This window comes from Anolis sagrei, chromosome 8 (genome assembly GCF_037176765.1).
Source record: "Anolis sagrei isolate rAnoSag1 chromosome 8, rAnoSag1.mat, whole genome shotgun sequence".
In the NCBI taxonomy this organism is placed as follows: Eukaryota; Metazoa; Chordata; class Lepidosauria; order Squamata; family Dactyloidae; genus Anolis; species Anolis sagrei.
In genome coordinates, this window is record NC_090028.1 from 25,494,538 (window position 1) to 25,618,468 (window position 123,931).

Below are 123,931 nucleotides of genomic sequence, written 5' to 3' on the forward strand. Positions count from 1 at the left end.
GGCTCTTCAGCTTAGAAATGGAGGTGAGCACCAACCTCCCGAGTCGGACATGACTGGACTTCAGGTCAGGGGAAAACCTTTACCTTTACCTTATATATATATACATTCACATACGTATACACACACACACACACACACATATACACTCTACTTGCCTCTTTGCTAACAGAACCTCTAAGGATGCCATTAGCCACAGATGCAGGCAAACTGTCAGGAAAGAATACTACCAGAACATGGCCATACAGCCCAGAAAACTCACAGCAACCCACTGTCCTTTAACAGTTATTGATACTGGATTGGGGCTTCATTCAGAAAAGGAACAAACCGTCTGCCTATGAAGCAACTCAGAGTTTGTCTACACTGGCTATTTAATCCAGGTTAATACCCCTTGAACTGCCCTGGCCCAATAGGATGGAATCATGAGAGTTTTTGTTTTTTTCTGCAAGGTCTTATCCACCAAATAGTACTGATGCCTCACCAAGCTGCAAATCCCAGGGTTCCATAGCATTCAGTTCAAAGTGGTGGCAAATTACATTCGTTCTACGGCGTGGATGCACCCATTGATACTGAATACAGAGCTATGTGTGTATTTGTGCACACGCATGTGTGTTGGCATACACATATTGGTGACCTAACAAATAAACAGCGCCTTTGACAATTTGTTCCAAATCCCAGAATGATGTCGTTTATCACTGTTGGGTGTGTGCCTGTTAATCATAATACACATGTATTTACAAACGTGTATATGATTAATAGGCACACACAAAACAGTGATAAATGACATCGTTTATAAACATGTAAATATATTAAAGGCACCAGATTCCAACTCACACTGTAGACTAAGCAGGCTTGTTACTAGTTAGTATTTGGATGGGCCAATGACTACCAGGAGATGTAGGCTATATGTCCAAGTGATGTCAAAAGTAATGTCAAAGTGCATTAATTCTAGAGTGTAGATCAGTCATGGACAAACCTGAGCCCTCAAGGTGTTTTGGACTACAACTCCCACAATTCCTAACAGCCTACCGGCTGTTAGGAATTGTGGGAGTTGCAGTCCAAAACACCTGGATGGCCCAAATTGCCCATCCCTCGTGTAGATACACCTAAGTCTTCCTTACCTAAGTAAACCCTATGGAATACATGGGGTTACCATAAGTCCATATGAGGCGTATAGTTGACTTTCAGTAAGGTAAACACCAAGATTTAGTCTATAAGGACCCAAGCCACCAGCACTGCAATTCCATGGACAAGGATTTATTGGTGCTTAATGCTTAATGCTCTTTGGAGGGAAGGATACTAGAGACAAAGTTGAAGTACTTTGGCCACATCATGAGGAGACAGCAAAGCCTGGAGAAGACAATTATGCTGGGGAAAGTGGAAGGTAAAAGGAAGAGGGGCCGATCAAGGGCAAGATGGATGGATGGCATCCTTGAAGTGACTGGACTGACCTTGAAGGAGCTGGGGGTGGTGACGGCCGACAGGGAGCTCTGGCATGGGCTGGTCCATGAGGTCACGGAGAGTCGGAGACGACTGAACAAATGAACAACAACAATGCTTAATGGCTTTCACTAAGGTAGTAGTACGTTTTATTGATTAGCCCATCGGCTGTATCAAAACATTTGACAAACACGCTTGACACATATACATACAGCCTACAACCCACATTACAACCAAAGTTTAAATAAACTAGCTGATAACAAAGGATCTAGATCAGTGGTTCTCAACTTGGGGTCCCCAGATGTTTTTGGCCTTCAACTCCCAGAAATCCTAATAGCTGGTAAACTGGCTGGGACTTCTGCCAAAGAAACCATGGAACAGGAGCAAAGAGAAGAAGCTGGGTCATTTTTAGACCCTGGACTAACAATGACTGTTTCTGATGACTATGTGAAAGCTCAGTTAGTGCAAATCCCACAGACTCCATTGCCAGTATATGTATTTCCTGTGGATAAGAAGAGGCACCTAAGATTTCAACTCAAATGGTCCAGCAGATTTTCCTGGTTGGCTACTCATTTTATGTACAAGGTACACTCTGTAGGTACGGTGTGGTGGAGGATAAGTTGGGGGTAAAGGTGGTCATCAAAAGCTTGCTGCATTAGTTGTTGTTGTTTAGTCATTCAGTCGCTTCCGACTCTTGGTGCCCTCCTGTACCACACCAGGCCATAGCTCCCTGTTGGCCGTGGCCACCCGCAATTCCTTCAAGGTCAAGCCAGTCCCTTAAAGGATACCATGCATCCACCTTGCCCTTGGTCAGCCCCTCTTCCTTTTTCCTTCCATTTCCCCCAGCAGCATTCTCTTCTCCAAACTTTCCTGTCTTTTCATGATGTGGCCAAAGGACTTCATCTTTGCCTCTAATATCCTTCCCCCCAGTGAGCAGCCGGGCATTATTTCCTGGAGAACGGACTGGTTGGATCTTCTGGCGGTCCAAGGCACTCAGCATTTTCCTCCAGCACCACAGTTCAAAAGCATTTCTTATCCTTTGCTCAGCCTTCCTTATGATCCACCTCTCACATCCATAGGTCACTACGGGGAATGCCATTGCTTTCACTATGTGGATCTTTGTTGCCAGTGTGATGTCTCTACTCTTCATTCTTTGATCAGGATTGGACTTTGCTCTCCTCCCAAGAAGTAAACGTCTTCTGATTTCCTGGCCGCAGTCTGTGTCTGCAGTTATCTTGATGCCTAGAAATACAAAGTCTGTTGCTGCATCCACTTTTCTCCCTCTATTTGCCATTGGTGCGATGGAAAAATGCAGTCGAAGTCTTCAATGCTTATCTTCGCGATCGCATCTTCCCCTATGAACCAGTGCGTAACTAATAATAATAATAATAATCATCATCATCATCATCATTTATTTATACCCCGCTACCATCTCCGGCAGGACTTGGTGCGGCTTACAAGACGCCGAGCCCAAATACAACAACAATAAAACACCACGACAACAATACAACAGTAAATAACTCAAAAACAAAGCAAAACAATAACAATAATATCACGACGCATTTAAAAACCTGTGGCTGGGCCAAATGTAATGATTAAAAATTTTAAAATGCTGGGCATTTCAAAGTGAAATAGGATGGATATTTTAGGGATAGGTGGGCGTGCAGACAAACCTAAATCTCTCGTAAAGTGCATTTGGGACATATTGCTTGGGATTCCTTATTCTGGGAAGGCACACTGGAATATCCACATTTTCAAGCTCCTTCTAAAGACTGCCAGCGTTGGGGCATGCCTGATGTTCTTGGGGAGGGAGTTCCAGAGTCGAGGGGCCACCACCAAGAAGGCCCTGCCCCTCGTTCCCACCAATCGCGCTTGCGATGCAGGTGGGATCGTGAGCAGGGCCTCTCCAGATGAATGAAGAGATCGTGTGGGTTCGTATACGGAAATGCGGTCACGCAGGTAGATGGGTCCCAAACTGTTTAGGGCTTTGTAGATAAGCACCTGCACCTTAAATTGGGCCTGGAAAATGAACGGCAGCCAATGGAGCTCCTTAAACAGGAGGGTTGACCTCTCCCTGTAAGGAGCACCAGTTAACAACCTGGCCGCCACCCGTTGAACCAACTAAAATTTCCGGGCCGTTTTCAAGAGATCTTTCTCAAGACCTTCTGGGGAGGCACTGCTCTCTCTCCCCCCGCCGTCACATGCACAGTTGATGGGGATGAGGGAGAAAGCTTTCTCGGTGGTGGCCCCCCACCTCTGGAACTCCCTCCCTAGGGAGATCAGACAGGCTCCCACCTTGTCTTCCTTTCATAGTCAACTAAAAATCTGGATGTTCCGGTATGCTTTTGACTAAGCAGCTCACCAGTAACTTTCTTGTCCCTACTTGAAGTTCCGCACTTTACACCTGCCCGCATTTTACACTGGCATACGTTCTACCTCAACATGTGTTATGACAGTATTTCCTGCCCAGTTTACTGTATTGTTGCACTTTCCTGCGCTCCTGTAAAAATGTATTACACTCATTAAATCTGTACATCAGCTATGTTTATTTCAGCCGTGTTGTTTTTATATTGCTTTCAATTGTGTTGTTATTTGTTTTATCTGATGTTTTAATTGGTTAAAGTGTTTTACATGTGTGTTTTAATTGTACTCTTGGGACATGTCCCTTGTAAGCTGCCCCGAGTCCCCAAGGGGAGATGGTTGGCAGGGTATAAAAATAAAGTTATTATATTATTATTATTATTATTATTATTATTATTATTATTATTCAATGGGCACCAAAAAGCAGAGTCCCATCAGAACAACTTGTGCTTGGCTGGAAACTCCTTTTGCTAATTCACAGTGGGAAATGTCTTGATGGAACCCCATGAGAAAACAAATTAGAAGAAATCAGGAAGAAACTTCTTTTGGAAATTGGAATCTTCAAAGGACAATAGATTCCAATTGTGGAAACAATTGTCCTTTGTGGCCGACAAGAACAGGCTTCAAGAGGGAGCAATGATTCAGGACCAATGATTACCTGTAAAGAACCTTTGCATAATGATGGCCATTTCAGGGCCTTGTTGATCAGGAGACACTGACCTCAAAAGTCATCTGGTGGTGGTGATAGTGGTGGTGGGGAATTTCAACCCCTCCCAATTTATTTATTTATTTATTGGCTAGGGGCCTTCTGGGTGGCCTACTGGGGTGGATGCTTTGGCCTCCTGTTCTCCAAGGAGGAAATGCTCTGAATGGAATGGTGCCTTGCGCAGCTCCTGTACCTTTAAATCCAAGGAGCTTGCGCTGAGACACAGAGAGAGAGAGAAAGGGAGGGAGGCAGAGAGGAGAGCTTGAGAGAGCGAGAAGAGCTAGGATCTGTTCCTCTTAATAAGCAAGATTGACATCCTTTTGGGAAGAAGAAGGCGGCAGCGAAGGGGAAGCGAGCTGGGGGATGCCAAGGGGCTGCCACCCGCCTCCCAGCCTGGAGCTACAACAAGCCATCACCCATCCTCTTTTTGCATCCTTCCTTCTGCATCTTTTTCCCTTTGGCGGAGAGGAGCCAGCAGGAGACCCAACCCATCCATCCTCTTTTTGCATCCTTCCTCCTGCATCTTCTCCATCCGCAGAAGGGGCCAAGCCCTTCTCCAAGGAGCCCCCCAAAATGTGCAGGGGGCCTAACAAAGGAGGAGTGAGTGGGGAGTGAGTGAGTGGGAAAGGCCAGTGGGGCGAAAGCCTTCAAGGGTTGGGGGTGAGGGTGGGTTGGGGTCCAAGAAAGGATGCGCCCATCTCCGCCTTGCATGTACGTAGGCATGTATGCATGCCGAGGTGTGTAGGTGTGCGGCTGTGTGCCGTGCGTGTGCGATAGAGGAGATGGCGATGAGAGGGAGCGAATGTGCGTGAGATTGAGGCAGTCACAGGCACTGCATTGCTGCTGTTACAGGAATCTCCCCAGAAAACACACACTCTCTCTCACTCTCTCTCTTGCACACACAGACAGACACACACACATACGCCAAAACCGTCAAGATGTTGCTCGGGATTGGACGAGTTGATCCATTTCACCATCAAAACAGCAGCAGGTGGAGGTCACCAAAGGGGATTTGAGACCTTCCTTTGCCTTGGGTCTATGGGCAATCTTGGCTCCTAAGGATCCTTCTTTTTCCTTCTTCTTCTTTGGCCTCTTCTTCTTCTCGGCCTCCTCCTATGCTTTCAAAGGAGACCCCTTTGCACCCACAAAGGCCTGGTTTGCTGCTTTCCATCCTATCATCCCTCCTGCTTGGGCTGGATACAGCAGGAAGGCAAAAGGCCGGACCCACAGAATGTGCAAAGAGCAAGAATTGACTCTGGCATCTCTTCGATTTTGGTGCATTATTTAAGGTGGTGTGCTCTTTTCTTGGATTTTTTGGGGGGGATATTTTTTGTTTTTGTTTTTGCTGGTGGATCTCCTCCTCCTCCTCCTTCCCCTACCGCCGCCTTTTTCTTTTCACCTTTTTGAGCATTTGCAAACCGAGTTACATGCATGTCCAGTGGGGGAAGGTTTAATTTTGATGATGGAGGGTCCTATTGTGGCGGCTGGGAGGACGGCAAGGCGCACGGCCACGGAATATGCACCGGCCCCAAGGGCCAAGGCGAGTATGCAGGCTCCTGGAGCCACGGATTTGAAGTGCTGGGGGTCTACACCTGGCCAAGCGGGAACACCTACCAGGGCACCTGGGCCCAGGGCAAGCGCCATGGCATCGGCCTGGAGAGCAAAGGCAAGTGGGTGTACAAAGGCGAGTGGACGCATGGATTTAAGGGACGCTACGGGGTACGCGAGTGCACCGGCAATGGAGCCAAGTACGAAGGCACCTGGAGCAACGGCCTGCAGGATGGCTATGGGACTGAGACCTACTCCGACGGAGGTAAGGGACACATACGTTCTCATCATCTTTCCCTTTTGTAGATAGCTAGCTACACTTTGCAAGTTTTCACGCTCATTGAAAGGGTTGGACTAGATGACTCTAGAGCAGTGGTTCTCAACCTGGGGTCCCCAGACGTTTTTGGCCTTCAATTCCCAGAAATCCTACAGCTTGTAAACTGGCTGGGATTTCCAGAAATTGTAGGCCAAAAACATTTGGGGACCTCAGGTTGAAAACCACTGCTCTAGAACAATGGTTCTCAGCCTTCCTAATGCCACGACTCTTAATACACTTCCTCATGTTGTAGTGACCCCCAACCATAACATTATTTTCATTGTTACTTCATAACTGTAATTTTGCTACTGTTACGAATCATCACATAAATATCTGATATGCAGGATGTATTTCCATTCACTGGACCCAATTTGGCACAAATACCGAATATGCCCAAATCTGAATACTGGTGGGGTTTGGGGGGAGAGGGGACTGATTTTATCATTGTAGTGTGCTGGGATTTATAGTTCACCTACAATCAAAGAGCATTCTGAACTCCACAGAGGGAATTGAACCAAAATTGGCACACGGAACTCCCATCACCAACAGAAAATACTGGAAGGGTTTGGTGGGCATTGGCCTGAGTTTGGAAGTTGTAGTTCACCTACATCCAGAGTACTGTGGACTCAAACAATGCTGGATCTGGACCAAACTTGGCATGAATACTCAATAAGCCCAAATGTGAACACCAGTGGACTTTGGAGAAAGTAGGCCTTGACATTTGGGAGTTGTAGTTGCTAGGATTTATAGTTCAATTACAATCAAACAATATTCTGAACCCCATCGACTACAGAATTGGGCTACACTTCTCATATAGAACCCTCATGACCAACAGAAAATACTGTGTTTTCTGATGGTCTTTAGCGACCTCTCAGACACTCTCTGGCAACCCTTCCAGGTGAGAAACTGGACTAGATAACTCTAGAGGAGACATGGGCAAACTTTGGCCCTCCACGTCTTTTGGACTCCAACTTCCACCATTCCTAGCAGCTTCAGGCCCCTTTCTTTCCCCCCTCAGTTGGAGCAGCTGAGGAGGAAAAGGAAGGGGCCTGAAGCTGCTAGGAATGGTGGAAGTTGGAGTCCAAAACACCTAGAGGAGGGCCAAAGTTGACCCATGCCTGCTCTAGAGGACCGTTCTTATGCTATGATTCTCTGTGTCATGCACCTTGCTTATCAGAAACACCCAAAGAGAGACATCCTTTTTCCTGCCATTGGTTCAGCTGGGGTCAGCACTGTGTCTTAGTGCTTTGCTTAAGCCTCACAGCCTCTGAGGATGCCTGCCATAGATGCAGGCAAAACATCAGGAGAGAATGCTTCTGGGACATCTCCAGACAGCCCAAAAAACTCACAGCAACTCAGTGATTGCGGCCATGAATGCCTTCGACAATACAAAAGGCCCCTATTTGCAAGAGACAGTTTGCTTGCTGGAGAGACTCTTAGGGCCCTTCCACACAGTTGATCAAGGGAGAAAATCCCCCAGTGTCTGCTTTGAACTGGGTTATCTGAGTCCACACTGCCATCTATTCCGGTTCAAAGCAGATAATAATGTGGGATTTGATTCAGCCGTGTGAAAAATGCCTGCTGGTTCTGGAAAGAGTTTGGAGAGCCAGCTCTAGGCCTCTCCTTGGCATCCGAAACTCCCTGCATGGCTTGTTTGCAATCTCCTTCTCTCTCTGCCTCCAAGCTGCACTGGCCTCGCAGGATTACATATCAAGTCGATAAGTTTGCGAAGCTCTTCTAGGGCAGGATTAGCGTTTGGAAAGGGGTTCGTAATAATTGCCATGGACAGGCACAGAGGGTGCGTCCACACTGCGGTTTGATATCACTTGAACTGCCAGGTGTGGTTTGTGGTGCCAAAATGCATTTGTTCTACATTGCTACTTCTGCTTTCCATCGATGAGTGCATCTAGAGCAGGCTTGGGCCAACTTGGGCCCTCCAGGTGTTTTGGACTGCAACTCCCACAATTCCTAAATTGTGGGAGTTGCAGTCCAAAACACCTGGAGGACCCAAGTTGGCCCATGCCTGCTCTAGATGCACTCATCAGTGGGAAGCAGAAGTAAACAAGGGCGACCAGGAAGAATGCAATTGATCCCAGTCACAAACAAAGGGATATCTAGGTGTCTGATGCAGAAATGCAGAATATTTTTATGCCAAGGCACAACAAATCCGGGCATTTAGTGTCTTGCGTCCGGCGGTGATCCAGGCCTTGTGTGTTTGCTGCTTTGCCGTCCATGTGATGTAGGTGGAGACAGAGCCACCGAGACCTTTCTGAGGCTTGAAGGAACACAGTTTATTTTCCAGACTTGGTCAGACTTGGATGGAAATCCGTTCCAAAAGTCAGAGCCCCGAACAATACGAATTCTCTTCTTTAGATACCTTCCCTTGTTACAAGCAGGCAAACTACATGCATAGTCAGTTCTACGTCACAGAGATAACCTATGGTCCTCTCAACATAGGGCACAAACATTGGTTCTTTTAAAGGCATGGTTACAGGTAAACATTATATTTTCAGCCCATCCGTCAAGAGGCCCTACCATTCTCCTTCCATTAGGCTTAGTGTCAGATTGTTCCCTGATACCTAGAATATTATTATTATTATTATTATTATTATTATTTACTGACACAAAAACACAGTATGTCACAGCAAATGAGATCTATCTGTTGGATTTCGTATCACAAAATTACAAGTCGAACACTTCCCAAGCGTCTAGGACTGCGTGATGTATTATTATTATTATTATTATTATTATTATTATTATTATTATTATTAGAAACACAACAAGATAACTCCACAGACACTCTGCTGGCTGTTGTATTGGATCGCACTTCCCAAGTGTCTAGGATTGTGTGATGTATCGGCGAATAATGCGTGCAGATCCCAGGAAGGTGGCCATTTGCAACTGTCAGCGCCGATTGTGTTTAAATGCAGGCCAAGGTCTTTAGGCACTGCACCCAGTGTGCTGATCACCACTGGGACCACCTTGACTGGCTTGTGCCAGAATCTTTGCAGTTCGATCTTTAAATCCTCGTATCTTGTCAGCTTGTCCTATTATTATTATTATTATTATTATTATTATTATTACTGGAACTATTATATTATAATATTAAAATTGTTATAAGCAACTGGAAAAGCTGACACGAAATGCAAGATACTCCATTTAGGCAGAAAAAAATGAAATGCAAAGATACAGAATAGGGGACGATGCCTGGCTCGAAAGCAGTACGTGTGAAAAAGATCTTGGAGTCCTTGTGGACAACAAGTTAAACATGAGCCAACAATGTGATGTAGCGGCAAAAAAAACCAATGGGATTTTGGCCTGCATCAATAGAAGCATAGTGTCTAGATCTAGGGAAGTCATGCTACGCCTCTATTCTGCCTTGGTTTGACCACACCTGTAATATTGTGTCCAATTCTGGGCACCACAACTGAAGAGAGATATTGACAAGCTGGAATGTGTCCAGAGGAGGGCGACTAAAATGATCAAGGGTCTGGAGAACAAGCCCTATGAGGAGCGGCTTAAGGAGCTGGGCATGTTTAGCCTGAAGAAGAGAAGGCTGAGAGGAGATATGATAGCCATGTATAAATATGTGAGAGGAAGCCACAGGGAGGAGGGAGCAAGCTTGTTTTCAGCTTCCTTAGAGACTAGGACGAGGAACAATGGCTTCAAACTACAAGAGAGGAGATTCCATCTGGACATGAGGAAGACCTTCCTGACCGTGAGAGCCGTTCAGCAGTGGAACTCTCTGCCCCGGAGTGTGGTGGAGTCTCCTTCTTTGGAAGCTTTTAAGCAGAGGCTGGATGGCCATCTGTCAGGGGTGCTTTGAATGCAATATTCCTGCTTCTTGGCAGGGGGTTGGACTGGATGGCCCATGAGGTCTCTTCCAACTCTTTGATTCTATGATTCTATGATTTGAGCATTTAAAGATGTAACTGCAAAGACTCTGGCACAAGCCAGTCAAGGTGGTCCCAGTGGTGATTGGCACACTGGGTGCAGTGACTAAAGACCTTGGCCTGCACTTAAAAACAATCAGTGCTGACAAAATCACTACCTGTTAGCTGCAAAACGCCACATTATTTGCTGATACATCACCTGTGAGCTGCATATCTGCACACATTATTTGCCAATACATCACATAGTCCTAGACACTTGAAAAGTATCTGACGTGTGGTCCAATACAACAGCCAGCATAGAGATCTTGTTTGCTTTGTACTAATCTGGTTGTGTATCAAATAATAATATTTATTTATTAATTTATTTCCTATATTTATACCCTGCCCTTCTCCCCCCGAAGGAGGACTCAGGGCGGCCTAAGAAAGGCATCATACGATGCTAGCATCATAAAAACAACCACAGTACAATCAAAATATTAAAAATATTGAAACAACAATTCAAACAATTAATTAAGACACATCCATTAAAATCGAAATCCAGAAACCAGTCCGGGTCAATTCATTGCCATAAGTTGTGTGATCTTCTTCCACTTGCTGCTCACTGATCAAACGCTTGGTCCCATCACCAGGTCTTGATTTTCCTTCTAAAAGACAAGAGGGAGGTGGCCAATCTGATATCTCTAGGGAGGGCGTTCCATAGGTGGGGAGCCACTGCTGAGAAGGCCCTGTCTGTCATCCCCATCAACTACATTTGTGATAGTGGTGGGATCATATATTTAATATAAATATAATAATAGTATATTTTAAATTGTATATGGATGCTTTTATGTTAAGCCGCTTTGAGTCTCCTTCGGGAGAGAGAAAGCGGGATATAAATAATAATAATAATAATAATAATAATAATAATAATAATAGCTGACACGATACGAGGATTTAAAGATCGAACTGCAAAGACTCTGGCACAAGCCAGTCAAGGTTGTCCAAGAGGAGATCGTAACACTGAGTGTAGTGTCTAAAGACCTTGGCCTACACTTAATAATAAATAATAATAAATAATAATAAACTTTATTTATACCCCGCCACCATCTCTCCATGGGGACTCTGAGCGGCTTACATGAGGCTAAGCCCAACAATACAGCAATGCAAATAAACAACATACAACGACAATAAAATATAAAAATAAAAAATAAAATACAAGAAATAATATAAATAAGCAATTAAAAACAATCAGCACTGACAAAAAGCCACCCTACTCGAATCTGCACACATTATTTGCCAATACATCACACAGTCCTAGATACTTGGGAAGTGTCCGACGTGTGATCCGATACAAAAGCCAGCATAGCGATCTTGTTTGCTGTGTACTCATCTTATTGTGTATTTAATAATAAGGATAATAATAATAATCTATATAAATAAATATGTAATTTTCATTTGTGGGATTAACAGAACTCAAAAACCAGTGGGCGAATTGACACCAAATTTGGACACAAGACACCTAACAACCCAATGTGTGTCCTTCACTCAAAAAAATTGATTTTGTCATCTGGGAGTTGTAGTTGTTGAGATTTATAATTCACCTACAATCAAAGAGCATTCTGAACCCCACCAACGATGGAATTGAACCAAACTTGGCACACAGTTCTCCCATGACCAACAGAAAATACTGGAAAGGTTTGGTGGGCAGTATCCTTTGGTTTTGGAGTTGTAGTTCACCTACATCCAGAGATCACTGTTGGCTCAAACAATGATAGATCTGGACCAAACTTGGCATGAATACTCAATATGCCCAAATGTGTACTCTGGGGGAGTTTGGGGAAAATAGAATCTTGACATTTGGGAGTTGTAATTGCTGGGATTTATAGTTCACCTACATTCACAGAGCATTCTGAACCCCACCAACGATAGAATTGGGCCAAACCTCCCACACAGAACCCCCATGTGGGCCACAGCAACGCGTGGCAGGGGATGGCTAATAATAATAATAATAATAATAATAATAATAATAATGTTGATGATGATAATTTATTTGTAGCCCGCCCTGTCTCCCCGAGGGGACTCAGGGCGGCTTCTAACATCATAATAAAGGCAAGCATCCAATGCCTGTATAGACAATACCTGTATTTACAGATAACAGCTCATTCTTTTGCCTTTACATTGAACAGATTTCTTAAACATTCCTTTGCCTTGTAGCTACTTGCATCTACACATCTAAACCTTATATTTCAATGTGCAATGCATGCAATATATATGTGTGCTTAGATATATATTTCTTACTACATCACTATCAATTGTCGGCGTCCATAATCCGTTGCCTGCCATGGTCACCTGACTGTCTTGTAGTCGGGTCATTTCGGAGAGGAAAGCAGGAAGCCGCTCTCTATAGCAAGGCCACCTTAGACTTGTAGCATCAGCAACAACTGGGGATTTTATGGTGACGACTGAAACACATTTTCAGGAGATCTCTTTAGGTGTTCTTGAAGGGAGAAGGATGAATTAGCAAAGGAGTGGGGGAACATATTTGGAGGAATTCAATGCCGGGAGTCTTATCAAGGGAACACAGCTGCCTTTCTCCTCCAAGAGGCTGCATCCTTTGCTTGCTTGCATTCAGTGATAGCTTCCCAAGCTAGCCTTGCCTTATCCTAGGCCTCCTTGCAAAAACCCTGCAGCAATACCCAAACGGCAAAACAGGTGCATACAATTTTGCAAAACCAGAAAGGGAAGGCGAAAGAGATGGATGGGGAAACATAGCATAGCACTCGTTTCCTTTTTTAGATCCCATTTTGTATTTGGAATTAATATTGAATGTATGGGTGTCTGCCCTCAAGTTGCCTGTCAATGAACAGTGATGTTCTGAATGTCATAGTGTTTTCTTAGGGAAGGAGTGCTCTAGTTCTTCTGAAACGGAACCCATGGCACTCAGTATTTATTGGCAGCCTCCCATTCAAGTGCTAACCAGGACTGACCCTACTTAGCTGCCAAAAGCAAACTCAATCTGGTACCTTTAGCATATTTAGGCTATGAATAATAATAATAATAATAATAATAATAATAGTAGTAGTAGCAGATACATACATATCTATGAGTATTTAGGTTATGTATGTATATATCTATGGGTATTTAGGCTATGTATGTATGTGTGCACACACACATATATGGCTATGTGTATATATACATATCTATAGGAATTTAAGCTATGTATGTATATACATATCTATGGATATTTAGGCTATATCTGTATATACTTATCAATGGATATTTATGCTCTGTATATATATACATATCTATAGGTATGTATATACATATCTATAGATATTTAGATTATGTATGTATATACAGATATATGGCATTTAGGCTCTGTATGTTTATACATATATGTGGATACTTAGGCTATGTATATACATATCTATAAGCTATGTATGTATATACATATCTATACGTATTTAGATTATGTATGTATATATATATGGGTATTTAGGCTCTGTATGTATATACATATATATATGGATAGGCTATGTATATACTTATATATGGGTATTTAGCTATATATGTATATACTTATCTATGGATATTTATGCTCTGCATGCATATACATATCTATGGGTATTTAAACTATGTATGTATGTATGTATGTATGTATGTGTATATATATATATATATATATATATATATATATGGGTATTTAGGCTCTGTGTGTATATACATATCTATGGATACTTAGGCTATGCATATACATATCTATAGATATTTGAATTATGTATGTATATACATATCTATGGGCATTTAGACTATGTACATGCACATGTATGGGTATTTGGCTCTGTATGTATGTAAATAATCTATGGTTATTTAGGCTATGTATGTATATGGGTATTTAGGCTATGTACGTATATGCATATCTATCAGTATTTACACAATGTGTATATATGTGTGTATATATATATATGTGTGTGTACTTAGGTTCTGTATATATACACACCTATCTATAGGTATTTAGACTATGTATATACAGTATATACATATCTATGGGTATTTAGGCAATATGTATATGCATATCTATAGGTATTTAGACTATGTGTGTACATATATATAGGTATTTAGATTTTGTATTTATATACATATATGTGTAATTGTGTATGTATGTGTGTGTGTGTATATATATATGAGTGATAAGCACACAGACATATTGATGTGCATATAAATTCAGTGCATCCTTCTGAGATTCAGAACACAGTGGTGAGAGGTGCTTCTGTCTTTCAATCACCCATGTATGTATGTATGTATGTATGTTTGTATGTTGTATCCAAATGCATACATCTGTTTGAATCCATTTTCTGTGTTAGTGCCTTCATTGCTTCCGAAAGATATATTATATCCTGACTATAATGTGAAGGGCCCAGTTATGCAACAACAACAATATGCTAATTCTCTCTCCTTTTGGCTCTATAAGAGGCAGCCTTGCCATTCTTAGACCTAAGGAAGGAAGCAAATAAATGTAGGTGGTAAAAATAATTTAGGGGAAAAATATCTGTCCAAGTAATAGAAAATGTGTGATACTACTTTAATTGCCATGACTCAATACTATGGACTCATAGAAGGTGTAGTTTTATAAATGCTGTTGTTAATTTTGTTTTTGTATTTGTATATATTTTAATATTTTAATGTTAGCCACGTTGAGTCTCCTTATGGAGCAAAAAAGCAAGATAAACATAAACATAAACAAAAACAAAAACATAATAATAATAATAATAATAATAATGAATTTAGCCATCTGTGCCAAAGAGTAGTGGGGCCTGACAATACTATGAATATGTTTTGAAGGATTTTGACTGTGATTTTTTTTTAGTGCTGTTTGTGTTTCATTCTGTTTTAATGTTTGTATATTTGTATATTTTGAATTGTGCACAAATGCTTTTATGTCAAGCCGCTTTGAGTCCCCTTTGAGGGGATAAAGTGGGGCATAAATACATATAATAATAATATATAATATATAATAATATTTTAAATTGTATGCTAATGCTTTTATGTCAAACCACTTCAAGTCCTCTTTGGGGGGGATAAAGCAAGAAATAATAATAATAATAATAATAATAATAATAATAATAATAGAATAATATATAATAATATTAATATTTTGAATTGTGCACTGATGCTTTTATGCCAAGCCACTTTGAGTCCCCTTTGGGGGGGATAAAGTGGGGCATAAATACATATAATATATAATATATAATAATATTTTAAATTGTTTGCTAATGCTTTTATGTCAAGCCGCTTCGAGACCCCTTTGGGGGGATAAAGTGGGATATAAATACATATAATAATAGTAATAAAATATATTATATATAATAATATTTTAAATTGTATGCTAATGCTTTTATGTCAAGCTGATTTGAGTCCCTTTGGGGGGGATAAAGTGGGGTATAAATACATATACATATACATATACAAAATTGTATGTTTATGCTTTTATGTTAAGTGGCTTTGACCTTTGGGAAGATAAAGTGGGGTAAGAAGGTAAAGGTTTTCCTCTGACATTAAGTCTAGTCATGTTTGACTCTGGTGTGTGATGCTCATTTCCATTTCTAAGCCGAAGAGCTGGCGTTGTCCGTAGACACCTCCAAAGTCATGTGGCCGGCATGACTGTGTGGAGCGCCATTACCTTCTTGCCAGAGCAGTACCTATTGATCTACTCACATTTGCATGTTTTCAGAATGCTAGGTTGGCAGAAGCTGTGGCTAACAACAGGAGCTCATTCAAACCTAGAACCTTTTGGTCAACAAGTTCGGCAGCTCAGCGGTTTAACCCACTGCACCACCGGGGACCCAAAAGTGGGGGTATAAATATATAATAATAATAATAATAATAATAATAATAATATAATCTATAGAAATGAAAAAGGTAAATGTCCGTTTGTGACAGGCATCATATCTCCCAAACTACTTCACCGATTGCTACAAAATTTTGACACTATGCAACATACATACTGGCGAGTGTTTTAATGTATTCACATACCTACTACTATACCAGAGTCACACCTAGGACAGGTAAAAACATGTCCTACTTCAAAAACAGTGCCATCTGTTGGTCATCCAGGCAAATGCTAATTATCTAAACTTTACATCACCAGTGCTCAGGACTGTCCCCTCTCCTTCCCTCCGTGCTTGCTCTTTGGCCAAGGGAGAAAGCTCCCACCAGATGCTAGAAGTGGCGGTTGCCTCGCCGACGGAAAGGAAAGGAGGAGGAGAGCAAGATATTAACTGTCCAAATGCATCTCTCCCTATGAACCATTGCGGAGATTAAGATCCTCCGGGGAGTCGCTGCTTTCTGTCCTGCCATTGTCACAGGCATGATTGGTGGGGACGAGAGACAGGGCCTTCTCGGTGATTGCTCCCCGGCTATGGAACTCCCTTCCTGGTGAGATCAGGTTGGCCCCCTCTCTTCTGTCCTTTAGAAGGATGGTAAAAACTTGGCTGTGGGACCAAGCTTTCAGGCCAGGGCAATAAAGCAGCAATAGGAAAGATTGCCAGGCCAATTAGATTTGACGTGGATGATTAGGATGGTTTTAAATGGTGTATTTTAATATTTTGATAAATATTTTTTAATGTTTATGTATGTATATAAGAATTTGTGTTTGCTGTATATATGCTGTGCTCCGCCCTGAGTCCCCTTCAGGGTGAGAAGGGAGGAATATAAATATTTTAAATAAATAAATAAATAAATAAATAATATGATAAACTATCTATCTAGCCACACACAAACACACACACACACACACACATACATACTCATACATACACAAATGATAGATATCATAAATCTGAAAGAACCCTCCCAAAGGCGACCCAGTCCAACTCTCTTCTACCATGCAAGAAGACACCATCAAACCCCTCCAGACAGATGGCCAGGCAGCCATAGATATAATAAACCACATACATATCTGTCTCTATATCTACACATAGGGGCGGTTCAACCATTACGCAAAGTAAGCATTCGCAGTATAGTTGATTTTGCCCAGGGGCGCTCTTGAGGCACTCTTGGGGGAAAATAGACCTTGACATATGTGAGTTGTAGTTACTGGGATGTATAGTTCACCTACAATCAAAGAGCATTCTGAACTCCACCAACGATGGAATTGAACCAAATATGGCACACAGAACTCCCACGACAAACAGAATATATATATCAGTGATTGGTTGGGGGATACTGTTTTTTTCTTACCATTGAAAATTACCTAGGGCCGCCTCTGTCTACACAGACAATGGAATGACAAAAAAACCCCACAAGCATTATGTAATTACATATATTAGAAACCATCTCTTTTCTTTCTTATCCATTTAACCAGACAGGACCACAGCAACGCGTGGCTAGGCACAACTAGTATATAATAATTATAATAATATTTTAAATTGTATGCAAATGCTTTTATGTCAAGCAGCTTCAAGTCCCCTGATTCCATCGCACTGAGCCACAGCAGTTGAAGGGATGTCAAACTAGATTAATTCTCTAGTGTAAATGCATCCTATGCCTCCTTCCTTTGGTTCACCTGAGGATGTAAACAAACCCATTGAAATGTCAGCCAAGCTCTGGAAGGGTATTCCCTGCATTTGCTGAACTGCCAGAGAAACCGGATGTGCCTTTGGGGCCCATGCTCTACTTCCCCAGGAAGGAAAGAAGGAAAGAAGGAAAGAAGGAAAGATGGAAAGAAGGAAGGAAGAGCCAGGCAATCGGGGCCTCTGAGTCGCCCTAATCCCCCCTGGGTTATTAGCCGCATCATTTCCTCCCGAGCCATGACAATTGCCTGCCACATGCTCTTCCGTGAAAAATCAGCCATCCTATAAGCAGATCGCATCTTTAAAATAGCCAGTTTAGGGAAGCTTATGTGTGCTTTAGAGCCAAATCTCCCGCTCCCTGAGAAGGGAAAGAGGCCAGCAAGAGACCACTGTTCATCTCGCCATCTGTCCCTATATACCACCTAGCACCCATCCATCCATCCATCTAGCCACCTACCTACCTACCTACCTACCTACCTACTTACTGTAACTATCCACCTAGCTATCAATCTACTTATCTGTCTACCTACCTAACTACCTACCTATTTCTATCTATCTGTCATGTCTGTCTGTCAATCAATCAATCTCTCTATATATCTGCCTATCTACCTATTTATATCTATCTATGTAGCTATTTATCTGTAGCTCTATATCTGCCTCTTTAACTATCTACCTATTTATTTGCATCTGTTTATCTACTTATCTACCTATTTATCTATATCTCAATGCCCCTCTATCTAGCTATCTACATATCTATCTATTCAGCTGCAACTACCATTCTGTCTTTCTATCTTTCTATGCATCTGTCTGTCTGTCTATCTATCTGTCTGTCTGTCTGTCTGTCTATCTATCTATCTATCTTTACCTGTCTATCTCTCTATATCTGCCTCTCTTTCTAGCTATACCTATTATCTATCTGCTTATCTATCTATCTCTTTATCTATATCTCTTGGCCGGGATTTTCTCGGTCACTCACACTTTTTCTATGAGCCAGTGAAGTTGTTGTGTCAGCTCAGGTCCTCCCTCTTTAAAGATTTCAGCAGGGATCCCATCAGGCCTGCTGGCTTTGTTATTTTTTTTGTTGGTTGATGGCATTGCTGACTTCTTCCAAACTAGGCAGTGCTGCAAGCTCATCCCTGGTTTGTTGTTGCGGGATTTGTGAGAGAACCTCTTCGGCCACATTGGAGCTGCGGTTCAGGAAGATTTGGTAGTTTCTTTCCAACGTAGTACAATTGATTTTTGGTCCTTCAGGAGTTTGGTTCCATCTGATGAGCGGAGAGGCTGTATGCCATGGTTTCTTGGTCCATAGATTACCTTTGTGGCTTTGAAAAATCCCTGAGCATCATGGGTATCTGCCAGGTGTTGGATTTCTTCAGCCTTCTTTGTCCACCAGATGTTCTTGAGTTCTCTTGTCCCTCTTTGGACCTCAGCTTTTGCGCTGGCGTAGATCTTTTTGTTAGCAGCACAGTTGATGTCTCTCTGCCATGTTCAGAAAGCTTTCCTTTTCTTGTCAATTAGCTGTTGGATCTCATTGTCATTTTCGTCAAACCAATCTTTATGTTTCTTGGTTTGATATCCAATAGTTTCTTCACAGGCTGTGATGATGGAGGTCTTCAGTTTGTTCCAATGTTCCTCAACATTTTCGGGGTGTTCTGTGGGTAGATGGTCCTTGAGTGCTGTTTGGAGAAGGGCTCGTTTGGAGGGCTCCTGAAGGGCTTGGGTGTTCATTTTGCACCTTGTCTTTCTTCCTTGGAGTCTGCGCTTGGGGGCTCTAGTCGAATGCCTGGCCCCAGAGCCAGGTCTTCAGTTGTCTTCTGAAGGACAGGAGGGATGTGGCCAACCTGATGTCCTTAGGGAGAGAGTTCCACAAATGGGGGGCCACTGCCGAGAAGGCCTTGTCTTTCGTCCCCACCAACTGCGTTTGCGAGCGTGGTGGGATCAAGAGTGGGGCCTCTCCTGGCGATCTTAAGCTACGTGATGGTTCATAGCAGGAGATATGTTCGGACAAGTAGTCTGGGCCGAACACATCATATTTAGCCTTCACTTGGGTGGTATTGTGTATGTGGAGGACACTGGCAGGGGTTGTACTTGTTCACAGCACTCACTAAAGAGTAGGAAAGGGTTAAGGGTTAAAGGAGAGGCAGTGGGCAGGATCATGCAAATTCCACACCAATGGAGAGAATAAGAAACACTGGGATGCCCGTGGTGGAGGAAACACGTAAAATCTAGGATGAAATTGTCCCCAAATGAAAGCATTCCTTGGGTGGTGGGCAGTATGGTGTTTGGGGAGGACATTGGCAGGGGTGGAGCCCCCGGTGGCACAGTGGGTTAAAACCTTGTGCCGGCAGGACTGAACACCGATAGGTTGCAGGTTCGAATCCGGGGAGAGGCGGATGAGCTCCCTCTATCAGCTCCAGCTCCTCATGCGGGGACATGAGAGAAGCCTCCCACAAGGATGATAAAAACATCAAATCATCCAGGCGTCCCCTGGGCAACGTCCTTGCAGACGGCCAATTCTCTCACACCAGAAGCGACTTGCAGTTTCTCAAGTCGCTTCTGACACAACAAAAAAAATTGGCAGGGGTTGGGCTACATGTTAATGGTGCTCGCTATAACCTGCAATGTCATTGGAAGGAGGGCTTTTGGTGGTCCCTCAGCATTGTGGTTTACAGCTGTTTGTGGAAGCAGGCATCTGTGGAAGTGGGCACCCCAGCCACATACACACATACATCTTCTTGTAGATTCTGCAGTTTCTCCAGTTCGTGTCCTTAAAAGTGCAGAAGGATTGAAACGCTCAGATGTTTCCAGCTGCTAAAGCAATATTGTTGTGAAAGCAATACAGAGGGAGAGATGGAGGAGGGGGAACTAGATGGGGATGTTCATTTCTAGGGATCCGGGGGGGGGGGGGGGGGGGAAGAATCGCCATTCAATTAAAAACAAGCCTCCGAGCACTTCATGTGTCCCAGCAATCTCTATTTTAGCAGCTTTATATTTGGATATTCAAGCGGAGCTAACCAAACAATACCAGAAAGGCAGAACAGTGCTGGAAATAACCATCCAATGGTACAATGGCTGTGTCAAGGGATGCGAGCAACTCCAAAGTAGCTTTGCTCATTCTCAAAAAAATTATGCGTTCATAAACAAACCCTCCATGTTTAATATCTTACAGTATGGGAAGCATCCACACTGCCAAATTAATACAGTTTGGCACCACTTTAGCTGCCCTGGCTTGATGCTGTGGGACCCTAGGAGTCGTAGTTTGCATTTTGTGGCAGAAGAGAATGCAAACGTCTCCCAGGATCCTATAGCTGTGAGCCATGGTGGCTAAAGTGGTATTAAACAGCATTCATTCCACAGTGTCCTTCCTTCCTTAGGTGATCCCTCTTTGTCTGAGTATGATGGCTTTCCAAGTGCAGTGTCTTGGGGGTGATTATGTAGGTGACTGTGGAGCCCTATTCTTGATCCTCATGTTCTTCCATGGTGAGGACATCAGTTTCCACGTGGAAGGCGGTCCCAGTCAAGGTTGGCTTGATGCACATTCTTCGTCTTGACATGTTTCTTCTTTTCGCCCTCCATTCATGCCTCTTTGAATTCTGCAGCACTACTGGTCACAGCTGACCTCCAGTTAGGACGCTCAAGGGCCAGGGCTTCCCAGTTCTCGGTGTCTATGCCACAGTTTTTAAGATTGGCTTGAATCCCATCTTTAAATCTCTTTTCCTGTCCACCAACATTACGTTTGCTGTTCTTGAGTGGGGTGTACAGTAACTGCTTTGGGAAACTGTGGTCTTTGAGCGTTTGGACAACGTGGCCAGTCCAGCAGAGTTGATAGCATAGGAGTATCGCTCCCATGTTGGTGGTCTTTACTTCATCTTCCAGCATGCTGACATTTGTCTGGCTATCTTCCTAAGAGATTTGTAGGATTTTCCAGAGGCAAGGCTGATGCAATCATTCCAGGAGTTGAGTGTGACGTCTGTAGACAGTCCACGTTTCGTAAGCATATAGCAGAGTTGGGAGGACAATAGCTTTATAAACAAACCTCTTGGTCTCCCTACGAATGTCCAGATCCTCAAACACTCTTTGCTTCATTTGAAAGAATGCTGCACTCGCAGAGCTCAGGTGGTGTTGTATTTCATTGTCAATGTTGACTTTGGTGAAGAGGTGGCTGCCAAGGGAGTTGAAATGGTCAACATTTTCTAACATTACACTATTAAGCTGTATTTCTGGCATTGCAGAGGGATTGGCTGGTGACTGCTAGAACAGATGTAATCTCGAAGTTCAATGAAAGGCCAAACTTCTTGTATGCTTCTGCTAAGGTGTTCAGAGTGGCTTATAGGTCTTCTTCTGAATGGGAACAGAATACGTTATCATCAGCATATTAGAGTTCTATAACAGATGTTGTTGTGACCTTGGTTTTGGCTTTCAGTCTGGTGAGGTTAAATAGTTACTATATTTTTACTATATTTGTATACTGCCCTTATATTGCCATTGTCGAATAGATGATTTCCACTCCAGTAGGAAGCTTCCCATCAACAAGTGTTAAATCGCATTCATTCCATAGTATAGATGGAAAAGGAAAAGTATAATTTCTTAACACTTTGGGTTTCAGGACCTTGGAGAGCAATTGCAAGCTTGAGCTTAACTAGTTTGCAAGGATGCAGTAAACTATTCCTTGTTGCTGTTTGACTTCCATGCATCTTTCTTTCTTAGTGCTCTTGGGTAGAGAAGGCTGGGGGAGACCTTGCAAAACTACAGCTCTCACTATCCCCATAGCATTAATCCATTGCAATTAAATTGGTGTCAAACTGTATTCATTCCACAGTGTAAACAGACCCTTGGCATTGTGTAGGAACATATGGGACCTCCTTCTTTGCCAAACCAGACTGCAGTATTGAAGCTAAAATACCAGGATATCTGCAAAAGCAAACTGCATTAATACTAATATAGATATACCTTATGAGATTGCTGTTTTTCTCTCTCCAAAGAAGGGAGTTTTCTTTTCTTTTCCAGCTTCTAGCCGAGTCGCTCACAGTACATTGCAAGTGTGGTCGATTATTGGTTATAGTTTTCCACCTTGAGTCGTTCTGGAATGGCACAGATATCCACATATTTGCCCTCAGATATGTCCAGTGCTCCACTTCTGGCTTTAGGGAACAAATCATGGAACCCACATTAGGTATCGGCATTTGGAAACTGACCTACAGCTACGTAAAAGCAATTGCAGTGTCGCTCATATTTTCATTAATGGAGCAGAGATATCGGTACATTGAACATTACACAATGCATCTCCCTGATGCAGAATGTGGCTCGATGCACATGTTGCATCTTGGGGCACCTTGTGCATCAAGACCTATACTTCAGGGTGCATTGCATATTGGGACATAATGTTCCACAATGGGAACCCTTAACAAATACTTTGCACCATGTACCATTGTCCATTGATGCAATTCACTAGCATGCTTGGACATTATGTCAACGATGCAACTCCATCATCATAACGTTACTCAATGTAGCCTCTAAGTCGGGATCTCAGACATTTTTTGAAGCAATCTGTAATCTTTTAATTATTGTTACTATTTGGGAGTATCTTCGTTTGAGTGTTTACAATCCACTTTGGTAGTAAACATATCCGTAGCGCATTGCATAAGAGGCACGAAAGGCCTTTCGCTTGGCTGGGAAGGGAAGTGAGATCAATCGCAGCGTTTGTGGTGGGGATTTACTGAGTTTGAGGATTAACCAAAACTCAAAGAAAAAAACAACAACAGAGAAAGAAAGCATTAGCTAAATTCGACTGCACTTTAAACAGGAAGTGTTATTAGATATAATATGCATTTGGAATCATTGGAGCATTGAACTGGTGGCAGAGTTGGTTCTTTTCTTGGGATTGGAGTGGAATGGTGAGACTTTAAATCAAAATAAGAAAATGAGTTGTATCTTTGCTTATTTATATAATGCTATACATTCTTCACAAAGTAAAACAACAACAAAAGATGTACAGTTTAATACTACTACTACTACTACTACTACTACTAATTTTATCATGTCAGAAACAGGTTGCAAGTCACCTCTAGTGTGAGAGAATTGGCCGTCTGTAAGGACGTTGCCCACTGGGCGCCCAGATGTGTTACCATTCCATGGGAGGCTTCTCTCATGTTTTCGCACGGGCAGCTGGGACAGACAGATGGGAGCTCACCCCATCTCGTGGATTTGAACTGCCGACCTTCAAGTCTTCAGGTCAGCAGTTCAGCCGGCACAAGAATTTAACCCATTGCGCCACTGTGGCTCCAATAATAATAATAATAATAATAATAATAATAATAATAATAATAATTTTATAGATTGCTCTGAGTTTTCCAGGCTGTCTTGCTATTTCCTGGAAGCATTTTCTCCTGATGTTTCACCCACACCTATGGCAGGCATCCTCAGAGGTTGAGGGGTCTGTTGCAAACTAGGCAAGTGAGATTTATATATCTGTGGAATGTCCAGGGTGGGAGAAAAAACTCTTGTCTGCTTGAGGCAGGTGTGAATGTTTCAGTAGGTCACATTGATTAGCATTTTCTGATGTTACACCATTAAGCTGTATTTCTGGCGTTGCAAGAGGGATTGGCTGGTAACTGCTGGAAGAGCACTTTGGTTTGCTCGATGTTCAATGAGAGGCCGAGCTTTTTGTATGCTCCTGTAAAGGTGTTTAGTGTGGCTTGTAGGTCTTCTTCTGAATGCACACAGACTACGTTATCACTGGCATATTGGAGTTCTAGAACAGGTGTTGTTGTGACCTTGGTTTTGGCTTTCAGTTTGCTAAGGTTAAATAGCTTGCTGTCTGTGCAATAGATGATTTCCTTGGTGCTGGGAAGCTTTTCATCAACAAAATTGAGTATCATAGTGATAGAGATGGAAAATAAGGTTGGGGCAATAACACATTCCTGATTGACACCTATTCCACCTTAAATGGGTCACTTTGGGAGCCATTGCTGTCCAAGACTGTTCCATCATGTCATCATGAAGGAGTCACAGGATGTTCACAAATGTTGTCAGGGCATCCGATTTTTTGGAGAATGGTCCAGAGAGCACTGCAATTCACTGTGTCAAATGCCACACACACATATACACAACAACAACAACAATAATATACAACAACACAATTAGCAGTATATTTGGGTTGAGTGTCTATAAAGCTTTGAATGAGTCAATGTCGGCCACATCTATCCTTCCTTGCAGGGATGGTGCTCACCTAGTGTTGATGATGCACCTGCACTAGTTGGCAGGGAATTCTTAAGACCCTCTAAAACTACAACTCCCATGATTCCATAGCACTGAGTCGCATCACAGATTAGAGAGATGGGCCAAAACTAACAAAACGAAGTTCAACAGTGACAAATGCACTTTGGCAGGAAAAACGAAATGCAAAGATACAGAATGGGGGACAATGCCTGGCTCTAGAGCAGTACGTGTGAAAAAGATCTTGGAGTCCTCGTGGACAATAAGTTAAACATGAGCCAACAATGTGATGTGGCGGCAAAAAAAGCCAATGGGATTTTGGCCTGCATCAATAGGAGCATAGTGTCTAGATCTAGGGAAGTAACGCTACCCCTCTATTCTGCTTTGGTTAGACCACACCTGGAATATTGTGTCCAATTCTGGGCACCACAATTGAAGAGAGATATTGACAAACTGGAATGTGTCCAGAGGAGGGCGAATAAAATGATCAAGGGTCTGGAGAACAAGCTCTATGAGGAGCGGCTTAAGGAGCTGGGCATGTTTAGCCTGAAGAAGAGAAGGCTGAGAGGAGACATGATAGCCATGTATAAATATGTGAGAGGAAGCCACAGGGAGGAGGGAGCAAGCTTGTTTTCTTCTTCCTTGGAGACTAGGACGCGGAACAATGGCTTCAAACTACAAGAGAGGAGATTCCATCTGAACATTAGGAAGAACTTCCTGACTGTGAGAGCCGTTCAGCAGTGGAACTCTCTGCCCCAGAGTGTGGTGGAGGCTCCTTCTTTGGAAGCTTTTAAACAGAGGCTGGATGGCCATCTGTCAGGGGTGATTTGAATGCAATATTCCTGCTTCTTGGCAGGAAGTTGGACTGGATGGCCCATGAGGTCTCTTCCAACTATTTGATTCTATGATTCTATGATTTTATCAGTTGAAGGGGTATCAACCCGCATTAATATTACAGTGTAGATGCACTCTTGGTTGTGTTTCCATGGGGTTGCACTGTGTGGTCTTCCAGCTCTCTGCTTTGAGGAATTCCTCCCATGATGAAAGAAAATGACTAGCTTAAAATTCCAGAGAGATGTTTCAAGCTTAAAATATGGAGAGACCCTTAAAAATGTAGTGGTACCACCAACGGGGCGGAACCAAGGAGGCCAGGTGTAGCCTCCAAAGCCTGAACTTCTGTACTAAAGTCATCCATTGCCTAGAAACAGCCGCTGCTGCCAATGTTATGATGAATGAGAGGCAAGGAGATCACTTTCCTGCCCTCTGGTTCTCCTCCCAGGCTGGGTCTGCATGTGCCTTGGGGACACAGATCTCCGGAGGATGTGTGCTCAGCAGCTGTTCAGCTCTCCAAGCAGTCTGCTCCAATATTGCCATAGATACAGCATTCGGCACCTCGCCTGGTTCTGGAAAGGCCTACTGCGGACGCCCACAATATGCTGAGAGGGAGACCTCCCTTGCGTCAGGGCAGCCTCTTGTAGCTCACAAAACAGTACAGTAGGCCCTCCAGCACCCCCATGGAAGGGGGGAAAGCCCAAATAAAAAGCCACTATTGTAGTTTTAATCTGAAAGAATCTCTAGATCCCCTAGTGCAAATCTATGGATGTTGACTATAGGGTACCTGAATGGTTTCCTATCTACCTCCTGCAATGCATCTGTATGGTCAACTTCTCTAGGATGATGGCCATAGATTCCCAGAGATATCTAGAATGGTGTTCTTTATAGTTCCTTCAGTGCAAAGTTATGGACAACTTCTCAATTAATATCTGGATCTTCCAGTGCACATCTTTGGTCAAATTTTCTAGGAACTTCTAGTTCCTCCAATTCAACCGTATCGCAGCTTCTCTAAGAATTTCTAGGTCCTCTAGTGAAAATCTATGGCTGTTGGTCATAGGGTTGCTCTTGAGGACCTAGGGATACCTAGAATGGTGTTCTCTCTAGTTCCTTCATTGCAACTGTATGGTCAGCTTCTCTAGGAATCTCTAGGTCCTCTAGTGCAAATCTATGGATGTTGACCATATGGTTCCTCTTGAGAACCTAGAAATATCTAGAAAGGTGTTCTATTTCCTCCAATGCAACCATATGGTCAACCTATCTAGGAATCACTAGGTTACCTAGTGCAAATCTATGAACCTTGACCATAAAATTGTTCTTGAGGACCTAGAGTTTTCCAGTAAGGCATTCTATTTAGAAATCTCTTGTTCTTCTAATGCAGGCATGGGCCAGCTTCAGTTCTCCCTCTGTTAGGAATTGTGAGAGTTGAAGTCCAAAACACCTGGAGGGAGGGACGAAGCTGGCCCATGCCTATCCTGGATGGAAATGTGTTTGACAGCTCTAATCTACGCTATAGAATAGATGCACTCTAAAGCAAGTGTCAGGCTTAGCTCTGTACAAAGGCCTTCTCTTAATTGCTCCTTCCCTGCCAAGACTAAAGCATCCCAGTTTCTTCTAAAGTGGCCACTTGGCCTGGCAAAAGGAGTCCTGCATTTTGCATCCTCCACCAGAGAAAGAGAAGCCAATGCAGCAGTTTCTTCGACTCACTGTTCCAACATCAAAATCCAGTTCGATGCTCTGATGCAGTGGCACTTTCCCCTCCCTGCTCCTCCGTTCAAGAAACGAAACATCTCTCCTTTCCTTCTGTAGGTCTATCCTCATTCCAAGACATTTGCTTTTCATTTTCCTGTCTGTCCGCCCATCTATCTATCTATCTATCTATCTATCTATCCATGTATCTACCTACCTACCTATTCATTCATCTGTCCATTTATCCATCCATCAATTAATCAATTTATCTATCAATCTATCTATCTATGCACTATCTATTTACCCATCCATCCATGCATTTATCTTTCTGTCTATCTATCTATTCATCTATCTATCTATCTATCCATCTATCTAAAAGTCACAGTATGTATCTTTGCATGTATCTTCTCTAGGAATCTCTAGAACCTAGAATGGTGTTCTTTCTAGTTCCTTCAGTGCAACTGTATGGTCAACTTCTCTAGGAATCTCTAGCCCCTCTAATGCAAATCTATGGACGTGGGCCATAGGGTTGCTCTTGAGGACCTAGAGATACCTAGAACAGTGTTCTCTCTAGTTCCTTCAATGCAACTGTATGGTCAACTTATCTAGGAATCTCTAGGTCCTCTAGTGCAAATCTATGGATGTTGACCATAGGGTTGCTCGTGAAGACCTAGAGATACCTAGAACAGTGTTCTCTCTAGTTCCTTCAATACAACTATATATCAACTTATCTAGGAATCTCTAGGTCCTCTAGTGCAAATCTATGGATGTTGACCATAGGGTTGCTCTTGAGAACCTAGGGATACCTAGAACAGTGTTACCTTTTGATCCTTCAATGAAGCCGTATGGTCAACTTCTGTCTATCTATCTATTTCTCTACCTATTCATCTATCTATCTATCTATCTATCTATCTATCTATCTATCTCTATCCATCCATCCATCTATCTATCTATCTAAAAGTCACAGTATGTAGCTTTGCATGTCTGTCTGTAAGTTTCTAACTTCTGTTTTCCCACCATTGCTCCACTATTCTCTCTTTACTACAGCCATGGCTTTTCCCATAATTATCCCTTTTATGATGTGTCAAATAAAACCCTGTATTTCTGTCTGTATAGTCCTTCTCATTTCTGAATTATTGCTGGGTTCCCCCCCCCTCCCCCCAAGTCTTTTGCTTAACCACAGGCTGCGATTGAGAACCGTTCAAAACAATGGGAGAAACAACCCTCCATTGGGAGGTTCTTGGACTGCAGCACCCAGCCATTAACTGTGGAAGATAGGGGATGCTGGGATTTTTAGTGCGACAGTACTGAGAAAGTTTCCACCTGTGGATTTGCTTCTTTCTGTCCCATTGCATCCAAAGTGGATTGAATAAGCTTTATTAGCATTACAAAGGGAGAAGGAGAATTAAAATCTTCCTGCTTCTCAAAAAGAAAGATCAGAAAAAGAGAGCTATAGAGATTCAAGGTATTATATTTGATTTTCATGTCCGACATGTACCTGTAATGTTTCTATTCTTGATAATAATTTAGCTTAGTTTCTTCTATCCTTTTATTATTTAGTTTGAATGTTTTTTTCCCATGCATGTTATAGTTTGTTGTCATGCTGTTTGGCTAGCAAAATAAACATATTGATTTATATTTGCATAAGCATTTCTCCAATTCAAAAAGAGCAATGTTTAAAAAGTCCAGTGCTCAAGCCACTGTCCAAATGAAGCATCAAATGAAGCATGAAACTACCTTTTGTTTAAGAAAGTAAATACAGAAGTTTCAATTCATTTCAATTCAATTGGAAGACAGTTAATGGAATAATCATATGTACATCAGGAGAGGCAGGGATTAAATGAAATGTATGATTTTAATGACACAAAAACACAGTATGTCACAGCAAACGTGATCTATATGCTGGATTTCGTATCACAAAGTCAAACACTTCCCAAGCGTCCAGGACTGTGTAATGTATTTTTGAATGATGTGCATAGATCCAAGTCAGGTGGCCTTTTGCAGTTGACAGATCATGATTTTATCAATGTTTATTGTTTTCAAATGCCAGCTGAGATCTTTTGGCACGGCACCCAGTGTGCCCATTACCACTGGGACCACCTGGATTTGTTTATGCCAGAGCCTTTGCAGTTCAATTTTGAGGTCCTGATAATGGCTGAGTTTTTCCTGTTGTTTTTCATCCTGTTGTTTCTCGCATTATTATTATTATTATTATTATTATTATTATTATTATTATTATTTCAGTCAAAAGGTCATAGGTTCAAATCTGGTGTTAGCCCCAGTTTCTGCCAACCTAGCAGAAAACATGCCAATGCCAATGTGAGTAGATCAATAGATACCACTCCGGCGGGAAGGTAACAGCACTCCATACAGTCATGCTGGCCACATGACCTTGGAGGTGTCTATGGAGAATGCCGGCTCTTCGGTTTAGAAATGGAGATGAGCACCAACCCCCATTCGGACATGACTGGACTTAATGTCAGGGGAAAACTTTTACCTTTAACTTTACCTATTATTGTGATTATTGCTATTATTATTATTATTATTATTATTATTATTATTATTATTATTATATTTCAGCTCCATTGGATTCAAATAACCTGATTCCTATCACAAGTGTAACTCCAGCATGCATTAATTAATGTAATTAATTCAAAATTCATCATTTCTGAGAATTTGAAGAAAAAACACAGAAACATCTTATTCATTGGTCCCGAAATGAAATATTTATTTATTTGTTTATCTATTATTTGCAGCATTTATATTCCGCCCTTCTCACCCCGCAGGGGACTCAGGGCGGATTACAGTGTACACATATATGGCAAACATTCAATACCAATTTTGACATACAACATATACAGACATACACAGAGGCTATTTATCTTTTTCTGGCCGCCAGGGGAGCTGTCACTGTCATTGTCCATCTGCGACACTGATGAAGTACTTCCGCATTCCCTGCATGCTTTTTTGCTGGAGTGCTTTGCTGGAGTCTTTTGATGGCCTCATAAATCAGTTAATTTAGCCTCCCCACACTTTAAGGTGGTACCTAATTTTCCTACTTGACAGATGCAACTGTCTTTCGGGTTGCAAAGGTCGACAACAAGCTACACAAAAGTGGCCGGAAACTCACTCCGACCCAGGCTGGCTTCAAACTCATGACCTTTTGGTCAGAGTAATCTTAATGCAGCTGACACTCAGCCAGCTGCGCCACAATCCTGGTGCTTATTGTGATTATTGCTATTATTATTATTATTATTATTATTATTATTATTATTATTATTATATTTCAGCTCCATTAGATTCAAATAACCTGATTCCTATCACAAGTGTAACTCTATCATGAATTAATTAATGTAATTAATTCAAAATTTATCATTTCTGAGAATTTGAAGGGAAAACACAGAAACATCTTATTCAGTTCGCTGTTTTGTTTTTTTCATTGGTCCCAAAATGAAATACACAACTTAGGATGCATTTACACTTTGCGGTATTAGTATAATGCCCTTCTCAACCCTGAACGGCTCTCAGGGCGGTTCACAGTATTGGCAACAATTCAATGCCATTGATAAAAAACAATAATATAAAACATCAAAATTGACCCTCCCCTGATAAAACATTAAACATTATTAAACACAGCACATATCACACAAAGACATAGCTGTTGTCTGTAAACAGTCCTGGGTCCTGGCACTTTCAACTTTGGACACAACTTAGGATGCATCTACACTGGAGAATTAATGCAGCCTTCAGTTGCACTTTAACTGCCATGGCTCAATGCTATGTATGGAATCCTTATTGTACAGTAGAGTCTCGCTTATCTGACTTTCGCTTATCCGACATTCCGTCTTATCCGACATTCGCTCTTATCCGACGCTCCCCTTTTCCCCCAGCATTTTCCCTTCAGTTAAAGGAGTGCTCCCCAACTTTCTCTCCATTCCCAATAAGTGAAAAAGACAAGACAAGGAGAATGAAAAGTAAAAGGGAGGAAAGGGAGAAAAGAGGCAGGACCGGAAGCGGAAGTGTCCTCCCTACTTCCCTCCGTGATTTCCATGCTTCTCTTCTGCATCTCAGTTGTTCTAGCACCGAGTTGCCTTGCCTTCACCCTTTGAGTCCTTGTTGTTGGTATTCTAGGTGTCTAGCACCGTTTCGGACGGGTAACAGGAGGAGACTCTGTATTATCCGACATTTCCACTTATCCGACGTTCTGCCGGTCTGTTTATGTTGGAAAAGTGAGACTCTACAGTAGTCTTATAAAGCCTTCTCTGCCAAAGAGTGTTGGTGCCTTGCCAAATTAAAGATCCCAGGATTCCATTGCATTGAGCCATGGCAGATAAAGTGGTGTCAAACTGCATTAATTCTATGGTATAAATGCTCTCAAACTCAGAATAGCCACTGACCATGCTAAATGGAGGATTCTGGGAATTACGCTATGTAACAACATTTCAAAATGTTTCTGTTCCTGGTTTGAAAGTATTATTTCCTTCTCATTATGCAATCTTTACTTTGAAAGTAGTTGATATATTCCAGAGACTTCGTTCTTTGTGCCACAAATTATGTTTAATTAGTTGAGACTCATCGAAAAACTAGAGCAAAATGTGCTATAGCAGGAAGTCTCTCCTGCAAAGACAAAGTTTGTCCAGTTTAATAAACTTTTCCCATGTTTTAATGATAGAACCATTTTTTTTTTGGTGTCAGGAGTGACTTGAGAACCTACAAGTCGCTTCTGGTGTGAGAGAATTGGCTGTCTGCAAGGATGTTGTCCAGGGGACGCCTAGATGTTTTGGTGTTTTACACCTTCCTTGTGGGAGGCTTCTCTCATGTTCCCGCATGGAGAGCTAGAGCTGACAGAGGGGGCTCATCTGCTCTCTCCTTGGATTCGAACCTCCGACCAGTCGGTCTTCAGTTCTGCCAGCACAAGGATTTAACCCACTGCGCCACCAGAGGCTCCAGAACCAATTAGGAAATGACATTTATAGCCCTGGAACAAAAATCATATTACATATTATTATTATTACATATTATACTTATATAACAGAATAATATAATATAAAATAATATAACATAATATAATAATGTGCTGCAGGATGATGTCCCTCCCAACTTTGTGGAATTTAATAAATTTTCCCCATGTTTTGATAATAGACACTTTTAGGAAATGGCATTTATAATCCAGGAACAAAAATCATTGTATTACATAGTGTCATATGATATAATTGTCATACACCAGAGCAGAACACCTCTGACCTTAAACACCACACCAGCTTGGTAAAATCAACAAGCAGTTTATTGAAGAATATATGTAGACATAGCTGTAAAATTAGTAAAAACAGTTCCAAAACAAAGTTTAGTCCATGAGCTTCAAAGCAAAACAAGGTCCATAGGTATATAAATCCATGAAACAGGCACAAGAATCCATGAAACAAGGCAGCATGAAAATTCCATACACAAATCTGGAGGTTGGCAAAAACTTGGTACATGAAACTAAGAACACTTGAAAGCAAGACCATCATGAAATTCCAACGTTGACCCAACTGAAGCAACTCTTTCCCATGAATCAATACAAGGCTTTTCCAGATCCCAAAACCAAAAGGAAAGCATTTCTCTTGACCTTACACCCAGATAAAGGTTTCTTATCTCTCTTTTCCTGTAAACGAACTGATCTTCTTTGCACCTGAGTACTGTCTCTATTTACAAAAGCCTTGCTTTCTATCTACACTCTCATTGACTCTCATTATCTTCTACACCTGACAAATCTTCTTTCTGGCTCTGAGAAAGACTGTGAAGGGCCTCTCCCAGGAATGTGACCTTGTGAATTTTCCTGAGACAGCTCGGGCCTCTCCTCTGATCTTAACTCAGACCCAGACAAACCCTCATCCCCATTGCCAACAGACCCAGGCCCACCACCAGGAACATCATCCCCATTCCCTTCTTGAACATCAGACACAATCACAGGCTGAACAGGCTGACATACAACAATAATTATATAATAATATATTATTATATAATATAATGCTATAATAATATAACAAATTATCCACATATTTTGATAATATTTTAATAATAGAATTACTTATCTCACCTAGGATTGTAACTGTTGGGCTTGGCCTCATGTTAGCTGCCCCAAGTCCCCTTGGGGAGATGGTGGCAGAGTATAAATGAAGTTTTATTATTATTATTAGGTTCTTGTGGGTTTTTTCGGGCTATATGGCCATGTTCTAGAGGCATTTTCTCCTGACGTTTCGCCTGCATCTATGGCAAGCATCCTCAGAGGTAGTGAGGTCTGTTGGAATTAGGAAAATGGGTTTATATATCTGTGGAATGACTGGGGTGGGGCAAAGAGCTCTTCTCTGCTGGAGCTAGGTGTGAATGTTTCAGCTGACCACCTTCATTAGCATTTGAAGGCCTGGCTGAGCCTGGAGGAATCTTTTGTTGAGAGGTGTTAAGATGTGCCTAGTTGTTTCTTCTCTGCTGTTTTGCTGTTGTAATTTTAGAGTTTTTTAATGTTTTTATTTATTTTTATATTTTTAAATATATAATTATATTTATAATAATAATAATTATTATTATTATTATTACTATTATTATTAATTAGTAAATGAGATTGATAACCCAGGAACAACAATCGAGTTATATAGTGTATTCATAGCTTTGGTACAGTGACGTTAACAATATGTTGTATATCTCCATGTCAAGGAAAGATATTTTCCTGGAAGACATACCAAACTAGCAAGGAAACTGCATGTTTTTCCTCGTGCTTCCATCATTGGAAGAAAGTAACCTTCTTGACCCGTTGCTCTTCCTGCTTTGGCCAATTTCTCTTTCCTGGGATGCAGAAAGTTGACTGACTCCACTACGAGTCGCAGCCCTCCTCCCGTTGCTTCTCATCCTAATCCTTAATCTTTCCCTGTGCTAATCCTATAAATACTCCATTAATCCTATCTGTCTAGTTCCGTCTCTGTCACCCTTCTTTGTTGTTACGTGCAGAGTGCCGGGTCGAGAAAGAAATCAAAGCAGACTTTCCCATTGCAATACTTCATAGGATTCAGTGCTGCCGCCACTGCCTTTGCTATTCTACCTGGAAACAGGTGTGTAGACGTTGCTGGCAAATAAAAAATGGCCAAGATCTCTAGAGCTAGGGAATAGAGTCTCAAATCTTTCCGTAGTAGGAATAATACCATCTTGAACCCCATCTACACCAAGCATGGACCAACGTCAGCCCTCCAGGGGTTTTGGAATTCAACTCCGGCTGTTAGGAATTGTGGGAGTTGAAGTCCGAAACATCCAGAGGGCCTGCGTTGGCCTGTGCCTGATCTACACTGTAGTATTAATGCAGTTTAACACCACTTCAACTGAAATGGCTCAATGCTATGGAATAACACTATGTAACACGATTTTTGTTCCTGGGCTATAAAATTATATAATAGTAATAATAATGTATTATATTATTATAATAATATTATTATATTACACTATGTAACACTTTTTTCGTTCCTAGGTTATAATATTATTATATTATGTATTCATATATTATATTATATGAACTCTCTGCCCCGGAGTGTGGTTGAGGCTCCTTCTTTGGAAGCTTTTAAACAGGGGCTGGATGGCCATCTGTCAGGGGTGATTTGAATGCAATATTCCTGCTTCTTGGCAGGGGGTTGGACTGGATGGCCCATGAGGTCTCTTCCAACTCTTTGATTCTATGATTCTATGATTAAAGGAGAGGCAGTGGGCGGGGTCATGCAAATTCCACAGCAATGGAGAGAGAAAGGAATCCTGGAATGTCCATTCTGGAGGGAAAACAGGAAATCCAGGATGAAATTGTCCCTGAATGAATGCCTTCACTTGGGTGGGGGCAGGGCAGTATTGTGTTTGCGGAGGACATTGGCAGGGCTCTTGGACATGTGGATGGTGCTCACTTTAACTGCAATGTCCCTGCAGGGAGTGCTCTGGTGGATAATCAGCACTGTGGGTTAAAGCTGCTTGTGGAGGCTGGAGGCTGGCTCTGTATGTGGATACCTCTACCACATACACATTCGCACTTTTAGATAGATAGATTGCCATCTGGCAGATGTCACAGGGTGACAAAGGCGCGGGTGGCAAAGGTGAGGACAAACAGACTGAAGGATAGTTTTTATCCTAGAGCTGGCATTGGGAGCTGTGTGGTGGTGGAGGGAGTGCGGAGGGATAAGTGTGATGTTTTGTGGTGTGTGGGGGGGAAGGCATAGAATCATAGAATCATTGAGTTGGAAGAGACCTGGTGGACCATCCAGTCCAACCCCATTCTGCCAAGAAACAGAAAAAATGCGTTTAAAGCACCCCCGACAGATGACCATCCAGCCTCTGCTTCAAAGTCTCCAAAGAAGGAGCCTCCACCACACTCCGTGGCAGAGAGAGAGTTCCACTGCTGACCAGCTCTCACAGTCAGGAAGTTCTTCCTCATGTTCAGGTGGAATCTCCTTTCCTGTAGTTTGAAGCCATTGTTCCATTGTGTCCTAATCTCCACGGCAGCAAAAAGCAAGCCTGTTCCCTCCTCCCTATGCTTTCTGCTCAATCTTGATCCCTGGCCCCCATCCTGTCTCCTCTCAGCCTTCTCTTCTGCAGGCTAAACATGTCCAGCCTTTTCAGCCACTCCTCATTGGGCTTGTTCTCCAGACCCTTGATCCTTTGAGTTGCCCTTTTCTGGACACCTTCCAGCTTAGAGTCAACATCTCCCTTCAGTTGCGGTGCCCAGAATTGGACACAGTATTCTAGATGTGGTTTGACCAAGGCAGAATAGAGAAGTAGCATGTAATTTTGTTGTGCAATGTGTAATGACAAATAAAGCTATTCTATTCTATTCTATTGATCTCCACAGTTTGTGCCCACCTAACTCTCTCTCTTTGCTCTCTGCCCACAGGGACGTACCAGGGCCAGTGGGCCGGCGGGATGCGCCAGGGCTACGGCGTGCGGCAGAGCGTTCCGTATGGCATGGCCGCAGTCATCCGCTCGCCGCTGAGGACCTCCATCAACTCCCTGCGCAGCGAGCACACCAACGGCTCAGCACTACACCCGGATTCTTCCCCCGCGGTGGCCGGGAGCCCCGCCGTCTCCCGGGGCGGCTTCGTCCTGATGGCCCACAGTGATGCTGAGATCCTCAAGAACAAGAAGAAGGGCCTATTCCGCCGGTCCCTGCTCAGCGGGCTCAAGCTACGCAAGTCTGAGTCCAAGAGCTCGCTGGCCAGCCAGCGGAGCAAGCAGAGCTCCTTCCGCAGCGAAGCCGGCATGAGCACGGTCAGCTCCACGGCCAGCGACATCAACTCCACCGTCAGTCTTGGCGAAGGGGAGGCCGAGCTCTCCGTCGTCGAGGACGACATCGACGCCACCACCACCGAGGTCTATGTGGGTGAGTGGAAGAATGACAAGCGGTCGGGCTTCGGGGTCAGCCAGCGCTCGGACGGGCTCAAGTACGAAGGGGAGTGGGCCAACAACAAGCGCCACGGCTACGGCTGCATGACCTTCCCCGACGGCACCAAAGAGGAAGGGAAGTACAAGCAGAACATCCTGGTGAGCGGCAAGAGAAAGAACCTTATCCCCTTGCGGGCCAGCAAGATCCGCGAGAAGGTGGACCGCGCCATGGAGGCTGCCGAGCGGGCCGCCACCATCGCCAAGCAGAAAGCCGAGATAGCGGCATCCAGGTAAGGCTTCGGCCCAAAGGTCAGCAAGAAGAAAGTGGTATCTGGAGTCCAATGGTCATTGGGGTTGTGTTGTCAAAGGCTTTCATGGCCGGAATCACTGGGTTGCTGTGAGTTTTTCAGGCTGTGTGGCCATGTTCCAGCAGCATTCTCTTCTGATGTTCCGCCTGTATTTGTGGCCAGCATCCTCAGAGGTTTGTTCATAGGTCTGTTGGCAGTGAGGCAAGTGGAGTGCATATATGCTGGTGAATAATGTCCAAGGTGGGAGAAAGAGCCTTTGTCTGTCTGAAGCAAGTGTGAATGTTGCAATTCACAAGATCATTTATTTATTTATTTATTTGCTGTACTTATACCCCACCCTTTTCACCCCACCCGTGAAGGGGGACTCAGGGCGGCTTACAAACTATGGCAGTAATTCAATGCCAGATTCAGACAATAACAATAACAGTAAATACAGTATGGGCCCCCCTGGGTGGCACAGTGGGGTAAACCGCTGAGCTGCTGAACTTGCTGAACAAAAGGTTGGTGGTTCAAATCTGGGGAGTGGGGTGAGCTCCCACTGTTAGCCCCAGCTTCTGCCAACCTAGCAGTTCGAAAACATGCAAATGTGAGTAGATCAATAGATACCGCTTCTGCTGGAAGGTAATGGCGTTCCATGCAGTCATGCCGGCCACATGACCTTGGAGGTGTCTACAGACAACTCCGGCTCTTTGACTTAGAAATGGAAATGAGCACCACCCTCAGAGTCGAGCAAGACTAGACTTAATGTCAAGACTTAATGTTTACCTTTACCTAAACACAATATTATGGAACTGTAAAAACATACACATATCAATTATAAATAATATATAAAATGATTAAATACGTATCTACTGTCTAGCACCAACTTAACTTTATAAATGATAGCGTTGAGTAGCCTTGCAGCTGCAAAGTCAATCAATGAAGGTATTTGCATAACAGTAGCCTGGCCATTGTTGCCTGGAGGCGTCCTCTGTTTGGGAAGTGTTCACTGACACTTGATTGCTGTCTGGATTCTGAGTGGTGTTCCTTATTCACTATCTTGCTTCTGGTGTTTTGTAATACTGGTAACCAAATTGTGTTCATTTTCGTGATTTCCTCCTTTCTGTTGAAGTTGTCCACATGCTTGTGGATTTTTAATGGCGCCTCTGTGTAGTCTGCTCCCTTCAAAAAGGACAGGAGTGGGAAAAGAGAGGCGAAAGAAAGAAAAAAAATGGGAAAAGAAAGAAAGAAAGAAAAAAAGAAAGTGAAGGAGGTAGGAAAAAAAACAGAGGGAAGGAGAAAAGGAAGAAAGAGGTAGGCAAGACAAAGAGAGGGGTTGCTAACAGCGTGGCATCATAGTTTGAAAATTGGGACTGTCACGATGGACCCATTGGGTGCCTTTAGGCATGTTGCATTGATTGATTGATTGATTGATTGATTGATTGCTGTATTTGTATATTGCCCTTCTCAGCCTATTCTGCGACTCAAGGCGGTTTACAGCAAATCAGTACACATAGTATCAAAATACAAATTTAAACATTAAAAACAATATAAAACCACAACAGAACAATAAAACCAACATCATTCGCATCTCCTTGTTAAAACATTTTCCAATTCCATCGTCTAGTGAGTCTAGTCATTCCATTTCCTATGTCAGTTCCTCTGCATTTGTAAACGCTTGCTCAAACAACCATGTCTTAACCTTTCTCCAAAACGTTAAAAGGGAAGAGAGCTGATCTGATATCCCTAGGAAGGGCGTTCCATAGCCGAGGGGCCGCCATGGAGAAGGCACTATCTCTCGTTCCCGCCAAACGTACATTCTCTCAGCCTCTGAGGAAGAAGACAAAGGCAAATCCCCTTGGAAGAAATCTTAACAGGAAATCTCTTTGAGAGGGTTGCCTTAAGGTCAACCTGAGTCTGAAATGACTTCAAGGCACAACAACAACAACAACAATATATAGTCCAGCTCCAACACCAACAACTTACAGTCCGAGGGACTCGGCTTAAAAAGTCTTAGGGCAGTGTTTCTCAACCTGGGGGTCATGCTTCCCCGCTGGAATGCTTTGCTGGAGTCTTCTTTATGGCCTCATAAATTAGTTAATTTAGCCTCCCCACACTTTAAGCTGGTACCTAATTTTCCTACTTGACAGATGCAACTGTCTTTCGGGTTGCAAAGGTCGACAACAGGCTACACAATTAGTTGGAAACCCACTCCAACCCGGGCTGGCTTCGAACTCATGACCTTTTGGTCAGAGTGATCTTATGGGGGTTCTGTGTGGGAAGTTTGTCCCAATTCTATTGTTGGCGGAGTTCAGAATGTTTTTTGATTATTGTTTTGTTGTTCATTCGTTCAGTCATTTCCAACTCTTCGTGACCACATGGACCAGCCCACGCCAGAGCTCCCTGTTGGCCGTCACCACTCCCAGCTCCTTCAAGGTCAATCCAGTCACTTCAAGGGTGCCATCCATCCATCTTGCCCTTGGTCGGCCCCTCTTCCTTTTTCCTTCCATTTTCCCAGCATAATTGCCTTCTCTTGACATCTCATCAATAACAGCATCCAGTTTGCTCTGGTTCATAGATCTTACATTCCAGGTTCCTATGGTGTGTTGATCTTCAGAGCATCGGATTTGTCGTTCACCTCCAGCACCGTTGGCCGCTAGCCTTCCTTTCGGCTGAAACGCAGCTGTGCCATAACATCTAGGGCTAGTTGAACTTATTCTCTGTTCCTCCCCAGTAGCATTTTGGCCATCTTCCAATAGCATACCGACATGTATCTGGTTGTACTGGTCCTTTTAGTTTTCTTGGCACAAATACTGGGATTGTTTGCCATTATCTTCCCCATGGATCGCGCTTGGTCTGGCCTCTCTGCCACAACCGTCCCGTCTTGGGTGGCCCTTCATGGTTTCGCTCGTGACATCATTGAGGTGCTCAAGCTCCAGCGCCACAACAAGGCAGCGATTCTTTGCTGGAGTCTTTGATTATAGGTGAACTATAAATCCCAGCAACTACAACTCCCAAATGTCAAGGTCTATTTTCCCCAAGCCCCTCCAGTGTTCAGATTTCGGCATATTGAGCATTGGTGCCAAGTTTGGTCCAGATCCATCTTTGTTTGAGTCCATAGTGCTCTCTGGATGTAGGTGAAGTACAACTCCAAAACTCAAGGCCAATGCCCACCAAACCCTTCCAGTATTTTCTGTTGGTCATGTGAGTTCTGTGTGCCAAGTTTGGTTCAATTCCATTGTTGGTGGAGTTCAGAATGCTCTTTGATTGTAGGTGAACTATAAATCCCAGCAACTACAACTCTCAAATGACAAAATCGACCCTCCCCACAACCCCACCAGCATTCAAATTTGGATGTATTAGGTATTTGTGCCCAATTTGGTCCAGTGAATGAAAATACATCCTGAATATCCGATATTTATATTAGGATTCGTAACAGTAGCAAAATGATAGTTATGGAGTAGCAACAAAAATAATGTTATGGTGGGGTGTCACCACAACATGAGGAACTGTATTAAGAGGTCACGGCATTGGGAAGGTTGAGAAACACTGTCTTAGGATCTCCATAACGACTCCAAGGCGCGCAACACACACATGCTTCCCCCATTTCCCCTCCTGGCATGGGGTTTCCTGTGAGTAGAGTCACAAAGTGAGCCTGCATCTCATGCAAATGTAGGAGGAGAGAATGAGGCTCAGCGGGGCCTAACGGGATTAGATTAATTGTACGTTTCAATCATGTAGAAGATTCAAAGCGACACTTAAAAACCCCTTATCGGAACGCCCGCCGGCTCCCTTATCTACAAAAGTGAATGAACCCTGTGGGCATTTTCACGCTTCTGCTGCTGCTGCTGTGTTTGATGGGGTTTTGCAAGGCAGCTGGAGAAATTATTGTCAACGCAGGCTGGGGGACGTGACGCAGAAATGGATCCGTCTTTATGGCTTCGGAGTTTGTGACGCCTTTGTCGCTCACGTATTATTATGATGGTAGTGTCTGTTCGGTGGAAAATTCGGACTCTTTGGAGATGAGTTCTCTTTCTGTTGTAATGTGTATGGAAGCCCTAAGACGAAAATACTGTGTCTTAGGCCTTCCAAGGTTTGTTCCAAAGATAGTCATCTGTCAGGAGGGCTTTGGTTGTGTCTTCCTGCCATGAGTAGAGGGGTTGGACTGGACGGCCTTCATAAAGGTGTCTTCCAAGTCCTGGATTCTATAGCCCTACTTATCCATGAACCCAATGTCTATGGGGCTGTCAGGAGGGCTTTGGTTGTGTCTTCCTGCCTGGCATAATAATGGGGTCAGACTGGATGGCCCTTGGGGTCCCTTCCAGCTTGACTATAGATTCGAAACCTTGAATTGCCCAAATTCTACACTGTAAAATTAATGCAGTTCAAAAATGGCTTAGTGCTATGGAATGGTGGGACCTATAGTTTTACAAAGGCTACTCTGCCCAAAACACAACTCCCAGGCAATGAACCAAGGTAATGAAAGAGGTGTCAAACTGCATTAACCCTACAGTGCAGATGCACCCTTTTGATTTCCCAGAATGGTAGTACTGTACCCAAACTGTGTGATGAAATGTGCTGCAAAGCATTAGATTTAGAAGGGACTCCAAGGGCCATCCAGTCTGACACCATTATTCTGCCAGGCAGGAAGACACAACCAAAACCCTCCCAACAGATGTCCCTCCAGCCTCATAGAGATTGGGTTCATGGAGAAGTAGGGCTATAGAATCCTAAAGTTGGAAAAGACCTTTATGGAGGCCATCCAGTCCAATTCCATTTCTCCAGGCAGGAAGACACAAGCAAAGCCCTCCCGACAGATGGCCAGATAGACTCATATACATTGAGTTCATGGATAAGTAGGGCTATAGAATCCTAGAGTTGGAAGGCACCTTTATGGAGCCCATCTAGTCCAACCTCATTCTTCTAGGTAGGAAAGCACACTCTGATCCCTCCCAGCAGATGGCCATCCAACCTCCAGAGAAGGATACTCCACCAAACTCCCAGGAAGCAGATTCCTTTGTCAAAGTTTGGCTGCGTATTAGTTTGGCAGCATGTTAACTGCTTTATAGCTCTGTATTCAGAGACCATAGCAATGTATTTTGGGAAGGGCTGTCAGGGTTTCCGACTTTACTAAAGATTAATTAGTACCCGAGTATAAAGATAATAGGCACAGGGGTCTCAGTGATTTCCATTTCAGTTGAATGATCAATCAATCTGTGCTTTAGATCAGGAATCATAGAATCCTAGAGTTGGAAGAGACCCCAAGGGCCATCCAGCCCAACTCCATTTCTCCAGGCAGGAAGATACAACCAGAGCCTTCCCAAAAATCCATCCTCTGCTTGAAAAATTCTAGGGAAGGAGATTCCCCAGGCTAGAGCAACATATTCCACAGTTGACAGCCAAGAAGTTGTCCCTAATGTTTAGATGGAATCTTTTCCCCTTCAATTTGAATGCAGGAGAGCTGAGCTATCCAAGGTGCTGAATCTCTTTCTTGGGCCAGCTTCAGCACCTCGGACAGCTCCTTTAAACTCTGCTATGAAACAGTAAAACTGCATCACCAAAACAATTGGTAACTCTGGTTTGCTTCTGCTCTGCTCTGAGTTGGACAGCGTACCTCTGAAATCCCCAAAAGTGATATGTAAACAAAGACACCACGAGGTCCTTGTGCTGTTTCATCGCCTTCTCTTGAATGGAGGTAGTGAAGGAGAAAGCAAGGAAGAGAATAGCTGTGGCTCAGAATGGATGCCTGTTTTGTTTTCCTTCTGAAGGGGAGAGGGATGGAGGAACCGCCTCTGGTACAGAGAGCCTCTTTTGCTATTGTCAAAAGCTTCTTGCTGGTCCTTTGTGTCTTTATCAGTGGGGGAAAAGGAGTGGGTTGTAGCAGGGAGGGATGGAGAGCCACTTAAGGGATGGCATCCTGTGCATGAGCAATGTCCCAAAGCACGCACATAATGTGTTTTCTGGTTGGCTTTCCACCAAGCTGCCCGGAGCATGGCCTGAGAGCTTTCTATCTATCACTCAGCATTCATTTTATGGCGCTTTCGGCATCCATAGCATAGTAGCTAACTGCACATTCTCTGTATTCTGCACATGCTCAGTAAGCAAGTTGATGCTTATCACCTTTGGTTGGTTACAGTGAGACTCTTGGAGCCACAACAGTCTGAGAAGGCAGTTGACCTTCCATATTCACTGGGGTAAATAATAATAATTAATCCCAGTGAATTCACCCCCGGTGGTGCAGTGGGTTAAAGCGCTGAGCTGCTGAACTTGCTGACCGAAAGGTCGCAGGTTCAGATCCGGGGAGCGGTGTGAGCTCCCGCTGTTAGCCCCAGCTACTGCCAACCTAGCAGTTTGAAAATATGCAAATGTGAGTAGATCAAAAGGTACCACTCCGGCGGGAAGGTAACATGCACTCCATGCTGTCATGCCAGACACATGACCTTGGAGGTATCTACGGACAATTCTGGTTCTTCGGCTTAGAAATGGAGATGAGCACCAACCCCCAGAGTCAGACATGACTGGACTTAATGCCATGGGAAATCTTTATCTTTACAATAATAATAATAATAATGATAATAATAATAATGGATCATCGATGTTGCAATCCCAAGCAACAGCAGGATTGAAGAGAAACAACTGGAAAAGCTAACACAATACAAGGATTTAAAGATCGAACTGCAAAGACTCTGGCACAAGCCAGTCAAGGTGGTTCCAAAGGTGATCAGCACACTGGGTGCAGTAACTCAAGACTTTGGCCTGCACTTAAAAACAATCAGCGCTGACAAAATCTCCACCTGTCAGCTGCAAAAGGCCACCCAACTCGGATCTGCACACATTATTCACTGATACATCACACAGTCATAGACACTTGGGAAATGTCCAACGTGTGATCCAGTACAACAGTCAACAGAGTGATCTTGTTTGCTGTGGACTCATCTTGTTATGTTTCAAATCATCATCATCATCATCATCATCATCATCATCACCATCATCACCATCATCATCATCTTTATTTGTATCCTGCTTTTCTTCCACCAAGGGACCCAAAGCAGCTTCCAACATCTTAAAGCAGTAAAATCCAAGAACATAAATTTGTTGCTTATTCGTCCAGGCGCTTTCGCCTCTTGGTGACCTCTTGGACCATCCCAGGCCAGAGCTCCTTGTTGACCGTGGCAACACCCCATCTCCTTCAAAGTCAAGCCAGTCCCTTCAAGGATGACATCTATCCACCTTGCCCTTGGTTGGCCCAGCTTCCTTTTCCTTCCTTTTCCCCCAGCATCATTCCCTTCTCCAAGGTCTCCTGTCTTCTCATGATGTGATCAAAGAACTTCATCTTTGCCTCTAATATCATTCCCTCCAGTGAGCAGCTGGGTGTTATTTCCTGGAGAATGGACTAGTTGGATCTTCTTGTGGTCCAAGGCACTCTGAATTTTCCTCCAGAACCACAGTTCAAAAGCATCTGTCTTCCTTCGCTTAGCCCACAAAACCTCACTATTTTGATTGTAGAAAAGACCTCTATAAGTCCTCCAATGTAACTCTATAGAAAATTGTGATGTTTTGGTTTTGAGGCCTATGTCTTGGGTTATTTGTGCCGCTGATTCAGAAAATTGCATTGGATCGACCTCATCAGTTCTATTTTCTTCGATATTTATTTATTTATTTACTTCATTTATATTCCGCTCTTCTCAGCCCTTAGGCGACTCAAAGCGGTTAACAACAACAGTTTCAATACAAACATTACAAAATCATTGGAACGTTTAAAAGCAATAGCATAAAACAATTAAACATCAATATGACAATCATTTACGTCTCATCAATAGAATCAGAATCCAGTCTCATCATCCATTATTCTATGTTCCTGTAATCAATTATACTGCCTAATCAAATGCCTGTTCGAACAGCCAGGTCTTCACTTTCCTCCGAAATGCCAATAAGGAGGGGGCCGATCTTATATGTGTAGGAAGGGCGTTACACAGCCGAGGGGCCACCACTGAGAAGGCCCTATCTCTCGTCCCCACCAGGCGTGCTTGTTATACCGGCGGGACCAAGAGAAGGGCCTCCCCAGACGATCTTAATGTCCTAACTGGTTCATAGGAGGAGATGTGTTCAGACAGGTAAGTCGGGCCAGAACCATTTAGGGCTTTATAGGCTAAAGCCAGCACTTTGAATTGTGCCCAGTAGCAAATTGGCAGCCAGTGGAGCTGGCACACCAGAGGAGTTTGTATGCTCCCTGAGTGCCGCTCCTGTTAGCATCCTGGCTGCCGCGCTTTGGACCATTTGAAGCTTCCGAGCAGTCTTCAGAGGCAACCCCATGTAGAGAGCGTTGCAGTAGTCTATACGGGATGTAACCAGAGCATGGACTACCGTGGCCAAATTAGATATCGTTATCATGGTAACACAAACCATTAGGAGAGACAGGTAACAAACAAACAAACAAACAAACAAATAAATAAATATTATTATTTGATACACAACAAGGTGAGTCAACAGCAAACAAGATCACTCTGCTGGCTGTTGTATTGGATCAGACTCCGGACCCTTCCCAAGTGTCTAGGACTGTGTGATATATCGGTGAATAATGTATGTAAATCCAAGCAGGGTGGCTTTTTGCAGCTGACAGATGGTAATTTTGTCAGTGCTGGTTGTTTTTAAGTGCAGGCCAAGTTCTTTAGGCACTGCACCCAGTGTACTGATCGTATTATTATTATTATTATTATTATTATTATTATTATTATTGAGTAGATGGTGACTGGTAGATAGCCTATGTTCTGTATTTCAAAAAGCTAGAGCTGACAGGGGAAAACCGGTGTAATTTTTGGAATGCAGGTCAAATAGACCCAGAAACAGATCTAACATTTGAGGCACTCAAAGGCTCTGCTTTTTGGCTTAAGGCAGCTGCTGCTTCACACAACCCTGATCCACTAAAATCAGGGTAAGGGAAGGTTTCTTTTTGGGCAATGAAAATATCCAGTTGGAATCCCAACAAATTGTTTTCTCTCCCGCTTTGGCCGGGATCCATTTGGGGTCAGATGCGAGGAGGAAGATGCTCCAGACATATTTAAGGTGAACTGGGTCAGGCATTAATGCGATTCCAGAGGCATGAAAGTTTGTCTTTAAGGAAAAGCAGCCGCTGAGCCGGGTGTCCTGCCTTGACCCTTTGCAAATGGCGGAGGGAGAAAAGGAGGCCTATTCATAATTCAGGAACCTCTTTGGCTTGTGAATGAGGATGAGGAGGGCTGCTGATGCTCCATTCTCCTCCTATTCCTCTTGTTTGCTATACCTCCTTTTCCTCCTCATTCCTCTCCTCCTGAACCTCCTCCTCCTTTCTCTTCTTCTTTTCTTCTACTTTCTCTTTCTCCTTCTTCACTTTCTTCTCCTTTCTCCTACTCCTTCTTCTTTCTCTTTCTTCTTCTTCTCCCTTCTCTTTTCTCATACCTCTTCTCCTCCTTCTTCTTTCTTTCTCTTTTCTCCATCTCCTCCTCCTCCTCCTCCTTCTCTTACTCCTTCTTTCTCCTTCTTTCATTTTCTTATTCTCCTTCTCTTTTCGCCTTCTTTTTTTCATTGTCTCTTTCTCCTCCTCCTTCTCTTCATTTCTCCTTTTTCTTTTTCATTCATTCTCCTTCTCTTTTCTCCTTCTTTCTCTTCTTCTCCTTCCTCCTTCTCATTCTTCACTTTCTTCTCCTCTCTTCTACTACTTCTTTCTCTTTCTTCTTCTTCTCCCTTCTCCCCCTCCTCCTCCTACTTCTCATTCTTTCTCTTTCTTCTCCTCCTCTTCATTTCTCCTTCTTTTTTCTCATTCTTTCTCCCTTTTCTTCTTCTTTCTCCTTCTTTCTCTTCTTCTCCTCTCCCCTTCTACTTCACTTTTTTTCTCCTTTCTCGTCTCCTTTTTCCTACTTCTTCCCTTTCTTCTTTCTCTTTCTTCTCCTTTATCCTCTTCCTTTCTCACCTTCTGCCTTCTCTTTGTTCTCCTTCTCCTTTCTCTTTCTTCTTTCCTTCTTTCTCCTTCTTTCTCTTTCTCTTTCTTATCCTGCTTCTCCTCCTCCTTTCTCCTTCTCCATTTTCTTCATATTCTCCTACTCTTTCTCCTCCTCCTCCTTTCTCTTTTTCTTTCTTCTTCTAGTCCTTTCTCTTTCTCAATTTTCTTCTTCTCCTCCTACTTTTTCTTCACCTTTTTCTCCTTCTCCTTTCTCCTTTCTTCTCTCCTCCTTCTCCTTCCTCACCTTCTTCTCCTTCTCCTTCTGTCACATTCCTCTTCTCTTTTCCTTCTCCTCTTCATCCTCTTCCTTCTCTTCGGATTCCAATATCTGACCTATACCATGAATAGCAATCTTGGTGTCCGTGGGCTATACAAATGTGTAACCATTGGCACTCACATCAACCACACCACAACCTGACACCTCCCATTTCTTTAGTCGAAAATGGTCTTCTGAGGTCCAAAAGAACCACAAAAGCCCATTTGTGGGCCCATGGGATGCTCTATTATGGGGGTTCCCTACCTCACACCTTACCCAAATACCTAAAGGCACCTATCCGATCTTGGAAGCTAAGCAGGGCCAAGCCTTTCCCCTGCTGCCATCCATATATTGTGAATAATACTAGTGAAATTAGTTTTTTTAAAAAAAGCCATGGCCTGAGTTCTGCTTTCCGATAATCACTGTGATAAATAACTCCTCTTGGGTTGAATGTCAAAGTGCTGGCGCTAACCTTTGAAATCTGGGTGATCCCAAAGATGACACTGCCATGAGAGCATGCCAAAGTCTAAAGATAAACCTTCCCTTTGTGTGCAATTGTGTTTTCTTGTCTACGAATGGGACTCCCTTCCATAGTATTCTAAGTAATGCAACGGCTGGGCTAGCAAAGCATTGTTCGTGCAAATCTGATCTGGATACCAACTTTCCATGATTATCTTCAGCATAATACTAGGATTTCTAGAGATGGATAGACATGTTGATACCTTATGGGTATCCACATGGTTTAATGTTACATTTGCAGTGAATCCGGTCTGAATATTGTTGAAAGAAACTACAGTGAACTTCTGGGTTGTAGGTTTTTCGGGCTATATGGCCATGTTCTAGAAGCATTCTCTCCTGACATTTCGCCTGCATCTGTGGCAAGCATCTTCAGAGGTTGTGGGGTTTGTTGGAAGCTAGGGAATTGGGTTTATATATCTGTGGAATCATAGAATCATAGAATCAAAGAGTTGGACCTCATGGGCCATCCAGTCCAACCCCCTACCAAGAAGCAGGAATGTTGCATTCAAATCACCCCTGACAGATGGCCATCCAGCCTCTGTTTAAAAGTTTCCAAAGAAGGAGCCTCCACCACACTCTGGGGCAGAGAGTTCCACTGCTGAACGGCTCTCACAGTCAGGAAGTTCTTCCTCATGTTCAGATGGAATCTCCTCTCTTGTAGTTTGAAGCCATTTTTCGCGTCCTAGTCTCCAGGGAAGCAGAAAACAAGCTTGCTCCCTCCTCCCTGTGGCTTCCTCTCACATATTTATACATGGCTATCATATCTCCTCTCAGCCTTCTCTTCTTCAGACTAAACATGCCCAGCTCCTTAAGATCCAGGTTGGGAGGAAGAACTCTTGTCTGTTGGCGCTAGGTGTGAATGTTTCAGTTGGCCACCTTGATTAGCATTTGATGGCCTGAAAGTTTTTAGGTGTGGCTTGTTACTGCCTGGGAGTGCCTGGCCGCTGTGGCTATCTGGATGAGGAGGAACAAGCTGAAGATCAATCCCGACAAGACAGAGGTCCTCCTAGTCAATCGTAAACCGGATCGGGGTATAGGGTGGCAACCTGAGATGGATGGGGTTGCACTCCCCCTGAAGTCTCAGGTCCGCAGCTTGGGAGTCCTTCTGGATTCATCACTAACGCTTGATGCTCAGGCGTCAGCGGTGTCCGGGAGGGCTTTCGCACAATTAAGACTTGTGCGCCAGCTGCGACCATACCTCACAAAGGCTGATTTGGCCAGGGTGGTCCACGCCTTAGTCACCTCCAGATTGGATTACTGTAATGCGCTCTAAGTGGGGCTGCCCTTGAAAACGGCTCGGAAATTCCAACTGGTTCAACGGGCGGCAGCTAGGATGTTAACTGGTGCTCCTTACAGAGAGAGGTCAACCCTCCTGTTTAAGGAGCTCCATTGGCTGCCGTTCACCTATCGAACCCAATTCAAGGTGCAGGTGCTTACCTACAAAGCCCTAAACGGTTTGGGACCTGCCTACCTCCGTGACCGCATCTCCGCTTATGTACCCACACGCTCTCTTCGGTCATCTGGAAAGGCCCTGCTTGCGATCCCACCTGCGTCGCAGGCGCGCTTGGTGGGGACGAGGGCCTTTTCTGTGGTTGCCCCCCGACTTTGGAACGACCTCCCCAAAGACATTAGACTAGCTCCCATGTTGGCAGTCTTTAGGAAGAACTTGAAGACCTGGCTATTCTGACGTGCCTTTCCAGAATAGGATAACCCAGCACTTTGTCCCAGAAGCACTTTACTAGAGTTTAAGACTCTCTGCACATTGCACTTGCCCAGAATTCCAATACACCTCCTGTCACACCCAGCACTTTTTTAACCTGTACCCATCATTGGCCCGGCCATGGTTTTTATTGTGTAATAGTGTAATGTTTTGTTATTGCTTATGTTTTTAATTTGCTTTCTTTTGTATTGTTGTTGTTTACTGCTGTTGTGTTGAGGCCTTGGCCTTTGTAAGCCGCATCGAGTCCTTCGGGAGATGCTAGCGGGGTACAAATAAAGTTTAATAATAATAATAATAATAATAATAATAAATTCCTTTGTTGAGAGGTGATTAGGTGTTCCTGGTTGTTTCTTGTCTGGAGTTCCCCTGTGTTTGAGTGTTGTTCTTGATTTACTGTTATGAATTTAGAGGTTTTTTTAGTACTGGTAGCCAGATTTTGTTCATTTTCATGGTTTCTTCCTTTCTGTTGAAATTGTCCACATGCTTGCGGATTTCAGTGGCTTCTCTGTGTAGTCTGACATGGTGGTTGTGAGAGTGGTCCAGCATTTCTGTTTTCTCAAATACTCTGCGTGTCCAGGTTGGTTCATCAGGTGTTCTGCTATGGCTGACTTCTCTGGTTGAATCAGTCTGAAGTGCCTTTCATATTTCTTGATTCGTGTTTGGGCAATGCTGCTGAGTTTGGTGGTCCCTATGGAGACTTGTCCACAGCTGGATGGTATATGGTAGACTCCTGCAGAAGTGAAAGGATCCCTCTTGTCCTTTGCTGAACATAGCATTTGTTGGATTTTCTTAGTGGGTCTGTAGATAGTTTGTAGGTTGTGTTTCCTCATCAGCTTCCCTATGCAGTCAGTGGTTCCTTTCCTCCAATATTAGTGTCCTATGAAATCTGGAATAAACCTTACAGTACATTGTCAGGTGAAAATCAGAACTAGGGCTACTGTTATTTTAAACGTTGTGCAGAATTGTTTGTCACGCAAACTCTAGATCAGTGTTTCTCAGCTTTCCTAATGCCGTGACCCCTTGATACAGTTTCTCATGTTGTGGTGACCCTCAACTATAACATTATTTTCGTTGCTACTTCATAATTATAATTATAATTTTGCTACTGTTGTGAATCGTGACGTAAATATCTGATATGCAGGATGTATTTTCATTCACTGGACCCAATTTGGCACAAATACCCAATACGCCCAAATTTGAATACTGGTGGGGTTGATTTTGTCATTTTGGAGCTGTAGTTGTTGGGATTTATAGTTAACCTAGAATCAAAGAGCATTCTGAACTCCACCAATGATGGAATTGAACCAAACTTCGCACACTTAACTCGCATGACCAACAGAAAATCCTGGAAGTGTTCGGTGGGCATTGACATTGAGTTTGGGAGCTGTAGTTCACCTACATCAAGAGAGCAATGTGGACTCAAACAATGATGGATCTGGACCAAACTTGGCACAAATACTCAATATGCCCAAATGTGAACACTGTTGGAGTTTGGGGAAAATAGACCTTTTAAAATAATAATTTTTATTAGTCAGCTTTTATGAGAGAATAACAAATAAAGAGGGGAAACAATAATAGTAATAGGAAAGTAGGAAATTAAGGAGGGTTTGGGGGATAGGTGTTTAAGGAGGTTGGAGTGGATTGGGGAGTTAGGGGAGAGCTTATGAGAAGTGATCTAGATGGGAATTGGGTTAGGAATGGTTAAGAAGGATCAGAGGTTGTGCCGGGGTGAGTGAGATGAGGATAAGGGGCTTCCAGTTCATTCCACAGAGGTATAAGTGTAAATGAAAATAAGGTATTTCCTTAAAGTATCGCTCTCCGAGTGTCATTGTTCATTTGTTTATATATTAAGCTTCATTTTTTTCCTGCAGATATATTTTAAGTTGTTTCCACTTGATTTGGTTTTCTTTTTTCTGATTTTTTATTATCTGAGACAATCTGTCCATATTCATAAATTCTCCAATCTTGGAAAACCAGTCCTCGATTATGGGGGGTCTCTGTCTCTCCATTTCTGGGCAATTGTTATTCTTGCTGCTGCATGAGGTGGAATGAAATCTTCTCTTCATTTTTCCTCATTTTTCAAATAGACCTTGACATGTAGGAGTTGTAGTTGCTGGGAATTGTAGTTCACCTACAATCAAAGAGAATTCTGAGCCCCAACAATGATAGAATTGGGACAAACCTTTCACACAGAGCCCCCTGCTTTGAAGGGACTCACGAGCGCAAGCCTCCCTCCAGCCTGGCACGCTCTCCCTCATCCACACATGCGCACCATGCTGCCATGTACCGAGCACGCCTGCTCTCCCATCTGCCACTTGGAGTCTCAGAAACAACCTTCCTCTTGGCTTAGAGGCTGGCCAATCACAGCAGAGGAGGACTTTTGGTGGGAGGATTTGCCTTCTGTTTTCAAAAAGGAAGAGAAGGACAGGCGGAGAGATCTCCAGCCTTCTCTGCCCAAGGGGTTCCTAAGACCATCAGAAATATATGTTATCTGATGGTCTTTGGTGACCCTCTGAAACCCCCTTGCAACTCCCCCAGCGGTCCCAACCTCCGGGTTGAGAAACGTTGATCTAGATGTAAATTTATGATGCTTGAATTGGCTTCATTTCTGTGTTTAGCTCAGGCATGGGCAAATTTCGGCCAGTAAGCTGTTAGGAATTGTGGGAGCTGAAGTCCTAAACACCTGGAGGGAGGGATGACGTTTGCCTATGCCTGGTTTAGCTAAACACAGAAATGTATGTGACTACTAGCTTCCTGGAACGCAAATGCATCTTTAATAGCTTTGCAGAAGACAGAATTGTTTATCACGTAAACTCTAGATGCAGAAATTTCCTACAATGCTTGATTCAGCTTCAATCCTGTGTTGAGCTGATACAGTAAGTAAATGAATGCCAACTTTATGGAGTTCGACCAGCGCAAGGGGAATCGCTTATCTGTAGGCGCACCAGTCCATGCACACAGCCACTACGGATGCTCCACTTACAAAGGCAGGGCTCATCTGCATCTATTCCCTTCCTTCCCTTTGCATGTCCTCCTCCTTCCTGACAAGGGTCAGATGATAACGGGCTGCCGTCAGATGCAATTAGGATCAGCCTTGTGTCTTCTTTCTCTCTCTCTCTCTATCTCGGGCTGTGTCGACCGCTGGCGGGCCGGATACCATGGGCTTCTCCTCTGACTCATTCACAGTGTAGGCAGCTGAGTCTCCTTACCTTGGGGACATCAGAGGCTGTATGAATGGCGCTGGGTGGAAGTGGCACCGTAAGGCGGGATCCACCAATGGACCCCGTGATTGGAGCAGCCCAGTGATTCCATTCAACGACTCTTCGCTCAGTATGACCTCCATCAGACACTCACTCATCCACTGTCTGGACACTGAGGCTACAGAGCCCTATACAAATGGAATGGATGGCAAAGTTACCAACCAACTGCAGGCAGTTCCCCAAGTTATGAACAGGAGAGGTTCTGTAGGTCTTAAGTTGAATTTGTATGTAAGTTGGGACATTTTAAAAGTGTAATTCCAGCTAAATATCTATCTATCTATCGCAGAGTTTCTCACCCTTCCTAATGCCGCGACCCCTTAATACAGTTTCTCATGTTGTGGTGACTCCCAACCATAACATTACTTTTGTTGCTACTTCACAACTCATTTTGCTGCTGTTATGAATCGTCATGAAAATATCTGATGTATGGGATGTAATTTCATTCACTGGACCAAATTTGGCACAAATACTCAATACATCCAAATTTGAATACTGGAGGGGTTGGCGGGGGATTGATTTTGTCATTTGAGAGTTGTAGTTGCTGGGATTTATAGTTCACTTACAATCAAAGAGCATTCCGAATTCCACCAATGTTGGAATTGAACCAAACTTGGCACATAGAACTCCCATGACCAACAGAAAATATTGGAAGGGTTTGGGAGGCATTGACCTTGAGTTTTGGAGTTGTAGTTCACCTACAACTGTGGACTCAAACAATGATGGATCCAAACCAAACTTGGCATGAATACTCAATATGCACAAATGTGAACACTGGTGGGGTTTGGGGAAAATAGACCTTGACTTTTGGGAGTTGTAGTTGCTGGGTTTTATAGTTCGCCAACAATCAAAGAGCATTATAAACCCACCAACGATAGAATTGGGTCAAACTTCTCACACCAATATTGGAATTGAACCCAATTTGGCACATAGAACTCCCATGACCAACAGAAAATACTGGAAGGGCTTGGAGGGCATTGATCTTGAGTTTTAGAGTTGTAGTTCACCTACATCCAGGAAGGACTTTGGACTCAAACAATAATGGATCTAGCTCAAACTTGCACAAATTCTCAATAAACCCAAATGTGAACACTGGTGGAGTTTGGGGGAAATAGACCTTGACATTTGGGAGTTGTAGTTGCTCGGATTTATAGTTCACCGACAATCAAAGAGCATTATAATCCCACCAGTGATAGAATTGGGCCAAATATCTCACACAGAAACCCTAGTCCTTGAAGGGACTCACTGGCACGAGCCTCCCTCCAGCCCCGCAAGCTCTCCCTCTCCTGCACATGTGCACCACGATGCCATGTGTAGAGCATGCCTGTTCTCCCCTCCCCACTTGGAGTCTTAGAAATAGCCCTCCCCTTGGCTGAGAGGCTGGCTAATCACAGCGGAGGAGGGCTTTTGGTGGGAGGATTCGCTGTCTGTTTCCAAAAAGGAAGAGAAGGACAGGCGGCGAGATCTTCAGCCTTCTCTGCCAAAGGGGTCCCTAAGACCACCAGAAATATATGTTTTCTGATGATCTTTGGCAACCCCTTTGAAAGCCCCTCGCAACCCCTCTCCCCAGGTTTAGAAATGATGTTCCAGACCTCTCAGCGGCTTTCAATACTATTGACCATGGTCTTATTCTGGAATGCCTGAAGGGGCTGGGCATGGGGGCACTGTGTTACAGTTGTTCTAGTCATCCTTCTCGGCAGGTTCCAGATGGTGGGGCTTGGGGATAGATAGCTGATCGTCCAAAAAGGAGCTGTTATGTGGTGTCCCACAAGGTGCCATTCTATCCCCAATTCTTTCTAATATTTACATGAAGCTGCTGGGGGAGATCATCCATAGGCATGGGGCAGGGTGTGCTGATGTATGCTGATGACACCCAAATTGATTTCTCCATGGCTTCCAAAAAAACCCCTTCAGATAATGATAGTGTGTCCCCTCTGAATGAATGTCTGGAGGAGGTAGTGTCCTGGATAAGAAAGGCAACTGAATCCAGAGAAGATATAGGTGTTTGCCATCAAGAGTCCTCATCTGGGGATGGAGGTGTGTCAAACAGTCCTGGATGGGGTTACACTTCCCCTGAAACACTGTGTCTGCAGTTTGGGAGCACTCCTGGATCTGTCTCTCCAGATGTCAGCCCAGGGAAGCTGCAACAATGGTCAGGAGGGTTTACTATCAGCTTTGGCTGACCCACAAGCTGTGCTCCTTCCTAGATATGGAGAACCTGAAGATGGTGGTGCACGCACTGGTAACTTCAAATTTGGATGTTTGCAATGCACTCTACATTGAGCTACCTTTGTACCAAGTTCGGAAACTGGTTCAAAATACGGCAGCCATATTGGTTACAGGGTGGAGTTGGGATCATCATTCAGCTGCCTGACAATCACAGCCATGGAGAAAACTAGTGCTGCCCCAAATGCCCTTGTTAACCAGCCATGGCTGCAAAACAGGAAATAAACCAAATGCAAGGGAGGCACTCTGGAGCAAAGCTTCTTCCCTCGCTCTTTGTCAATTGGATACTCCATCACCAGGGCTAGATAATAAGATGCCGGATCGTTGAGGGCTTGGAGACAAAGCTCAGAAGGCATCCACGGGTTGCAATTTATTTTGGATAATTTAGGATTCAGTGGGAACATATTTCTGGGGCTGTTGTCAATAGCGGCTGAATGGTTACCCTGCCAGTGAAACTGGAACAGTCTCCTGTACTTTTTAATGGACGTGGTTGTTGTTTTGGTTGTTGTTGTTGTTTACCTTGAAGTCATTCCCAACTTATGGCAACCTTAAGGTGAACTGGGTTCCTTAGCAACACTTACCAGCTGTTGTTGTTGCTGTTTTATTTCCCATGTTGTTGTGTTTATATTCTGGGGACACTGCCCATGGTGGCTGAATAGTTTCTCTATTAGTAAAACTGGAGAAGGCTCCTGTACCTTTAATTGGTGCACTTGTTGTTGTTGTTGTTGCTGTTGCTACTGCTGCAGCTGTACTTCAGGTCATCCCCAGCTTATGACAACCCTAAGCTGAGCAGCACTCAAACCACTGTACCACATTGGCCCTCTTCAGTGGGTGAAGGATGTGTAAAAATCATTGTCGTTGTGTCATTCCCCATTGAGAGAAACAAAGGTGTGTTGTTTTTCTGTGACTTCAAAGCATTTCCAACTTATGGCCACCCAATGATGGATGTGTGGCTTAACAATAGAATTCGAACCCTGTTTTCTAGTCGTAGTCCAATGCTCAAATTGTTGTTGTTGTTGTGTACCTTGTAGTCATCTCCAACTTATGGCAATCCTAAGGTGAACTGAGTTCCTTGGGAGCACTCAAACAGATGTTTAGAAATAATTGTTGTTATTGTTGTGTTGTTCCCCATAGAGAGAGATCAAGGTGTGTTGCTTTTTTGTACCTTCACATCAATTTTGACTTATGTTATGCCCACAATAAGATTTTCTGGGGATAAGTGTATGTGACTTGACAGTAGCTTTCCATGGCCAAGCAGAAATTTGAACCCTGGTCTACTCTAACATTACCACTGTAAGATGGCAATGGTAGAGTAACAGGCCTACATTCTTGATTCAGATGTTGTTTATGTTTTAGTTCAGATATTCAAGGGCGCATCTACACTGTGGAATGGATGTAGTTTGTATATATATTGTAATATATTTGTGTGTGTGTGTGTGTGTGTGTGTGTGTGTGTATCTGAGTCCCCTTCAGGGTGAGAAGGGCGGCATATAAATGTCATAAACAAACAAACAAACAAACAAACAAACAAATAGTTTGACACCATTTTTACTGCTATGGAATCCTGAGAGTTGTAGTTTACCAAAATCTTTAGCCATTTCTGCCAAAAAACGCTGGTGCCTCACCAAACTACAACTCCTAGGGTGCCATAGCATTGAGCCATGGTAGTTGAAGTGGTGTCAAACTGCAGTAGATGACCCTTGGATAGATTTCAAATGCAGCTGCGCTATTTGGTTTCTTGGCCATATGAGGACTAGGAACAAATCAGGATGCATCTGTTCTATAGAATTCATGCAGTTCTACACCACTTGAACTGCCATGAGTTGATACTATAGAACCCTAGAAGTTTTAGTTTAATAGGTATTTAGCTTTCTATGGTGAAGAGGGCTGGTGCCTCACCAAACTACAACTCCCATGGTACCCTACCATTGAGCCATGGCAGTTAAAGTGGTGCCATGTAGCTGCGTCCTGAAAGACAGGTATTAACATTTGAGCTCTGTCCGCAATAGAAAAATAATGTCCCTTGAGATACAGAATTGGATGAAGCGATGGACGCACACTGGGCGCTGAATACCTCTGATACCTGTATGAACCTGTCTCAGGAATCTAGGTGAAAGAGACCCTGGGACAAACAGGTAGGGCTGAAAAAGGGAGTCTTTGGTGCTTCCTCGCCTTCCAAGGTGGGTTTTGAAAAGCGCACACAGACCACAACAACAGGGCCAGATGGAAGCCGGCAGCATCATCGGCACGGCAGGGAAGCGAGACAGGAAGGAGAAGGAGTGGAAGATGCCGGTGATTCACGCTTGGCACGGAATGGCTTTTTCCAAGAAGGAAGGCAGCCGGGTGTTTTTTGTGCAAGAGAAGATAGGCAATATTATATATATATATATATATATATATATATATATATATATATCTTCTTCTTCTTGGATCTAGGCAAAACTGCTGCATCGACGTCTCTACTACCTCCTCCTCTTCCTCCTCCTCCTCCTGACTCCCACTTGTTTTCCTTTCCAGCATAAAAAAGAGAGAGAGAAAATGCAGATCCAATTGCCTCCCTTGTGCCCTGCCTGGAGCATCTATAATATAATGCTGATAAAGAGGCTGGGTGGCATTTTGCAGGCAAGTTGAAGGAGGAGGAAGAGGCTGCCAGATGGGCTGGAGAGAGAGGCAGGCAAGAAAGATTGGGAGGAGATGGATTCAAGGTTAAATGGCCGGTTGTTGGCACCTGCTTGGCGTGGTTCTTTGCTGTACGTGTCTGTATAATATGTCACAGTAACTCCAATTCTGTTGCTATGATAGGTCTCTGGGATGAGGGAAAGAGACCCAGAGCCTTTGCTCTGTGTTGATATGCATTTTTTCTTGCAGTGTAGATTATAGAAACAACCATGGGTTTTAAAAAGGGATTTATGTATATAGATAAAGTCGGTCCTCTCCGTCCACTCTCTCTGAATGATGTCCCAGGAATAGAGATATACGAGGGTTGTCCAAAGCACTTTACATTGTTTTAGGTCTGCTTGTATGTTTTCCACAATGCCCCATCACTTTTTTTCGCCCAAGTCCAGCATTATTTTAATTTCTATTTACATTTGGCCTTCCCATAGATTTTAATTTTCCCGGGGAAATTAGATCATTGTCATCCCTCTTCTCTTTTAGAAGGAAAGTAAAAACATGGATATGGGACCAGGCCTTTGGGTAATCTGGCAGATTGACAAGGAAAATGACGACAATGAGCTTTGGAAACGTTGTGTGTTGTCTTATTGTTAATGCTTACGTTATTGTATTGTCGAAGGCTTTCATGGCTGGAATCACTAGGTTCTTGTGGGGTTTTTCGGGCTATAGGGCCATGTTCTAGAGGCATTTCTCCTGACGTTTCGCCTGCATCTATGGCAAGCATCCTCAGAGGTAGTGAGGTGCTTGAGATTGCTGATTTTTTCTATGAAGTGGGCTGAGTCCTTGATGTAGTGTGTAGTGAGCCCAATATGGCTTTGTAACTGTGCAGCAAGAAATTTTGCTAGGTCGTATGTGGGGGATCCAATGGCACTCACGATGGGTCTGAGTGGGGTGGAGTCCTTATGGATTTTTGGGAGTCCATAAAGCCTGGGTGGAAGGGCTTCCGATTTACATAGCTGTTGTCGTATGTCAAAGTTGATTGAGGAGTTCTTAATCAGGGTGTTGGTTTTCTTGGTTATTTTGGAAGTTGGGTCTTGCTTGAGTTTATTGTTTATTGTCTATGTTTGATTTTAATTGCTTGTATTGTTGTTATTATTGCTTGTACTGTTGTATTTCGGCTCGGCCTCATGTAAGCCGCACCGAGTCCCATGGGGAGATGGTAGCGGGGTATAAATAAAGTTTTATTATTATTATTGTTGTTCATTAAAGATTTCCCCTGACCTACCTCTATTTATCACCGGACACTAAAACTGCACATGTGTAAGGATGAGTGATGTCATAGTCCCACTCTTCTGCTTGGTAAGACCTCAGTTGGAGTCCCATTGAGTCCAGTTCGGGGCAAAGCAGTTGTTGTTGTTGTTATTATTATTATTATTATTATTATTTACTATATTTGTATACTGCCCTTCTCAGCCCACAGGCGACTCAAGGCGGTTTACAGAGGCAACAATTCAATGCCCAACACCATAAAAACATTTAAAAACATTAACATATAATATAAATCCATAACAAGATCAATAAGACACCATAAAAACCTTTAAAACATTAACATACAATATAAAACCATAACAAGATCAAAAAGACATAAATAATTTGCGTCTCCTAGTTAAAATGCCCAATCTGATCATCCAGTTGTTCCATATTCCTATGTCTGTTACACTACATTTTCCAACGCTTGCTCAAAAAGCCAGTTGAAAATCTAGATATAAACATATCCAGAGAAGGGGGACCAAAATAGTTGTAGATTTGGAAGCCAAACCTTTGGGAGCGGGGGATATTTAGCTTTGAGCAAAGAAGGCTGAGATGGGATATAAGAGCCATGTGGCTTGTTTGCTGCTGCTCCATACTAGGACACAATGGAGCCATGGCTTCAAATGACAGGAAAAGTGATTGTACGAGGGGTGTTCATTAAATATTTCTCCTGACCCACTTCTACTTATCACAGGATGCTGAAACGGCACATGTGTAATGATATCAGTCTCTATTGGTGACGTGCCAATTTCCAACTCAGAATTGATAAAGGTCTTGATTTGGCAGGTGCTAAAGTGGTGTGAGGTTTGAGAATGGTCCCAGTGGAAGACAGAGCAGTCCTGAAGTTCCTTTCCTTGCAAGGCTGCACACCAAAGAAGACATTCGATGAGATGAAAGAGGTTTATGATGAGGATTTCCCATCAGATGATGGAGTCAAGAACTGGCATCGTTAATTCCAATGTGGTTGGACTTCAGTGCCAAGAGCTCCAATTCCAGGGCGACCGCACTCTGCTGTTGATGAACACACCATCCATCAAGTGGAGGGCACCATTTTGGAAAATCACCGCATAACAACAACAACAATGAACTTTATTTATATCCCACCACCATCTCCTCAAAGGGGACTCGGGGCGGCTTACATGAGGCCAAGCCCAACAGTACATTACAATAAAATAAAACCAAAACAACAAAACAAACATCACAATTAAATAAATAAAAACATAAGAATGCAATAAAACAATACAAAATAGTACTGTGCAGAATCAATCCCAAAGGGCGGGTCACATGTATGAGATAAAATGATAAAATTCAGGATGAGATAGGGATGAAAGAAAATTATTTGTATGGGTGAAGCTTATAGGAGACAGAGTAGTGGAGACAGGCCTTCAAACAGGCAGGGGAAATTGCAGTATAGGGACAAACATTATGGGAGGAGCAACAAAATGAATTATCTGATCACTCTCCAAAAGCGCAACGGAAAAGCCAGATTTTGAGATACTTCTTGAAGGCTTCTAAGGTGGGGGCTTGCTCAATTTGCCACCTAGCCCAAAATGTCAAGATGACATGGAAAAAATCACCCAAGACCATCTCCACATGCATAAGGTATCCACTCACTGGGTACCCCGGCTGCTCACACCTTTCCAGATGCAGAAACAAGGTGAATGTTCTCTGGCTCTCTTGACAATGATGTGCCATGGAAACCAGGAGGACTTTTTCAACAGACTGATCACACAGGATAAAACCTGGGTCCATCACTAGGATCCTGAGAATGAAGTCCAGTCAATACAATGGAAGCATCCTGACTCACCGTCTCCAAAGAAGGCATGTGCTCAACTCTCGGCAGGCAAGGGCATGCTCACAGGATTTTGGGATCGGCATGGAGTAGGATTGATGGATTCCCTAGCAAAGGGGACCACAATCACTGGGGCAGACTTGGCTTCACTGCTGCAGAAATTGCAGGAGGCCATCAAAGCCAAGAGACAATGTGGTATGCTCATCACAGATACCCACCTTCTGCAAAATAATGCCCCAGTTCACAACTCACCTGTTGCCCAAATGGAAGCATGCTCTTGTGGCTTTGAAATCCAACCGCATCCTCCTTAGTCACCAGATCTTGCACCATCGGACTTCCATCTCTTTCCAAGAAGGAAGTTATTTTTGAAGGGAAAGCATTTCTCAGGTGATGAGACTCTGATTTCTGAAGTTACAATGTGGCTTTTGGAGCAACCTGTCAACTTCTATAAGCAAAGTGTTTACCATTGCTTCAAAAGATGGGAGAAGTGTGTGGCACCCATGGAGAGAAGGACTCAGAACTGGGCCAAGTCTCATTGCTCTCAGTTCACAGGAAGTGGGTCAGGGGAAAGCTTTAATGAACGCATAAGACATAGATGAGATCCTACACTGCTCTAAATATTGCTGGACGGCATCTCCCAGTTTTCCTCTCCATTGGCTAAACTGGGATCTGTTTAGCCAATTCGAAGCACAGAATTCTGGTTTATGGCAGAAAGGAAAAGTCATTTTGGGACAATAACTCTTGCAAACATTTAGTCAATGCAATCAATTATTACGCTCTCCTCAATAGTTCCAGAATTCCATAGCAGTGACGTCAAACTGTGTTAATTCCACAGTGTAGATATATCTTTAATTCTCTGCAGTGCTCCAAAGTTGGGGTGTATGTGTGTGAAGGAAAACTACCTGAAAAGGGCAGAATCCTTATTGTAAGCATGACTTAGTGATGGATATAACTTTGGAGACCGGAATTCAAATCCCTGCTCTGCCATGAAAGTCTGTTGGATGACTCACACTCTCTCAGCCTTAGGAAACCCCGTGATAGGGTTGCCTTAAGATAGAAAAGCCTTGAAGGCACACAACAATAACAAATACCTTTGAAGGAGCTTGGAAAGCAAAAAGAAAACCCACGCGTTCACTTCGTTCATCTGGAGAGGCCCTGCTCGTGATCCCGCCTGCGTCACAAGCGCGTTTGGTGGGGACACGAGACAGGGCCTTTTCTGTGGTGGCCCCCTGACTCTGGAACACCCTCCCCAAAGATCTTAGACAGGCCCCTACATTGGAAGTTTTCAGAAAGAACTTAAAGACCTGGCTATTCTGATGTGCCTTCCCTGAATAGGAAATCTCCAATACCAAGTCCCAGAAGCACTTTATTAGAACGAAGATTGCCGCACACTGCACACTGCACTTGCTCTATAATCCTTACATATCACCTCTCACATCAGCACTTTTAATTCTGTACCCTTCACTCTGGCCCGGCCCAGTTTTATTGTGTTTTGGTGTATTGTTTATTGCTTGTTGTTTTGTTGTTTAATATTGCTTTAATTGTTTTTAATTTGCTTTAGGTTTTGTATTGTTATGTTTGTCTGAGGCCTTGGCCTTTGTAAGCCGCATCGAGTCCTTCGGGAGATGCTAGCGGGGTACAAATAAAGTTAATAATAATAATAATAAAAAGAAAATATTTTTAGATATATTTGTAAAACTAAGCTAAGAAATGGCTTGAAATAAATCTGCTTTATTGTTCAGTTTGGAAGGGGTACCTTGAGGTAGCTCATATAATACCTAACTAATATTCATGTAGACCAGTGTTTCTTAACCTGGGGGTCAGGACCCCTGGAGGGGTCACCAGAGGATTTCAAAGGGGTCGCCAGAGACCACTAGAAAACATCTATTTCTGTTGGTCTTGGGAACCCCTTTGGCAGAGAAGGCCACCTTCTCTTCCTTTTTGGAAACAGGCAGTGAATCCTCCCACCAAAGGCCCTCCTTTGCTGTGATTGGCTGGATTCTCAGCCAAGGGGGGGTGGTGCTGTTTCTAAGACTCCAAGTGGGGAGGGGAGAGCAGGCGTGCTCTGCACATGGCAGCATGGTGTGCATGTGCAGGTGAGTGAGAGTGTGCGAGGCTGGAGGGAGGCTCATGTCAGAGAGTCCCTTCAAGGCATGGGGACTCTGTATGGGAAGTTTGGCCCAATTCTGTCATTGATGGGATTCACAATGCTCTTTGATTGTAGGTGAACAATAAACCACAGCAACCACAACTCCCAAATGTCAAGGTCTATTTTTCCCAAACCCCTCCAATGTTCATATTTGTGCATATTGAGTATTCATGCCAAGTTTGGTTCTGATCCATCATTGTTTGAGTCCACAGTGCTCTACAACTCCAAAACTCAAGGTGAACTACAACTCCAAAACTCAAGGTCAATGCCCACCAAACCCTTCCAATATTTTCTGTTGGTCGTGTGATTTCTGTTTGCCAAGTTTGGTTCAATTCCATGGTTGGTGGAGTTCAGAATGCTCTGTGATTGTAGGTGAACTATAAATCTCATCAGCTACAACTCCCAAATGACAAAATCAATCCCCCTCAAATTCCACCAGTATTCAAATGTGGGCGTACTGGATATTTGTGCCAAATTTGAAAATCTATCCTATGTATCAGATTTTTACATTACAATTTATTTATTTATTTCAGGCACTTCTACCCCGCCCTTCTCAACCCCCGAGGGGGGACTCAGGGTGGCTTACAACTGGCACAATTCGATGCCAACAATTCAACAGATAAAATACATAACAACAATAACCACAAGTTAAAATGTTCAATTAATATAAAAACAACTAAAAGTCAATCTAGTGGCCAACGTTCACCTAGTTCTAAAACCCGTAAGTCCATTCAGCATTTCCACAGTCCTTTCCAAATTCTGGTCATCATTACCTTGTCAGTCTGCCAGATTACCCAAAGGCCTGGTCCCATTTCCATGTTTTCAGCTTCCTTCTGAAGGAGAGGAGGGATGTTGATGACCTAATTTACCCGGGGAGTGAGTTCCACAGGCGAGGGGCCACCACTGAGAAGGCTCTGTCCCTCGTCCCCACCAACCTCACTTGTGATAGAGGCGGGGCCGAGAGCAGGGCCTCCCCAGAAGATCTTAAGCTCCGAGGTGGGACATAGAAGGAGATGTTCAGACAGGTATGCTGGGCCGGAGCCGTATAGGGTTTTATAGGTCAAAACCAGCACCTTGAATTGTGCTCGGAATTGGATCGGCAGCCAGTGGAGCTGACAGAACAGAGGGGTGGTATGCTCCCTGTATGACGCTCTGGTGATTAATCTAGCTGCCACCCGTTGGACTAACTGAAGTTTCCGAACAGTTTTCAAAGGCAACCCCATGTAGAGTGCGTTGCAGTAATCTATTCGGGATGTAACAAGAGTGTGGACCACTATGGCCAAATCAGACTTCCCAAGGTACAGGCACAACTGGTGCACAAGTTTTAATTGTGCAAAGGCTCTCCTGGCCACCGCCGAAACCTGGGGTTCCAGGCCAATTCATAACAGTAGTAATATTACAGTTATGATGTCGCAACGAACATAATTTCATGGTTGGGGGGGTCACCACAACATGAACTAGATTAAGGGGTCACAGCGTTAGGAAGCTGAGAAACACTGATGTAGACACAAGCTGATTGGACTTTTAGATACCCATCTGAATCACAAGAAGTCATGTGCCTTTAAAGAAATAAAAGTTAACTAGAAATTCACTACCACACATGAGCACACTCCACACCCAATTAGCTAGTAAGGAAAGACCCACCTGATTTATGATGTAGGAAAATAAAAACTTACTTTGAGAAAAGGTATAAAAAGCCCACCCATCATATGCTCGGGGTGGGCATAGAATCATAGAATCAAAGAGTTGGAAGAGACCTCATTGGCCATCCAGTCCAACCCGATTCTGCCAAGAAGCAGGAATATTGCATTCAAATCACCCCTGACAGATGGTCATCCAGCCTCTGTTTAAAAGCTTCTAAAGAAGGAGCCTCCACCACACTCAGGGGCATTGAGTTCCACTGCTGAACGGCTCTCACAGTCAAAAAGTTCTTTCTCGTGTACAGATGGAATCTCCTCTCTTGTAGTTTGAAGCCATTGTTCCGCGTCCTAGTCTCCAAGGAAGCAGAAAACAAGCTTGCTCCCTCCTCCCTGTGGCTTCCTCTCACATATTTAAACATGGCTATCATATCTCCTCTCAGCCTTCTCTTCTTCAGGCTAAACATGCCCAGCTCCTTAAGCCACTCCTCATAGGGCTTGTTCTCCAGACCCTTGATCATTTTAGTCGCCCTCCTCTGGACACATTCCAGCTTGTCAATATCTCTCTTGAATTGTGGTGCCCAGAACTGGACACAATATTCCAGGTGTGGACTAACCAAAGCGGAATAGAGGCAGTTTCATTTATACTTGCTAGAGCAGGAACTGTTCAACTGTCTGGCCGGACAAAATAAATCTGGTTGCTTTTCACCCATCACATCGTGCCTCTTGCATCCTGTCTTCACGAATCCCCCACACCTTCACCCCCTCCATCACAGCAAATATTCGCCTGATTTCAGTCCTCTGTAGCAAAACCTTGGAAGCTTTGCAAAACACTGCAATCCATCTCTTGCAGGTTATGCAACTGCCTAATTAAGTAATAGGTCCTTCCTTTAGTAATAGTCAACCGGGTAAGGTTTGTTTTGTTTTTAATTGTGTGTTTTATCCAAGCCAATGCTTTTGCTTAAAAAAAGAATCAAGCTGTGCGGTGTATCCACCTAAACATCAGGAATTAAAAACCTTTTTAAAAATCATATTACTTTGTACACATAAAATTCCCTAAGTAACTATCATCTGCATGTTTATTCAGGAGTCACCTTCATTGGATTCCGTAGTATAGAATCAATGCCGTTTGATATCACTTTAAATGCTATGGCTCAAGATGATGATAATGATGATATGATGATGATGATGGTGATGGTGATGATGATGATGATGATATGTATAAATTCTGGGCACCAGAATTCTGGGCACCACAATTCAAGAGAGATATTGACAAGCTGGAATGTGTCCAGAGGAGGGCGACTAAAATAATCAAGGATCTGGAGAACAAGCCCTATGAGGAGCAGCTTAAGGAGCTGGGCATGTTTAGCTTGAAGAAGAGAAGGCTGAGAGGAGATATGATAGCCATGTATAAATATGTGAGAGGAAGCCACAGGGAGGAGGGAGCAAGCTTGTTTTCTGCTTCTCTGGAGACTAGGACGGGGAACAATGGCTTCAAACTACAAGAAAGGAGATTCCATCTGAACATGAGGAAGAACTTCCTGACTGTGAGAGCCGTTCAGTAGTGGAACTCTCTGCCCCGGAGTGTGGTGGAGGCTCCTTCTTTGGAAGCTTTTAAACAGAGGCTGGATGGCCATCTGTCAGGGGTGATTTGAATGCAATATTCCTGCTTCTTGGCAGAATGGGGTTGGACTGGATGGCCCATGAGGTCTCTTCCAACTCTTTGATTCTATGATTCTAGGATTCTGTATGAATACCTGGTATTTCTCTCAAGTTGAGAGACTTGAAGCAGCTTACAGTAAAACCAGTATAATGTCAGAAATATTAAAAATTAACTAGGCATTTTTAATTATAAAAATGTGAGTCAAGCACTGAAAGGGTTAAATGAATGCAATGACTCAGCAAACAGGTGAGCCTGTAGCTTAGTTGCCATCGGTCTGAGGTAAACCTCAGTGGGAGAAAGGTCTCAGTCTGTGAGAAGGCCACACAGTGTGAAGAAGGCCTTAGTCTATGAGAAGGCCTTGTGTGAGTTGGTCTGGTATGAGAAGCTTCCGTGAGAGAAATCCTAGGTTGAAGGTCTTGTGTGTAAAGCTGTGTGTAAAGCTACTGTGAGAAGCTCCTGTGTAAGTTCAGTGTGAGATGAAGCTCTGTGAGAGTAAAACTAGAAGCTGTTTATCTACATGAGGAAGAAGCCCAGCATGGAAACAAAGAAGGAAGTATAAAGAACTTTATTCGTATTATGGAAATCTTCAAAGAAAAGCCTCCTATGGAACAGACAATACTGGGCTGTGTGTTTTTGTTCTTTTTTATCATTTTGTGCTACTGGTGCTGTTGTTGCAGATAGGGGAGATAATACCAAGAGTGATCCTTTGTTGAGACAGAAAATAATGTTTTTATTTTCAGCTGAGACCCTGGCATGGAATTTCCTCCAAAAGCAAACCAGAGTGAGGATAAAGGCGCTGACTTTCCCTTTTATATATCTTCAAATGCAGGCAAACAAAGAAACATGCTCCTAGATACATATAATTATCACTACATCACTTTAACATCAAAGAAATATCAAATTATATCTTTCTACATGTACAGGGCATTTTTTTCTATCTAAAGAACAGCTTACAGCAAGTTAGAGAGCAGTACGTGTGAAAAAGATCTTGGAGTCCTCGTAGACAACAAGTTAAACATGAGCCAACAATGTGATGTGGCGGCAAAAAAAGCCAATGGGATTTTGGCCTGCATCAAGAGGAGCATAGTGTCTAGATCTAGGGAAGTCATGCTTCTCTTCTATTCCGCTTTGGTTAGACCACACCTGGAATATTGTGTCCAATTCTGGGCACCACAATTCAAGAGAGATATTGACAAGTTGGAATGTGTCCAGAGGAGGGCGACTAAAATGATCAAGAGTCTGGAGAACAAGCCCTATGAGGAGCGGCTTAAGGAGCTGGGCATGTTTAGCCTGAAGAAGAGAAAGATGAGAGGAGATATGATAGCCATGTATAAATATGTGAGAAAAAGCCACAGGGAGGAGGGAGCAAGCTTGTTTACTGCTTCCATGAAGATTAGGACAAGGAACAATGGCTTCAAACTACAAGAGAGGAGATTCCATCTGAACATGAGGAAGAACTTCCTGACTGTGAGAGCCGTTCAGCAGTGGAACTCTCTGCCCCGGAGTGTGGTGGAGGCTCCTTCTTTGGAAGTTTTTAAACAGAGGCTGGATAGGCATCTGTCAGGGGTGAGTTGAATGCAATATTCCTGCTTCTTGGCAGGGGGTTAGACTGGATGGCCCATGAGATCTCTTCCAACTCTTTCATTCTATGATTCTAGAGATACTAGGTTCAGCTATAGAGATCAATCAAGAGGCCTCCTTTTGACCTGACTGTCCATAGCCTGTACCAAGCCATTCCTATCTCCTCCCTGGAATGTTCACCCCCCCTCTCACCTATGCCTTGGGCACAGATCTCCTTCACCATCCTTTTGTCCTGTCAGCTTGGCTTTCTAATACAGAAAGAATCTGATTTTTCTCCATTTCAGTGCTTCCAATGTGCATGCAATATATGTGTAAATATATTTTCCATTACCTCCATACAAGTGCTCCTGCTAATAAGTTGCTCTGCTGTGGAGGGTTAATAAGCCCACTCGCCCAACATACATTACCATAGAATTTATAGTATTGTATAGAATTTATACATACAAACTATAGAGTTGTAGTTTGTTCCTCTTTAGCAGAGAAGGCTAAAGACTTTGCAGAACTATAACTCCCTGGATTCCATAGCATTGAGTGATTAAAGTGGTACTGTATGCATAGCATTGAGTGATTAAAGTAGTACTGTATGCATTCATTCTGCAGTATAGATGCAACTTTTGTAGCTACAGTACTGAATTGGTTGTCCTGTATTTAATGCTGCCTTTTCTCTGATGTATGAAAGGCCTCCTCCTCCTTTTACTATGCAAAGTGTAGAGACAGGCAAAGCTGCTTTCTCTGCAATTTGGGGACGAAAAGAAGCGCTCTCTTCCTACTGTTTGCTGGCATTTTGGCAACAGAGCGGGTATTTCTGGGTTTTTGCTACGCTGTTTCTTTCCTTCCTTCCTCATCCCTTCCTTCCTTTCCTGCGATGAACGGGGGCGGCTCTTTGACAAGTGGAAGAGGAGTAGGTGGCTTGAAATGTTCCTTCTTGCTCTTACACAATCCCATCATCGCCAAACAAGGGCAGGTTTTTTCTCTTTCCATCAGGGAGACAAGGAAAGGCCTTCAAACCCCCCCCTTTGGGGGATATATTCGGATTTAGAAATACCTGCATTTGCATACCCACCTTATCACATTGAGAATTTCCCAGTCGTAGGACTCTTCGGCCTCTTTGCAAGCATGGAGAGGCACGGAGCTCATCACATGAGTTGAACTACTTCCGGCTGTCATGCATGACCCTCCATGGTAGGAAAGAGGCAGATGTGTCCGAAAAGCAGGGGACTCCACAATCAACCTCATCACATTGAGAAATTCCTCCTGGTATGACATGTCAGCCTCTTTCCAAGCATGGAGAGGCATGGGGCTTATCACATGAGTTGAACTACTTCCGGCCGTCACGCATGGCCCTGGCCCTCCATAGTTGGAAAGAGGCAGAAGTGTCCTGAAAGGAGGGACCTCCACAATCAACCTCATCACATTGAGAAATTCCTCCTGGTATGACACGTCAGCCTCTTTCCAAGCATGGAGAGGCATGGGACTCATCACATGAGTTGAACTACTTCCGGCCGTCATGCATGGCCCTGGCCCTCCATGGTTGGCAAGAGGCAGAAGTGTCCTGAAAGGAGGGAACTCCACAATCAACCTCATCACATTGAGAAATTCCTCCTGGTATGACACGTCAGCCTCTTTCCAAGCATGGAGAGGCATGGGGCTTATCACATGAGTTGAACTACTTCCGGCCGTCATGCATGGCCCTGGCCCTCCATGGTTGGCAAGAGGCAGAAGTGTCCTGAAAGGAGGGAACTCCACAATCAACCTCATCACATTGAGAAATTCCTCCTGGTATGACACGTCAGCCTCTTTCCAAGCTTGGAGAGGCATGGGGCTTATCACATGAGTTGAACTACTTCCGGCCGTCATGCATGGCCCTGGCCCTCCATGGTTGGCAAGAGGCAGAAGTGTCCTGAAAGGAGGGAACTCCACAATCAACCTCATCACATTGAGAAATTCCTCCTGGTATGACACGTCAGCCTCTTTCCAAGCATGGAGAGGCATGGGGCTTATCACATGAGTTGAACTACTTCCGGCCGTCATGCATGGCCCTGGCCCTCCATGGTTGGCAAGAGGCAGAAGTGTCCTGAAAGGAGGGAACTCCACAATCAACCTCATCACTTTGAGAAATTCCTCCTGGTATGACACTTCACCCTCTTTCCAAGCATGGAGAGGCACGGAGCTCATCACATGAGTTGAACCATTTTCCGGCTGTCATGCATGAACCTCCATGGTAGGAAAGAGGCAGAAGTGTCCTGAAAGGAGGGAACTCCACAATCAACCTAATCACATTGAGAAATTCCTCCTGGTATGACATTTCAGTCTCTTTCCATGCATGGAGAGGCATGGAGCTCATCACATGACTTAAACTTCTTACGGCTGTCATGCATGGCCCTCCATGGTTGGAAAGAGGCAGAGGTGTCCTGAAAGGAGGGAATTCTAGCCATTGATCTCAAAACATTGAGAAATCCCCCCTAGTATGACATTCCATTCTCTTCCAAGCATTGAGAGGCATGGAGCTCATCACATGAGTTGAACTACTTCCGGCCGTCATGCATGGCCCTGGCCCTCCATGGTTGGAAAGAGGCAGAAGTGTCCTGAAAGGAGGGAACCCTGGCCATTGACCTCAACACATTGAGAAATTCTCCCTATTATGACACTTCAGTCTCTTTCCAAGCATGGAGAGGCATGGAGCTCATCACATGAGTTACACTACTTCCGGCTGTCATGCATGGCCCTCCATGGATGGAAAGAGGCAGAAATGTCCTGAAAGCAGGGAGCTCCACAATCAACCTCAGCACATTAAATTCCTCCTAGTATGACATTTCATTCTCTTCCAAGCATTGAGAGGCATGGAGCTCATCACATGAGTTACACTACTTCCGGCCATCATGCATAGCCCTCCATGGTTGGAAAGAGGTGGAAGTGTCCTGAAAGGAGGGAACTCCACAATCGACCTCATTACATTGAGAAATTCCCCCTAGTATCACACTTCGGCCACTTTCCCAGCATGGAGAGGCATGGAGCTCATCATATGAGTTGAACTACTTCCAGCCATCATGCATGGCCATCCATGGTTGGAAAGAGGCGGAAGTGTCCTGAAAGGAGGGAATCCTGGCCATTGACCTCAACACATCGAGAAATTCCCCCTAGGATGGCACTTCAGTCTCTTTCCAAGCATGGAGGGGCATGGGGCTCATCATGTGAATTAAACTACTTCTGGCCGTAATGAATAATTAAACTACTTCTTTCCTCCATGGTTGGAAAGAGTCAGAAATGTCCTGAAAGGAGGGAGCTCCACAATCGACCTCATTGAGAACTTCGTAGTATGACACTTCGACCTCTTTCCAGGCATGTAGGGAGAGGCACGGAGCTCATCACGTGAGTTAAATTACTTCTGGCCTTAATGAATATCTCTCCGGTTTGAAAAGAGGCAGAAGTGTCCTGAAAGGAGGGAATTCTCAATGCGAGCCAACAATCCTGTCCAGTGCTCCTGCCTCTTATCATGCTTTACTCACATCTTTACAACTGAAAAACAGATTGGATAGGAACCGTCACAGTTCCCCGTTCTATTTCATTGCCAAACCATCAGCAGTCTTTTATCCTGTTGGATTCCATGCAGAACCATAGGATCCCATGGAAAGCAATGATTTTAACCTGGAGCACTGTCTCTTGTATCCTATGAGGTTTGGTGCAAAACCATAGGATCCAAGGGAAAGAAATGGTTTTAACCTGGACTGTTGCCATTTGTATCTGTGGGTTTTGATGCAGAACAATAGGATCCTATGGAAAGAAATGGTTTTAACTGGATCACTCGCTCTTGTATCTATGGGTTTGGGGTAGAACAATATTATCCCATGGAAAGCAATGGTTTTAACCTGCATCACTGCCTCTTGTATCCTATGGCCTTTGATGCAGATCAATAGGATCCCATGAAAAGTAATGGTTTTAACCTAGAGCACTGCCTCTTGTATCCTATGGGTTTGAGGCAGAACCATAGTATCCCATGGAAAGCAATTGTTTTTACCTGGAACACTGCCTCTTGTTTCCTATGGATTTAGGGCAGGACAATATTATCCCATGGAAAGCAATGGTTTTAACCTGGAGCATTGTCTCTTGTATCCTATGGGGTTCAATCAGAACAATATAATCCCATGGAAAGCAATGGTTTAACCTGGATCACTTCCTCTTGTATCCTATGTAACCCCTTGGCAGAAGGTTACAGGAGGGGCAGAACAATATTACCTCTTGTCTCCTATGGATTTAGGGCAGAACAATATTATCCCATGGAAAGTAATGGTTTTAACCTGGAGCACTGCCTCTTGTATCCTGTGGGTTTGGGGCAGAACCGTATTATCTCATAGAAAGCAATGGTTTCAATCTGCATCACTGCCTCTTGTATTCTATGGCCTTTGATGCAGATGAATAGATCCCATGGAAAGTAATGGTTTTAACCTAGAGCACTGCCTCTTGTATCCTATGGGTTTGGGGCAAAACCATAGAATCTCATGGAATGCAGTATTTTTTACCTGGAACACTGCCTCTTGTTTCCTATGGATTTAGGGCAGGACAATATTATCCCATGGAAAGCAGTGGTTTTAACCTGGAGCATTGTGTCTTGTATCCTATGGGGTTCAATCAGAACAGTATAATCCCATGGAAAGCAATGGTTTAACCTGCACCACTTCCTCTTGTATCCTATGTAACCCCTTGGCAGAAGGTTACAGGATGGGCAGAACAATATTACCTCTCGTCTCCTATGGATTTAGGGCAGAACAATATTATCTCATGGAAAGCAATGGTTTTAAATATATATTTTTATATAAAATATATATTTATTATATATGATAAAATTTATTACTATATATATGATAAAATTGTGTGTGTGTGTGTGTGTATTTTCTTGGTGTTGCGGCTTTGAGATACGTTCCTGGAAACCGATTCAGAAAAATAGCATATATATCTATATAAATAAAAATGTAATGTTCATTTGTGGGATTAACATAACTCAAAAACCACTGAATGAATTGACACCAAATTTGGACACCGTACACCTATTGGGCCAACAAGTGACCATCACTCATAAAACACTGAAAAATAAAAAGCCAAAACATAAAAAATACATTACAATACACATACACACATATATATATGCAATATGCAACACACATATATACACATTTACACACATATATACACATACATATACATATATATATATATACACACAAAACACATATACACAGACTGGGCCATAGCAACGCATGGCAGGGGACAGCTAGTGTAATATATATATACATATACATATATATATATATAGAGAGAGAGAGAGAGAGAGAGAGAGAGAGAATGTATATATGTATGTATAGTATTATACATAATGAAATGTATTATATTATATAATTATATAACCCATAATTATTCGTTAGTTTGATGAAAAATGTAATCTTTCCAATTCTCTGTTGTGAGTTCCTCTAGTTTTGTGGAGTCACCCAGAGATTTCTAGTGCAAACACTGGTCACTAGGGGTGCAAACTGCAGAATTAATGAGGTTTGATACTGCTTTAACAACCATGGCTCAATCCTATGGAATAATTGAAGTTGTAGTTTTGCAAGGTCTTTCGCTTTCTCTACCCAAAGAGTGCTGACGCGTCACCGAATTACAACATCCCATAGCATTGAGTCCCAAAGTGGTGTCAAACTGCATTGTCGATGGTGTAGATGCACCCCGAGTTCTTTCCATCCTGTAGGTTGATGAAAAACATCTTCTCTACAATTCTCCGTTGCGACTTCCTCTAGTTATGTTGGGTTACTCAGAGATTTCTAGTGCAAACACTTGTCACTAATCTACACTGCAGAATTAATATGGTTTGATACTCCTTTAAAAGCCATGGCTGAGTGCTATGGAATCAATGGAGTTGTAGTTTTACAAGGTCTTTCCCCTTCTCTACCCAAAGAGTTCTGGCATGTCACCGAATTACAACATCCTATAGCATTGAGTCACAGCTTTTAAAGTGGCGTCAAACTGCACTAATTCAATGGTGTAGATGCACCTTGAGTCCTTCCCATCAGCAAGTTGCTTTTGCATAGTCCCAAAAGGAACTGGGCTGGGGTTCCTTCCGTAATCTCGGAAATTAAAAGCTTTTGTCTTCAGACGCAGCTCAGCCAGCCTCAAGGAGATTTAATGCACCGGGAATCGCCGAGATTATCCTTCTAATATCGTAACTAAACAAAAGGCCGGGGTCAAAAAGGGGACACTTTGCCCAATAAAGGGAGAGGGGCACATCAGACCCCCAAAATAGCTAAATACCTTGTGATCGGAGCTTGGAAAGGCTCCTTCTTTCATTGATTACAATCCTCTTTTGACATCATCATGTCTATATGGCAACTAAATAAAGAGGGATTTAACATGTAATACAATTTGGGGATTCTGGGAGGGATAGTCCAAGTACAGAGAAGCAAATCGGGCCTATTCTGCACTGTGCCATCTTCATTCATAACGATCCTGGCCCCAAAGAGATATAATAATAACCATAATAACAAAACTTTATTTATATCCTGCCTTTTGTCCTGGATACATGGATGGATAGATGGATGAATGGATGGATGAATAAATGGATGGATGGATGGATGGATGGATGGAAGGATGAATAAATGGATGGATAAATGGATGGATAGATGGATGGATGAATAGATGGATGGATGGGTGGGTGGATGGATGGATGGATAGGTAGGTAGGTAGGTAGGTAGGTAGGTAGGTAGGTAGGTAGGTAGATAGATAGATAGATAGATGCATAGTTGGATGTATAAATAGATGGATGAATGGATGGATGAATAGATGGATGGATGGGTGGGTGGATGGAAAGGTAGATAGGTAGATAGATAGATAGATAGATAGATAGATAGATGCATAGTTGGATGGATAAATAGATGGATGAATGGAAAATGGATGGATAGATGGATCAATAGATAGATGGATAGATGGATGGATGGCTAGATGGATGGAAAATGGATGGATAGATAGATAGATAGATAGATAGATAGATAGATAGATGGAAAATGGATAGAAAGACGGATAGATGGATTGATAGATAGATAAGAGAGATAGATGGATGGATGGATGGATGGATGGATGGATAGATTGATGAATAGATGGATGAATGGATAGATGAATAGATGGATGGGTGGATGGATGGATGGATGGATGGATGGATGGATAAATGGATGGATGGATAGATAGATAGATAGATAGATAGATAGATGGATAAATAGATGGATGAATGGATGGATGGATGGATGGATGGATGGATAAAAGGATAAATAAAAGTATGGATAAATGGATGGATAGATGAATAGACAAATGGATGGATAAATGGATTGATGGATAGATGAATAGATGGATGGATGGATGGAAAATGTATATATAGATGGATTGATGGGTGGATAGATGGATGGTAGGAATTGTGAGGGTTGAAGTTCAAAACACCTGGAGGACTGAAGTTTGCTCATGCCTGGTGTAGACACAGCTCTAGTTTCTTGACATCGGGAACATTTCATAGGTGCCTTCTTTTGTTGCATATGCATATGTTGGGATGACTTGTCAACTAATATATGAAGTGTGCCAAGAAAGCATTATCTCTGCTCATTCCTCTGCTAATGGATTGGAATATATGGAGAGATCTCAATTCAGCTGTTTCTCTTTCCAACCATCCCTTGAAATTGTTTTTTTTGTTCCAGAACAGCAACTTCAAGGTCATTGATGTAGGTCCAGTAAGATGAAAATTGTCTGTTTTGGGGGATGTTTCCATTCAAATTGTCTGATTCACATCCTCTTTTGTAGAACCCATCTTATTCAGAGAAGCATTATAGGATGGCAAATGTCATATAGGGTGAACAATTCAAATTACCTCTATGGACGATGCTATTGAAGTGGATGTATGCAAAACATTACCATATTTATTTATATCCTGAGTTCCTCTCTCAAAGTAGCCCCCAACACTGGAAATGATGCAAATTACAATTTAAAACTCACAACATAGAAATATTTAAATATAATTAAACGGAGAATTGCCCTGTTTTAACCCTGTTGTACCCAGCCTTGACTTGCAATGAGAGGCGACTCATATATTTGTTGTTGTTGCTGTTGTTATTATTATGCTATTATTATTAATATTATTATGGTCCAGTTTGTAAATGTGGAGCTGAACTTGCAAATTGTCCATGGACATGCATTGTGTATGGATGCACATGATACATAGATGTGCAGTGCACACTTTGGAACACAAATGCATTGGGTTGCACATTTGATGTGGTCTTCTTCTTTTTCAGGTTGTAAATGTGGAGCTGTACTTGTTGTTGTTGCTGTTGTTATTATGCTATTACTATTATTATTAATATTATTATGGTCCAGTTTGTAAATGTGGAGCTGAATTTGCAAATTGTGTATGGACATTCACTGCGCATGGATGCACATGATACATAGATATTCTGATACAGCTGTACCAGGAGCACCAGTTTTGTTTGTTTTGCACTGAATGTTTGTTTGCAGTCCTAGGTTTCAGAGACTCTGCAGATAGGTGGCTTCTTTTGGTTGCAGTTATAGGGCAAGCCACCTGTCCATCATCGTTGAGTTTGGTCCCGCCCCTTGCTCAGGGCAATTGGGAAGGGAAGGGGGCCATTTTTCAGTTAGTCTAAGCTAGGAAGTCAATGTACAGGACGTGTACAGATATCTCCTGTACAAAGGCTTCAACCCTTAAGACTTCCTGGGGGAGAACAGTCTTAAGAGCATCTAAAGATTCCCAAAGATTTCAGGGAAACAGCCTTACAGCCCTGAGGAATTTCGGAGGGAATAACAGCTTTAAACACAAAGAACTCCAGCTAAGTGACTACAGGCCTACTGGTACGTCCACTCTGTTTTGAGACGCAGTTCAGCCCGGTAGTGGATCCACATCAGTCAGGTCTAGGTTCACAGTTAGCCTGGGAGGAGCTAGAAAGGGATTTTCCTTGGAAGTAAAGCAAAGAAACAGTTAGAAGCCACCAGTTGTTTGAAACCTGGAAGCATTTGTTTAACCTTTGAATACAAACGAAGTTTCTGTTTAATTGTTCATCAATAAAAGACTTTGTTGTATTTAAGCTCAAGTCTTCTAAAGACTGTTTAATGGGGGAAAATTCTCTAAGGGCTTCTCTAAGGGCCCCCTGGCTTCCTGTTGAGCTAAAGTTGCACATACTTTTTTTTTAAAGCATGTTAAAAGTTGCATGTCCTGTTTTCAAGCCCAGCGGCGACAGAACAATAGATGTGCAATGCACACTTTGGTACACAAATGCATTTGGGTTGCACATTTGGTGTTTTCTTCAGATTGTAAATGTGGAACTGAATACACAAATTGTCCGTGGACATGCATTGAGCATGGATGCGCATGATGCATAGGATGTGCAATGCACACTTTGGTATACAAATGCATTGGGTTCCACATTTCGTGCCTCCTCCTCCTCCTCTTCTTATTCTTCTTCTGGTTGTAAATGTGGAGCTGAACATGCAAATTGTCCATGGACATGCATTGTGCATGGGTGCACATGGTACATAGGTGTGCAATGCACACTTTGGTACACAAATGCATCGAGTTTTGCCTTTGCTTGCGCATTTTGTGTCTGGATGCACTTGTGTAACATTTCCATATAGTATGTTCGATGTGTAACTTCTAATTTCTGCTTGAAGGCTCTCGTCCATTGAATTCAAAATGAATGAGTTCTACAGCAATCCTGGAATGAACACTTCTTAGCACTAGAAAAGACAACAATGCTTAGTAAAGTAGTAGGAAAACAGGAAAATGTTGCATTGCAAATGGATGGGCTCCTTTAAGGCAAGCATTTGCAAGACTTTAGGAGTGAGTGACTCAAATGTCTCTCCTTTATGGTGTTGCTATAAGTCGAAGTTGACTTGACGACAAACAACAAACAAAGCCCTCATCCAGGAAGTTGGATAAAGCCTTAGTATTAATCCTGCTTATTTGATGAGGGAAGAGCCATTTAAGGATGCGTCTACACTGTGGAACGGATGCCGTTGGGCACCACTTTCTCCATGCTGTGAAATAATGAGATTTGTAGTTTGGCACCAACATTCCTTTGCAAAACACTTTTCCAATTTCCCATAGCATTGAGTCAGAGCAGTGAAAAGTGTTGTTAAAACTGCATTCATTTTACAGTGTAGGTAATATTACCCACCCTTATTTTCTGCACATTGAGAAGTCCTGTTGTTATAGAGCAGGAATTTAGGGGTCTTTGCCAGAAGGCAGAGACCAATTAGACTCATCAAAGAGTTCTTTTTCCCTGGCGAGACAGAGAAGCACCCAATCCCTGATTTTGCCCAATAAAAGGTCTCACCAAGTTGAAGGATTGCCACCGAGATGTTTTATTTGCGATTCAGCTGAAAAGGATGCAGAGCAGCAATCATTTGCCAAGCAGAGCATGTGGTTACAGAAGCAAAGGCAATTTTTATAAAAAATACAGAGTTGTGAGTTTCAAAATTCCCACTCTCCCCTCCCGCCCAGCTTGAAGGGGATTGGCTGACGCGCAGGCAGCTGGGAGGAGGCTTGGCCATCCTCCATGCATCAGGGCCAATCACAGGGCTTTCACGGGGTGCCAGAGCCTATCAGGAGGCTCCTGCTCCCTTGACGCTCCAGCAAATCAGAAGGGAGGGAGGCGGGATGAAGGGAGACAATGCATTCTGGATTGGATTATGACAAGATTGTCCCTGAGGGTTAGCGAGATCCGGATGGGGGGTCTGCCAGCCAAGCCATTCTATTGAGTTCATGAGTGAAGGCAATAAACATATGTTAAAGAAATCCGGGTTTTCCTGTTGCCATCAGATATGACACAAAGGGGAAGACTTGGGTGGAAGTTCTTTGTGGAGAAGTTTGAAAGAAAAACAGCTTGGTGGAAAAGAGGACTTTCCTAAGGTCATATTCCCCCCATTGTTTTATGATTAAAAAGTCTGCTAAACAGAAATCCTAATGGTGGCCCAACTCCGAAGACAAAAGGATTTCCTTTACTATTACGGCGGCTTGTAGTGCTGGGGGACTTCAATGTCCATGCAGAGACCACTCTTTCAGGAGCGGCTCAGGACTTCATGGCTTCCATGGCAACTATGGGGCTGTCCCAATTAATATCTGGCCCTACCCACTGTGCTGGACACACACTTGACTTGGTCTTCTGTCAGGGCTGGGAAGAAGGTGGCGGTGTGGAGGAGTTATCAATCTCCCCTTTGCCATGGACTGACCACCACCTGATCAAGTTTAGACTTGCTGCAACTTCTAACCTCCGCAGGGGTGGTGGACCCATTAAGATGGTCCGCCCCAGGAGGCTTATGGATCCAGAAGGACTCCTGATGGCTCTTGGGGATGTTTCCGCTGCCTTGGATGGTGATTCTGTCGATGCCCTGGTCGCTCACTGGAATAGGGAGTTGACTAGGGCAATAGACACGATTGCTCCGGAGCGCCCCCTCTTAAGTCGCCGAGCGAAACCGGCCCCTTGGTTCAACGAGGAGCTGGTGGAGCTAAAGCGAACAAAGAGGTGGCTAGAGAGCGTGTGGAGGAAACAGCCCAGCGAGTCAAACCGAACACGCCTATGCCTCTATCTAAGGGCGTATGGCGCGGCAATAGAGGCCGCGCAAAATGCTTTCTACTCGGCCAATATTGCGTCCGCAAGGAACCGTCCGGCAGAGCTGTTCCGAGTAGTCAGAGGGTTGTTGAATCCCACCTTGAGTGGGTCCCCTGACGACTCGACAGCGCGCTGTGAAGCATTTGCTCAGTACTTTGCGGACAAAGTCGCTTTGATCCGCGTGGGCTTTGACACCACATTAACTGCAGTCTCTGAGGATGTAACTCAAGCATCTGCTTGTCCAGTTTTGTTGGATTCGTTTCGATCTGTTCAACTCGACGAGGTCATCAGGGTTCTGGGAGAGGCGAGGCCCACCACATGCATCCTAGACCCCTGCCCTTCCTGGCTGGTAAAAGAAGTCAGAGGGGGTTTGGCAGAGTGGGTAAAGGTGGTGGTTAATGCCTCCCTTCGGGAAGGCAAGATTCCAGCCAGCTTAAAACAAGCTGTCATCAAACCGCTGTTGAAAAAACCATCACTAGACCCCACTCAATTCGTCAACTTTCGGCCAGTCTCCAATCTCCCCTACTTGGGCAAAGTCCTGGAACGTGTGGTGGCCTCGCAACTCCAGGAATTCCTGGTGGACACGGACTATCTAGATCCGTCACAGTCTGGCTTTAGGCCGGGACATGGTACTGAGACAGCCTTGGTCGCCTTAGTTGATGATCTGCGCCGGGAACTGGACAGGGGGAGTGTGTCCCTGTTAGTTCTGCTGGACCTCTCTTCGGCCTTCGATACCGTCGACCACGGTATCCTTCTGGGACGCCTCACGGGAATGGGTCTCGGGGGTACTGCCTTGCAGTGGCTCCGGTCCTTTCTCGAGGGTCGCTCCCAGAAGGTGTCACTAGGGGACTCCTGCTCGACTCCTCGGCCATTGTACTGTGGAGTCCCGCAGGGCTCAATACTGTCCCCTATGTTGTTTAACATATACATGAAGCCGTTGGGAGAGATCATCCGGAGTTTTGGGGTGCGATGTCATCTGTACGCAGATGATGTCCAACTCTATCACTCATTTCCACCTGCCACTAAGGAGGCTGTTCAGGTCATGAACCGGTGCTTGGCCGCTGTCACGGACTGGATGAGGGACAACAGATTGAAACTAAATCCAGACAAGACAGAGGTACTCCTGGTCAGTCGTAAGACCGAACAGGGTACGGGGTTACAGCCTGTGTTGGACGGGGTCACACTCCCCCTAAAAGCACAGGTACGCAGTCTGGGAGTTCTCCTGGATTCATCGCTGAGCCTGGAACCCCAGGTTTCAGCGGTGGTCAGGGGAGCATTCGCACAATTAAAACTTGTGCGCCAGCTGCGTCCGTACCTTGGGAGGGCTGACTTGGCCACGGTAGTACACGCTTTGGTTACATCCCGCTTAGATTACTGCAACGCTCTCTACGTGGGGTTGCCTCTGAAGACTGCCCGGAAGCTGCAGCAAGTACAACGCGCGGCAGCCAGATTACTAACGGGTGCGGGATACAGGGAGCACACCACTCCGCTGTTACTCGAACTCCACTGGCTGCCGATTAGCTTCCGAGCACAATTCAAAGTGCTGGTGTTAACCTATAAAGCCCTAAACGACTCCGGCCCTGTTTACCTCTCCGAACGTATTCTCCCCTACGAACCATCAAGACCACTAAGATCGTCTGGAGGAGCCCTGCTCTCGGTGCCTCCGCCTGCACAAGCACGGCTGGTGGGGACGAGGGGCAGGGCCTTCTCGATGGTGGCCCCTCGACTTTGGAACTCCCTGCCATTAGAGATTAGAACTGCCCCCTCCCTCATGACGTTCAGGAAACTAACAAAGACCTGGTTGTGGAACGCGGCATTTGACAACTGATTTAATTCTTTGCCCACATGAAAGGAGGATGATGAATGTGATTGTGATGGTGTTGGACGATTTGGCTCTTTTAACTAGGATGTTAATATTTTAATGTGTATGGTGCTGATATTTTAATCGTGTAATGAAGTGGCATTGTGTTGTTATTGTATATTTTTTGTATGTTAACACATGTTGTGAACCGGTCCGAATCCCTCTTTGAAGGTGAGAGGGTCGGTATATAAAACCTCGAAATAAATAATAAATATTGTCCATGCAAAGAATGTCCAAAGATAAGGGTCTTTTCATGATTGCTGATTGCTTTTCCAGAGGCAGGTCAGCTTCCTTGTAGATTTCCCCCAAGGAGCAAAGGGGGCAAAGGGTTCAGGGCAAGGTCAGGAAACATGAGGGGAAATATAGAAATACAGGAGAAAATATGAAAATATAGAAATCATAATACAGAGAGTAAACCCAACTACCTTCCCCCAGTGTCCATAGTTCATATTATTCATAGGAAGGTCCATAAAGGGAAATATATCCATGAGGGGGGAAGAGAGTCCCTTGTTTGTGAGATGGGGGACCATCAGGAGCCCAGGTGTGCCTCAGGTGGGAAAATTCAAATACTTTTGTGGCATGATTTTCAGTAATAAATTGGTTACTTTCTGCTGTAGACATATGAAAATAGAGCACAAAGCCTTGATTAAATGATACACACCAAACTGACCAAGGCTTAACCATTATTATCCAGCCTGGCGTCCTTGCCCTTAGCAAAACTATAAGTTACTATCTCTTATGGGGGAGGAGGTCATGTTCGACTTCACTGTCTCGATAATGAAATAAAGGAAAGAAAGATGGATATTGTACGGTTTTTCTGTTTGGATAGATATGCATGCATGTGTCTCTCTGATCTTGCATGGATCTTTTGGAGGGATAAGAGAGAGATGTCGCGACGGAGGGCTAGGCAAAGGATGGAGTGCTATGCCCAAAGGAAAACAAGCCTGAGATTAGGAAACCAAATCTCTCTTTTTGGGAGGAAGGTGACGGGACCTGAAGTCTTAATCAGAGCCGAGCCTGGTGGTTGTCACGGCAACGAGATCTTGCCCGTGGACCAGCGCTTACAATGAAAACAACAGGTTGTGCCTTTATGTGTTTTGGGACAGAGAGAATAATTGCACCAGCAGAATCCAGATCCTCGTCTCCACCGCTCAAAGGCCAAGAATAATATCCCAAAGGTCCCACAAAGCTCCCACAAAGGTCCACCTGGTCATCCATAGCTGTGATATGGCAATGTTCTCCAAAATCTAGTCACTGCCAACTTCCATGCAATTCAACCTGGACTCTTATCATTGATGTGTTATTAGAACAGGGCTTCTGTTTGCAACAGGACAGGTTTGCTCGAGGCCAATGTTATGAGACTCCCAGATTCAGCTCAAGATCTTCCTGTAAGCTTGAACTTGACCCTGGATGGCCTCAACTTCTTAGCAGACTAGACAGATGGGCAGACTTTGTGAATTGCTTAGCCTCATAGATAGATAGTAGGCATGTGCAAAAAAAAATTAATCAGAAATTTTGGAAATCATAAGAAAATCGGAAGTTTTGTAAGTAGGAAGCCATATCGGAAGCGTTTGTGTGGCCCACACCAATTATTTTAGAATCAAAACTTACCCCATGCTTTTTTTGTTTTCGTTTTGTAAATCTCGAAACACTCCCAAAGTCAGTTTCCTATTCAATGCAAGTCAAGGAAGCAAAGCCAAAGTCTGCCTTGCCATTCCTCTGTGAAATTAATGCAGTCTCAGTATTAGCAGTGAGCAAAAGAGGGAACAGTGCATTTCTGGAAACTCTGGGAAATGTAGTTTGGGAAGAAAGGAGCCATATACCAAAGAATTCAGAAAGCCCTGTCCTAACTACATGCAATATAATACTAATAATAATAATATATTATTATTATTATATATTTATATTACATGTAATATTACTAATAATATTACAATATAATTGGTATAGTATAATATAGCAGTATTTAAAACTGATATTGTACTATGCTAATAATATAATATATTGTATGTATATATACCTTGTAAGCCGCTCTGAGTCCCCTTCGGGGTGAGAAGGGCAGCATATAAATGTCGTAAATAAATAAATAAAATAAATAAACTACATTTCCCAGACTGCATCAGCATCAGAAAGCATCCATCAGTCCTTTATTTTGAACTATTTTGAACTATTTTCAAAGTAAAGACCACACAATTAAACAGCAAATAAAAGAGAAACATATTTTCTATATTACTAAAAATGTTTTTTATAACAATTTTGAAAATTCACCAAAAATCTGTAGATAAGTGAAATGATCTGAAATTTGGTGGGCTAACAGTGGTGAATGTGTTTTGCCATTGTAGCAAGTTTCACCCCAAATAGCTAGGCTCAGTGAAAGAGGAAGGGAGGGAGATCACCAATTGCTTAAGCTCATTATAGATAGGTAGGTAGAGGGATGGAGAGTGAGAGATGGATGGATGGATGGATGGAAGGAAGGATGGAAGGAAGGAAGGAAGGAAGGGAAGGAGGGAGGAAGGAAGGAAGGAAGGAAGGAAGGAAGGAAGGAAGGAAGACAGGATAGAGAGGTAGGTAGAGGGATGGAGAGTGAGAGATGGATGGATGGATGGAAGGAAGGAAGGAAGGAAAGAAGGAAGGAAGGAAGGAAGGAAGGAAGGAAGGAAGGAAGGAAGGAAGGAAGACAGGATAGATAGGTAGGTAGAGGGATGGAGAGTGAGAGAAGGAAGGAAGGAAGGAAGACAGAAGAAGGATAGATAGATAGATAGATAGACAGACAGACAGACAGACAGACAGATAGATAGCCAACCAGATGGACAGGCATCTTCAGTTGTTTAGGGTCATAGACAGAAAAGTGGATAGATAGACATTCTCAAGTCCTGAGATGATTGAAAGAAATATAGATAGACATCCTCAACTGCTTAGGTACATAGATATAACACAAGCAGATAATAGTGCCCCATTTGCAACTAGATAGACCAGTGTTTCTCTACTTGTGGGTCGGGACTCCAGGGGACAGCCGGATGTTTTGATGTTTTATCATCCTTGTGGGAGGGTTCTCTCATGTCCCCACAATGGGGAGCTGGAGCTGATAGAGGGAGCTCATCTGTGCTCTCCCAGGATTCGAACCTGCGACCTATCGGTCTTCAGTCCTTCCGGCACAAGGGTTTAACCTATTGCACAACCGGGGGCTCCCTCGGGGGGGGGGGTTATGAGGGGGGATTCAGAGGGGTCGCCAAAGACCATCAGAAAACACATGTTTCTGATGATCATAGGAACCCTTTAGGCACCTGTCCTCTTCATTTTTGGTGTTGGTGAACTACAAGACCCAGAATTCAAAAACAGCCCCTCCCCAATCCCACCAGTATTCAATGTTGGTAATGTAGGTAGTGTGCCAAGTTTAGTGCAGATCTATTGTAGGCTGGGATCAGAGTGCTCTTTGATTGTAAGTTAACTAGAAATCCCAGCAACTACAATTCCCAAATGTCAAGGTATATTTTCCCCAAACTCCACCAGTGTTCACATTTGGGCATATTGAGTATTTTGCTCCAGATCTGTCATTGTTTGAGTCCACAGTGCTCTCTAGATGTAGGTGAACTACAACTCCCAAACTCAAGGTCAATGCCCACCAAACGCTTCCAGTATTTCCTGTTGGTCATCGGAGTTCTGTGTGCCAAGTTTGGTTCAATCCCATCGTTGGTGGCATTCAGTATGCTCTTTGATTGTAGGTAATCTACAAATCCCAGCAACTACAACTCCTAAATGCCAAAATCAATCCCCCCAACCCCACCAGTATTCAAATTTGGAGGTATCGGGTATTTGTGCCAAATTTGGTCCAGTGAATGAAAATAAATCGTGCATATCAGATATTTTGATTACGATTCATAACAGGAGCAAAATGACAGTTATGAAGTAGCAACGAAAATAATGTTATGGTTGGGGGTCACCACAACATGAGGAAGTGTGTTAAGGGGTCACGGCATTAGGAAGGTGGAGAACCACTGCAATACAACATCTCTATCCATTGCGCTGGAGGTCTTTTTGGTGGATTTCACCATCTTCCACTCTTAGGCAACTGAATAGATGCAAAGCCATTCTCTAAAATTGCAAGAGAAGCCCACCGTATCCATCTTGAGATTTCAAGGATCTTCTCGATATGGTTGATACTTTCTGGCTCTTTAGCAAAGCTGCCCTCCTGCCATGCCAGCCCTGTCTCTGGAATATTATATCTCCGCATGTTATTTACAGATTGCAACTTAGAATTAACATCTGGAGAGGGAGTTGCATCTCCTGCCATCTGTCACCTCTAATGGAACGCTATCAAGGGCATCAGGAAAATGACTGATTCAGACAGGAAAAAGGAAGGGGAATACAGAGGAAAATGTCTTGAGTGCAGCAAAGCACACCCAAACAGCTTATTTTTCACCCGCAGCCTTCCATGTTTGCTTTTAAACAAACTAAATTATAAGAAGCTGACTTTCAATTGGTGAGCTTGGAAAAAGCATATGCTCTCAGCCCCAGAAAACTCCTTATTAACCATCTAAGACTTTAAGATCATCCGGGGAGGCCCTGCTCTCGATCCCACCTTCCTCACAGAGGCATTTGGTGGGGATGAGAGACAGAGCCTTCTCAGTGGTGGGCCCTTGGCTATGGAATGCCCTCCCCAGGGATATAAGATTGGCTCCCTCCCTTCTAACATTCCACAAAATGGTTAAGACCTGGCTCTTTGAGCAAGCTTTTTCTACTGGAGGATAATTAGACGTAAACGAATATATGGGATGACTGACTATGCAACTGGACAATGATTTTAGTAAGGAGATGCCGAGGATCTTGTTTTTACAGATATATTTGCTTTTTATATTACATTTTAAATGTTGAATTGTTTTTATAATTGTTTTAACTGTATTTTCATACTTGTTATGGCATCAAATTGCTGCCGACTGTGAACTGCCTTGAGTCGCCTCTGGCTGAGAAAAGAAGGGAGGGAGCCAATCTTATATCCCTGGGGAGGGTGTTCCATAGCCAAGGGCCCGTACAAATGCGGTAAATAAATAATCTATATAAATAAAAATGTAATGTTCATTTGTGGGATTAACACAACTCCAAAGCCACTGGGCAAATTGACACCAAATTTGGACACAAGACACCTATCAGGCCAACAAGTGACCATCACCCCTAAAAAAACACACACACACAAAAAACCCCAGCAGAACGGACTTAAAAAACCCCCAAAATGAACCATATATACATATACACATGCACATGCACACCTACATACAGGCACACACACACACATATGCAAGTACACACAAATATATACATATATACACACACATGCACATATATGCATATGCACAAGCACACATATAACACACAATATACATATACACATACATTCATATACATATATACAGACACACACATGTATATACACAAACACACACAAATATACACGTATAAAGGTAAAGGTAGTCCCGTGACATTAAGTCCAGTCATGTCTGACTCTGGGGTGTGGTGCTCATCTCCGTTTCTAAGCCAAAGAGCCAGCGTTGTCCGTAGACACCTCCAAGGTCATGTGGCCGGCATGACTGCATGGAGCGCCGTTACCTTCCCGCCGGAGTGGTACCTATTGATCTACTCACATTTGCATGTTTTCGAACTGCTAGGTTGGCAGAAGCTAGGGCTGACAGCGGAAGCTCATGCCGCTCCCCGGAATCGAACCTGCGACCTTTCGATCAACAAGCTCAGCAGCTCAGTGCTTTAAACCACTGCGCCACCGGGGGCCCTTATATACATGTATACACACATACATATTCACCTACACTCATATACATATACATATACACATATATACACACATATATAGGGAAGGCTGAGCGAAGGAAGATCGATGCTTTTGAGCTGTGGTGTTGGAGGAAAGTTCTGAGAGTGCCTTGGACTGCGAGAAGATCCAACCAGTCCATCCTCCAGGAAATAAAGCCCGACTGCTCACTGGAGGGAAAGATACTAGAGACAAAGTTGAAGTACTTTGGCCACATCATGAGGAGACAGGAAAGCCTAGAGAAGACAATTAAGCTGGGGAAAGTGGAAGGCAAAAGGAAGAGGGGCCGACCAAGGGCAAGATGGATGGATGGCATCCTTGAAGTGACTGGACTGACCTTGAGGGAGCTGGGGGTGGTAACGGCCGACAGGGAGCTCTGGCGTGGGCTGGTCCATGAGGTCATGAAGAGTCGGAGACGACTGAACGAATGAACAACAACACACACATATATGCATATACACAAGTGCACACATATACACAATATACATATACACATACTTTCATATACATATACACATGCACACACATACAGAGACACACACACATATATATGCAAGCACACACAAATACCTCCATGACCAACAGAAAATACTGTGTTTTCTGATGGTCTTTGCCGACCCCTTGCGAACCCCTCCCCCCGGGGTCCTGACCCCCAGGTTGAGAAATGCTGCCATATTGAGTCATCCCACCCATTATGCAGCTTGAACCATGAAAATGTTGAGACAATCTCTCACTTTCACTAGTTTAGGTTTATATTCTTCCTTAGAATTTAGTTCTTACTCGGTTAATTAAAAAAAGGTAGAAATTTAGTAATGTGCTTCAAAGCTTCTGTTTTGATTTCTCCCCTTCCTTCCTTCCTTCCTTCCTTCCTTCCTTCCTTCCTTCCTTCCTTCCTTCCTTCTTTCTTTTCTTTTCTTTTCTTTTCTTTTGTCTTTCTTTCACTGATATTTTAAATTCTGGGGTGGAAAATGAGAAGATTAAATATTTATTTGACCTGAACTCATTTGTGAATGAGAAATGGATGGAAATAGTCTGCAGAGAAGAGCTGACAGCCTGATGAAGTTTTGGAAGGGAACTTGACTGTATCCTAATTTACATTGTTCTGTGAATGGAATCAAACATTGGAAAGATGGGAGACTGGTCGCTTGCTATTGATAGCTCACTCTTCATCAAAACCACCTTTGCCATAGTTAGAAGCATGGAAATTATAGTTTTACAAGTTCTTTCTTTGCCAGTGAAGGCCAAACTACAGCTCCCCATAAATCCATGGCCGTTTAAGTGGTGCCAAACTGCCTTAATTCTCCAGTGTAGAATTCATTATGAAACCCAGGGCTAGCAATGTGTTCCTTACATAAAAGGATGCAAGATGAGGTCTTAATTCAAAATGACCTCAACAGATGAAAGAGCTGATGGGCCAAAACAAACCAAATGATTTTCAACAAGGAGAAATGTAGGCAGAAAATGAAAAGGGCAGAAAACATTATTATTATTATTATTATTATTATTATTATTATTTAAAGGCTGGGTGGCCATCTGTTGGAGGTGCTTTGATTGTGCCATTCCTGCATGACAGAAGGGAGTTGGACTCGATGGCCCTTGGGGTTGCTCTTGTTGTTGTTGTTTATTATTATTATTATTATTATTATTATTATTATTATTATTAAAAGGCTGGATGGCCATCCATTGGGGTGTTTTGATTGTGGTTTTCCTGCATGGCAGAAGGGGGTTGGACTCAATGTCCCCTGGGGTCCTTCCAGTTCTAAGAGTCATTAATTCTATGGCCCTCTTTTTCCATGAACCTGCAAATGCCTCTGAGGCTGGGTGGCCATCCGTCGGGGGTGCTTTGATTGTGCCCTTCCTGTATGGCAGAAAGGAGTCGGACTGGATGGCCCTTGGGGTTGTTCCTGTTGTTATTATTATTATTATTATTATTATTATTATTATTAAAAGGCCGGATGGCCAGCTGTCTGGGGTACTTTGAATGTGCTTTTCCTACATGGCAGAAGGGGGTTGGACTGGATGGTCCCTGGGGTTGCACCTTTTATCATCATCATCATCATCATCATCATCACTATTACCATTATAAAGGCTGAATGGCCATCTGTCTGGGGTGCTTTGAATGTGCTTTCCCTGCATGGCAGAAGGGGGTTGGACTGGATGGTCCTTGAGGTTGTTCCTTTTATCAGCAGCAGCAGCAGCAGCAGCAGCAGCATCATCATCATTATTACTGTTATAAAGGCTGGATGGGCATCTGCCTGGGGTGCTTTGAATGTGCTTTTCCTGCATGGCAGAAGGGGGTTGGACTGGATAGGCCTTGGGGTTGCTGTTGTTGTTGTTGTTGTTACAAAGGCTGGATGGCCATCTGTCTGGGGTGCTTCGATTGTGCTTTTCCTGCATGGCAGAAGGGAGTTGGACTGGATGGCCCTTGGGATTGCTGTTGTTGTTGTTGTTACAAAGGCTGGATGGCCATCTGTCTGGGGTGCTTTGAATGTGCTTTTCCTGCATGGCAGAAGGGAGTTGGACTGGATGGCCCTTGGGATTGCCGTTGTTGTTGTTGTTACAAAGGCTGGATGGCCATCTCTCTGGGGTGCTTTGAATATGCTTTTCCTGCATGGCAAAAGGGGGTTGGACTGGATGGCCCTTGGGGTTGCCGTTATTTTTGTTGTTGTTGTTGTGTTGTTACAAAGGCTTGATTGACATCTTTTTGGGGTGCTTTGAATGTGCTTTTCCTGCAAGGCAGAAGGGGGTTGGACTGGATCGCTCTTGGGGTTGCTGTTGATGTTGTTGTTGTTACAAAGGCTGGATGGCCATCTGTCTGGGGTGCTTTGAATGTGCTTTTCCTGCATGGCAGAAGGGGGTTGGACTGGATGGCCCTTGAGGTTTCCGTTGTTGTTGTTGTTACAAAGGCTTGATGGACTTCTGTCTGGGGTGCTTTGAATGTGCTTTTCCTGCATGGCAGCAGGTGGTTGGACTGGATGGCCCTTGGGGTTGCTGTTGTTGTTGTTACAAAGGCTGGATGGCCATTTGTCTGGGGTGCTTCCATTGTGCTTTTACTGCCTGGTGAATAGCGTTGGACTGGATGACCTCTTCCAATTCTTCTATAATTCCACGCCGTGGGTCTGTGACGGTCTATAAGGCGGTCTTCCAGTGAGAGATGCATGGAAGCTGGGCTGCTTTGCATGCCACAGGGATGCCCTCCAAAGCGCCTCCTGCAACAAGCATCAATTAACCCGGGTGTTTGCGCGTCATCCGGCACCTGAAAATTACCTCTCGGCTGTTTGCCATTCACAGCACTCGCGTTCTGTCTGGTGGCACAAGATGTCTGGAGCAGGTGTTTTCCTCCTTAAGCCGCATCCCGCCAGAGATTGCATGTGTTGCTTTGGGGATCTGTCAAATAGGGTCTTCTTTTGGGGGCAGAGGGTTAATGGGGAGCCGGGCTTATTATAGGCCATTTGGAGGCAGAGCCTTTAATTGCCAGGGCTAATAGTTCCCTCCCTGCTCCTGACATCCTATTACTGCCTCCATCAATCACCCGTCTCTGCAGATAGGGGCCTGATGAGCAAGGGACGGAGAGCTGAAATATACATGAAGATGGCCTTATTCGGGCCGAGATGGGCAAATAAAAGCCATGACAAATGGCCCACCGTTGCCGTTTCGCTAGAAACATATTTCCTGGCTTTTGCATTTACTGATTCCAGGTCTCTGGCCCTCATGTATTATGCAACGGCGGTATTTTGGAACTAGGAAAAGTTTCTCTTTTGTATGGATTTTGACATGGTTACTTGGGCAAGTCTCTTGTTGGCAACGAGCATGTCCAATTCTCTTGCCCTTCTTCTCCATCCCATCATCTCTTTGCCTGAATATCAAGCAAAAAGTGGATGCTAGAAACAATATCATACAAAAGCTGATTGGCACAACCTGGGGATCACAACCAGATAAAGTGAAGACATCTGCCCTTGCGGTATGCTACTCTGCTGCTGAGTACGCATGCCCAGTGTGGAACACATCTCACCAGGCTAAAACAGTGGATGTGACTCTTAATGAGACATTTCACATTATCATGGGGTGTCTGCGCCCTACACCACTGGAGAAATCACACTGCTTAGCCGGTATTGCACCACCTGACATCCGCCGGGAAGTAGCAGCCAATAGTGAAAGGACCAACCAAGGCAGTGACATCTCCAGCTCATCCCCAGTTTGGGTACCAGCCAGCATGTCAACAACTTAAATCAAGAAATAGTTTTCTAAGATCTACACTTGCTGGAACACCTCAGCAAGCGAGAGTCCAAAAGTGGCAGGCTCAAACCCAGAACCTCAATCAATGGCCAATACCAAATGAGAGACTCCCTCCTGGCCACACAGAAAACTGGGCGACTTGGAAGGCGCTGAACAGACTGCGCTCTGGCACCACAAGATGCAGAGCCAATCTTAAGAAATAGGGCTACAAAGTGGAATCCATGACATGCGAGTGTGGAGAAGAGCAAACTACAGACCACCTGCTGCAATGCAACCTGAGCCCTGCTATGTGCACAATGGAGGACCTTCTTGTAGTAACACCAGAGGCGCTCCAAGTGGCCAGATACTGGTCAAAGGACATTTAATCAAATACCAAGCTTGCAAACTTTGTGTTTTGTTTGTTTGTTTGTTTTTAATGCAATACAACTATTTGGTTCACTCCTGACATGATAAATAAATCAGATTATGAAGCTGCTCAGAAAGGGGATCAAAAGAAGGCATTCTCTGTCAATGGGCAAACTCTTCTTTCTCTCCCAAGCTGAATCTAGCTCAGGCCGGGGCAAACTTGGGCCCTCCAGGTGGACTACAACTTCCACAATTCCTAACAGCCAGTGTTTTTTAAATATTGGTAAGGAGATTTTGTTCATTTTCATGGTTTCCTCCTTTCTGTTGCTGCAAGGCCACTCAATTGCTAATCAAGCTTGCTAATTGCAACATTCACATTTGCTTTAAACAGACAAGGGTTCTTTCTCTCACTCTGGACATATATAAACTCCACACTTGCTTCACTACCTCTATGCAGACACCCTCACTGATTGACTTTGCAGCTGCATGGCTACTCAATGCTAATCAAACTTGCCAAGTGCAACATTCACACTTGCTTCAAACAGACAAGGATTTTTCCTCCCACCCTGGACATTATTCCACAGATGTGTGTGTGTGTGTGTATACACCCACACACTCCACTTGCTTCACTGCCAATCCAATTTTTCCAATTAAGCGATCCCTCATTGTCCAAGTAAGATAGTCTTCCAGGATCAGTGTCCTGGTGGTGGGTCCGTAGGTGACTATGGAGCCTATTCTTGATCTGCATCTTCTCCTGCAGTGAGCACATCGGTTTCCAGGTATAAGGCGGTCCCGGTCAGGGTTGGCTTGATGCGCTTTCCTCTTGGCACGTTTCTCTCTTTCACCCTCCATTTGTGCTCTTCAAATTCTACAGCACTGCTGGTCACAGCTGACCTCCAGCTGGAGCGCTCAAGGGCCAGGGCTTCTCAGTTCTCAGTGTTTATGCCAGAGTTTTTAAGGTTGGCTTTGAGCCCATCTTTAAATCTCTTTTCCTGTCCTCCAACATTCCGTTTTCCGTTATTGAGTTTGGAATAGAGCAACTGTTTTGGGAGACGGTGGTCGGGCATACGGACAACATGGCCAGTCGAGTGGAGTTGATGGCAGAGGACCATCGCTTCAATGCTGGTGGTCTTTGCTTCTTCCAACATGCTGGCATTTATCTGCTTGTCTTCCCAAGAGATTTGCAGGATTTTCTGGAGGCAGCGCTGATGGAATCATTCCAGGAGTTGCATGTGACATCTGTAGACAGTCCACGTCTCGCAGGCATATAGCAGAGTTGGGAGGACAATAGCTCTATAAACAAGCACCTTCGTATCCCTACAGATGTCTCAGTCCTAAAACACTCTTTGCTCAATTTGGAAAAATGCTGCACTCGCAGAGATCAAGTAATGTTGTATTTCAGTGTCAATGTTGACTTTTGTGGAGAGGTGGTTGCCAAGGTAGTGGAAATGATCAACATTTTCTAATGTTACACCATTAAGCTGTATTTCCGGCATTGCAGAGGAATTGGCTGGTGCCTGCTGGAAGAACACTTTAGTTTTCTCGATGTTCAATGAGAGGCCGAGCCTCTCGTATGCTTCTGGCAAGGTGTTTGGAGTGGCTTGTAGGTCTTTCTTCTGAATGCGCACAGGTGACATTGTCATCAGCATATTGGAGTTCTACAACAGAACCTCTGAAGATGCCATTCGCCACAAATGCAGGTGAAGCGTCAGGAGAGAATGCTGCTGGAACATGGCCATACAGCCAAAAAAACTCACAGCAACCCAGTGATTTTAGCCATGAAAGCCTTCGACATCATACTTCCAAATGTTTTAAATGTGGCTCCGCGTTTCCCCATTGTGCCATATGTGTCCTGTGGAAAGGTCAGGGCTGAGGCCTGGATGCAATGCTGCAATGCACCTTGGCACATTTGCAGGGATGTGTACCACATGCAACACTGGAGACGCCTCTCCCACATGATCCCCAAAAAGCTGTTCTACAACAGAATCCTAGCCAGGATTTGGAAGAGAGGGCTAAACCAGAAGGTCCCTTTGGAAGCATCTCTTTGTGGTGCCAAGCGATTGCCATGGAGATCATTCCCCATTGCCTTTGGGATGGAAGAGGCAACAGGTGCAGGAGAGCTCTCTGCAGCCAAAGTCGTGCTCATTTGTGTGTGTGTGTGTGTTTTCATGCAAATCTCACTTGGAAATGAAGCAACAAACAGTGAAGGGCGGTGGGGAAAATGAGTTGGAGCAATATCAGGGGAATCTTTCCAAATTTGAACTCTTTAGATCAGACATGGGCAAACTTGGGCCCTCCGGGTGTTTTGGACTTCAACTCCCACAATTCCTAACAGCCGGTAGGCTGTTAGGAATTGTGGGAGTTGAAGTCCAAAACACCCGGAGGGCCCAAGTTTGCCCATACCTGGTTTAGATAGTGAGAGGTATGAAATCTGGAGATGATCAGGGACCATGGAACTGCTCTCTGCCAGCCTCAGTTTCCCCGTCTGCATAATGGGGACAAAGACACGGAACTACTTCACTGCATTGCAAAGCTGGGTGGGCAAAATGCAAGCCTCTACATCAGGGGTCCTCAAACTTTTTAAACAGAGGGCCAGGTCATAGTCCCTCAAACTGTTCGAGGGCCGGATTATAATTTGAAAAAAAGTGAATGAATTCCTATGGACACTGCACATATCTTATTTGTAGTGCAAAAAACACTATAAAACAATACAATAATTAAAATTAATAACAATTTTAACAAATATAAACTTAATAGTATATATATATATATATATATATATATATAAACTTAATTTATATATATATATATATAAAATTACAATAGTTTATATATTATATATATTGCTATATAATACATATATATTATATTATATATATTATTGTTTTATATATCTATATATAATGTTACTATTATATATATTATTGTTATATATATTACTATATAATATAATGTTACTATTATATATTACTATATTAAATAGACTCCTAGAATAGAGTTAGAAGGGACTCTACCATGGTATTGGGGGAGAACAGACAGGAAGGAAGGGGAGAAGAAAGGAGGGAGGGAAAAAGGAAGGAATTAAGGAGGGAAAGGTGGAAGGAAGTAAGGAAAGAGAGAAGGAAGGGAGAGAAGGAAGGAAAGAAAGAGGTACTGAAGGAAGGAAGAAGAGAAAGTAGAAAGGAAAGAAAAAGGGGAGGAAAGGCAGGAAAGACGGAAGGAAAGACGGAAGGAAGGAAGGAAGGAAGGAAGGAAGGAAGGAAGGAAGGAAGGAGAAAAGGAAACAAAAAGTGAAAGAAGGAAGGAAACCGGGAGGGAAGAAAGACAAAAGAAAGGGGGAGGGAAGGAAGGAAGGAAAGAGAGAAGGAAGGATGAAACCAAAGAGTGAAAGAAGGAATAAAAGAAAGAGGTAGAGAAGGAAGAAAGGAGAGAAAGGGGAAGGGGAAGGAAAAGGGGGAATAGAATATCTAAGTACCTCTCTTTCATAATAGTCCAGATAGCTACCTCTACTTTGAAAATTCTTACTATAGGCCACAACAATGCATGGCAGGGCACAGCTAGTGTGTGTAGATAGATGGATGGATGGATGGATGGATGGATGGATGGATGGATGGATAGATAGATAGGTAGATAGATAGATGATAGATAGAGATAGATAGGGGGAAGTATTTAGTCAGAAACCAATTGTACAAGTTCTCCTACATAAAAAGATGAGAGAGGCTTGTAATTGACATCATAGGTAGACCTCAACTATGAGACACAACGTGAGAAAACACATCCAGAAAATCACATTGTCTGGTTTTTATCGAATTTATTTGCAAATTATGGTGGAAAATAAGTATTTGGTCCATAACAAAAGTTCATCTCAATACTTATATATCCTTTATTGGCCATGACAGAGGTCAAACCTTTTCTGTAAGTCCTCACAAGGTTGGCACACACTGTTGCCGGTATGTTGGCCCATTCCTCCGTGCAGATCTCCTCAAGAGCAGTGATGTTTTGGGGCTGTCACTGGGCAACACGAACTTTCAACTCCCTCCAAAGGTTTTCTATAGGGTTGAGATCTGGAGACTGGGTAGGCAACTCCAGGACCTTGAAATGCTTCTTACGAAGCCACTCCTTCGTTGCCCTGGCAGTGTGCTTAGGACCATTGTCATGCTGAAAGACCCAGCCACGTTTCATCTTCAATGCCCTTGCTGATGGAAGGAGATACATGGCCCCATTCATTCTTTCATGTATACGGATCAGTCGCCCTGGTCCCTTTGCAGAGAAACAGCCCCAAAGCATGATGTTGCCACTCCCATGCTTCACAGAAGGTGTTGTGTTCTTTGGGTGCAACTCAGCGCTCTTTCTCCTCCAAACAGAACGAGTTGTGTTTCTGCCAAACAGTTCTACTTTGGTTTCATCTGACCACATGACATTCTCCCAATACTCTTCTGGATCATCCAAATGCTCTCTAGCAAACTTCAGTTGGCCCTAGACATGTACTGGCTTGAGCAGGGGGACACGTCTGGCACTGCAGGATCTAAGTCCATGGCAGCGTGGTGTTACTGATGGTAGCTTTTGTTATGTTGGTCTCAGCTCTCTGCAGGTCATTCACTAGGTTCCCCCGTATGGTTCTGGGATTTTTGCTCACCGTTCTTGTGATCATTTTGACCCCACGGGGTGAGATCTTGCGTGGAGCCCCAGATCGAGGGAGATTATCACTTCCATTTCCTTATTATTGCTCCCACAGTTGATTTCTTCACACCAAGCTGCTTGCCTAATGCAGATTCAGTCTTCCCAGTCTGGTGCAGGGCGATAATTTTGTTTCTGGTGTCCTTCGACAGTTCTTTGTCCTTCACCATAGTGGAGTTTAGAGTATGAGTGCTTGAGGTTGTGGACAGGTGTCTTTTATACTGAGAACAAATTCAGATAGGTGCCATTACTACAGGTAATGAGTAGAGGACAGAGGAGCCTCTTACTTAAGAAGTTACAGGTCTGTGAGACCCAGAAATCTTGCTTGTTTGTAGGTGACCAAATATTTATTTTCCACCATAATTTGCAAATAAATTTGTTAAAAATCAGACAGTGTGATTTCCTGGATGTATTTTCTCATGTTGCCTCTCATAGTTGAGGCCTACCTATGATGTCAATTACAGGCCTCTCTCATCTTTTTAAGTGGGAGAACTTGTACCATTGGTATCTGACTAAATACTTTTTCTCCCACTGTATACACACAAACACACACTTCTAATCTCTCTTTATTATATATATATATATATATATATATATATATATATATATATAATCTATTATATTGTTATTGTTCATTCGTTCAGTTGTTTCCGACTCTCATGGACCATCCCATGCCAGAGCTCCCTGTCAGCTGTCACCACCCCCAGCTCCTTCAAGGTCAATCCAGTCACTTCAAGGATCCCACCCATATATCTTGCCCTTGGTGAGCCCCTCTTCCTTTATATATATCTAGTGTAGTGGATCTTATCTATCCTAATGCCACAACCCCTTAATACAGTTCCCCATGTTGTGGTGACCCCCAACCATAAAATTATTTTCGTTGTTACTTCACAACTGTACTTTTGCTACTGTTAGGAATCGTAATGTAAATATCTGTTTTGCAAGCTGTATTTTCATTCATTAGATCAAATTTGGCACAAATGCCCAACATGCCCACATTTGAATACTAGTGGGCTTAGGGGGATTGATTTTGTCATTTGGGAGTTGCAGTTGCTGGGATTTGTAGTTTACCTACAATCAAAGAACATTCTGAACTTCACCAATGATGGGATTGAACCAAACTTGGCACACAGAACTCCCATGACCAACAGAAAATACTGGAAAGGTTTGGTGGGCATTGACCTTGAGTTTTAGAGTTGTAGTTCACCTACATTCAGAGAGCGCTGTGGACTCATATAATGATAGATCAGGACTGAACTTGGAAAACTGGACCAATCTTTCCCAAATGGGGAGCTTGTGGAAAATAGACCTTGACATTTGGTAGTTGTAGTTGCTGAGATTTATAGTTCACCTACAATAATTCTGAACTCCACCAAGGATAGAATTGGGCCAAACTTCCAACACAGAACCCCCGTGACCTACAGAAAATACTGTTTCCTGATGGTCTTTGGTGACCCCTCTGACACACACCCTCATGACCCACCCAGGGGTCCCGACCCCCAGGTTGAGAAACGCTGTCCTAATGTCTCTCTGAGAGAGGAATGTTATAGTAGTAGTAGTAGTAGAAGAAGAAGAAGAAGAAGAGGATGATGATGATGATGATGATGCACAAACTGCAACTGGTCCACAGGTCAACAATTTAAAAAATAAGGAAACTTTTTGTAAAGTATTTTTTCCAGTTACTAGCCGTCCCCTGCCACACGTTGCTGTGGCCCACATGGGGGTTCTGTGTGAGAGGTTTGGCCCAATTCTAGGTGGGGATCAGAATGCTCTGTGATTGTAGGTGAACTATAAATCCCAGCAACTACAAATGTCAAGAGTCTATTTTCCCCAAACTCCACATTTGGGCATATTGAGTTTTCGTGTAGAGTTTGGTCCAGATCCATCATTGTTTGAGTGAACAGTGATCTCTGGATGTAGGCGAACTACAACTCCCAAACCAAAGGACCCTGCTCACCAAACCCTTCCAGTATTTTCTGTTGGTCATAGGAGAACTGTGTGCCATGTTTGGTTCAATTCCATCGTTGGTGGGGTTCGGAATGTTCTTTTATTGTAGGTGAACTATAAATCCCAGCAATTACAACTCCCAAATGACAAAATCAGGTTATTTGAGTGAAGGACATACACTGTGTTGTTAGGTGTCTTGTGTCCAAATTTGGTGTCAATTCATCCAGTGGTTTTTGAGTTCTGTTAATCCCACAAACGAACATTACATTTTTATTCATATAGATTATTATTATTAAGATGAGGATGATGATGATGCACCCTGGGGGTGTCAGAGTGATTTCCAAAACGTTTGGATAAACCTGGGCCACTTTAGGTACTTTGGACATTGCCTTTTAAAGTTCGGACTACAACCCAGAGTGGATTCACTGGCCTGCAGGTGTAGAAGTGGAGAAAAACTGGCACATCTGTTGAAAGAGTCGCAACCAGCTTGCACTAAGAGCACTGTGTTTCTCTCCAGTTGAGGATTGATCGATATCCCTGGAAATGGTCGGGAGGGGGAGAGATATATGTTTTCCCGAAGCCCCTCGCTTTGCCGTCTGGATGCAATTGATTGGCAAAACGGCTCGCTCTTCTTCAGGCTCTGGCTGGAGGCGGTGAGCAAGGCCTGAATTATTCATGGCCACTGCAGACTCCCTGGCTTCTCTGTTTTTGTGTGTAGCTTTTAAGCAGGAGCCCATTCAAGGAGATGGATAGATAGATGGATGGATGGAGAGATGGATGAAGGCCCTGATTTCCAGCCTGCCTTTGCAAGGAAAGCATTCCCTTCGTTTGATAGGAGAATCTTTTAGTAGCTTTGGCTTTTTGGGAATCCGGTTGCCAGGGCTCATGCATGGCCCATTTCTGCAGGTTGCTAAAGGAGTCACAGCTCTGAGCATTGACTGCTTCTCATATCTTGTGATATTCAATATATTGATTGCATGCTCTCCACATTTATAGGGCTTGACTTTTGCAGATTTGATAATCACGGATGAAATTACATTACTTACTTACTTTGCGATCCTTCATTATCCGGTGCTCCTTACAAAGAGAGGTCAACCCTCCTGTTCCAGGAGCTCCATTGGCTGCCGTTCATTTTCCGGTCCCAATTCAAGGTGCAGGTGCTCACCTACAAAGCCCTAAACGGTTTGGGACCTGCCTACCTGCGTGACCGCATCTCATCTATGAACCCGCACACTCCCTTCGTTCATCCGGAGAGACCCTGCTCACGATCCCACCTGCGTCGCAAGTGCGGTTGGTGGGGACGAGGGACAGGGCCTTCTCTGTGGTAGCCCCCTGACTTTGGAATGCCCTCCCCAAAGACATCAGACAGGCCCCTACGTTTATTATTTGTTTATGAGTTTTACTGTGATATTTGTATTTTGTTGTTGGTGGTGGCCTTGGCCTTTGTAAGCTGCATCGAGTCCTTTGGGAGATTTTGCGGGGTATAAATAAAGATAATAATAATAACAACAACAACAACAACAACAACAACAACAATAATTGGCAGTCTTTAGGAAGCGCTTGAAGACTTGGCTATTCCGGTGTGCCTTTCCAGAATAGGAAACCCCAGCAACATGTCCCAAAAGCACTTTACTAGAGACTTAAGATTGTCCGCACATTGCACTTACCCAAAAATCCTTATATTTCAACTGTCATACTCAGCACTTTTAATCTGTACCCATCTACACTGGGCCCAGCCTTAGTTTTATTGTGCTACGGTGTATTGTTTTTACTGTTTACTGTTATTGCTTAATGTTTTGATTTGCTTTATGGTTTATGTGTATTGTTGTTTTATTGAAGCCTTGGCCTTTCTAAGCTGCATCGAGTCCTTCGGGAGATGCTAGCGGGGTACAAATAAAGATAATAATAATAATAATAATAATTATTATTATTATTATTATTCGAGGATGATGGTCCTCCAAGTGTTGTGTCTTGGTGGTGGGTCCGTAGGTGGCTGTGGAGCCCTATTCTTGACCCACATGTTCTCCCAGAGTGAGGACATTGGTTTCCTGGTGGAAGGCACGTTGCTCCCTTTCTCGCTCCATTTGTGTCTCTTCAAATTCCACAGCACTGCTGATCACAGCTGACCTCCAGTTAGAGGGCTAGGGCTTCCCGGTTCTCTCTCGATGCGTATGCCACAGTTTTTAAGGTTGGCTTTAAGCCCATCTTTAAGTCTCTTTTCCTGTCTACCAACATTCCTTTTACCATTCTTCAGTTGGGAGTATAGTAACTGCTTTGGGAGACAGTGATCTTTGGGCATTTGGACAACATGGCCTTCAGCCTAGCAGAGTTCATGGGGTAGGAGCATCACTTTATTTATTTATTTATTTATGGCTTTTATATCCTATCCTATCTCAACCTCCGAAGAGGGACTCAAATCGGCACCCCATGGCATCCACATCAAAAACATAAATATACAATTTAATGGCAGTGTAATAATAACAATATAAAACAGAATAAACAGTATAAAACCATATAAAACAATATAGAAACAAACTTCAATGCTGGTGGTCTTCTCTTCTTCTTTCAGCACGCTGACATTTGTCCGCCTGTCTTCCCAAGAGATTTGCAGGATTGTTCGGAGGCAATGCTGATAGAATTGTTCCAGGAGTTGAATGTGACGTCTGTAGACAGTCCACGTTTCGCAGGGTTTGGAGAACAATCAATTTATAAACAAGCACCTTGGTCTCCCTAAGGATGTCCCGGTCCTCAAACACTCTCTGCCTCATTCAGAAGAATGCTGCACTTGCAGAGCTTAGGCGGTGTTGTATTTCAGTGTCAACGTTGACTTTTGTAGAGACGTGGCTGCCAAGGGAGCGGACATGGTCAACATTTTCTAGTGTTATATTATTAAGCTGTATTTCTGGCATTGCAGAGAGATTAGAGCACTGAAAGAGCACTTTGGTTTCCTTGATATTCAGTGAGAGGCCGAGCTTCTCGTATGCTTCTGCAAAGGTGTTTAGAGTGGCTTGAAGGTCTTCTTCTGAATGCGCACAGACTATGTTGTCATCAGCATATTGGAATTCTATAACAGATGTTGTTGTGACCTTAGTTTTGGCAGCTGAGGTTAAATAGCTTGCCATCTGTCTGATAGATTACGTCACAAAGGCTAGCAACCCAAGCACAGGATCATATATTTTGACAGTTGGTAGATTTGTGTAAAGCTCCAAAGGTGGATCGATAATAAATCAGATAAAGGAATACAGGAATTGAATTATTGTCTCTTGCAATCCCCAGGTCCAACTGTGCGACTCTATGGACAACTTCTAGCATAAGATAATAATAATAATAATAATAATAATAATAATCTTTATTTATAACCCGTCACCATCTCCCCAAAGGGGACTCGGGGCAGCTAACATGAGGCCAAGCCCAAAAATAATACAACATAATTAGACACAAAAACAACAAAAATACAACATAACAAACTATATAAAATAACAAAATAAACAGTATAAAATAGCATAGTAAGACTTGTTTTGGAGGATCTTGAAATAGCACTCATGTTTTTGAATCATAGCAATATTTTGACTCCAGGCTATGGGATCCTGGGAGTTATAGTTTCACAAGACCTTTGGATCTTTTCAAGAATGCACCAAACTACAACTCCCAGCATTCAATTGCATTGGGTCATTGGCAGTTCAAGTGGGGTCAAACTGCATTCATTCAACAGTGTAGATACACCCTTAGTAATGAAACCCAGCTAATACAATAGGTTGCCTTTCTTACTGTATGCAAAGGGGAGGATTGATGACTGCTACCAAGCCAACGTGATTGCAATTCATTATATGTTGTCTTTCAGGCATATATTATATGGAATCCTAATTGGCTATACTAAATGAGCAGCACAAAATGTGTATAGGGAACGCATCCTTTCATGGATGAATTGTTGCTCCGGCTTTGGAAAAGCCCCTCAGGTTGAAAAGTCTTCATGAGACGACTCTGGAAAAGGAAACTGATCTCCACATATTGGTTGTTAGGAAGAACTTCCTGACTGTGAGAGCTGTTCAGCAGTGGAACTCTCTGCCCCGTAGCGTGGTGAAGGCTCCTTCTTTGGAAGCTTTTAAACAGAGGCTGGATGGCCATCTGGCGGGGGTGCTTTGAATGCAATTTTCCTGCTTCTTAGCAGGGGGTTGGACTGGATGGCCCATGAGGTCTCTTCCAACTCTGTGATTCTATGATTCTATGATTTGTGCCTTTCCGGGTTACACCTAAACAAGAAATCACAGGGTAGCCGGAGTATTTTGTTTTGGGAACACAGTGCTTCCTTTCCTGCTTTGATTTTAGATTTTAGATCAAAAAGGTTGTCCAAAGTGCTGAAGGTAAAGATGAGGATTCAGCTGCTGGATAGTTCCATCAAAACCTAGGAGGAAAGCAGTCCTGTTATTTCTTCTCTTGTATTTTCAGATATGAGGATGGATATCTTCCATCATACTTCATAGCGTTTATGACTAAGGTGGCAATCACGTTCTTTTCTTCTTTCATTCCTCCTCATTCTCTCCTGCATCCTATTCTTTCTTCTTTTCTTCTTCCTCCTTCCCTTTTCCTTCTTATTCCTTCTTCCTTCCATCCTCCTCTTCCTTCTTCCCGTCTTTTCTTCTTCTTCTCCTTTTTCTTCTTCCGCTTCCTCCTCCTCCTCTTCCTCGTCCTCTATCTTCTTCTATCTTGCCTTCTTCCCTTTCTCCTGCTCTCCCTTATTTTACTTTTCCTCCTCTTCCTTCTTCCATTCCTCTTCTTTCTTTCTTTTTCCTTTCTTCCCCCTTTTCTTCTTCCCTTCTTTCTTCTTCCCTTCTTCCTCCTCTTCCTCATCCTCTATCTTCTTCCACCTTTCCTCTTCCTCCTCTTCCTCCCTTTCTCCTGCTTCTTCTTCTTATACTTTTCCTCCTCCTCCTCCTCTTTCTTCTTCCCTTCCTCCTCCTCCTCGTCCTCCTCTTCTTTCTTTTTCCTTTCTTCCCCCTTTTCTTCTTCCCTTCTTTCCTTCCTCCTCCTCTTCCTCTATCTTCTTCCACCTTTCCTCTTCCTCCTCTTCCTCCCTTTCTCCTGCTCTCCCTTCTTATACTTTTCCTCCTCCTCTTTCTTCTTCCCTTCCTCCTCCTCCTCCTCCTCCTCCTCCTCCTCCTCCTCCTCCTCCTCCTCCGCCTCTTCTTCTTCATCTTCTTCTTCCTCCTCCTCCTCCTTTCTTCTTCCCTTCTTCCTTCTTCCCTTCTCCTTCCTTCTCTTCCTCATCCTCTATCTTCTTCTACCTTTTCCTCCTTTTCTTCCTTTTCTCCTGCTCTCCCTTCTTATACTTTTCCTCCTCCTCTTCCTTCTTCCATTCCTCCTCCTCCTCCTCCTCCTCTTCTTCTTCTTCTTCCCCCTTTCTTCTTCCCTTCTTCCTTCTTCCCTTCTCCTTCCTTCTCTTCCTCATCCTCTATCTTCTTCTACCTTTTCCTCCTTTTCTTCCTTTTCTCCTGCTCTCCCTTCTTATACTTTTCCTCCTCCTCTTCCTTCTTCCATTCCTCTTCTTTCTTTCTTTCTTTCTTTCTTTCTTTCTTTCTTTCTTTCTCAATTCTTCCTCTTTTGCTTCTTCTTGCTGTCGCTCCTCCTCCTCTTCTTTCTTTCATCCTATTTTTCTTCTGCCTCCCCCTTTTTCTCCTGTTCCTCCTCCTCTTCTTCTTCTTTCTTCTTCCCTTCTTCCTTCTTTCCTTTTCCTTCCTCCTCTTCCTCATCCTATTTCTTCTTCTACTTTTCCACTTGCTCTTCCCTTTCTTTTGCTCTCCCTTCTTCTACTTTTCCTCCTCCTCTTCCTTCTTTCCTTCCTTCCTCCTCTTCTTCTTTCTTCCCCCTTTTCTTCTTCCTTTCTTCCTTCTTTCCTTCTCCTTCCCACTCTTCCTCCTCCTCTTTCTGTTTCTACCTTTCCCTTCCTCCTCTTCTTCCTGCTTGTCCTTCTTCTACCTTTCATCGCCTCCTTCTGTTCCTCTTCTTTCTTCTTCCTCTCCCTTCTTCTTCTGCTCCTACTCCTCTTCTTTTTCTTTCTTCTTCCTTAAACCATAGACCACAACGGTGGTTGCTGAAGCGGACAATACTGCTATTATTCTGTAGTGTGGCTCGGTCCCAGTGTTTTTGTTTAAAAATGCCTTTTATCATATTTCAAAGTATTGAGTTGATTTAATCTGGGATTCTTTCTATTCATGTACATGTCTGAACTCCATTCCACTCAGAGAGCTCACACTAGAGAGTGAGGATCAAAATATTTTAATCGATTAATTAATCGATTAATGAATCATCAGTCATGGGGTTGTTTAAAGCTGGGCTCCTTTGCCACATTAACAGCTTGGCGGGCGCATGGAATGAGTGAAAAGTAATTAGGCAGCATGTTCTGTGTCATGTTCTGGAACCTGCATTACAAGGCAAATAAAATCAAGCCATTTACCGGGGAATTAAGGGGATGAACTAATGAACACGCTCCCCGGGAATGCCTATACAAAATGCAGACAGCCGTTCAGTGCTTTCTTTTCTCTTCCTCGTAGCAAATATCCTTTAAGCGCATTAAATAGATTATTTGCATTTATTTGGCCTGCTGACACGTAACATGTGCGAATCTCAACGTTCATTCTTGTATTTCTTGTTCTTCAGCAGTTCTACAATGTGGAATGAATGCGGTTTGGCACCCATTGTGAACTGCCATGACTCAAGGCTAAGCAAGGATGGGAGTTGTAGTCTTACAAGGCCAAAGTATGACTTCAGCGACTCCTTAGCATTGAGCCGCGGCAGTTCAAGTGGCTCCATACTGCATTCATCCTACAATGTAGACGCAGGCAAGCCAACGCTGTGTGCATTGTGTGCAAATCCTGGGATGAAATCCGGCTGACTGTCGCCTTTTGTGCCTCCCGATCTCTTGCAGGACTTCCCATTCGCGGGCCAAAGCGGACGCCGCCGTCACTGCTGCGCAGAAAGCCCAGGATGAAGCTCGGATCGCCCGGATCACTGCCAAAGAGTTTTCGCCTTCCTTCCAGCACCGGGAAAACGGTCAGTGCGAGGCACGCACGTAGGTGGGCGCACACAGAGATGCCGAAGTCCAGGGATGACTTCATCCCTTCTCTGGGCAAAGGCAGGCGCGTTCCTGCCGTGGAGCAAGCCGTTCTTTGCACGAAGCCCTGTGACACAGATCAATGGCTCCTTGGCACTCCTGTTCACTTGCATCTAGCCAGGATAGTGTCTCCTTTGGAGTCCTTGAGACTGTTCTTTCCTTCTTCCGTGGCCCCCATTTGCAAGCGGCTTTATGATTCCCCGGGCGGTGCAGTGGGTTAAAGCACTGAGCTACTGAACTTGTTGACCAAAAGGTTTCAGGTTCAAATCCAGGGAGCGGCATGAGCTCCTGCAGTTAGGCCCAGCATTCGGCCAACCTAGCAGTTTGAAAACATGCAAGTGTGAGTAAATCAATAGGTACCTATTGATGAGTGAGAAGGTAATGGCACTCCATGCAGTAATGCAGGCCGTGTGAGTAAATCAATAGGTACCACTCTGGTGAGAAGGTAATGGCACTCCATATAGTAATGCAGGCCACATGACTTTGGAGGTGTCTACGGACAACGCTGGCTCTTTGGCTTAGAAATGGAGATGCTCACCAACCCCCAGAGTTGGACTTAATGTCAGGGGGAAACTTTTACCTTTACCTATTGTTGTTGTTTTTTTGTTTGTTTGTTTGTTGTGTCAGGAGCGACTTGAGAAACTGCAAGTTGCTTCTGGTGTGAGAGAATTGGACATTGCCCAGGAGACGTCCGGATGTTTTGTTTTGTTTTTTATGTTTTACCATCCTTGTGGGAGGCTTCTCTCATGTCCCTGCATGAGGAGCTGGAGCTGATAGAGGGAGCTCATCCGCGCTCTCCCTGGATTCTAACCTGTGATCTCTCAGTCTTCAGTTCTGCCAGCACAGGGGTTTAACCCACTGCGCCACTGGGGGGGGGGGTCCTCCCTATTGTTGTTGTTGTTGTTATTATTATTATTTACCTTTTACTTTATGATTCCTAGAGTCGGAAGGGACCCCAAGGGCCATCCAGCCCAACCCTCTTCTTTCCGCCAGGCAGAACCTGTGACCTCTCGGTCTTCAGTCCTGCCAGCACAGGGGTTTAACCCACTGCGCCACCGGGGGGGGGGGGGGTCCTCCCTATTGTTGTTGTTGTTGTTATTACTATTATTATTATTATTATCATTATTATTATTATTTATCTTTTACCTTATGATTCCTAGAGTCAGAAGGGACCCCAAGGGCCATCCAGCCCAAACTTCTTCTTTCTGCTAGGCAGGAAAAGCACAATCAAAGCACCCCTGACAGATGGCCATCCAGCCTCTGCTTAAGAGGCTGCAATAGACTCTAAGGCAGAAACTTATTGTTGAACAACTCATGAGCATTTGCTTATTTATTTAATTATTTATTTACAGTACTCATCTGTCCACCCTTCTCATCCCAAAGGGGACTCAGGGCAGATCACAGAACACATATACAGCAATTATTCAATGCCGATTATACAACGGCAAGACAGAAAAAAGATAGAGGTGTACACACACACACACACACACACACACTGCACACACATCTATATAAATAAAAATGTAATGTTCGTTTGTGGTATTAACATTACTCAAAAACCACTGGACAAATTGACGCCAAATTTGGGCACAGTACACCTCTCAGGCCAACTCATAAAAACACTGGAAAACACAACACAAGAGACTTAAAAAGCCAAAAAACAAAAATTACATTACAACGCATGCGCAAACCACATATATACACAAACACACATATATACACACATACACAAATACACACACACATATACACATACTGGACCACAGCAACGTGTGGCAGGAGACGGCATATATATATATACACACACACACACACACATATACATATATACATATATATATATATATATATATATATATCAGCATCTTTGGAGGCTGTGCTCGATTCTTCTTGCCAAATAATAATAATAATAATAATAATAATAATAATAATAATACTTTATTTATACCCCGCCACCATCTCCCCAAGGGACTCAGAGCAGCTTACATGAGGCCAAGCCCAACAACACATCACAACAGAAAAGCAATAACAACAATACAAAGCAATACAAAATAATATAATTCACATATTGCAATAACTCACAGGATTTAAAAGCTTATGGCCAGGTCAGATGTAATGATTTAAAATTTTAAAAAATAACGCTGGGCATGACAAGATAGGATATATCTCATAGGAGGGTTTTAAAAGAGCTTTCCCCCCCCCCCTCATTTTCCTTCTTGAAAGCAGCTGAGGGGGGAAAGGAAAGTGCTTAAGGCTGTTAGGAATTGTGGGAGTTGCCATCCAAACCACCTGGTGGGCCGAAGTTTGCCCATGCCTGCACTAGAGCATGGATCCACTTTAAATCCAGTTTCTGCCTCCAGCAGAATTCTGGGGCTTGTATTTTAGGGATGTGTCCTTAAACTGCTCAGCCAGACAGGTTCTAGGCCTCACTAAACTACAAACCCTAGAATTCTGCAGGAGGCAGAAACTGGATTTAAAGTGAATCCATGTTTATTATTTATTGTGTCAGTATAGATAAACCACAAACAAAGTTAAAAACTTGGCATGATGCTAACCTTTGACCAGAAGCTGGCCACTTGGGGTGCCTCTGGTGTTGCTGTAAGAAGGTCCTCCATTGTGCATGTGGCAGGGCTCAGGCTGCATAGTAGTCGGTGGTCTGTGGTTTGCTCTTGTCCACACTCACATGTCGTGGACTCTACTTTGTGTCCCCATTTCTTATGGTTGGCTCTGCATCTTGTGGTGCCAGAGCGCAGTCTGCTCAGTGCCTTTCAAGTCACCCAGTCTTCTGTGTGCCTAGGAGGGAAGCTCTCATCCGGTCTCAGCCACTGATTGAGGTTCTGGGTTTTAGCCTGCCACTTTTGGACTCTTGCTTGCTGAGGTGTTCCTGCAAGTATCTCTGTAGATCTTAGGAAGCTATTTCTTGATTTAAGGCATTGGCATGCTGGCCAGTACCTGTCCATGCCTTGGTCCTTTCATTGCTGGCTGCAGGTGGTGCAATACGGACTAAAGCAGTGATTTACAACCTTTTTTTGACCAGGGACTACTTGATCAGGGACCACTTTGACCCAACATTAGTACTAAAGGGGTTACGAATCCGTTTTTGGTCAACTTTCAGTTTGGTTATTTGGGTTGCTGATGCATAAAATTGCATTGGATAAACCACATCAGCTCTAGTTTCCGATATAGAAGATATGCCACCCAGTAGTCGCCATCTGCTCGCCCACAAATAACCATATTTAATAAGGCTTGACTCTATAAGAGGATTTTTCAGCACCAGTCACTCTTGTTTCAACAATGTAGTAACGGTGAGGCTGCGGACCATATTTTAGTTCTTGTGGACCACAGGTTGGGAACCTCTGGGCTAAACAGTATAGAAGTGGATCGATACTCTGGTATGATGAGGCTGTCTGAGTCGCTTGTAACTCAGAGGTCTGTAACTTGGGGAGTGCCTGTATAGAGGGTGATGCCGAGGACCTTTCCTGGGTTGCTTGTTTGCTTATCCCATGTTTGTGCCCCTTGCAGGGCTGGAGTGCCAGAGGCCAAAGCGCCAGGCCTCCAACGACGACATCGAGGTGCTCTCAACGGGGACCCCGCTGCAGCAGGAGAGCCCTGAGCTGTACCGCAAAGGGACCACCCCGTCAGACCTGACCCCGGACGACAGCCCCCTGCAGAGCTTCCCGGCCAGCCCCTCGTCCACCCCGCCCTTGGGCCCCTCCTGCCGCAACAAGAGTGCCCACTTTGCCCGTCAGCTCTGCCTGGACGAGGAGCGGGGTGGCGGGGAGATCCAGATGCTGCTGGAAGGCCGCGGAAGGGACTACCTGCGCCCCAACAGCTGGGCCGAAGACAAGGAGGTGGCCGGGGCCCACGGTGTGCGGGGAGGGGTCCTGCGCAGCACCCAGCCTGAAGACCCCCGATCCCGCAAGCACCTGCCGGCCTCCAACCACAAGCCCCGGGAGCGGTGGGCTGACCCTCCCTCCGCAGTGACGTGGACTCATCACCGGCCTCACCATCATGGTTCGGGCGGCGCCAAGCTGCTGGATCTGGATGAGGAGAAGACGAGCAACTACGAGATGGAGATGAAGCCTCTCCTGAGGATGGATTCCTATATGCAAGAGATGCACGCCCAAAAAAGACACTACGGCAAAGCCGGGGCTGGACGCAGCCTTGCCGGGGCCGAGGAGCAGCAACAGCATCACCCCGGGGACGAGCGTGGCTTCGGGGTCCAAAGACTGAGGTCCAAGGCCCAAAACAAGGAGAACTTCCGGCCCGTTGCTTCTTCTTCTTCGGCCGAGCCGACGGTGCAGAAACTAGACAGCCTGAGGTTCGGGGAGAAAGGGGAGCCCCGGCTCTTGCGGTGGGACTTGACCTGCTCCCCGCCACAGAAATCCTTACCTGTTGCACTAGAATCAGAGGAGGAAAATGGGGACGAGCTCAAATCCGGCGCGGTAAGTTCAGCAGGAGGGAACGGAGTGTTTCAGTGGACAGTCGGCTTTACATATTGTTGGTTCCAGTTTGGCAAGTGGCAGAAAGAAGGGGTTGGACTGAATGACATTTGGGGTCAACTGAAGGAGGAAGAGAAGGGAAGGAGGTATGTGGGGGCTCTCCCTTCGTTTCTGTGTTGAAAGAAGGAAGGAAGGAGGGAAAGAAGGAGAGGCAGAAGAAGAGGTAACACATGGCACACACAACACAAGGAAGGAAGGAAGGAAGGAAGGAAGGAAGGAAGGAAGGAAGGAAGGAAGGAGGTACCACATGATACACACAACACATGGGAGGGAGGGAGGGAAGGTGGAGGTAACACTTGGCACACCCAACACATGGGAGAGAGGGAGGGAGGGAGGGAGGGAGGGAGGGAGGAGGTAACACTTGGCACACCCATCACAAGGAAAGAAGAAAGGAAGGAAGGAACGAATGAATGAACCAAGGAAGGAACAAAGGAAGGATAGAAGGAAGGAAGAGTGAGGTAACACGTGGCACACACAACACATGGGAAAAAGGAAGGAAGGAAGGAAGGGTGGAGGAAACACATGGCACACACAACACATGGGATGATGGATGGATGAATGGATGGAAGGAAGGAAGGGTGGAGGTAACACATGACACACACAACACATGGGAGGATAGATGGGAGGGAGGGAGGGAGGGAGGGAGGAACGAAGGAAAGAAGGGTGGAGGTAACAAATGGTACACACAACACTTGGGAGGGAGGGAGGGAAGAAAGAAGGAAGGAAGGAACATACAGCACACACAACACAGATATATATATATATCACCTTCCCCATCAACGAGATACAATGATCTTTTTGGAGCAGTGGCCTTGTAAATACAGTTTTGATCTACAAAGGCCTTTGATATGGTTGGCAGGTTCCGTCTCCGTTTACCTTGCACCTGTCACCGTTGGCATTTAGCTTTACATTTCCTTCTATAAATTATTAAAGAACTCAAAAATGGGGAGCATCTCTGAAGGCAAGGCAATGCTAATGTTGCAAAGTGTAGATGATGCTGTGCCATGGAGCGGCATGAGAAGCCGGAGCTGGAGAGAACTCTGGGTGCATCTACATTGTATAATTAATGCGGTTTGACAACACTTGAAGCCTGGCTCATTGCTATAGAAGGATGGGAGTTGTAGTTTTTCAAGGTTTTTCACTTTTCTCCGCCAGACTGCTGGTGCTTGAGCAAACTCCCACGATTGCCTAGCGTTGAGCCCAACTGCATTCATTCTGCAGTGTAAATGCACCCCAAGATTCCTCCAAGATTTCCTTTTTGAGCATGCAATAACCCAAATATGAAAATTACAGGAGTCTCCATTTCCCTTGCTTGAATTTCCTTTATCGCTTGAAAGAAAAAGAAAGACTCCAAATATAGGAAATCAATCTCAGCCTTTAATTTTACCATCCAGAAAGGAGAGAAAAGCTGGGAGATTTCTCTAAAGCATGCAAACTTGAACAGCAATTTATTCTAAAAATGGATTATTCTCAATTTACTTAAACATACCAACTTAAAATACATATACCGTATATACTCGAGTATAAGCCCAATTGAATATAAGCCAAGGCACCTAATTTTTCTGCAGAAAAATGGGAAAACGTATTGATTCGAGTATAAGCTGAGGGTGGGAAATGCAGCAGCTATGGGTAAATTTCAAAATAAAAATAGATACCAATGAAATTACATTAATGAGGCACCAGGAGGTTCAATGTTTTTGAATATTTACATAAAACAGTAATTTAAGACAAGACTGTCCAACTCTGATTCAACCATTATTCTAACCACCTTCAATGTAAATGTGCTTACGTATCCCTCCAATAATAATAGAGTAAAATAATGTAAATGTAAAATAACAACAATCTATATATATATAAATGTAATGTTCATTTGTGGAAGAAACATAACTCAGAAACCACTGGTCAAATTGACATGAAATTTTGACACAATACACTTAACAGTCCAACGAGTGTCCAGCATCGAATCATTGAGTTGGAAGAGACCTCATGGGCCATCTAGTCCAACCCCTTTCTGCGAAGAAGCAGGAAAATCACATTCAAATCGATGTAATAATAGCAATAATAAATAGAGTAAAATAATAAATGTAATAATAATATTAAAGCCTAAAATAATAAATGTAATATTCACAATAATAGAGAAAAATAATACATGTAATAATAATAATAATTAGAGTAAAATAGTAAATGTAATAAAAATAATAATAACAGAGTAAAATGATAAATAACTTTGACTCAAATATAAGCCGAGGGGGTTTTGTCAGTCTAAAAAAAGGGCTGAAAAACTAGGCTTATATTTGGGTATATATGGTAGTAGTGAACTATGGGATTCTGGGAATGGAAGTATGCTTTTGTTGTTGTTGTCATTATTCCTCTTACACTATCACAATTTTTGTTCCTGTGTTATCAATGTCATTTCCTAATTGGTTCCATTATTTTTTTTAAAATGGGAAAGGTTTATTAAACTGCAAAAACTTTGTTCCTGTGGGAGGGACATTTTCTTCTAGTTGGTCAATGAAAATCTCATCATTGAGATTCAATTCAACAGAGTTTGTGTGTTCTACACTGTTCTACACTGACTGGACCGACAACAGTACGCAGATAGAGGCATATAGGCTTTTCCCATCTTCGGCGTCTTGGAGATCATGCTCAGTTCCGTCCACAGATGGTGCTGTCGCTCCATCCTCCATGCCAAAGAGCCCTGTTCACAGAATTCCTCATTTTGATCAAATCGCTGGCATTTTTTTCTGGTATTTCTTTATGGTGCTATTAAAATACCTCTCTGCTTAAGCAGTACCTATTTATCTACTCATAGCTGTTTTCAATCTGCTAGGTGGGAAGTTTGCTGGGCAGAAGGTTGGGCACTCACCCCCGACTCAGGTTTCAAACTGCCAACCTTTCGACTGACAAGATTGATTGCAGCTGGTGGTTCACCTGCTGTGCTAAATAATAATAATACACCACCATTTTTTCTCTTTAAAAAGACTCAAAGCAGCTTACAGTAAAAGGAATACAATACAGTTTAAAACCTGCAAATATACAAACATTAAAGTTAAATTAAATTCCCTAAAGTGCTCCCAAAAGGGACCCCCAAAGGACATCTAGTCCAGTGTTGTATTCCAGAGTAAGAACAGCTCTGTCCTTAAACACCACACCAGTATAGTAAAATCAGCAAGCAGTTTATTGAAGGATATATGCTATCAAAGCAATAAAAACAACAGAAACAGTATAGTCCAAAAAAGTATTTTCCAAAGCTTGGCCCCATGTAAACCACTCCGAGTCCCTTCGGGAAGATGGAGGCAGGGTATAAAAATAAAGGTATTATTATTATTATTATTAGGTAACAAATAGTCCATGATTCAAGGTACAAAGGTAAAAACACAAGATCCAAGGATGCAAAATCCAAAAGAACAAGACAGCATGGACAGGAACCTGGCAAAACTTGAAACATAAAGCTAGAAATCCACTTGGAAACAAGAAACGGTGACCAGATGGAGATAAAATCCTTTCACCATCTCATACAAAGCTTTTCCTGTCTCATGAAACGAAAGGAAAACATTATGTTTGCTTTTACAACCAGATAAAGATTTCTTTTTTAGTAGACGGGCTGACCTTTGGGGAGCTTGGGAACTTTTTCTTAGTTTACAAAAATCAATCTCATTAACTTCTGCACCTGAAAAATCATCCTCAAAAGATAGTTTCTCAGAGAAAGGCTTCCATTGGCCCTTTCCAGGAATGTGACCTTGAGAATCTACTCCATTCATGAGAAACCTCAGGCTCCACAGCAAGCCCAGAAGCAGGCCTTTCAAGAAGGCCAGGACTTGACAACTCAGGCACAGGAAAACCATCATCCCCATTGACATCAGATACAATCACAGGTTGAACTACAAAATCCAGCCTCTGTCTGCCAGACAGGAAAGCAAACTAAAGCCCTATTAGATAGCGCTATCACAAACTTCAGCGACCATCATCCTGGTTAAGTTATTTTCCCTCCGTCTCCAACAGCCTTCATTTGGAAAGAAGATGGAGCTGTATTTCATCCTTTTATTTTAAAAAAAGGGAACGTGTTAAGAATATGTATGGAAAGTTGGTATTTAACACGGCGGTTTTGCCATCCCTGCTGAGAAGTTGTAGGCCACTAAAAGCCGCCCTCCCAATGGAGCATCCAATGTGACATTTGAGAAACGCTCAATAGCAGAACAATCGGGTCAAGCTCATATGGCGAAGTTGCGCAGTTGTGAAATGTCACTTGTGCTTTTGCAAATGGGTTCCCCAGAGCGGGGTTCAAGCAAGGTGTGGAGATGTATGAGAAAGGTAGCTGTTTCCATCTTCAAAAGCTTTTCTGTCTTCAAATTCCAAAGACTTAGATAGGAGGAAGGATTCAGGAATTCAGCAATTGCAAGTCTTGCTGCGGCTCAAGCCAAAGTCTTTGGGAGACGGAGAGAAAGGGAGAAACAATACAGCTCAAATGGGTAAAATGATCCAGCCGCTTTGGATAAAATTCACCATAGGATGAGTCCACAGCAGACAAGATCACATGGCCAACTGTGAAGACAGGCCTGGTTCGGGGGAGATGGAGCTTGGTTTGGGAGTTGTAGTTCACCCTTATCCATTGAGCACTGAACCCACCGACAACGGATGTGGACCAAACTTGGCACACAGAACCCTGGTGACCAACCTAACATACTGGAGGGGTTGGGAGGGAATGATCCACCCGCGTGAGAGTTGTAGCCTCCTGCCTCCACAAACAGCTTTAACCCACAGTGTTGGGAAGCCACAGAAAACACTTCCTTCAAGGACATTGCAGGTTATAGCGAGTGCCATGAACATGTACCCCAACCCCTGCCAATGTCCTCCCCAAACACTATGGCACACCACCCAAGGAATGCTCTCATTCGGGGACAATAATATCCTAGATTTTATGTGTTTCCTCTACCAAATAAACCTCCCACTGTTCCTTACTCTCTCCATTGGTGTGGAATTTGCATGACCCTGCCCACTGCCTCTCCCTTAACCCTTTCCTACTCTTTTCAACTGTCTGCATCATAAACACAGCAGAACTGAACAGCAAGTAAACATACTGGAGGGGTTTGGGAGATCGACTCCACATGATGGAAGTTGTAGTACACCCTGCATCAAGTCAGAGTACTGTTACCTCCACTGACAGTGGGCATAGACCATATTTGGCAAACAGAACCCACATGACCAGGTTTGGAGAGAATTGACCTTGATTTATAGGAATTATAGTTCATCTATATCCAGAGGACACTGTGAACCCAACCAAAAAGGGATCTGGACCACACTTGCCACGAATGATGGTACTTGCACACACACGAGGACAGAGATGCGTTGAGCCTGCAGGTGGGGAAAAAATGGAGAAAAGGGGTCTTCCACACTGCACACGGCAGTGGAAGTGGTATCAAACTGTGTTAATTCTACAATGTAGTTGCACTCTGCATGTCTTACCTAGGTGAAGGCGGAGGAGAGCAAGGCGTCTCCAACACCTGAGTCTTTTTCGCATCCAGAGTCTAAAATTCAGCAATTAGGGCTTCCAAATCTTCCTACATAAAATAAATGCATTTGTTATAAGGAACGGCAAAACATGGAAAGTGCTCCCACCTCCTTCCCACCTATTTAGGAAGCATCTATTTATTTTGTTGTTGTTGTTGTTATTATATTATTAATGCTGGGATTCCACAGGATTGAGATTTTAAGGTGGCATCAAACTGCATTATTATTATTATTATTATTATTATTATTATTATTATTATTATTATTGTTTTGAAGCACAACAAGATGAGTCCACAGCAGACACTCTGCTGGCTGTTGTATTGGATCACACATCAGACACTTCCCAAGTGTCTAGGACTGTGTGATGTATTGGCGAATAATGCGAGCAGATTCGAGTAGCATGACCTTCTGCAGCTGGCAGATAGTAATTTTGTCAGCGCTGATTGCGTTTAAGTGCAGGCCAAGGTCTTTAGGCAATGCACCCAGTATGCCAATCACTACCTTTACTGGCTTGTGCCAGAGTCATATTATTATTATTATTATTATTATTATTATTATTACTTCTTGTAATTCTTTTTCTTCTTTCTCTCTCTTCTAGGGTTCGGCTCCCATCCTTGTAGTCATGGTGATCTTGTTAAACATTGGAGTTGCCATTTTGTTTATTAACTTTTTCATCTAACTCGAGACTGTCTTGTTTGGAAAAAACCCTAAATAATAATAATTGAAAATCATAATAAAAAAACCAACAACAGATTAATAATGGGGGGAAAATACAGCGTACGGACGGACGGGGGATGAACGAGGCAAAGGGCGAAACTCCACAAGCGATGAAGGCGGTTCTTCTTTTTGTCCCGTTTTCTTTTTGTCCCTTTCCATCCTTTGCGCTGTCCTGCGACAACGTCCGAGTCTTTTCACCGAAGACAAGAACAAAAAGAGGGAAGACAAAAGAAGAAGAAAAAGGTTGAATATCACTCACAGTTTGCCTTTTTAATTTTCTGTTTTTCCCCCTGGTTCCTCGGTAATGTTTTTTGGATCCTTAGCCAAAATTCTTTGCTTGTATAACACTTTGATCGCTGTGTGGCATGGCAGAATGGTAACGTCCCCGTCTCCTCCGCCCTCCCAAAAACAAGGCAGAAATTGGGTTACGTTTCCCTGGCAAACCTTGGTGGATGACGGGATCTTTTGTTTAGGCAGGATTCTGGAAAAGAAGGGGGAGAACATTCACAATTGTGTGCAGTTGCCTCCGGAAAACCCATTTGGTGTATCCAGCAACTGACTCGAATATTGAGTCCCAAATTCGAGTCGTTGCATTAATTGCGAAGTTTCCCAAACTCTGGTCTTTGAAGTGTTTTGCACTCCAAATCACATAATCCCTGATTCTTAACCAAAGCAGCTGAGGATTCTGAGAGTTGGGAGTCCAAACCTTCCAAGGACTAGAGTTTGGGAATCACTAACTTAAATAGATTTCGATTGGTAACCCTTTACTTTCCAACTCCATACAAAGGAAAATGAAAAATATTGATTTTGGCTGCCATGAAATGCATCCAATTTGGGAGCATTTTTACCCCCCAAATAAATATATATATTTAGCACTTGTTCCCATTCAGAGACCCCCAAATCCCCAAATATATCCTCTTATGTTTTGCACCCAAAATATGTATCTACAACAGGAGAAAAATTGCACATAACCGCCCCAGTCCTGTTGGTGCCTTATGCATGTCTTGAGTTTCCCTATAGAAGATATTGAATATTTTTGCCTATATTCAGGGTTATGGAAGGAGGGTTTGCGCACGTGAGGACACATGTCCATAGGTTGCATTGCCCACACATATGCGTACGGTTCTGCATTTAGTTGTGCAATGTTGTAATTTATTTAATGCAGGTGAGCATTTCATGCTTAAAGTCCCTCTCCAAAATAAAATTATAGGTCTGGGTGGCAATCCTATGCCCATAGTTCTGACCAACATCCTCCTTTATGGTACGTATAATCATAAACTTGAAAGAGACCCCCAAAGGCCATCTAGTCCAACTCATGTCAAGGAGGAAGACACAATACGATCCCTCCTGACAGATGGCCATCCAATCTCGGTTTAGAAATCTTCAGAGGAGACTCAAACGTAAAGCAAAATGGCTCTTGCTAATGTTCAAGTACAGTCTCTTTTCCTGCCATTTGAAGCCATGGCTCCATTGCATCCTAGTCTCTGGAACAGCAGAAAATGAGCCTCAATGTGACACCTTTTTAGCTACGAAGGGCGTTCCTTAAAGATTTTCCCCGACGCACTTGGCCCAGTTCTGAGTTCTTCTCTCCGTGGGTGCCACCTCGGGACACACACTTCTCCCATCTCTTTAAGCAGCTGTAAACACCTCGCTTGTAGAAGCCGACAGGTTGCTCCAAAAGCCATGTTGTGACTTCGGAAATCAGAATCTCCTCCGAAAAATGCTAGCCCTTCAAAAATAAATTCCTTGTTGGAAAGAGGTGGAAATCTGATGGTGCGAGGTCAGGTGAATAAGAAGAATGCGGTTGAATTTCAAAGCCACCAGAGCATGCTTCTTCCATTTGGGCAACAGGTGAGTTGTGAATGGGTGCATTGTCTTGCAGAAGGCGGACACCTTTGGTGAGCATGCCACAGTGTCTCTTGGTTTGGATGGCCTCCCACAATTTTCTCAGCAGTGAAGCCTAGTATGCTCCAGTGGCCATGGTCCCCTTTGCTAGGAAATCTATTGATGCTACTCTGCTGGTTCCAAAATCCTGTGAGCAAGAGTTAGGCATGTGTCTTTGGAGGCAGTGAGTCAGGATGCTCCCATGGCATAGACTGGACTTGAATCTCGGGATCAGAGTGATGGACCCAGCTTTCATCCTGTGTGGTCAATCTGTTGAAAAAGTCCTCCTGGTTTCCATGGCACATCATTGTCAATAGAGCCTGAGAGCCTTCAACTAGTTCCTGCTTCTGGAAAGGTGTGAGCAGCTGAAGAACCCAGAGAACGGATAACTTATGCATGTGAAGATGCTCTTGGGTGGGTTTTTCCACAGACCCACACTCATCTTGACATTTTGGACTAGGTGGTGAATGGTTACATAGCCATTTTCCAAAATGGCCACCTCCACTTGCTGGATGGTGTATTCATCAATATCAGAGTGAGTCTTCCCTGGGCATGGAGCTGTTTGCACCGAAGTCCAACCACATTGGAATTGACGATGCCAGTTCTTGACTCAATCTTATGATGGGGAATCATCACCAGAAACCTCTTTCATCTTATCAAACATCTCCTTTGATGTGTGGCCTTTCAAGGAAAAGGACCTGAGGACTGCTCTGTCTTCCACTGGGTCCATTCTCAAACCTCACTCTACTTCGGCACCTGTAGAATCAAGAACGTTATTAGTTCTGAGTTGGAAATTGGCATGCAACCTATAGAGACTGATATCATTACACATGTGCCGTTTCAGCATCCTGTGATAAGTAGAAGTGGGTCAGGAGAAATATTTAATGAACACCCTTTGTACAATCTCTTTTCCTGCCATTTGAAGCCATGGCTCCATTGTGTCCTAGTCTCTGGAGCAGTAGCAAACGAGACACGTGGCTCTTACATCCCATCTCAGTCTTCTTTGCTCAAAGCTAAACATCCCCCCGCTCCCAAAGATTTGGCTTCCAAATCTACAATTATGTTGGCTCCCCTTCTATGGATATGTTTATATCCAGATCGTCAACTGCTTTGCCCCGAACTGGACTCAATGCGACTCCAATTGAAGTCTGACCAAAGCAGAAGAGTTGGACTATAACGTCACTCATCCTGGACAGCACCATATTGATTCATGTGAAGATGCTCTTGGGTGGCTTAAATGGCTGAGGGGGAAAAGGAAGGAGCTTGAGACTGTTAGGAATGATAGGATTTGGAGTCCAAAACACCTGCAGGCCCTAAGTTTGCCCATGCCTTCTATGGAATCATGGGGGATGTAGTTTTGCAAGATCTTGAGCCTCCTCTGCCAAAGAAGGCTGATGCCTCACCAAACTATAAATCCTGAGAACATGTGGCATTGAACCATTAAAGGTGAGGTGATGTCCTTCAAAGAGGAGCTCCAGGTACAGCATTCCCTTTTGCTTAGGCTCCACAGAAAAGCCCCTTCGACACATCCAGATTATCTGCTTAGAACAGAATAATATGGCAGTGTAGACTCATACAATCCCACTCAAAGCAGATCAGGTGGATTGCCTGCTTTGATAATCTGGATTATATAGTAGGATAGAAGGGTCTTGGAGTCCTCGTGGGGAACAAGTTAAACATGAGCCAACAATATCTGGTGGCTCAAAATGCCCAGGGGATTTTGGCCTGCATCAACAGGAGTCTAGTGCCTAGATCCAGGGAAGTCATGCTACCTCTCTATTCTATTCTGCCTTGGTCAGACCACACTTGGAATCACATTGTTTCCAATTCTGGGCATTGCAATTGAAGGGAGATATCCACCTTAAGATGGAATATGTCCAGAGGAGGTCAACTCAAAGGATCCAGGGTCTGGAGAACAAGCCCTAGGATGAAGGGTGGCTTCAAGACTGGGCATGTTTAGCCTGAAGAAGAGAAGGCTGAGAGGAGATATGATGAGGGTCAGGGATCAAGATGTGTTTGGAAATCTTGAGGAGGGAACAAGCTTGTTTTCTGCTTCCCTGGAGACTAGAACACAATGGAACAATGTCTTCAAACTAGAGGAAAGGAGATTCCACCTGAACATGAGGACTGTGAGAGAGCTGTTCAGCAGTGGAACTCTCTGCCCTGGAGTGTGGTGGAGGCTCCTTCTTTGGAGGTTTTGAAACAGAGGATGGATGGCCATCTGTCGGGGGTGCCTTGAATGCAATTTTCCTGCTTCTTGGCAGAATGAGGTTGGACTGGATGGCCCACGAGGTCTCTTCCAACTCTAGGATTCTATGATCTAATGAGCAACCTCATTTTGGCAAGGTCATTAAAACCAAAACAAAGGGGAGGATTAGTTTTGAATAAATAGGGTATATTCCTATCGATGCAGCATTGGACTTTTGAGCATCAACTTTTGCCTCCCATTTTCTATTTGTATAAAAGAGGACCAAATCAGGGAAATGGCTGAGTGATTCAGCGAGGCTTCGAACGTGATGCATGGAAGTAAGGGGTCCGTTTCAGAAAGGAAGGACACTTCCCGAATCGGGGCCTGGATGTGGAGGTTTGCTGGAGGAAGCCCCCTCCTCGCAAAGCGGGGTCTGGCCTGCGTTTTGGGGAGGGGGCTCGGAGGGTGGCGGAGGCAGCCCCTCCCTCCCTCCCTCCATCCCCGTTCCATCTTGCCACTGGCCACTTCCAGGCGTCTCATGCTTGGCCTCTGAGCATGTAATATTTTTGCACTTTGTCTGCAGGATGTATATTCCAGCTTCCGACATAATCCCTGTACAAAAACAAACAAACAAACAAAAACATCATTGACAACAGCAGCCTCTGAGTACGTAATGCTCTTTTTATAATTTCCGTTTGTTTGTTTTCTGTTTTGTTTTTTTCCTCCTCTATGTATCACTTAATTTTGGTATGGTTCAAAACATCTTTGTAAGATGCTTCCTGCCTCGGGTCTTTTTTCTTCCTTTTCGGGTTCTCGACTCTCTGGGCGAATGTAACTCTGAAATACGCATGGCACATCAAGGGCACAGCATTCCCATAACTGCCCATATTCTCACACCAAAAATATATGACTCCAATTCCAACACTCAAAGCCCCTCTGGTTGTGTTTTACTTAGGAAAATTTTATGCATTTATTTACAGTATTTATATTATGCTCTTCTTACCCCGCAGGGGACTCAGGGCGGATTACAATGAACATATACATGGCAAACATTCAATGCTATAGACATATAACATATATAGACAGCCCCAGAGTCAATTTAACATTCCAGCTTTCCTGCTTCATGAGGGTGTGCTCGATTCCGGCCACAGGGAGAGCTGTCACTTCACCGTCCACTTGTGACACCGAGCCCTTGATGGAGTACTTCCTCATTCTTACGCAAACTATTAGAAGGTTTTATGGTGTTGTAAATTTGTTAAATCAGCCTCCCTGCATAAAGCGGTACCTAAATTTACTACTTGACAGATGCAACTGTCTTTCAGGCTGCATAGATCAACAGCAAGCTAGACTATTAATGGTCGGGAGCTCACTCTGACCCGGGCTGGCTTCGAACTCATGACCTCTCCGTCAGTGATGATTTAATGCAGCTGGCTGATAACTAGCTGCACTACAGCCTGGTTCTGCATGTAAAATGCAGCTTACCTGTTCAATATTGTAATAGAGAAGCTAAGGACGTATGGTCCAGCATGCCACACTTGCTGGGGTTAATGGGAAATCCAGGAGACCACAGGTTCCATGGGTCTATGGTTAAAGCCTATGAGCAGTCTCTCTAAGGCAGAGTTTTCCAAACTGTGTGTCGGGACTTACTAGTGCAGTGGTTCTTGTAGCATAATGTAAAATAAAACACGTGTAGTTCATGTTTGATCAGCCCACACACTGCCTTGCCAGAGAAAGAAAATATGCCACACAGGTGAACTGGAAAAAACAAGTAGTTTACTCTTCGTATGTAAACTACTCAGTTGCATTGACTCACAATGTACTTTCCTGAGGTTTGAAATGGACTTTCTCTGTGCAATTGGATAAACTCCTTCGGCAGCTCATGAAGTGAGAGCAAACTTCACTGTCTCTCTCTGCTTCACTCTACTTCTCTCTCTGAACACCTGCATAGCTCAAGCCTGGACAAAAATGTAACAGTATCCAAAAGTCCCAGGCTCAGCCTGCTCTCTGAACATTGCCCAACCAATCAGTTTTGTACATCTTTCTTTACAGTTCACACACACACACGGATTCCTAGCATGCTCCAACATGTTTTACTAAGGAAAAATGCACCTTACCTGTTCAATATTGTAATGGAGATGCTACAGCTGTATGATCCATCATGCCAAGCTTGCTTGGGGCTAATGGATATCCAGAAGACCACAGGTTCCACAGGTCTATGATTAAAGCCTATGAGCAATCTTTCTAAGGCAGAACTTTCCAAACTGTGTGTCGCTTGAAAAATCAAGCATGCTTCCAAACAAAATCTTTGTTAGCTCTTACTTTTGGGGGAGGCTTTATATTTAGCAATTCAGCAAAACCTCTACTATGTCTTATTTTCAGGGGATGTCTTATTTTTTCGGAAACTATAATTTGCACAATGTGTGGATTGAGGTGCAGTATTTACCACTAAAATGGATACAGTTCTAATTGAGAAAAGAAAATCAGTTGACACTGACGTTTGTGATGAACCCCATGGAGTGTGGATATAGAGGAAAATACACCGGAATCAACTGCAGTACATAAAAAGGGGAACGGAAACACTTCCAGACCTCGTTTTTACAGTAAAGATTATATGAAACTTATGTCTATGTATGTGAATATATACACACACATACATACACATACTCATGTACACACGCATATACAGGTTGCGGCAGCATAACTTCCTTTTTTAAAATGTGCGCCATTCAGTCGGTTGAAGATGTAGTGGAGCGCTAATGGTTTTGTTTGAGGTGGGAGTATCAAGTTTTGTCCTGACACAGTTCAGTCGCCATCATGCATTGGAACAGTGAAGAGCGTGCTTTTGCCGCTGAGGCCTACTTTTCGAGCGGATGTTCTGTGTTCGCAACCCAGCGCGCCTTTTGGAATTGCTTTAATTTAGCCCCATTGGCCCTTGTCCCGGACCGGAAATCAATTATGACGTGGGTCACTACATTCAGACAAACTGCAAGTGCGACAAGATGAAGAACGGGAGTCCCTCAGCCCATTAGATCACCTGAGAACAATGAGGCAGTGAGAGCTTCAGTGTTGCGATCACCACGGCGTTCTGCGCGCAAACATGCGCCTGCCCTTGGACTTTCCGATCGTTCTGTGAGGAGAATTCTTCATAATGATCTTCATTTCCATCCTTACAAGATGGCGATTGTACAGGAACTTTCTGAACGTGACTTCAATTCTCGGAGGAACACGTGTGAGGTTCTTCTCGAAGTAGTTTCTGAGGACACTAGTTTTTTTAGTGATGAACCCCATTTTCATTTGTGTGGATCCGTCAACAAACAAAACATGCGCTACTGGGCTGACAACAAATCATTGAGAATTGCATCCAAGGCCTTTGCATTCACCTAAAATCACAGTGTGGTGTGCAGTTTCCTCAGCTGGAATTATTGGTCCCTGGTTCTTTGAGGAAAATGAAGTCGCAGTGACAGTGAATTTGGACCGGTATGTAAACATGTTACAGGAATTTTTTTCCCCACAGCTAGATGGGTTGGACTTAGGGGACATTTGGTTCCAACAAGACGGTGCAACTGCACACACTTCAAGAGCAT

At 43.7% G+C, this 123,931-nt stretch overlaps 1 protein-coding gene across 1 annotated transcript; it reads left to right on the forward strand.

Moving 5' to 3' along the window:
- The first annotated feature begins 4,678 nt into the window (after positions 1–4,678).
- On the forward strand, positions 4,679–121,005 carry JPH3 (junctophilin 3). Its single transcript, XM_060788046.2, has 5 exons — positions 4,679–6,317; positions 36,443–37,220; positions 105,363–105,487; positions 109,071–109,993; positions 116,157–121,005. Exons 1-5 carry the CDS (start codon positions 5,936–5,938, stop codon positions 116,235–116,237), a joined length of 2,289 nt encoding a protein of 762 aa, XP_060644029.2. The 5' UTR covers positions 4,679–5,935; the 3' UTR covers positions 116,238–121,005.
- Positions 121,006–123,931: the final 2,926 nt, after the last annotated feature.

Coding starts and splice junctions, on each gene's coding strand:
- JPH3 (XM_060788046.2), top strand. CDS start 5,936: ATGTCCAGTGGGGGAAGGTTTAATTTTGATGATGGAGGGTCCTATTGT. Junction 6,318..36,442: donor TGAGACCTACTCCGACGGAG/GTAAGGGACACA, acceptor CTCTGCCCACAG/GGACGTACCAGGGCCAGTGG. Junction 109,994..116,156: donor ACGAGCTCAAATCCGGCGCG/GTAAGTTCAGCA, acceptor TCTCTCTTCTAG/GGTTCGGCTCCCATCCTTGT.